We start from the raw sequence: 124,699 nt of genomic DNA, 5'->3' as shown, positions 1-124,699 counted from the left end.
ATATCAAGGTGATAGCAATGATAAATTTCCATAACATTGCAATCATGTTGTTAGAAAATTTAGGATTTTCTAATATAATGAGGAAACATAACCTTTATGGTCGACACTGCGCTACCGCGTGTGCCAAAAGTTGCTCTTTATTTTATCGTGTTTCATCTTGCAAGAGCTCGCAGGTGCATCCTGTGATCGTTTATGAGATATCCCCACCTTTCGTTCCTTCTGTTTATATTGACCTATCTGACAGAACGTTGAGAACCTTTCTCACGACTGTTGTAAGGTTCCAAATGAATTTATTTATGCATTTCTATTGGTTTCATGTATTTTTTTAGCGCAGTCGAGGTAACTTTATATTCAAATACACGTCTTTTACGGCTGTTAAATTATGTGCTGCATTCGACAAGAAAGGATGTGTTAATATATCAAGGACACAAATGAAGCACTGCAACTAGTTTATCCAAAATATTGAAAATTATATACATTGTAAGTTGAAACCGAGAGCAGAACTTCTTGCATGGTATAAAAAGGCATTTCTTATCAAAATATGTTTACATAAAAGTGGATGCGAAATTCCAATACACTAATCATATCATATAGAGCCCAATTGGTACTAGTTTGGTTCGATTATTACAAACGAATACAATTAATACATAACATAAATATTATCAACCGAGCATGCCCGGGATAAGGCAAAAGATAAGGAGGAAATGGCTTACGGAATGTGTACTCTCCGCTCTCTACATAAGGCTAATAATATGGTTAAAACCCGTTATAATTGTAATAAATGAATAACATCAAATATTACAATACAAGGGAAGGTTTGAAATTTAACATTATTCAGAGTAAAGTGTCCTTCAAAACACACTGTAAACTTACTTGTAGACCCAATTCAACAGAAAGAGTGGAAAACGAGAGTTTGTGTTTGGAAGAATATACTAGAGGGAAACTTACCATCTTGAACTAAGGCAACTGTACGAGCATAAATTAACTGTGTTCTCCACCCGACGTGCGGCGATCTGGGAACGATAAGAAAGACATACGACATAAATTAGTTAGATTAGAACTCTTAAATACGGAAAGGAATGCATAAGCATAAACCTTGACAACCCTAGCGCCCCTCGGACGTTTGTTGGGAACTATTTCAATTAGTTTTCTTACGATGGAGATAAATTTCTTACCAACTGGTCGCAAAAGCAATTCATATATCACTGCAAAACTTTCATCCGTTATCGTCCGCTTCCTTCGCAACCTCAGTTCACCAGATGCGATGTTTGTATTTACAGAACAGTTTACAGTATGCTAAGTATCAGCACCCATCATATGCATTGGGTCGAGGTCGGAGCGAACAAGATGCATCCAGGCGATGGTACATAGAAATGTAAACAAGCTATAAATTGCAGCTCTCACACGCCCTCGCACGTCACCAAGCGGCAAGGCAAGATGAAAGTGCGCAAACACCCATGGTGGTAAGGGTCGTGTTGTTACTATGTAGCATCGTGATGCTCTGTTATCAGATCAAATATTCCCTTCTGCCCGACGAAAACCATGGCGCCCACTACTGTTTTCATCGCCGGATGTGGTGTCCCATGATGGTGTGCTTGCTTTCGCAACAGATATGATTAGACGTAGACGTGTCAGAACTTCTGTGCAACGGTTGAGCTCTATTTAATACTTGCCTTTCCTCTCTCACTCTCGTGTCATGTACCAGACAGACATCAGCAAACTTAGCACTTCTGTCACTTCTAACATCACGTAACTAAAATGGTTGCAGGTGGAGATATTGATCTAATTGACTTTGGTTTTGGACAACCCATGTGAACATACATGTATCAGAACAGAAGGGATGATAAGTTGCACACCCACATTCACTCAACATTATTCTATCGGAAGAAGAAGCATGTACGAATGGATAAAAGGAACAAGCAAAGGAAGGGAAACAATGCGGGGAACACTATTTTTAGTTCGCCTGCCTAATGACGGATGTCCTCCACCTTCGTTCGTACGCTCAGTTCCGACGGGTCTCGTTTGTTCGTTTGTAAAACCTCGTTAGAAAACGTCGTTCAATATCACGGCCGAGGTCAGGTCGTAATTTATCTCTGCCGCGACACATTGCTGGGTCCCATGCACAACACAGTCCGTCTAACGAAGCCATAAGCCGAATGGGCTACCATATGCGTGCACACCAACCAACAACAACTTAATTAGACACCATATACTAGAGCGCAGTCCTGCCGACAGATTTGTGTCGTATATGGTGTATAGACGTATTACGCTGACCATCCGAACCATTTAGGATCAAGTGACAAATTAGCACCTTTTGAGAGATGGTTGAGATTGCAATGATTACCTAGCAGTATAATAAAGATCGATAAACGTTTGTAAATAAATCGATACACCATCGCTTTGGTTTAATGTCCATCTTTCTAGACATCAAGTATATAATAGCTATTATAAAAAGCAGTTACATGCTTCAAATGATTGAAAAAATCATCGACAGTTTACTAAGCGTGACAACTATCATCTTCTGAAGAAGATAACAAACCTTGAAGCACCCTTCGACGACAAACGACGACAATTTTGCTTCACCAAGGTCCTTTCAGCACACTCGAAACCGGAAAACATATTGTGCGGAAAAGGGAATTCTCCACGGTAAGCTATTTGATTTGGATGCTGTTTATTTCCGCACAGGCCACCTTCTTCGCGCTGGAAGCTCGAGAAGTCGTTTCTAGAGTGGAAAGCAATCATCACCACATTCCGATCGATGGTGGGATCAAATATTTACGCGCGGCTCGATTGCGCTGCAACTGAACGCTGCAAGAGACACGCGTATCGATAGTAGCTTCAGAACAGCACTTGACAACTCGTTTTCTTATTTTTCCAACATGCTTCCAACAAGTATGCTAACCAAAAAAGCTTCTCTTTTTCTTCACTGGAAACGTCACGCACAGCTACAACAAAGTAAGGTTACGAGATGGCATTAATTCTTATTACTTTTTAACACCACGAAAAGCTGCTAAGTTTTAAATAGAGATGTAATTTCAGCTTCTTCCAAAGTGTAACGAGCTTGCTTACCGAGACGAAGAAATTGGGTTGAGCAAAATCCGCTGACAATGACAACACCCGGCAAGTATCGCACGGGCCACCCTGATAATAATGCTACTGTCGTTGTCCGATCGCTGTTTGACGTCACCACTCGCCTTGGATAAGACCAACAGACTATGTTGGATACGAATGTGTGTGTATGTGAATCCATTCTGCTGGTTCACACTTTAATCTTGCCCGTGGTTGTGCTTTACTCGGCCATCAGCGTTTACATGAACCCTTAACGAAATACACTCTAATCGATAGGACGACGACAATGGCCACGGGAGCTGCTGTTGTGAGGGAAGTAAAGTATCGATAGAGTCAGCTTGCTCAAATAAGAAACAAGGTGACACAGGGGAACAGAACTTCTTCCAGTTTGCTATGCCTTTGTGTCCGGGCGAGCAACTGTGTCTGATAGATTTAAAATATAAACATACTGAGAAAAGGGCTTACAAACGCATAGCGATAAGCTGAAGTGGTACGAGCAATATAATTAAATATTTTTACTCAAAACTTCAAGAAATAAAAAAGTATTGCTTGAATAATTGTCACTCTACAAATATTAAGAGTTATATAACATGATAATAGAGGTACCTTAAGCTTAGTAAATTGTTGAATTTTTTTATCATAAAAAAACCAAACATCACAAGTTGTTGTGTGCGAAGTGCTCCAAATATTCCAACAAACCACAATATTATACCTCATTTATTACAAATCATACGTAACATAATGCTTTTTGTTTAACTGAGCCAGTCCTTTTGTCTGGTACTGGCTAGTTTTTGGGAATAAGCTATTCAACAGTAGCTTATGCAGCGCTTTTAGATATCAATTATGTAGTAAAAACTGCCATAAAATTTTGAAACATGTTCCCGCTCTTCACAATTGTACAAAAAGTAGCCACCAATATAAAAAAAAACGTTTAACTCACTTGGTAATTCTAATGTCAAGATGCCTCAAAACTACCCAGAAAGGTCAGATCACCGGCAACGGCCTAAAACTACACAGTCTAGCCGAAAGTAAGCGACCTTTACCGGTAAAACGTTCAAGTAAAACATCTCATAACACGCGAAACATCATTTACAGACAAACGATCAACTACAATCTTTTCATCTCGGCTATACTACACTCTTTCGACTACTACACTTACACTGTTTTCCCTAAGCTTGGTTCTAAGCGAACAACTTGTGCGTGTGCTGTGAACACAATCCAAATGAACTGTAATTAACTTCCAACATTATGTGTCACATGTCAGATTCATGAGCGAAATCGTTTACCCAACTTTAAACGTAACTTCAAGCACCCTATAACTTCATGTATTGCACATCATTGCAGGGAAAAACTCATCACATGAAAGGTCTTATTTTACGAAGTTTATGGCAAAATAGATGTTTACTCTATTTAGATAACAACATAGATAATCTCAAAATTATTAAACAAAGCGATTAACGTTTCCATACATTTACCCCATTTACCTTTGAATCTTCGCAGCGAACAGAACAGGGAACGGCCTAACACCCTCTAAGTGACGTCAACTTCAAGCCGTGATCGTGCATTCGACCGTGACACAGGTTCAAATAGTGTTCGAATGCACTGACAGCAGTTTACTGCGACGGAAGCCGATGCACCAACAACGTTGGCACGGTTGTAAAGTACCAGAGGAGGAAGCCAAGACGGAAAATTGCTTCGATTGCACGCATATGTGGGCATGCACATACTACGCATATGTACGTCTATGCGCTACAACTTCCTTCCTGATAAGCCGTCGTCGTTTGCCGACATTCGGTGCATATCATTTGGCTTATATACATGAGGGAATTTTCTCTCCATCGTACAATATCTTCCTTTTGTTCGCGCTGTTGGTCTTGGCACGATCGCGCATGCATTCGATAAATGGTAGCTGCATGCTTCACGAAACACGAAATGCCTTTATCTCTGATTATTGTTTTTGTACTATTCGGAAGCGTTCGGTTCGTAACTTGTTGGACTTAAATCAATCTATTTCTTCCGATTATCGTGAAGCACGCTTCGAAACACACAATCTGCTGAATACGCAATAAGCTCACAAAAATTATCACTCCTAATGAGGTATTTCAGCACATAAAGCACCCCAGATCTTATTCAACACCGCTTTATGTTAAGCCTTCTTTTACCCCTGCCTAAAGCCTTCTTGGCTCTGTTTCGAGCATGGTACGATGCAGACAAACACTTTGCCGTCGCGCAAACCGACAAAGAAACAGGAAATATAGCCATGTCTCGGCACGGTAACCGTTAGAAATTGCGCATCACCTTTTGTCGTTCCCGGCCGTCTTATACGAGCGTCGCCGAGGCACTACGACACCTTGACTGACTTTAACTATACATCTTGATTATCCAGGTGTCATCCGTGTCGCTGGTCATCTACCTTTTCAGATGAGTCAACAGCGTCATCACGGTACACGGTGCTGACATTTTTAAAGCGCATGAAGAAATAAAGTAGAACGGTGCCCCCCTTAGAATGGCGCCAACAACGCGATGTGCTAATGGGCAAAACGGACGATTTTGTAAGTGAATAATAAAACGAATAATGTGGATGCGTAGTTAGTGTTTTTGTTTTTGCTATCGTAAAAGAGCAGCCCAAGGCAAGTGTGTACGTAAAGGCGCAACAAAAACACACCGGGCAAAACGAAAAAAATTGTCGTATTGCCATTGTCAATTGTAAAGCTCTTCTTTCGGCCAACCTGTACGTACAGCGCAAAACAAACAAAGTTGGTCACCTCAACAATTATAAGCGAATAAGAAAAAAAAAATAATACAACTTTAAAATAAAAAGATATTATAATAATCAACAGGAATTTTATTACTCGAACGAAGCATTTTCGCTTCGCTTGTTTTTCGGAATGTGTGTCTTCTCATCGATACGGTTGATATTAGCATTTCGAATGAATAAGCTGGCAAGAAAGAGCCTAATGATATCATGGCTCGACATCTGGTCGAATACGCCGATTGTTGCAAGTATGATCATCCTCTTGTATAAAACGCATCATATACATTCGGGGTCCAATCATTTTTGACAATCTTCACAATTTTTGACAAAAGTGGTACCTTTCTTAAAATTAAATTTGTTTTTCTGCAAAGCGGAAACACATTATTTACCCATTGACGGAACCAAAGAGCCAAAAAGTCAAAAAGAGCGAACTTCAAATAGCATACCATAAAGTATGTCAATTTAAATACCACTCACTTAGTTGTTCAAACTCCGTGGACAGTCACTTCTTGAAGTTAGATCTGTAACCGGGTTGGATTGTGTTTTTGTTGCTAAAACTCTATCGTCTTCATTCCAACACCCATTACCACTCCCAAAATGCTCGCTTCGAATTCCGACCAACTGCAAGCGTAGCACGAGACAAACCAAGCGAAAAATAATGTTCCGTTTGCGCACCATTTTCAGGCATAACGCTGCTCACCGTGAAGTCAACCTTCATCGATTTGAACGCTTGTTCGTCGTCGCTGGCAGTGTGGCTACGGCAAGGGCAGTTCTATCTTTTGTGCCTGAAAGCCATCCCTACTATTGACGTTGCCAAAAATCTACGAGTTTCAGTTACGCTATAGCGTGGAAGGTGAAACGGAGCAATCAATCAGAGCGTAAAAGGTAATCTCCGCTTTGAAGCTAAACGATTTTATATCGAGGGCAACAGATTAAGCGTGAGCTAGTGAGATGAACTTTTTAAACGATGCTGGGACACAATTTCTCCTTAATCGAGTGCTGAAAGGAATTTAATGTGCCCCTCACATTCCGAATCCGAAATTTTATCACGATGAAAAATGGTTCATTTTTGCGCGCCATTGCACCACAGTTCAATGAAATGCGATGGTATGGCGGTAGGGCAGGTTGAAAGGTTGGTCTGCCGCCTCCGAAAATTAAATCTGACATTTACATTTGCAATGTTCACCCATTATTACGGCGGGAGAATGAACACCTGGACTGCTGATTGTCACTCTGCTGTGCCATCAGCTCATTATCGAACGTCTTATCACCTTCAAAGAGTGACCGCATCCCAATCAAGTCATTAAGCGCTGATGAAGCAAACGTGGTGGATGGAGAACGAACCAAGGCGGGAGGATGTCGAAACATTTAAACTGACTCGAATTTATCCTTGGCGATATAGCGTAAAAGGTGAAAGAAATCTGGTTCGATGGTTTTGGATTTTCTGTTGTTCATTCGTTTCCGTGTGGCAACAAACTGCTTGCTAATGCATTTTTTTATTAACTAAACCCATTATAACTGTATTAGATTAAATAAAATAACATTATTTTATAGCGATTATTAAATTATTGCAATGAAATAGACATCTGACGCACTGACACGAACTGTAGCGATGGTAATACAATATTGAGTAAATTAACAATTATTTAATGAAAAGAAATTTTTCTAAGAAAATTGCAAAAACCATAAAGAGCCATTGATAAGAAGAGTCAATGTTAAGAACAATGAGTTTTCCCTTAGTCAATTACCATGAATGAACACACCGCACTTCACCAAACTAACCACATAAAAGGAAACTTTTGTCGTGCGAAAATAAAGTTCTACTGAGTTGAGTTAAACGATATTCGTAGATGTTTACAGCAAAACTTTGTGAACTTTGTCTGCCAAACAGCGGCACTTCGTGGCATGCATGCAACGGACTCTCATCAGCTTCAATTTAGCGTAATGTAAAAAAAACTACTATCAACGCCTTACAGAGTATCTGTATTGATCATATGCTAGTTACCCTTATGACCTTGTTGTAGCTTACACATCGTTCAATCGCAAAAGGTCACCCATATCGCTTTCCATTAAGAAGGGCTCCCAATGCATAATCCGCAAAACATGACCGACTTAAAGTACAATATTGAGCATCATCTGAATGCTCACAGTGATTAAAATTCCTTCCCTTTGACACAACAGTCACACCATCTGTTTGTTGTTTGAACAATGGCAAAGGGTATGAACGTGATGGTTACTCTGTAAAACGCATAATGAAGGAGTTAGCATATTTTCCATCTCCATTTCTGTTTGGATTAACGAAAAATAAGGAATGTATCATATAGGGCGGCGGATTACTAAACAGCAGAAAGCGTAACATTTCCAACAGTTCTCTGCGTTACGGCACGTGTTGGTTAGTTGTAATTTTCCGCCGTATCACGGATCTTCGCATCTGCACCGTTTGGCGGATGTTTTTCTATTCACAAATCGTGCCCGCAGCGCTATCCAGTGCTGGTGGATATTTGTGTACGAGCCGGAAATTGTTCCGCTAGCACGAAAGATTTCCGTGCGCTTCGATTTGATACGTATTCTTTCATATGGTAAGCAATGAAGGAAATTTAATTTATTATGTAACATCCGACCGCAAGCTTTGCTAGTGGATTTAGACCCGTCAAAGAGAAAAACAACCTTCGGAGAAATTTGATTTGAAATGATCATCGAGCCAATCTAGAATACAACATATGATTTCATTTGAAATAAATGTATGAGTTATGTTTAAGTAAAGCCCTTTTGGAAAGGAAATTTGCTTAGTATTTAATGCAGGATAATACAAGAAATTTTGAAAAAGATGTTGGAAGTAAGAAATACAACTCTTTTCTACTGAAACATTAGAAATATAAACAACAACAATATTGCGAACATCCGAAACAGAGCTGGGCACAGAATTGTAACTTGTAATCTAGACGGAAAACACGAAAACAATCTACTTTGAATGCCGCAGTCCATGTCGGGTGTTGTCTTGTCTTATGTCTTATGATGAAAAGCTACACCGTTCGCAAAGACCGTTTTAGCAGTCGAATGGAAATCGCATACAAACGCGCGAATTTTCCATGTAACGGCACACGATTGGATTACAAGAAACAAATGATGAAATTTTCTTCGAATGGCATATTTTCGTCAATGTCATGTCTTCGAAACACATTTCGAACCCAACGCAATAAGATACGACACGATAGAAAACATATAGAATTATTTGCTTCGCAATCTGGGGGAAAGTAAAAACGAGAATACATAACATATCATACCCTAGTAGTACGCTTTTTCACCTGAATTAAAAATGTTTATCGCGGCATTACATCACATTTTATCGATCATATCTTTAGAACATATTGATTCCTTGTACACGAGCGATTGTACTTCTTAAAATAAACGATTGATTTTACCCAGACGGAAAGAGGTCAATCACCAATTGAATTGTACCTTCGCTATCTTATCTCGCTAAACATTACACACGAAACGGAATAAATCAAGTACTTGATGTCAGTGAGAACGCTGATAAACATATGGTGGTTCCAAACAGTAACCGTGAAATGCACTTAACATTGTTGTTGAATGCTTGAACTAAGTAAAACTAATCATTTCAAAAACAATGAAAAATGGAACAGTTCTCAAAATGGTTTTTTATGTTGTCAATAAAGCACTTTGGCATTCGGATAAGAAATGAAACTTACAGCCTAATCGAATTTGTTGGAAAAACTAATGTAGAAAAGATCATGTACTAGCGTTGGACATAGAAATAAACCTATCCATTATAATTTTTGGATGGACACATACACATTAACAAACAGTTTATCAACTCAGTTCAGTTCTTTTCAGTTTTTTTCAGACGTTACAATCTCACAGCATTGGTTTAAGCGCATAAAACAAAGAAATTCACCCACAGTGCATTTGCACATTCAATCTGTCTATGGAGCAGTTTATTAAGCTTTCGAAGCTCTATGTCTAGACATGTAACCTTTCATTATACTAAATCCCATGATTACTGAAGCGCACTTAACCTCCGCCTCAAGCTTAGACAGACACATGAATATCTGCTATAAAATGCAACACTTTGTGTGTGTATAATGTCATAAAAAAATTGTAAATATGTTTTGCGTGGTTTGGGCGAGTGTCATGCATGCTGCGATGCACAGAGAATGCATAAAAATCTCCAACCGATGCATCATCTCGCGTTACACTTCTTTGTTTTTGCATCGCCTGACTGCCATACCAACATAAAACCACTAATCCCATCTACACCATGTGCATGTACCCCTTCTAGTTGGATTAACCGAGTGATAAAAGCATTCATGCAATATTTCAGCCGATGTGCACGCAAAATAAATGAGGGAATTAAATAAAATTTGATTCGCAAAAAAAATCTGCTCAATGTTGAACAGGAAACCAATGAAGAATAAAGAAAAACCAAGAAAGAAAAAAAAATAACTAGCTCGCCTTTTATTTTCGCCTCTGAAAATGTTTTGTTGGTTAGGGTAAAGGTTTTGAAATTACAAAATTGAATGATGAGGAATTGAAATAAATAAGAATTGAATAGGAATTGAAATAAATTACGATGGATTAGGGAACATGAATTAATTTAGCCGAATACGGTCTATGGATTAAAACTATTTCGATGCAAACATTTTCTACAGACATTAACAATTTCAAATGCATCTATTAACTAAAAAAAAATGTTTATTTAAATCGAAGCTACTGTAGAATTAACATGAACAGTTAGACTGTCGCTGCATTGAAACCGATAATTAACTAAACAGTCATAAATTGGCTAAAAAAAAGAATGTCCCACCGATTACTTATTGAACAGATTCTAATACTCCACTTTCGCATTTTGCAAGTAGATTTCATGTGCATTAAATGCAGTCCGCTGCAAACGATGAATAATAAAAACTGACCGCTATGTTTACATTATATAAAACCGGTTCAACATCCACACACGATGTACAGTGTTTTCAATTCCTTTCCAGAGAAACCCGGAACGATAAACATTTCCGGCAAGCTTAAATCTAGGCAGTGTGTTTGTTTATGGATTGAATTATAGCACGAGCGAAACATTTTATTGATTTTTTTATAACGTTCATTGCGACGCAACGAACGATACCACACAGGGAAAGGCAAACAAAATGCATCGACAGCATTTTAAATTCTACAAAATAGAAACGATTAATCTCTTGTGTGCGTCGCATAAGGGCAAAGCTTATTTAAACGAATTAATACCACATCAACTCAAGTACACTGACTGGCGTGAGTTCTGCTTGAAAGCAATTCATCATCGTAAAATGATAGCTCTCGGTAACGGTGGGAAAAACGAAAATTATCTTACTGCCTGAGATATTCCCTGATCGTTCGTACCAGCACCACCCGTTTCCCTTTAGAACTCTTCCATACGAGTGGGAATCATGTCGTCACCCTGTCCAGCTGAACAAGATCTGTTTCGCGAACTTTGAACTCCAATCGCCTGTTGCTGTACGATGGTGGGATAGAAACCCCCCGAGGCGTAATGGTGGTTGTTGTGAGTGGTGAAGTACAATCATAGGAGACAATATCATCAGCCAGGTACGACCGGGTCGGGTCGGGATAATTGTTTCCTTACCAAACGACCCGCTCCCTGATCGGATCGTATGGTGATGAATGTGAACCAGAAACAGAACAAACCTGTGCCGGTCGATTTGAACTTTAAAGTTGAACGTGCACACTCATCTTTAGACTTTAGACCTAGACAACGGCATGCCTACTCGTACCACCCTTAGCGCCTGGAGGTATGCGTCGAGGGGGTTAATTAAAGCCAACCAGTGCCTTCCCGCATGCGATCGGAAGCATGCAAAACTGCACCATTCCCCGTAAGTCACCTGTCCCGAATGGTGGACGAGAATGCGAGCGTCGCCATTCGAAAGAGTTCCCCCCCTGTTTGCCATGGTTTGGGGACTCCCTTCCTCTATCACGGGTGTAAAAATCACGTTTTTTCAGCGCGGAACACGTGAAGCGCACGTAGGCTTTAGCAAAGGAGGAAAAAAAACACACACTCATCCCGAGACGAAGATGGTCGATGACGATGACGACAACCGTCCGACGAATGGCTGCTACACGCATTCGATAAGTCACGATATCTCGCATGGCAGTGGTACGCCGCGTGCTGCACGCACAATGTTCCGTCGACCGGTGACTGCGAAGCGGCCTCGTGGCTCGGAATGATTATGCTTGGAGGCAGAACACGCGTATCAAAGCGTGCTATGCCCACCACGCTAATAATAGCGTACCTTTTGCTGGCAATTATGCTACACAATTTGCATCGTCAGAACAAACCAACTCAGGAGGCAGAAAATGGAAAATCTAGCAAAAATAGCTTTGATGTTTATTGATTGATGTTTCGTTCACCGATGGAAATCTTAATTTTACAATCACACCAATCCATACTGGTAAAAACTAACAGCGGACACTTTAAATTACATTATACGCAAGAAACCTTAAGACCGGGACATTCATATTGTGAAATCAAACTGTGACGAATGTTGATGAAATCACCGAACATTAGAGGCTTAGAGGCGTTAATGCCATAAAAGGTGTTAACGCGAGCTTCATGAAAAATTTGATGGTGGCTGAATGTCTTTTTTTATTAGAGAGAGATCATCGATCGTTCCTAGAGTATTAGTCCTGCTATGAAGCAGGCGTTGATAAAGGCTTTGATTAGTTGTAAATCATGTAGCATATCCGTAATCGGTACAACATGAAAAACAAAATTAAACAAATATGAAAAGTAGCGTATATATATATATAAGAAGTCGAAAGAGCTTTAAATTAAAAATAATTAGTAAAACAAATATAAATTAAATGGCAGTTAGGAAAAATAATTGATATTAGTTCTCCAGTAAGTTCTATTTCTTAAAAATCTTAATGGACTTGTTACCAACAGTTCGTGACGTGGTCTAGCTTCACAGAAGGTTCAATTACAACTGTTTAATTGCTTAGTCAAAATTCTTAAACAATTCATTCGTAATTCATCTACAGCTCTTACCTTATCTTATTTTTCCCTTTACCCGGTACTTTTATGATTGTATGATTGCTTCATTCGATAGTCCTAATAGTTCAAACATCAAAATACCATTGACAGGCTCCAGTTGGTGAACTTTTAAACAACGTATAAAACGCGGCTCGTTGGTGTATTGGTTTTCACATGACCGATCCAAAATCCCATCCGGGCCCATCCTCCGTACGCAGGACTGACTATCCAGCTACGGGTAGATTAAGTCAAAGAAAGTCAGAAATAGCAGACCTAGATCACTTGAGATTGTTTTGCCGATAAAGAAGAAGAAGAACGTATAAAACATCAGTCAATAAACCAGCTCATTATGCGCGTATTGTAAAGTCATATCGAACTGGCAAATCTATAAGCCCTCAAGATCCACACATACGTGCAGCACAACGTCTAAAAATGGGGTAGATCATACTCGAAGTTAGAAAGCTTAAGCTTTAAGCCTGTATCTACCAAATAATTCAGAGTCCGGGCTGTATCATTCTGTACAGATTAGTAAAGGACATAGCATTTTGACATAAAGAATGACACAAGGGATAATTTTTGTAAACTACAATTAGAGAAAATCGATTAAAATTTAGAAATATAATTTTAATTTCAATTCATTTGAAATAATATACAAGTCTGATTATTAAAATAATCCCTTTTCAGTTGTTTGTTTTTCACACCGGAAACATGGCCTAACCTGGCTCAGACCAGCTAGCAAAATGCTTTGTTTTGAATTGTTGAGCTTGGGTTTTGTGTACTTAGGTACTTTCATTGAGAAACCAATCTAATCCTTCCTTCCTAGGCTTAGCTTGGCTTGCCATTTGTATGGCGAGCTGTAAGCGGATAAGCTTGGAAACGTCAAAACGCATACAAAAAACTGGCTTAGAGTATGATTCCCAATGTTTGTTCACTCCAAATTCATTTTATTATGCCATTAGCAGATACATGTTTTCATTTATTTTGTTTACTGAAAAAGTAACAAAACGATTCATGTTATCATGCTTCTTTTCAATTAATAATCATGCTATCAATTTTCACACCACTAAATCACGTGTCTGTCTACCGGCAATGAATAGATTCAGATTCCAGATTGTCAATCAAATCTTACAACCAACCTTCGGGGCATTGGCTGACCGCGGGCTTGCATCCAATATCGCCGGTGAATATTTGCGTCATCGTTACTCGATTTTATCATCCCCTGCCGAAGACCACACCAAGAATAACTGTCGCCACTAACGAGTAGCACACTTTTGCAATATAAATTATTTATTCGTCCCAATATGTTCCCGCAGCAGTTGGTAAAGGCACTGCGCAACGGTCGAGCGAGAGCGGAATAACTAATGCAGCCGAAGTCAGGACGACCTCTAATTTTATGACCACTATTAGCTAGGGAAGTGAGTGTTGTTGCTTTTTTGTGCAGTTTTTCTATACAAACTACAAGCTTGTTTGTTTCTTTTTTAAACAAAGTTCTCTTTTTTCTCGTCGTTGTGGTTTTTGGATAGCCAGTTTTGGGTTTACCCGATACATATACATATACAGTAGTTGTTGTCTGTGGCAAGTTTTGCGTCGAAAACACCCACGATCGCCACAATACAGCAGGAATGCAAATGTGTCACTGCAACCCTGTTGGAAGACATAACATTAAATTGAACGAGCCTACACACACCTTACGGGTTAAGCAGAGACACGAACATGGTATAAAACATTCAATTGACCAACAACGCACCGAAACGGCTATCGGTTCGCATGTGCAAAATAGGACGAAGAACAGTGACAAACGAATAAAGAGACATCAATATATAAGTTCACCTTTCGAAGAAGGTTACACGTGATCGGTGTCCCTAATGAACGACAGTGATATATGTGAAGTGCAAAACTTTTTGAACCCTTCGACCAAACGAGACCCACACCTTCTGACGTGTTCATTTGTGATTCAATCGGATGGTGTCATAATGCTTTAAAAAGAATTCATCTCTTTTGCACGATGCTTGCAAGACAATCGTTTAGCGTCGTCCGTGGCTTTATGTGCCGCTGAATTCTCGACGGTGCATGGAAAATGCAATTATTAATTGATAATAATTCATTTGCAAGTGTCATATATTACTTGCATGGATATCATTCTGAAAAATGAGCTAATTTATTAATAAGCCAATGATACTATCATTAGCATCATTGCACTTGTGTTTTTGAATTATGAATGGCGCGAACGAAATGATGATCTTGAATGCACGCGTCTGTCTCCGTGAAAAGTGGTGGACGGTACTACGTCCCCACACGTAGATACCAACACGCACGCAAACCATTTCGCCACCAGTCAATATGTGCACGGTCAATCAGATCGCTTTCCGTTCCATCGGCCGTGTCAGTCGACCGCGAATATCGCTTGCAGCGTAAATTCGCTCATTCGCAATGGAACACCGGTGGTGTTAATTTGCCACCACCCCGGCTACCGCCGATTGGAGGAGAACGATGCGATGTTGATGATACTCCAGAACGAAAATTAAAAAAAATAAACAAAAACAACACACATACCCACATGCACACACTTTCATTGTCATGCCCCGCGTACCAGCGATGAGCCGCGCGCGCATTGCTTCAGCAACTTCGCGCGATAGCAACATGTCGCACAAACACAACCGATGTGCTGCGTATTTCTCCACTCAGCATTCATCACTACCACCATGCACTGTTGGCAAACCACAAACGAACGAATCTATAACCGCGTGCACGGCGGTCGTCGTAGCGTATGGACCCGCTAAATTCGCACAATAGATTCTAGCGGGTGCTTACATTTGTCCGGGCACCGGTCAGCGTTGGTAAGAAGCACGGCGAACGACCAAATCACGTGGTTTTGGTGCGCGCATCGATAAATGGATCCGGATTGCAACAGGCAACGCGGTGAGGGGCTTTTAGGCTAGGGGGACCCTATTTTACTCGTAGCAACACAAAACCTATGACCTCCGCTCAATATCAGGTGGTACATGATTTATGACAACCTTTGTGTGGCTAACAGCACATGAAACGGAACAGACAGCAAAGTGTGTAGGATTAATAAATAGCCTGTCGAAAGGTTAAGTTGTCCCATACTTTCCCATAAAACAAAAATCCATTTTTAAAGGACTACTGAATTATCGTTCGTTTAGTTTAGTCAAAACGATTAATTATTTTTACATTAATATAACCTTTGAAAATTTTTTCTAAAAACCTGATGTTTGTGAAATGTTTCTTTCAGTGCGTTACATAACTTTTTAAGTGAAATTCAACTGATTACCTTCGTGGTTCAATAACGTTAAAGGGGGAAAAACAATAAATTTCACGAATATCTAGGTGATAGGTAATGAAATCAATGAAATTAATATCTGCACGATGCAACGGACAACGACCAATTAATAACCATTACTGTGAACATCCTTATTAAAATTCGCAAAACATTGCACCCGTCGAATGGCAAATCATGACGCAATCTGGCGCAACAACAGTACGCCTTAAACAATCTTCAATAAATTCTGCCCAAAGATCACTGTCGCTGACAGGAGCAATTTTACCTTATGCTAATGAACAACGGTGCTGCTGTTGCTTCTGCTTGCCCGCAAGCCACTGCCAGTTTGCATACATTTTACCATTTAACACCGAGACCCATTTAAGGTAAAATACGGACCAACAAAACGCCTTCCACATCACGACTTCGATGCCGAAGACCCTGCAGAAGCTTTCCACTTTCTCGCCCGATGACAACGCACACTTCGGTGTGCCGTACTATTTCGGTTAATTGAACAATTTACTTGCCACCCTTCTGCGGCATGGGGTGGTATTACGGCAGGGCGGTAGGGATTAATGGGACAGGATAATAACCAAGCCCGAAAGATAATCGTTAACAGCATAACCTCAGTGCGAAGGGGAGACAAACAGAACCCCATCAACCCCACCTCGCTAGGACGCAGCGGCAGAGACAGTAAAAATGTAGTGCCTTATACATCTGAGAAATGGAAGGTTTATGTTTTTCAGGGCGGGTCGAAATCATCGCAAAACGGACACCCCGACCAACGGTTCCCTGGCCGCAACCATTGCTGCAAAAGAGTTGGGGGATGTGGGCGGTCGAACGAAATTAGTAGTCTGCGGAATGAGATACTAAATGGATTTTATAGCTCAAATCGCTACCCATCGCATATACTAACTGTCTTGGCATGGGATTGCAAATTGCCTCACAGTTGTGAATACATTGTATTGAGCTATGGACAATGGAATACTGAAGGAATTAATATTGGTTGGAAGGATGTGTACTTTTGGGCCTAATATCTGATCATTTATCAGCACATGTTCATGCGATAACGCACCAATCACCGAACAATGTTAAGAACACAAATTTTCCAACGACTTTATCTCTGCTGGTCGTCGGAACATGAACTAATAGAGAGTTTTCAGCACCACCCGTTTTAAGGGTTGGGTCGAATTTTATGTTTATGTCTCGTGCTTGCTCAGTACGATGGTCGCCTGACCGCCCCAAGGCGGAGCTTCATAAATAAAAATTAACCTTTCGCGCAGGAATGGTTCTTGTCTGTTTGTTTTGTGCTCTTTACAAAAAGCGTGAGTTATTAATTTGTAAGTGCAATGAAATGCGTCGGTTCAGTCAATGCTATTAAACATTTAAAGAGGTTTTAAATATCCAAAAAGTTTAATTTTATAATAAATATAAGGTTAACGCGCAGCATAAGGTTAACAACTGTCGCACCTAATAACAGGCAAATAAATAACGGCCAGTAATTGCTTTCGCTTCACAATTCGACAATTTGCTGCAAAAATATTTCGTGCCGCTTTTAGTACTATTTTTGCAGATGTTAACAAAACATCCTTGACTTACTTCCACACTAATTTGGTCGATCGTCATGCTGCCTGTCATCGTACACCTTCTTGCTAGTGGAATTATGATCATACCTATAATTAAGTGTATCCCCTTCTCCACATCCTACGTACGTACGTGCACACCGTTATTGATAAAGACAAACAAAAACCATCAATTTCTAGTAAAGCTCACACCGACGGAACGTTGTAATTTCTACCTTTAAGGACACCTCGTAGGGCCACCATTTCCATGCGAAGCGGTTCATAATTGCTGCGGCGCTATAAATTTTTCATTTCATCAACCGTACAAACGGTAACCGACATACGGAATGGTGCTATATGAAATATTTAATGATAAATTATATCAAGCCGACAAACCTGTCTATTATTTAAGACAATAACATTAATCTATCACTGAAAACGTTATAAAGTTATAGAAAGTATAATTATTAAATGTGTAACACATGGTTATGAGAAAAAAAAATTTGTCTCATAACCTTCCTCATTTTTACCAGCTCTTTTCGATTTTGAACAACTAATTATTTATTTATTTTTTTATTAAAATCAATATCTCGAGGGCTGTATAATAGCGTCAGAACAGTAATTAAACTAAATATATCAAATATTTATAATAAACGGCTTAAAGCAAAATAGCGATTAATCTCATTCGGGTTTTTGCTCACAATTTCGATACTTTTTATTGATTCAACGAATATCTGATAAAAATTATCAAACCAATACAAAGATCCATAACGAAGATGAAGCCCAGGGAATATTCTCATTCACATACGAAAACGAATATCGTTCGATGTTCTAACTCGTTTTCATCAATGTGACGTTTTTGAAAATCTTTTACACGTAATTTCTAGGAGTCCTATGAACCGATGGCCTTCACCAGATTTGCATGAGATGTTCTTCACACAATTTATTAGTGTTTTTTTAACACTTTTATATTTATATTGATTTTTTTTGCATACAAAATAACAACAAATAGTCAACCAGTTGTCAGTTTTTTCTACTTGATTCGTTAATCATTTTGGATTTAATTGAAAATGTCGAAATCCGGTGCAAAAAGTGCTACATTTAAGCATCTTTTAACTACATAATGCTGAATTTTTGAAAATATATTGGTTTTGACGAACTGCCAGTGGGCTTTTCTTTACAGCACTCCAACGAAATGTAATTTCTGTGCTTAAAATCACTTATTCTTAAAAGAGCATGCTGGAAACAATACCCATCCCATACATAAAGTGATATTTATTTTAAAAAAAAACCTATAATAATATTTTTCCAAGTTTTTTCACCAAATCTCACATTGCTACAAGGCTTTCAAAACGTTGAGATTTACATATCAGTACACTTTAAGATTTGAGTTTCACACCATCCAAACAATTGTGCCAACACAGATTCATGACACACGCACAATTTCAACATGAACTTGAGTTCCTGAGCACATTTGGAGGGAAAGAATATGCACGTGCCACCACAGCTTGTGGGGTTTCGATTTCCCAAGCCAAAAGGGGATGACCTTGCAAATGACAAAACATGTGGCACGCGTGCTTTAAAACGTGTACCATGCCATGCTAATACCCGGCACAATCGATACCCTCGCGGCACATGACATCGTTCCCAAATTACCCATTCGGTTCCTTAAAGACAAACATAATCATACACACGATGCCGTCTCGAGTATCGCTAGCCGTAACCAACCAAGCACACTGGAATAGCTGATTTCGGACGATGTCTTAATGGTCACGTGCCTTCTCGAACGGCCTACAACCCCAGTGGTGGTGTATCAGCAACGTTGGTATACTAATTGCAAACAATCAAGCAAAAATAGCTTGCACCTATGCGCCTTGGATAGGTCACGCTCAGCGAAGCTTTATGGCCGGAAAATAGACATCCAGCTGGAGGAAGAAGGTAATCGGTAATCGAATTAGCTCAGGATCGGCATAAAGTTTCGACCACTTTCGCGTAAATAAACTCATTTCCGCTGTACATTCGATAAATCTCCAATTTGTAGCTTCACTTAATCAATACGTGTGCGTAATTTGCTATAGTTACTTTTTTTAGTGAATTTCCATGTGCGCAGCTTATGTGTGGTGAAAATTTTGGATGAAAAACAAATAAATTGTGTTCCCTTCACCGTGTGCAATCAATTTACAAGTGCTCGATCACGAAACCGTTCCGTTCCTCTTGACATCCTGTACAATTTATCATGCCATCTCATCAACCGTTGCCAAGAAAAGTGTGCACAGCTGTCCTTTGGAGCAATGCCAACAAAAATTTCCACGTGGCAACTGTGGAGGCAACTGTCGAGCCGGCATGAGTCACCGTTTACTCTAAAACCTAACCAGCAGATAATCATTAGTGACCGGAATATAAATGACAGTACCTCGGTTCGGTCGTCGGTAACGGATGGTAAAACCGGAAACCTCTGCCCGATAGACCTCATTTCAGTCGGTCAGAGTGTATAGGTTTGTGCCAGTTTGTGAAACGGTAGTATCCTCTACAGCTTCCGCCGGTGTCGACATCAACAATCTGGCTGCAGTGAGTAACCTACCGAAAAAACATGATTCTTGCGCACAAAGCACACGGAATTCAAGTCCAAGGTTAGTACGTCTTGACAACGCCTACATTTCGGATAAGCATCCAAGGGCCCCAGCAAACGCGTCACACACCATTATTCTGCATTACCCAAGCCAACCGTGTTCGTGCCAGTGTGTGTACAATTTGTTCATACCCCACGGGTGTTATCCATCGTGCCGAAAGTGTCTGTTTCGCTCCACAATTCTCGTTCGCGTAACGCGAAGAAGTGGTACTCGAAGCGTGACATAAATCTACTGCGACTTCCGCTTATTGCCGACCGAACGATTAACACACCTTCGTCCTTGGGCTGTTGCTGTAAAACCGCTGTAAATGCAATACACAGACGACGCACAAACTTGTCAACAAAGCCAAATAAGAATTGTGGTCTGACACTCCTGCGTGAGGTGAAGAAGCGTGTCTGTGTGTGGCTATTTTTTTCCTTCACCTGCTCCATTTTATGAAACAACCACTCTAAAACAATCAGTAGCTGTAGCGTGTGCGTGCTGGTGATGGGCAAAAAATGTTCCACCTATGGCTCTTGAGCAGATCGATATCCTGCCGGACAGCTCATCAATGTCAACGGAAAGGAAGACAATTAACGAATCCGATCTGTCATCATCACACGCTGCCCTTTAGCTCTTTGGAGTTGCGTTACGGTCACGACGAACAGCAGGCTTTCCGCAGTGATGCACTATTTCAAATACTGCTCCGCTGGCGACTGAAAGCTACCGATTGCGCAACGATTTGGTGTCATCGCGAAGGTCAGCTTTTGTATCGTTGTATGTGTATGGTGCCGTGTTTATAAACAGTTACGTTTATACGTTTCTAGCCCATCGAGATAAAAGCCTATCTTATCAATTCGCAATTAATGACAACCAAGCGCAAATTCAAACATTCTACGAGGAAACCAACCATCTGCATCATCAAACACAAACATTTTTGGCCAAAAGTTCACTAATGTTATATAATGGCCTCGTTCCTCGGTTTGAAAAAAAGTGTATTTATTTATTTGAAAAGAAACATGCAATAACGTATGCATTAAAAAGATTTATTGATTTGTAATGAGCGAGAAAAAAATTATTCATTGCGATTATTGTTTATATTATTGCTATTAAGATGGATGTTGACCTCTTACAGCGATTTCTCGGCATGAAGGATGAGTTCTGGTCAGTCCAAAAGATTCGCTTTCGCGTTATGCTTCCTGATGAGAACAACAACATCTGTAAGGAATTTAGTGACCATTTCCGAAATCACCACAAGTACTGAAGAGAAAAAAATAATTCGATGTCGCAAACATGGTGTAGCGGGTTCTCTATGTTAATTTTCTTGGTAGAGGACGTAAAAAGTCATAGCGATCCTGTACCAATGATCCTGTTTTTATGCGACACTACCGTGCATTTTTCCAGAAGAGATAAATTGTAAACGTCATTTTGACTATATCCTTCGGACACGAAGTGCCGCACAATGTGAAAATTCTCCGATCCGGGATGTAGCTTGTAGTTCGAACAAATCTTCTAACGCAACCTGTTGTCACAGTGCTGTTACCAATTAACTAACAATGTGAAGTTTGGTATGTGCACAATGGGATAGTTACAAAAGCTGACGCAAAGCTTGGTTGACCACCAGGTGGCAGGAAACTCGTTTAAATAATCGCTAAAATCGGTCACTTTTCACATTTTCCCTTTTTGCATACGTAATATTCATATATTTCATCCATTTGGTTTATTTGTTAAACCTTTGTTCAGTTCTATAATTCATAATATAATTCTTAAAATCTGCCACAGAAAATGGGTTAAACGTGCCCTTTTTCTGCCGGAACATGAGACAATTACAGGGAACGATAATCTTTTATCATTGCAGTAGCAAAGAGCTTAAAGTTTATGTGGCACGATAGTCATCGACCCAAGGTTGATAATTACGGTGGTCAGCAACGTGAGAAAATGCGGATCTTGATGTAATAGGTGTTGCTCATCGGTTGTTGCTTTGAATGTGTAAGGTCTGACAACTGTCTGACTCATAGTGTAAGTGATTGAGAACAGTCGATGTGGGATAAACTGCACAAAATATAGAGTAGTATGTCTTATTAAACGCCACAGACTTTTGCTTATTTTTTTACTACTAAACTAATTTTGTGTAAGTACCCAGCGATTATCAAGGGGCTGGGTACAGAGCATTACGGTGGCCCGGAGCCAGTATTGAACTTCTACAATTCTAAAATATTTTAGTAGCATTAAAAGTTATACAAAAATGCCACACAAACTGAAACCTTTTCATTGAAGGTATAATTGATTGGCTAACAGTCGGTGAGCATAACACTATGCAACTCGACCACGTATCGCACTATTTCGAGAGTATAAATCCAAAACCAAAACAAACAACCGAAATCAACGACCGACCTCTACGCATTCAGGGACGGGAGGGGGCTGCGAATGGGTCAAAAGACTGTGAAAACATGAACAGCCGGGAAAGGTTTTGGTCAAATGCATAACATTCATCTCCATTCGGTGCCTTCACAGCCTCACGGCCTCACGGCCACCAGAAGAGGCAACGAACTCAATGGAAACCAAAACCTCTCGCGCCAGTTCTGCGTGCGTATGCAAACGCAGGCATAATCTTCCATTTCCCAAACTACCCCTCGCTTTGCATTTGCACCGTCCAACATGATAGTCACAAAAATTTAATTATGCCCACCATGCAAATGCACACGCACGCACAAAAACGCACTCTGCATCAGCGCGTTACGGGTTCGGCGTAAAGCTTCTCGGAGTGTTTGTGGATCGATGGATTTTCGTTCGTCTCCAGCAACCGCGTACGCACACTAGCATTTATGCCGTGCAGCAGAGAGCGTACGTGTGGCTTTAAAAAAAACACGGTGGGTAAATAGGAAGCCTTCACCCGCTTTGCCGATCATCTTCGGATACCGACAACGCACTGCGAGACAAGACACCGCGACCAACCTAAAGGTTCACGCACACATTTCGTTTGGGTTGCCAGCACCCTGTGTGCGCAGGAAACAATAGCGTCAAACAGTCGACGACGTGGGTATTAGGACAGGCGACTACTAAAAAAAAACAGGCAGAAGTTTGCGCTTTCTCCACAGCCAACCATCCAGCTACCGGTTGCTATGGTACACAGACTTGCGCATGGTGTAATAGTGCACACGTCTCACTTGCGCAAACAGCAAATGCGTAAACGGTGGATAAATAATACATGCACGCATGGAATTTTGCCACGCAGATTGATAAGTTGTTTTGAATACTTACGGAACGGTACGGAACAAAATGTACCTTTATGTTACGTAACAGCAGTGTAAGCGGAAGCTATGAATGGGGTTGCCTTCACACTAAAGTGACCGAAAAACCGAAGAGCAACAATCTGTTGGTGGTTATTTAACATATAGTTAAGAAGATCTGGATTATGTTTGATTATTTTTTGGAGTTCTTACTATTGAATAGATACATAAAAATCGTGCAGTACGAGTTACTGCAACGTAACGTAACGTACTAACGATATAGTAGAATTGTTAAACATTGAAAATGTGATAAAAAAGAAAGAAGACAGCAAAGTTTCAGTCGAAAAGTCTGCTCCAACATTTCTCATGTTTAATTAATGCGACATGAAATTGGGTATGATGGTTGAAATGTTTCCTTTACAAGAATTATTCCCTGCATCATACGTTTGCGAAAACAAAGTTATAGGTATTTTAACATTTATTATTTCTATTTATTATTTCTATTTATATTATTATTATATTATTATATTATATTATTATATTATCTATTTATTTATATTCTATTTATTTATTAAAATAACATAAATAGGAAAAACGTGCCATGAGAAAAGTAGATGATCCCATGAAATCCTGTCACAAGTTCACTCGATTTGACTGAAAGGATTTTTAGCTAAATGTTTGGTCCTACTTTGGTCGTTTTAGTGTTATACATATTTGTATGTGTTTTCATGTAGCAAAAAATAGTCCTAGCAGCGTTAATCATTCTAAATTTACTTTACATCTTCTTCTTGAATGGCACAACTACCTCAAGAGATCTTCTTCTTCTTAGGCACAACAACCTCAAGAAGTCTAGGCCGGCCAGTAAGGGTTTTCCTTAACTTTAAGTTAGCCATTTCAGATCTCTTTTGACTGTATTTACCCGTAGCTGCATAGTAAGACTTGCCAACGGGGGATTGGTCCGGATGAAATTTTACACAGGTCGTGTGGCATCGGCGCCGTTACCAACTATACTTTTGGCCATCCCAAAGATTTAATGCAATTACTGTTATTTAAATATGGCGTACACCATTTATTGGCCCGAACTTCAACATAAATTTCGAAACTATCTCAACCAAAAATTATTTGAGTAACTATGAAAAAATCACTCATAGTCAAAATAATTCATTCAAAAAATCAAATAATTCATTCAATCCGAAGCCGTACTTTCCAAATAGTAAGGACAGTTTTGCGAAATACGTAGGGAGCTATGCTTCGAAATACGCTTTCAGTCGGCGTACTAACGATCATTCGAAACTTAAATGCTCACCAGGAAAGGTAACATTGGTACGCCCCTGGTGAATTATTCCCTATGCGCACTGCACTTTCTTTCGCGCGACGGTTCACCACACTGCGCCGAAACATTGCGGAAACATCTATGCTGTGGTTAAAGTGGCGTACTTGTTGCTCGACCTCAACAGTCCATGACGAGAAGGGGGCTTGTGCTAAGAGTCGTTGTTTTCTGCCCATCCGTTGGATCTACCATTCCTCGTCACAGCTCAAGTAAGGCCCGCCGGGTTTATAGAAAACCGGAAACGGAATGGCTGTACGTACAAGGGAATCAGGGTGCAAAATAGTCGTGAGGGTTGGTTGGTGAGCCTGGTGGAGGAGAACATAAACTTTCACTTTCACTCGGCGGCTTGCCGCCCCATTTCACCCCGTGTGGTAGAGGAAACACACTTGGAGACGTGAATCAAGTTTTGCGTAGACTAGCTTTCAGATAACTATGGCGACGGTTGCAAGTACTCGGCCCGTAGTGTTGAGCGTTGCTGCAAAATAACCAACACCGAAAAAAAAAACACTGCAAAAACCGGACCAAACAGAAAGGCTTCTTGTCTTCTCAACCTTAATGGTGACACGTTTGGGGACAAAATTGAGTGCCGCAGAAAAATCTCGTACGGCTGCATCTCGTTTCATGACCAGCGTGAAACCACTTTCACGCACAAACAACACCACCAGCAAGTACCCAGATCCAACTGGGATGGAATTCATGACGAATGGTGTAAATACGGCTGAAGTTTGAGCGCACTGAGATGGTGCTGGTGCTCGATGGGGGTTTTTCTGCTCAGAAAAAAGAGCCCCTAAAATCTTGTGCCTGACCCAAACCAATGTTTGACTATCGCTTGCATAACTGGCCGCCCTTGCGCACACGACGATGACTTAAACGATGAAGTGAGAGCTAACGAAATTGCATCAGTATACGCTTTATTATGACATTCGATACTTTTCAAAACAAAAGCCCGCACATGTTTGTCTATCGTACCCGTTTTGGGTCTATTTGTTTATCGGAATCTAGGCAAAGGGACTGAATCATAATAATAAAAAAAAGAAGAAAAAAATATCGTCAAATGGTCAAATGCATAGAAATGATAATTATATTCGCACTTTAATAGGAAAGGATAGATATCATGTTACTATTGCGTAATAAGCTAAATTAAATGACTAAAGTGATTCAGATCAATTATTGGCACTACACTATTCATTCTCTTGATCAAGCGAATTGCGTCAACCACAACAAAACGCATGCTGGAAAGACGTGGAATTATAATCCGAGATATAAACAACGAATAAAATGAATGGAAAGAAACTCCTATCACAACCACATTCGTCACTGAAGTTGTCAGCTGATAAATTCAACAATTACATCATCATTGTCGTCGGAATCTGTTGCGGTTGTGTTGTTGTGGTCACTGGTAACACTTCGCACGACTCAGACAGACTCGCAGACTCAAACGCATACAAATGAAGTCCTCGACTTTAAGTGTAGTAGGTGTGAGGAAAAAATGTCGTATGCATTTTGATAACAATACAACGTTTGATCAGTATGCGGTTTATAACAGAAGACCCGAGACTGGTAAACAACCATAGTGGGGGACTCTGTGGTAAGGGTTGATCACCTCTATACCCCGAAAATCTCCTCAATACCTCAATACCCCGATCAATAAATCGACTGTTACAAAACTGCACGACCGATCCATACGCATGGGACGAAGGGCATTTTTAAAGGGCAATTTAAATAAGCCACAAAACGACTCGAAGACAAAATAAACACACACACACATAGAACAAGTATGAGACCTAGTGAAACCGTGGTTTACTAAGAGAGATCGTTGTATACTTCTGGCAAGCCGGAGGTTGATAATGAAGGCGACATCACCTTGAGGCTGGTTTGACACTAGCCGAACTGGAATTGGCTTCAGATCGACCCTGTCGTAACAGTAACCGGAGCCCTTCGCTCAGTTATATCACATTCCGTTTGTGTGTGTGTATGTGTATTTATCTGGCGTTCTTTCGATAGGAAAGAACCCATTTTCAAAACCCTGCTACAACCACCCCCTTTCGGCCTTTACCTTGGCCCCAACCAATTATCGATTGCTTTAAAATAACGTCTAAATATATCTAGTCTGTTTTGCATCATTTCAAACCAAAATTTGAAACTACTACTATCAAACGTCAAGTGCTATAAAAAAATAGTAAATTATCCCTAACTATAAAAATAACGGTCATGGGCAGCACAGTAGATAAGTGTTTTATCAGCATTTAAGATAAAATCGTGTTTTTTTAATAAATCTTTTAGATAACATTAAACATGGTGTAATAAACGTAGATGTAATAAATTATAATATGCACTACTCAATATAAATAATTAGCACACATATTAGGTCAAGGATGTTCTGATCCAGGGCGGTTTTCAATCTTGAAACAACTCTCTCCTGTTGTGGTGCAGGGTCTCGATGCGTCCCTAGATACTCTCCCGTTTTTCCTCTCATTACATAGTACAATAGAATTCCCCGTATCATGAATATTAGTAATAGTCAAACAGTGTTATCCTATGTTGCAAAGATGATGTTTGCTGGTTCAACTATATCTAGCATATAGCAACATAGCGTAATATGTATTACCTTTTATCCCGTTCACCTTATACTGGTCAGCACAACACATTCGCTAACATTCACCGCATTAATACGACGAGAAGAGATCGATTCTGGCTATCGCTTCCGGTCAAGTTCACAGATGCTGCTTACACTCACACACGCGCACTGCAAATACTCGATGCTCGGTTTGAAAGGGGGACAACGCAGCAGAATGCACACACGAAAAGGGCTCAGCAAAAGCTCGCGTACAAGTGTGTACCGTTGCTGTACTCGTGATGATGTTTACACTTCTTATCAATTCAACCTTACCAGTACTGGCACCTTTTTTGCCACCTAGAAGGTGGTGGGGGGTGGTGGTGGTTCCTACCACCCTGATTTGGCCCGGCCCGCCCACTGCAGGCAAACACAGCTAGAGTGACTGTATTTATTTCTTTTTGCTATACTATCAAATTTTATTTTGCAATTTTTCTCAGCACTTGCACCAGAATCACGCACTCCAGACCGCACTAATCAGACAAACATTTTCTTTGCTTGACGTACTATAATGATATGGTGAGATTATTTATTTCAAAACACAACGGCATGATTGCTTCCCGTTTATGCCCGTCAGCACAACCATAACAACACACTAAGCGCGGATGCTGCAAAGTTCACAGTGTGACAGCTCTCGGCTGGATTCGCTTTTTCACCTCGCGACACTTTCCATCATCAGCCAACATGTTGTTGGTTGGCCCAATGGGAACAAAACTACACCTTTCTCCCCGTTTTCTCAGCTGGGACCAGACGAGGCGGCCCTTCACTTTGCGAACCCCAAGTACTAGCAAACACACAACACACTACACAAATACGGACAATTCACGCCTGAGAGGTGACAGCGGTTGTTGGGTCACAAAACGCTGTTACACGACACGCGATTAGCGTTGTGCCAATAGCACCACCAAAAACACAAACAGCAAAAACGACTGAGTGTTCCACTATCGCGTTAATGTTTAACTGAACCCGAACGGACGAAGAAAACACATACAAAGTAGGCTTTAATTGAACGCACTCAGAGCTCAACAATCTTTTCGCTAAACTCCACCGTGCAATGGGGGCTTTTTCTAAACCTACTGCTACCTTCCCTACAGGTATGGTAAAATTTCTACTAAGAAAAGTCTATCAACTATTCGCGTCACCCGGTTTGCGAACAGCGAGAAATAGGTACCCGTACTACGCTGGGTCAAACCTGTGTGAACGGATGAAACGATGCGACTAAAAGGGGGTGCAAACGCAACAACCGCCGACGTTGTTCGACTTTGCACGATTGCACACTGAGACAGCTTACAAATTGCGGAAGGTAAAATTGACATTTGCAAAGAGCCAATGAGCTAAAAACTTTATTCTCGTATTAATCAAGAAAGAACGCCGGTTTGATTTGACTTTAAAAGTGATTTTTTTACATCGACATTTTGTATATTGTATTTGTAAACTAAACAATTTATATGTAATGAAAAAGTATGTTTAAGGGTATTTGCGGTAAAAGAAACACAATTATAGTAATACCACTCAACTATTAATGACCTTCTTATTCTCTCGGAAAAGAAACATTTTAAAATTACGTAATCGTTTTCATCCTTAAATATTGTCATTACTGTCTAATATATTAAATATTTTTCGTACATATTCGTTTCATTTCCAAAAAACGTCGATGATTTACCATTCTTTAAATTTTACTAGTAACAACATATTTAAATATAGGCTGCTTTTAAACTCATTACCAATAATTCTGCTAAAAATCATCATAATCACCGATAAAGAGCAGTTTGGTTTGGTTTGGTCCTATGACCATAATTGGTATAGCTGAATTTCCGGAGTCTAATAATGGTAGAATGCGAAATTTGCATCTTTGCATTGACTTGCAACCAAACAAAAGCATTTTCTGTGTAAAACTCATACTTTACATCGATTTTTTGTTGTACGCAATATGACACATGTACGACATGCCGGTAGCATTATAGCAACAAAGGGAACATTTTGATTCAAGTGTCAATTAAAAAAAATGTTCCTGTTCTATAGATGTCGGGCTCGTAAAAATAAAAAAATATCACACGATTTTAGCCAAGTTGAAATTTTTAACACGGTCATTGCCTCATCACCTAAATTTGGTTGATGATCTATGGAAATCGCAATAAACGATTTAACCACGGCGTTGTTAATTATCAAGAGTTAATTATTAAATTCTGATGTTGATGGTATAAGTCACCTTTCTTATTACATATTAATCAGACATTTTAAACTTGTTATACTTTAAACATTTCAATAAAAAAAAAACTAAGCAATCTAGAAACTTTCATTTTATAGACGTCATAAAGAGGTACTAATGTTTGAAAGTTTTAATAAAACAATTATTTACTCTTGTTTCAGGGCAAAGGATAGTCATAAGATCAATTGTTACCGAAAACGGAAGTAGAAAGACTTTTGAAATGTCGAACAAACTCTTGTTATTAAAAAAATAAACCCTCATTTTAACCTTTAAGCATTCGTCAGTTTCACTGTGCACACCTCGCCGATACACATCTGCGCGCGCACACGCAACCGCAATTCGACATCGCGATACAAACATCTTCGCAACGAGACACAATAAAAAGTTTTCCCTTGCAACAGCAAGAAACTTTTTCATCAATTCACTGCTGGTATGTTTATTAAACAAAATAAACAGTGCCACGTTACCTGACGAAAATAAGACGTTATACGACACTGTGGTTTAAGAAATGCTTCAACAAATTGTGAAATAAAAAGCGATGCTGTTTTATTTCTTTTCTGTTGGGTGAAAAACCGGTATCTGAAACGTAAAATCTATCGCTCTTTACTCATCATCATCATACCTTCGGAAGAGCATGGAAACTGGAAAGCAAATAGTTGGTTTGTTTTGCTTTTTTAATTCCCGTCCCTTCCGTTTCACATCCTACACTACTCACTTCTTCAAACGTCTTGTTAAACTGTGATTTGGCAAGCACTCTCTCTTTGACGCACGATATAAATGTATGAAATATTTTTCTCACTCGTTTCATTCTCATTCCCTCGTTGTTTGTGGTGTTTTTTCTTCTCTCTTTTGAACCGCCATTTATCGCACACATTTCGTAAATCTTGACAGGTTTTGCGTACTTGCGGGTACTCCAAAATGTTACAAATGAAAATTACCAACTATAAACGAATGTATTTTTAACAGTGTGTTGTCCAACACTTTCCACATACTCAAGCCTCGTGGCACACTGTGCATTTCGATACACTACCAATCTCGTGCTTCCACTAGAAACAAAAATACCAGACACGTTTTCGAGTTTGGATGTTTCGGCAAACGATAAACATCTCTTCACGGTTGCTAAGAATGTATGCAGAATGCCTTCCCTCATGAAAAAAACATCAGTGTAAACATTGCAGGTTTACCTCGTCCTCACACTCACACGCATACATGATTTTAAAAAAGTAAAAACAACAACGAAATTTGCACCACACGCGGAGCAGAAGGGCAAAGTTGTTTTTTTTTTTTTGTTAAAAATAGACCCGCGCGAAGAATTTGCGTACCACTCTACGCTACGGGTTTCACTCAACTGAGAAGCTGAGTCAGATAATCCGGCTTGCGAATCTGCGTGTTTGTCAACTATGGGCCTGTTCATGCGAATATTTACATCCAATACAAGCAAGTAAAACAACTTTGAATGTTCCAATGAAAAATACGCCAAAATCACATTAAATAAAATGCAGTGCGATGAATGCAGCTAGTTGAAACATTTGACAAAACGTACGATTCTGTGTGAATTTATGATTTCTCACAAACCAAAATAGGCAAACTACATCGCGAATAAACAACGTTAGCACGGATAATCGATAAAAGTCCTCGCTATTTGACAGCGAGCTGAAACACATGTCTCCTAACCCACTTGACAAAGTTGCATGACTAGTGTTTTAAAAGGTAGCAACGCGCCTGAATAAGGCTGTTAAATTCAGGTTGCGTTACCGAATACTATTCAAGGAAAAAAAACATCAGGAAATTGATGTTTCAGAGTTGTTATTTTACATTCAAAGAAAGAGTGTAAGTATTATTTATATAGATTTACATGTCGAATGAAGTGTAACATTGAGTAGTTACAACAGTTATAACAAGAAGTACTGTTTGTAAAATAAAAATATACTCAATGGTTTGTTTGCGATTTAAAAATAAAACCTATACGGTTATACATTTACGATACATCTTTGAAATCATTTATCGGAAAAAAATCTTTTTTCTACTGACTCCCCCCACTCTACTGACTCTACATTTATCTTCAGTAAATACTCCACCTAAACTTGTTATTTCAAAATTTAAATATAGGTACGAATCCTTAACTACATACTGCATAGCTTCAATCTATTGAATTTTTTCAAATTACGAAAGAAAACCCGTGATGAAATTTTGGCTGTGCTGCAACATTTTTTTTAACAAGCAAAAAGCATTCGACATGTTGCACAACATTGCTACTGAACTGCTCGAAAGTTCAACGTGAGCAAAACTTTCGCGTGAAAAGCTTTTCACACTATGGTAGGTTATGGTCTGCTCTACTGTCCAAACAGCTTTATTTTTGTAGCAGGTTTTTTAAGCTTTAGCTCTATATCTGCTGTCTAAATCTTTTGTTTGTCTTACTCATTACTCATTTTTATTTAAATACTACTACATTTAGATAGTTTTCAACTCACCCTAATTGTAAAAGGAATCATCGTGCTTATGGGATCCTGAAAAAGGAAAATTTTGTAAATTAGACACACTTGGAAAAATGCACAAAAATTACCTATTTGTAAAACGTCCAAACATCCCTCTGCGATTAATCCTGAAAATGCATACTTCGAATTTGAGCTTTCTTATATTGCTCTAATGCCCTATGCCTAGCCATACAGAACATCTTGAAAAATAACGAACAAAGCGGCTGTGGGAAAACATCACTTTCCATAAGTAGGGCACATGACCCAGGGACTAAATTAAGACGGAAGCCTTCTAACCGTCAATCGGTCGTCGAACGCCTACACTGTAACTGGCAGTTTAGTTCGATGGCCTTCGATTTCCATCCGATGTTAATGCTGAAGAAGCGCTCTGCATAAGACCAGAAGTAAGACATTCACTTCAGTGCCGGATTCGTGTTCATTAATCCCCAAGCGAATTTTGACTGGTATTCTTCATTATCGGACGCAACACTTCAATGTCCTTTCCTTCTCTACGAGTGTGTTGCTGGTTGTTTCGGCGTGTTGCCATTTCTTTTTTCGTACTCTCTTGCACTCTTTAACCGTAGCATAGATAATTGTTTTCCAAGGATATTCCCTTCGGCCCCTTGTGTATTTGGCTCAAGGTTAAAACTTTTGCTTGAGTACTTTTTCCTCACACGAAGGACAATTGGCTGAGTGCATTTGGGCCGTTAGGATAGCGTTTCAGAAATTTGCTGTGATTCACGATTATAGTATTAATTAATATAATAAATTAATCATTTTAATTCAATTAATATAAATAAAGTTTATTACCAGCATCAATAATCCCATAATCCGTATAACATTTATTATATTCATTATATATTAAAAAAATACGTACCACAGAGTCTGAATTGTTCTACGCAATCTAATCGACGACATATTTTTACAATATTTTCAGTCCATTAATGCAAAAATTAGTATTGTTTAACGAAATCACCTTTTACATCTGTATCGCCAAGAAACCAAGACTGCCGTATTAGACAGTGCCAAAATATTCTATTCTGCTAATAGCTTTAGTTATGGTCGCCAGTTCGCTAGAAATTACCAACGAACCTGTTTGAGTATGATGTAAGCATAGGACACGTTTTGCAGCATTTCAAACGTACTGTTGGTCAAGTTAAAGGCAAGCAAAAAATAAATAACCAGTTATTAAACATTCAAGGTCAGACAGTAAGTTTCGCATGATTGTGAGCTTCATTCATCGAAAAGGAGAGTATTTTAAAGCCAACATATATCCACTTGACCAATGTTGATCAATTACTTGTTGGTATCAGAAAGAGTATGATATTAATTTTAGACATTTCAATCTCCGAAAGCATAATATTGTATCAGTAAAATGATTTATATCCTTTTTTCAAGTGGCCAACCATTCAAACAAAATGGAAACAATTCATGCCGTCTTTAGGAGTTTCATTTTAAATTATGAAACCGTGTACCGATCCTCGACAGTTCTCGAAACGAGTGCACACCCACATTGCGTAACCTTGAACCTGTATCAATTTCTTTCAATTATGCCACCGAGCGGTTTCTCGTTTTCCTTTGGAGTACCACATCGAATAACTGTCATTTTCCTTGATTAAACAGCAGCCTCAACCCCAAACCCATGGCACCCGTTAGCAGAAACAACTTCGTACGCCAGGTCCCGTAATAGTAGGGCCGACCACTAGCAGAAGAAACGAAGGAATGACGTTGATGCATGTCGCATGTTCACTGCCATAAAGGAGTGCAGGCATGGTGCAAGTTCGACGACCGGCTTACACTGCACTGCATGTAAACGATCGGGCCCATTCGAAACAGGAACTGCAACCGGTTCGTTCGTTACCACGAGATATTCAGCTGATGTGTTTCACTTTTCCGTTCTGTGACTAAAACGTTCCGTTTCCCGTCTGATGAAGATCCGTCACTCATGCCCGTCCGCACAACAACCGCACGGTAATGAACACACATCGCTAAAAGCTCGGCAAGGTGTGGTTTTACATTTCACAGATTAAAACATTCTCTCCAACAGCATCGTCCACGTACATCGTGCTGTGATTTGAATGTACAAAAGATGCGCCACTGTCAAGAATAAAAGAGATTTGTCCTCGCGCTGAATGCTGCCATCATTCATTTTTCGCGGGGGGAAAAAACAACATATCACGTTCTGGGTGACACCGTTTTTCCTGCCCGAATCCATTCGTTCACCTGTAGAAAAATCGGTGCAAAGAAATAAACACAAACCACCGAGAGCAACGTGTGTGGCTCGCCTTGCTGTTCACTATGTACGGCAACGGTCGGAAAATTGTCATCACAGAACGTGCTCTTGACGATTGTCTTCACGACCACGACACGGCAAAGCGTAATAATGGGGATGAGAGTGCAGCATTGTGTTTGGTGCTGTTACAACACGACTGCAGCAAGCAAATGATATTTACATCCGCGACTGCTTTGTCAGCAATTAAAAGCAAAGCGAATGGGCGCACATTGTGGTTCGGAGGTGTGATTTACATTCGAATTCAATCGCAACTTTTTCAAAACATGCCTCAGAAGTTACGGGAACAGTTTTTCGTATGAATCGGTTTTTGATGCATATGCTACCGAGAGCAATTAGTATTATTTTACCTAGTGAAACTGCACACGCTGGAAATAAAAATCACTCTCGTAATGATTTTAGTTTCATAGGAAACTATTTTATTTTTCCCTTTGAGTATTGTTTGGTAACTGATCTAAAAGCAATTAGTACATTTTGGTTAGTAACGATGTATTGCAAAGGAGTCGTTTCAGATTGGGTTTGATCATGATACGTGCAATGCACCCATGGCTATGAGAACGAATGATGAGCAGGTTTGATGATTTCATGGCCTATCTTTGGGAATACACCGAAGGTAGTGCTTAATTTGTACCAGTCACAATAACTAGGGCTATGCGTCGTTATCCGACGAGCTTCTCTGGCAGCCCAAGAGAACGATCTGCCTCCAGCAGCAGTAACAGGTAAGCAACGTGGATTCGTCGAGCGTCGAAGGGGATCCTAAGCCACCAGAACGGATCGAGGTCAGGCACATCAAACCAGGAACTTTGTCCACTAATACAAAACACGCAGAGATATTTCCTTTTTGATCCTTTAGCCATAATTCTGCATACAACTATTTCATCAAGTACACCGTTGCTTAAGCTTTTTTTTTGTAACGACGTTTGCTATTATTACGATTTAATAAAATATTACGAATATTTTGGTGTCATGATTCCTAACCGGTGCCAGATGTAATAGAATTGTAGAATGGTGCTGGCGAATTGATTAATTATGGCATGATTTGATGTGGTGTAGAACCCGACTCCTCAAAACTCTTTGGGATACCTAAGAGTTGAAATGTCCTGTTGAGATGTCAATCATGCCAGTTGCCGGTGCTATTAAATACTCATGCACTTTTAACATATTGGGGGTTTTTGGGGGCTCTTGGGTCTTAAGGACAGTGTATTTGAGACATTGTTATTCCTCTATCTTACTCAGTATAGTGTTATATATAAGCTGGATTGGTTTGTGCTACGGCCTAGCCGATCTCCCCGAATAAAAAAAGTCTCTGGGGCTTCAGATGTGGGGTGGCGACTTGGTCGTATATTGGTAGCGGTGCCGGTCTTCAAACGACAGGATCGGTCCACAATACCATCCGGACCAATCCCACGCAGCATTGACTACCCGGCTACGAATAAATAAAGTCAAAGAAAACCAGAAATGGCAGGCCTACACATCTTGAAGTTATTGTGCTAATGACGAAGAAGAGCCTCAGCATCAGACTTAGCGCGGCGACTAGATCATACTCTAAGCGTCTGAATATTGGTAAAAAGATGAACCGAACACAACATTTAGTACACAACCTTTATTGGATCTGAATTCTTTCTTGTCATCAAGGATTCTTGTCAGAAAAGGATCTTTGGACTTGCGACGATATGTAGTTCGACTAGAAAATGATCCCTTAATTTCAGGCGAATTATTTCTAACAAGACAGGAAAATTTGTAGTTACTCCACGATGTATTTGTAATGTGCTGATAACATATTTGGAACAAGACCATGGAGCAGTGGGTGTGTGGATAGTATCCAATACCCGCTGAAGAAGTTTGGCTCAGAAGAAGATTAATCAGATGCGATGATCTTTTCATGGATATGGAATCGTATAAACTGTAGCGACAACTTGAATCATCCACAAAAATTGAGAAGGCTTAGCATTTCCAATAGTATAATTGTGGTGTAAGATGTCAGCATATCAGAACATAGATTAAAAACTTCAGGAGAAGTTCGGAAAAGTTTTCCTTAAATTGTATCTATGTTGGTGTAAATGTGTAGAGATTTCTTCCCCAAACCTTATTCATTATTTAATACGAATCTACGAGCATGGTATCGACAAATTAACTAAACATTAATTATTTTAATAATGAATGTATTAATTAATATTATTAAAATTATTATTAAAATTAAATAAAATTTATTAAATTATTAAAGTATTAAATAATAAATGTATTCTCTTGAGCTTCCTGTCGAATTTCCGAAACACGTGATCTCAAAAAACCAGAATTCAAATCACCTAGATCACCCGTTATAAGCAGCGTTTATTAATGGCGCTGTGCGCACATTTCTAAATCAGTCAAAAACCCCAAAAACCAGTCAGTTCGCAAAACAAACAAAACAAAGCACCTATTCTAGTCCCCATTTGAGGAAAAGAAAACTCGTGCCGCGACTGTAGCCGGTTCACATTGAACTGCTGAAACAGAGGGAGTACGATGTAAGATGTCACTCGCTGCGAGATGCCGGCAACCATGTGGACTTAGTTAAAGAACCCGATCGCCGAAATTTGCGTTCAGTTTAGATTTTGTCGCGATCGCGAATGGACCTAACGGCAACCATCTAACGAGGAGATCGGTTGAAAAAAATCTAATATAGGAAAACCACAGACGTCGCTAACGACGGAAGTGTGAAGATGTCGAAGCGTTTGGGACGGTGTTGGTGCTTTATACTAACGTTCACAGGGATTGTTGCCGTGGGTGTTTTGAGCAATGAGAGTGATAGCCGTTCATCGGAGTGTATGTATTGTGGTTTAATGTGCATAATTTGATGCATTCGATTTATAATGCAACCATCTTCCATGGTGATCGAATCGACCTCGAATGAATCTCATAGTGGTTTTAACATCGGTGAATATTTTCGTTCCAGTGTCGGAGTACTGGCGAATGCCGCGTGTGTTCAAGTACGATGATTATGATATCTGTTTAAACGACAATCCCACCATTCCTTCTGTGTACTGCGTGGTGAAGGCCGTTATCCGACCGGACAACACCTCAGCCGTTTGGGGACTGATCGAGCGGATTTCAGCCAACTGGAAGATTAAGCTTAACCATGCCCATCTGGATCGTGGAATTTGTGTGCGCGATTGCGAAAGGCGTCTGCGGATGGTTTCCGGTCGGTTGAACGAGAGTGAGCTTCTGGTGCCCAAGTTCAAGACCAGCTACCGGGTAAATAAAACTGTACCCCATTTCCATATTGTTTCCGCCATTCTATGTTTTGTTGCAAGACCTTTGCAGTTGGAAACGTTTTTAAAAGTACACTTGTAAACACGTCAGCTAATGAGTATAAATACTAAAATACTTGTAATTTGTTTTAAACACTTTTGCACACACAGAACAACAAAAAATTCTATGCCCTGCCAAAAAAATGGCAACTAAATCAAGAATTTCGGACGATTAGCTTTTGGGTTTTTGGTTCTTTTACCATGAAAATAAATTTGCTTTATAATGTCCTTCCAACGAAAGGTCTCTTCTGTTTGACATACCGAGGACCATGTCAGAAACTTCTGTACCAATGCTCGCGATGCGTAACGATGATACGCCGAACGTCTCGCTTAAGAAATGCTCATAATTAATTAGGCAAACCGCAGCGCATTAGCGCACTTCGAATTACAGGTCACGATTGTTGCGATCGTTCGGGAATCAGTTCAAGGTTTGTCTTCTGGCGGTTCCGTTAGTCAAGGCACGATAGGTGGAATGAGGGCATAAAATAGTCCCATGTTACGATTCCAGTTTTTAACACTACAGTGTTGCACTGCTTGCTATCACATAATATCTAGAGTGAATGAAATAGAAACAAGTCAGAGTGGAAAACTAACATTCCCCAGACAGGCAACATTATCGAACGATGAAACCAAAAGTTTTTGAGTCGAAATGATTGACACGTTTAGTTTTCGCTTTAAAACACACAAGATTCCGAAACGCGTTGTTCCGAAACCAGTTTAATACATGCTACAGCACGGTTGTTCTCCAGGCCACCATAGTCTTCGGATTGCAACGCAAATTCTATCACCATGTTTCTGTGAAACGATTTAAAAATTCGAGGTTAAAAGGGAAATTAAAATCAAACTTGATTTTCGATCCCACTGAACTCTCGTGACCGGTTCGGTAGAATTGATTCTGCATCTTCCAGAATTCTCAAATCCGGTTCTTCCTTTTCGGTTCGATTCCATTCTCCATCGCGAACAGGGTGTTTACCGACGTTTGCAAGCATCGGTACGCATTAACATAAGCAAGCGTTTTAGCATGTCTGACTTACACATCTGCTGTAGAATACATTAAACAACCACCGTATGCGTTGATTTTATTGGGCAACACGAGCCCAGCTTATCAAACGACGTAGAATTAAAAGAAGCGTTCGAGTTGTTCCAACAACCAATTAAAGGGCTAAATATCAAATATATCTCGTTTACATCAAAACCATGCGCCTTGACTTTGGCTTTTCAATTATTGGGTCACCGACCCAACGCATGGTGTCTTATGCGACCTCATAACCGTAGGTTGTGTTAATGTGACCTCATAACGTAGGTTGCCTATAGCTTGAGCAGAGTCTTTTTTATACTTCCGGTTTATTAAAATCATGCTCATCCACAGTCAAAAATGATGATTATAGACCTTCAACCACACATACACTAACACAACCGTCTCGCCTTACCAACAGCAAGTTTGACATTTCTTTGCATTTTATGAAACAGACCAAAACTACTTTCCGCGTAGAAATAACCGTTTAAAAGTGTCCTTGCCACTATGTATCGATTTGCATTGATGAGCCAGAAAACTAATTTTCGTTTCAGAATTATTTATGAATGTTAGCAATACGGTCTGGTCATCCTTCTTGAACAATAAAAAATATATGAATGTTTATAGTGCAACAACAGAAGCACAAGCCGAAAATAACCTACAGTAGGATGCACCATTTGATAAGAGGAACGGTCCATAGAAACATATGCCAATAATTATGACAAGATCTTATAAAAAATCCAGTAGAGAGGTTATCTTTATTACATTTCATGGACTGCAACGAAATAACATATCGTTACAACAATAAAATGACTAACACAAAAGCTAACTAAGCTACAAAATCATAGATATTAACATTACAGTAATGCTTTGATGTTTTAAAAGTCGTGCAATAGCACAATTCGCTGTATTCAAAGTGTATTAATTTTTTTTAAATTAAAACAATTGTACATTCGAAAAAATCCAGTCTTTTTGTAAAGTACTTTGTTTCTTGACAGTAAGACAGCATTACAGTATAACTGTATGACATAACTTCCACATAACTTCAAGATCAATTTCATGATCATGTTTTTTTTTCTCAAAAGCAAGTGTTTCTATACTTATGTTACGCACTGTAAGGCGTTTTTAAGTCTTTACTAACATTCCTTATGAATTCTTTGCATTTTAAAACAAACGATTTTTCATCTTTTTTCATTTTAAGTATACATTCAAATCTGGAACATTCAGAGACATCGATGAATATCGACAAAATTATTCCGAGCTGCTGGAAAAGTGTGTCAACTTTGAGCTAATCGATGAGTTCGGCTTAAAAGCACAAACAGAGATAGAATACTGTGATAACAACGCAACATCTTATCCAATTGGTAAGAAAAGAAAATGCATTGTTTTATAGCATGCAAGAAAAATGGTTATTTGATTTCTACTGTTTTTATTTTCTTCCTTACATGTTTCCGCAGACTGGTTGGAAATAACGTTCCTAGTGGTCGCGATAACCATCGCCGGCATAGTGCTTGCCTCCAGTGTGTACGATTTTCGGTGCAAAACGACACACGGACTTGGTCACTACAAACACGATCTCCCGTCGTCGAACCAGATGTATCTGGTATCCTTTTCGATCATCCGGAACTGGTACAGGATCACCTCACGCGGGGACGATCAACTTAGCCACGATTTACGCTACATTCACACCATCCGGATGATCGTCTTCATGGGCGTTACGCTGGGCCACGTCGTCTTCTACGCCCAACCGAGAACAGCACTTACGATTGAAAACGTAACGAAATGCACTGAATTTAATACAATTTCCGAAACGATTAGACCTTTTTGCAATAACATGTTTTATGTTTTTCGCCTGACTCGCCTTGTCCACCTATCTAGCGTTACAGCGAACTTTCAACGATGATAATCATCAATGGCACCCAAATAGTGACGACATTCTTCGCCATCAGCGCCATGCTGCTTGTCTTGTTCTTCATGCAGAAGGTGGAGGAAACGAAGAAAAAGGTCGGCATTTTGGAAATATTCATCATTTCCGCGGCCCGTTACGTTCGGTAAGAACCCATCCCATTTCTGAACGGTAGAACCCACAGATCCGCTTGATCAGCGAACGCTTCCGGTATGCTTTCAACCACAATCACACAGGTTAACACCGGTGTATGCATTCGTGATGCTCTTCGAAGCCACCTGGGTGGTGCGGTTTGGCGATGGACCGCTGTGGCAAAAAGGCTTCGAAACTGGGCGATCGTACTGCCGGGCAAATTGGTGGGCTAATCTGCTCTACATCAACAATTACTACAAAGCCGACGAACCGGTAAGTGCAAGGCAATGCAAAGCACACCATCGAAAACAAATGTCAAGTCGCAGTCGATAAAGTTTGGAATTTGATTGTGCTTGCCTACAGTGCATGCTGCATACGTGGTACCTGGCAGCCGATTTCCATCTCTTTGTGTACGGACTGGTGCTATGTGCTGTGATTGCTCGCTACCCTAAAATACGGAACCTACTGCTCGGGACAATGGGGACCCTGAGCTACATCGCGACTGCGGCCATCATCTATGTGAAGGCGTACGATGCCATTCCGATTTTTGCGCCAGAGTAAGATACATAGCGATTGCTACGGAGCGTAGACAAAGCACTAGTCTCACGTTTATGGATTTTTCAGACAAATTCGTTACTTCTTCTGGTACTGGGGAGTGTACAAAGATGCCTACGTCCCGACGCACATGTATCTGGTGAACTATACCTTAGCGATTGCTTTTGCGTTCTATTATAGACATCTGGCAAAAACAAGAACTGATTACCACTGGGTAAGATCGCCCATAAATCTGTCCACTTAATGAATCGTAATCGTATCCATGTCTAATCTCAACAGTATTATTATTATTTGCCTCCTCTCGCTACAGCTCGTCAAAGCTTTCTGGTGTGGGAATCTCCTCTTAATTCCGGGACTGTTCGCAACGGGCTACTTCTTCTATCACTACCAGTTTGCGACGCCTTCACTCTGGATGGCATTGCTGTTCCCGTTCATACGTCTGCTCTACAGCGCGATCGTCTTTTTCATCGGTGTTGGACTGTCGTTTAGATTCTTGAAACTTCTGACCCGACTGTCAGATATACCGTTTTATACAATCATTGGACGGCTGACGTACAGTGCGTACTTGTGCCATTTATGTCTCGTTAAGATGTCCCTGTTCAACACGAGAAGCTTCTTCCGTTACGCACTGATCGATATTGTAAGTGGCGCTAGTATTTTTTTCCATTCATGACACATTTTTTTCGAACAATTTTTAAACAACAAATAATGCCGTCTTTTCTTCTTTTCAGGGTGCCATCTGGGCAGCTTCAATACTGCTGTCCTACCTCGTGGCATGGTTGCTATGCCTAGTACTGGAGTCACCGTTTGTGGCATTGCAGAGGCAATTGTTTAAACGCCACACACGATCCTCCGGCGAAACGGAGCACTCGTCAAGCGGAGGAGACATGGGAACGGACACGAGCTACTGTGAGCATCCTGATGAGAAGAACTATAATCCGAATGTGATTTTCAGCCAACGGTTTTAACGTGTAACGATTAGAACGTGAACCACATGCCATTGTAGAGATAGTGTAGAATTAGATGCTAATTTCTCAAAAAAGCTCAATATAAAAGAGTACTGTGAAAGTATGTACGGTTTTTTTCAATACATTGATTTGAAACGAACACACGAAAATTGAAATAAATACAAACAACATAGTTCCGCCAGCTTTTCAAAGTAATGTAGTTACAATGCAAGTTACAATTAGTTCAACTTCAACACCTATAATCAGACCTACTTTTACCGCCGATGTTCACTAATTATGAAAGCAGAAACAGGTCAGTGTTCAACTTTTTGTAGTTGATATCACACAGTTCAGTTATAACTGTTTATAGCGTCCAATTGACCCCCAAAACTGAACCCCCTAACACATAACCACATAGTAAGGTTTACGAATTTACGAGCGGCATTGCACTCGCCACTTGAAGAAATTCCAAGTGTCACAATGGAGGCTTACTAGTGCGCATCCTCTCTATCCTTGCGTCGACTTATCGGTTCACAGTGACCACCAACTGCAGGTTGTTTCGCACATATGACGTACTTCCCGCTTATTTTACCACCCATACGAGGTGTAAGGAGGTTGGTAGAAACTCATTACCCAATTTCGTGTTTGGCCTCGCCATAAGTAATCCATACAGCCAAGCGCGGGAAGAAAAACGGTTGCTTATGATTGTGAAACGACACAATAAAACTCAATAACATTGCGCTTTTCCTTTCACTGCGGCCAAGTACAGGGCTGGTGGTTCGGTCCGGCAGACCTCTAGGCGAATCGTCTCCGGTGTGATAAAACTGATCCAGCAGACATTCTCTTTGGTGTTATTGCTGCTACTCTCTTCTGTCTTATTGCTATTTCTTTCAGTGCGTTTTTGTTTAGCATAACGCAGTGGTACCCTTGCTGTAGGACATCCAGCCCATGACGTCACGAAAGGTATTGGACCGATGTACTCAGGATTGCACCCAAAACGAAGTAGCGGCTGGTCGGCAGACTACCGGGCAAGTCAACGTGCACCAGACACGGTGCGACTGTTAATCGGGAAAGACGTGATCATGGTCTCGATCATGAAAGTACTGACTGTGTTTGTGTGCAGTGTCCTGTGCAGCATCGCGTCGGTGCACTGTGCAGAGCAATTCAACAGTAAGTGCATTGGCCGGTGAAGTTTGCCAACTACGAATGTGATAGTCACGTAACCGAACGTAAACGGTGTTCCTGCGTGTTCGGATGTCTTTCGGTGTCCAAAATTGCTCAAAACATTGTGCTCACTTTTCTGCGGCCCTTCTCGATTCACAGTGTCACAGTACAGGCTAATGCCACGGGTGTTTCATTTCGACGACTATGACGAGTGTCTGCGGGACGATCCGTCCGTGCCGGATGTGTACTGCATGGTGAAGGCAGTCGTGCAACCAAACGCATCCTCCCCTGCCTGGAACGTAATTGCTGACTTCTCGAGCAACTGGAAGCAACATCTTAACCACGCTCATCTTGACCGAGGCCTTTGTCTCAGCGGTTGCATCCGAATGCTAGCTGAGCTTGAGCGAGACAACGTCACGGAGCAGGAGCTAAGGTCGTTGGTCGTTCCCAAGTTTAAGATTGATTTTCCGGTAAATATGCTCTCTGTGATCGAAATAGTGGTGGTGAACCGTGACGGTTTAACTGATGTGTGAATGAATCAATTGAAAATGTAACGACAATTTATTGTGCTTCGAAGGGCATCCGGTTATTTTTAATGTGCAACTCAATGTGACCAGCGAAAAAGCACGTTTTATAGATTACTATAATTAAAAGGACGTTGTGCGCTAAGTGTTTGGTACCAGTCTCTGTTTTGTCAATTTAATTACTGTACACACTAGTTATTTTTTGTGCAGTAATAATATTTTTTATTTATTTTCGTGTAGTTATTTGGGACACTAGAAAACACTCCCGAGTTTTTCTATTAATTACAATCCTGCAGTAGTGAACACAGTGAAGTGAAGTGTAGTGGACAAGGTCAAACCCAATAGAGGAAAGCTACTCGTTATCATAATTTAGATGACTTTTTCAAGAGGATACTATGGTTAATCGTAACGTTCTATGAAAAAAGAAGTTTATACATGTAAAAAAATCATCCATCGTTTTTAATTTTTCTTACAAGAATTATTCGTGTGGAGCAGCTTGCTTTTGTGGCTTCTTATGATTTCGAAAATAACATAAAATGTCAACCTCATATATTTTCATCGTTTATGTGTACAGTCAATACTCGAGTTACGTGGTTCTCGAATAACGCGGATGCGGAGATGCGCAGCTTTTATAAATTTAACATTTAACTAATTTTTATATATAAAATTTAATTGGTAATCAGAAAATTTTAAATAATCCCAAAACATTGTTTTATTGTAAATCCCGAAATAAACTTAGGAACATTGGGAGTATAAATGAGTTCGTGCGGTTACTAATCGTTCGTTTATTAAATTATTTTACTTGTGTACAATCTATCAATACTGTTATTCAGCGTCATCAATTAGGTATCTTTTCCATTAGCTGTCATTTTGGTAGAGTGCAAACAATATAGCTTCTGAGAGCCCTTAGTACGACAATATTTTAAGTGTTTTTTTGCGGGGAGTTCTGCTCCATTACTTCAGTATGAACAAAACGGCTGCCAAAAATCATCATATTATATCATATTATAGTTTATGGTTACCATATTCTGGCTGGACGAACATGCGAAAAATGGAATGTATAGTTCAAAAGTGGCAATTTTGTTTGCCAGCCCGAAAATTCATGGCGCGAAGATCATGTTGTGTATTTGGTGGGATCAGCTGGGAGTGTTGTACTATGAGTTGCTATGACAGATTGATGCGTTGAACCCGAGCATTTAATAAAATACGATCGTAATTCGTCGATACGTAGGGAAAGGTCATTTTACTGCATGATAATGCTAGACCGCATATGGCAGCAAAGGTGAAAACGTATTTAGAAACGCTGAAATAGGAAGTAGGAATAGGAAATAGGAAATAGGAATAGGAAGCTATATAGTTCAGATATTGCACCTTTTGATTGCCATCTATTCCGATCGATGCAACTGAACAGCACTTCCCCAATTACGATGAAGTCGTAAAATGGATCGAAGTAAGGATCGCGCGCAATGAGCCTGTCTTCTCTTTCAATGAAATCCGTGCATTACCAAAAAGATGGGAAAAAGTATTAATTAACAACGGACAATATTTTGAGCATTAAATGTATGCATTGTTGAATGGGTTATAAATAGAAACGTTATCGTGCCTAGTTACAATAAAGCTTCCATTAAAAAAAAACGCAATAACTCATTCATAATCCCATTTTCAATTTTGAATGCGCAAGGTAACGTGGAAATAATCATTCGTTTCCTTAATACTACATATAAACGACATATTAAAAGAAACTCGAATTACACGGATACTCGAAATTCTCGGATTTTAGTGACACTTAGCGGCGTATCTCGGATATTCACTGTGGTTTTATCTTCATTGCATCGCATCGTTGAAAGACAAATCTTGAAAAAGCAAACAAGTTGTATCATGAGCGTCATGAAATGCACAAAATTCCGTCATGTTCTATTTCCTTAGACGTTAATGTTAATGAGCCATTTACGCCATTGCAGTACATCATCAAGAATGGCACGTTCCGGGATGTGGACACGTATCGTCGCAACTACTCCGAGCTATTCGCTAAGTGCATAAACTACGAGCTGCAGCAGAAGCATGGTTTGCGTGCTTATACCGAAATCGAATACTGCGACAACAACAAGGAATCATATCCGATCGGTAAGCTTTAATCTACATTCCTTACTCTGACCATTATACTGGAGCACGTTCCGTACTGTGACTATCTCGTTCGTTAAAGACAATTTGGAAATTGCTTTCCTGGTCGTTCTGGCTGTTCTTTTTCTGGTGGTGACTTTCTCGAGCTGGTACGATCATCGCTGCAAGCAAGATCATGGATTAGAGCACTATCAAAACGAGCTTTCCAGTAAAGGTATTCTAACTCAGTGATCAATCTGTGAGCAAGTTCTAATCGATCATTCAATAAAACGTACTCTTTGTCACTGCATATGAAAGTCGCCATGGTGCTGGTATCGTTTTCCATCATCCGCAACTGGTATCGTCTAACTTCACGTAGCGATGACCCTCTGAACCGTTCGATAAGGTATGTGCATGCGGTAAGATTTATGATTTTCATGATGATCAACATGGGCCACAACATTCTTTACGCACAACCTCGAACTGCCATGGTTATCGAACGGGTAAGCTCGAATGAAAGTTTCACCCATTTCTACACCTCGCTTCCTTGTGCTAAAAGCGTTGGTTTTTTTTTTTAATTGCAGAAATTCAGCGAAGTCGATTCGATGATTGTAGCCAACGGATCACACGTTGTTACCACCTTCTTCGTTATAAGTGCGCTCATGCTGGTCCTATCGTTGGTAAATAAGCTGGAGCAGACAGGCCGGAAAATAGGATTCCTTGAAATCGTTATGATTTCTATCGCACGCTATGTACGGTACGCACGATTTGTCACTCATGTACATTCATGTTGTACGCTGGTATTTCTGACGAAAAAAAGCATTATTTCAAACATTTTTCCAACGAACGCTGCTCAAAAGATTTTTGTTCTCCTATTGCTCCCTTCTATATTTCATGATTCATTAATCAGTCTGACTCCCGTGTATGCATTTATAATGTTGCTGGAAGCGACGTGGCTCGTACGCTATCTGGATGGTCCACTCTGGAGGAAAGGATTCGAGACGGGTCGAACGTACTGCCGAAAACATTGGTGGGTCAATCTGTTGTACATTAACAATTATTATGCTACGGACGAGCCGGTAAGTGAAAACCTCAACGGGTTAATGGTTACGGCAATTTTATTTTATTTTACTATGCAGTCAACCTTATGCTTTGGTACTCTTTCTATGGTGAAGAAACCGGTGGCATTACCAATAAACCACCGTTTTGATATTTCTATCTATCTAGCAATTTGATATATAAAAAAAGTATCTACGTGTTGAAAGTAAGCCCATCTAAATGTTGCAAACGTCCTAATTATATAACATTTCAGAATTTCCGTATTCTATCCTCTGTTACGTAATTTAACGGGACAAGAATTTTGTACGAAAATAAAACAGCACTATTCTTTAGTTTGTTGTTAGTTGAAAAACATATTATTAAATCTTATCTTACTAATAACCTTACTAATCAAAAGACAATCAGCAATTTAATTTATTTTGATTCGCCATCCTTTTAAACTTTCTGACGCATTGGAAATTATTATTTCCAGCGTTTTTGTGAACAAAAATATTTTTTTCATTTCCCGCAATAGGAAAGCAAATAAAAAAAACTAAAAACGATAAATAAAGGTCCTTGTGGTATTTCAACAACCCATGGGTGTATCAATTAGAATTAACGTTGCAAAATCGATTTAGAACCTCACGAAGAAAATGTAAAATTTTGCAAAAACTGAGCAATGCCGGGTAAATCTTTGAAACTAAGTTCTACATATTTCAGCAAGTAATTTAATCACTATTATCATTACAAAAAAGTAACGTCTTATGCTGCAACCACAAAACTTCCACCACGTGTTCAAATCAAAGGAAGAAAAGTTGATTAGATCACGTCTCGCAAGCTGAAGTAGCTCAATCTTTGCAATCGTATTGTTAACGAAATTCCACATTATGCTCATGTTTCGTACAGTGCATGCAACACACCTGGTACTTGGCAGCAGATTTTCACTTGTTCGTGTACGGTTTAGTAGTGTGTGCCGTAGTCCTGCGCTACCCTAAGTACCGGACGTACATACTGTCCTTCCTGCTGCTGGTCTGCACAATGATTGCCGCCATCGTTGTTTACGTGAACGAGTACGAAGCCGTGACGTTGTTACCACCGGAGTAAGTTTTAGATTAATCGTTTGTTTTAATTGTATTCATCACAACCAAATATTCGGGCAGTGAGAGAGTAACAGCATCGAAACGCTTTCGCGAATTATTGTCTACACGCAACAGAACATTCACATAATTTTAATATTGAACAAAAGTTAATCAGTAGAATGAGATTTTGTCTTTAGAAAACAGGTGTTATTATCCTATCTTATTAAGCTGCTTGAGCCACCGTACATTTTCCCCGGGAAGTACAAAACACTTAAGGCACCGTATCCGTTCTGCTCACGATTTCTAGACCGCTCCGATTTTTCTACTGGTACTGGGACATGTACCAAGGAACGTACCTGCCGACTCACATGTACTTGGTCAATTACACGGCCGCCATTATGGGTTCTTTCTATGTGCTCCATCTGCAGCGAAAGAACTTCAAAACGCCAAAGGTACGCCAAGAAAGATGAACGTGTGAGATTTACAAAGTGTTGTGCGTGTATGGTACGGTTACTACCATTGTGTTACCATTGCTTGCCGGATTTTCCTTCGACAGATGTTTTCATTACTGTGGCTGCTCGGTATGTTGGCGATGCCCGGAACATTCGCAGCCGGGTACTTCATCTACAGCAACCTGTTCGAGACACCGTCCGTGTGGATGGCGCTTGTCTTCCCACTCGGTCGCCTACTCTACACCGCCCTCATGTTTCTGCTCACCGTCGGGTTTATCTTCCGCGCCAGCAAACCCATCCTGCGACTGCTCAACATACACTTCTTCGGCATTCTCGGACGGCTTACGTACTGTGCGTACCTGTGTCACTTTTTCATCACTCGTGCGACTTCCTTCGGCACCAGACGGTTGGCGAATCTGGGCGTATTTGAGATGGTAAGTAATTCAACCGGCAACATCAACCGTCCCTTCCGAGAAACAATTACTACCGTACGCACGTGAACGTTACATACCACTTCGTAAAGGTGTTACGAAGATTACCCTTCCTTTCGGGGTGCATATTTCATGCTGGTTTCATTTCCATGTTTCTGTACAGAACACCTCGAGCTGGTCGACGCTGGTAATGTCGTACGTTTTCGGCTGGTTGCTTTGCCTGATGCTTGAATCACCATTTCTTGCTCTGCAGAAGATTCTTTTCGAAAGCTTACACGGCAAGCAGAGATCGAACGCAAATGGCAATCAGCATCTGCAGGATAACCTTCAAACCCCATCCGCTTTTATAGGCGCGAGCACGCTCAACGGAAAAGCACCGACAAATGACGAAGAATCGTACGCGAATTCTATGGAACAGCAGAGACTATAATCGTGTTACTATGGGATCTAAGTGAAGGAGCGTTTAATATTATTGCTCATACCAAATTGGGCCCTACTTAGGGGAAGCTACATTTAAGCTATAAAACGAAAATGTTTGTAAAAGAGTGTGCTAATGCCTATTGCTTAAATTCATTCTGCATTCTGCAAAGGTTTTATAGTTTTAATAATAAAAATTAAATTAAAATAAAGAAACAAACAACATTGATATCGTCAAATGATTTTGCAGGGACTTCTTAAAGAACATCTGATGCTTCACCGGCACAAGTGGTATAGGCCTGCCATTTCTAGCTTTCTTTGACTTTCGTCCATATAGTTCGTCCATTGCGATGGATTGGTCCGCATGCGATTTTGGACCGGTCCTGTCGTATTAAGACCGGCGCCGCTTCCAAATACACCACCAGGCTTGTCCCTTCAGAATCATGTACACTATATTTATTCCCAACAACATAACCTAATGGATAGTTCTATTCTAAATGGTCTAGAGGTGACCGTTCAATAAGCAATGTATTACATCTGGATTAGAAAACCAAATGGCATTTGAAAACAATAAAACAAACCTATTTATCCAATCTTTAAAAACTTGGCTCCATTTTCTCTATTTATACGGAAGACGATAAAGTGGCTCGAACATTTACATAAAATTGGCCAAACTAAATTATTGTTGTTGAGATTATTTTCAGGGATTTTGTCGTTATATTACAAAGAACATTAAATCAATTAATATTGGACGAATACCCCGTTGGGAAGGATATCTTGTCAAATTTCAGAAATGAAAAGTAACGTTCTTTTCCATACACCTCAATTAATTACTAATTTTGTTCGAAAAACTACCAAAATTATTACAATGATAATGTCTCGTATTTTTCTGCAACCTCCTGCTAACTCCTGTTAATAATTAAAACTAACTAATGTATCTCTTCTCATAAGATTTGAGATGTTACTCCAAAGATAGATCACATTGAAGTACGTCATGATTTGCTGATAGTATCAATCAGACAGCACTCTTTTATTATTTTTTACTGTTTTGAGAGATTAAATGGAAATGTTATAAGATTTAACACAGAAAGAACATTTTGAACGCACATCATGCTGGATGCATCACAAATAATCACAAAGGCTTTATCTAGGAAATCTAACTGATATTATTATAAATGAAGAAAGATCAATCACAATCAAAAGATGTAGAGTCAGGGGGAGTATAATACAATATTAAAATCTGTATTTATAAATACAATGAATCGGACATCCTCCCATTAGCCTGAGCTAGATATTACGATTAAGACTTTCACGAGTAATTCGCAGCGGATTTCAAAAACTGGTCTACGATACGAAAGACTCAGACGATTGAGAACCGTGACAGCCTAACATGAAATCCAATGCATGGCCTAGTATCAGCTTAAGTAGGTAGCTAAGGCAAGAGGAAAATGAACCATTGATTTATATTTTATGTCAAAGTAACATCAAACGATTTGTACAATAACCAATACATAATAAACTGGGCTTTAATAACGTCCTTAAAAATGTAATTGAATATAACTAGCATCTACGTTTGCCTTGCCATGACGTCGGAACAATTTCAATTAAAAACGAATTCACCCAGTTCACTCCGTTCTCGCATATCCCTTCCAGAACCATTTGAACGAACTTTGCACGAGTGAGGTCAATCCATAATCAGCCGCCTTCGAAGCGGTCGCGCCCACAACGGTGCGTCTTCATTAAAACTCGTTAATTATGGTTTTCAATATTACTCAGCTTCTCCTTCTTTGCTTGACACACTCGCCACTAACACCAATCCATACATCCTAATCGAAAGGCATCCGCGCGTACCGTCTGTTCCGTTTCACACCATTTCCCTCTCTAATCGAGCTGCGTGGGTGAAGAACAAACATAACCAACTACCAGTGGCAAAATGGACTGTTTGTCCGTAAATAAAGCTTCTTGCGAAGCGCTGATGTTCGCAAGACCCGCATTGCAGGGATGGTGAAACACTGAAGGTCGTGCGGCGGTACGGAAATTGTGACCAACATTTATTCGCTGCAAGCCTTCTGTTACTGATCGAGGCACGTTGCAACTTAGGTAATGTGGTGATTTGAAGACGACCAGCAAAGGGACGGGAAGCATCTGGTCCCGGCGCGCCAGTAACCCGGAATGCAAATAAAATGTATAAACATTTCCCCGTGCCGGTAAGCTCAGTTTGCAGGTTTTTTCGCGATTTAAATGGATCACGGGACGTGTACGGTGGGTTTCCCTGGCGATGATATATCCTTTAAGATCCTGCTTTGATAGCCCGTTGAGATTTTTAAGCTTGCTTTAGTGAAAAGCAACATTGAATAATGCTTTTCGTATGGTTTATTCATTTTTATTCCATCTTTCACTGGTACCAGTTCGTGGCTACCAGGGGTAACATTTTTCGGTGCGCCAAGCCGAAACCGAATAACACCAACGTTCAACCGTAGCAATAACACCGACAGTCACGCTACACACCATCAACCTTGAACCGAAATGGATTTACGCACGAATCCGCCAAACACCATCCTCGCGCAGGCACATCAATTGATACTCATCATTTCTTCCTCGTGTCCTGATGGGGCCCAGCACAACGTAAAGCTGCACACGAATATCCTTGACTTTCGATCGGAAAATCGTGCCGAGGGATTCTTTTTTTCTTGCCTGGAAACGAGCCTTCATTATTCGCACAGCGATGACGCTCCGCTGGGGTCGCACGTAGCAGTAAAAACCATGGCTAGGGGGTTGAGTTTTTGCCGGGGCGCTCAAACGAGTTGCCATTTGCTCCAAAAGTCATGAAAAGTAAATCTTCGTTTTGTTTTGCCTAACGAACCTGCAAAAATGATAAGCGTTGTTGCATGGGCGTTGCTTTAGAATAAGCAAACGATTTTTATGGCCGATTTTTTTTGTCGGTTATTCTGCACTGCTCTGAAACGCACTACGGAGAGTAATGCGGAATGGATATGATTCCGTGTGATGGGGGAGGTGATTCTTATCGAGCTTTTGTTAGTCCTGTCCTGTGTGTGTGTGCAAGTCTTTGTTCTTCGTAATGATCCATGGGTGGTGGAGTTGAATTAAGGGACACATCAATGAGCCGTGCCGCAAACATTCTACATTGTAACATTGATGTTGATTGGGGTGATTCATTGGGATCATTTGAGGCAAACAAGTGTCTATGGTACAGAAGCAAAAAATACACATGACAACATTACACGTCAATTGAATGCGAGGTAGCGTCCCCCCTCATATGTAGCATACGAGATGACTCACTTTGCAATGTTTAATATTACAAAGGTAAGTACTTTTTTTAAACAATGTTGGAAATAAAATTATTTTTATCATTCGTTCATAACGGTCACACGATATTCTATATAAATTTAACAAGCTTGTAGTCGTCAAAGTGTGGCCCGTGAACCTACTAGAGATCACATTGTTATAGTAATCCTTGAGAACATTCAGGATTTGATTTTAATCTTTAACAAACTTGTTGCGACTTTCTCAATTACCCTAAGCTTGTCCCGTACTACAACGTGTAACCGAAGTTTATGTCCACTTTTTTTCATTAGACCGTCCTGGCCGTTTAAGGACATGTGGCTTATTTTACCACATAGTCGGATAGTCAGTCCTTGCTACGGGGGATTGGTCCGGATGGGATTTTGGTCCGGTCCGTTCGCGCGAAGACCGGCGCGCCACCGGGTCGCCCCATGACCACTTGTGTTTTCATTATTTTTTTAAATTTTGTTCATGATTATTACAATATTACAATTTTTTCACCAAGTAGAAGATCGCTCGATGTAACATTACTCAATTTAGCAGTTATGATTTTTTTCTCGATGGTTTTATCATATTAACATTCGTATAAAAATACAAGGAGTCGTCAAAGAGGAGATCTCTGATCATCTCCGAAGACGTCTGGCATAATTTTCCTATCAGGACAACAAATCATAAATCATCATCATGAAATTACATGGTTTGGACTGTTTTTATATAAGCTTTATATTGTTCCGTATGATCTGCTTACCAAAACTACTATCAGTAGCATATCAACAAAAGCCTACACACGACCATCGGGAATGAACACAATTACCTGGTTAACCGTTTTTCCAATCCATAATCCCTGAAAATACAGCAAAGAGGCCTGTCCATCCCTACACCGTTTTGTGTTATCTGATGCTATGGGATATTTTCGTTTAGTTATCTGAATTTATACAATTAAAAGTATACAAACTTTTTACAGAAATTTACAGAAAGAAAAGAAAACAAAAAACAAACCCGAATAAGTGAATTATTCAATTGCCCGAGATATAATATATTGGATGTGCTATAATTTTGCAACGCAGTGTAGTAATTTTGAACATACGTGAAGGAACATATATTGTAAATACACATCGTAATACATCATTTGTTTAGGGTGCTACTACGTATCGGAGATGCATAGTAAAGGATTGAGCTGGCGGCTGAAAACCTCGGGTTAGTGATTAACGAGCCAAAAACCAAATAGATGGTGGCACCAGCAGCGGCCTCGCCAACAAATCCTGCCTTACGCATGGGTGACATACAGATAGGTGAGCGTACTTTCGAAGTCGTCCCAAATTTCACCTATTTTGGGTCACAGTACAGCACCAGCAACAACATTGATGTTGAGATCGGCGCTAGGGTACTGGGTTTCACCCTAATATGAGCCGGAGTAAGTATTTAAGTAAGGACGAACATTTTTAAACGCTGAACGGGGCTTTCTACATTTTGCAGGACCAGTATCATATCTGATTCGGTACGAATGTCATTCGCAGATAAATAAAGCCAAGAAAACCCTGATACAATGTGCTAATACCTCCGTATCACGCAAGTACAATGCAATTCGCATTTACAACTTAACCGAAAACCCTCCATGCTGTCTCAGATTCGCTCTTAAATTATTATTGCAGAACATGTTGATACGTTACGTAAACTTCGTAACAACTAAAATTATGCATCACAGACCTGGGTTTTCATAACTATAGAAGATTTCACAATCACATTTTCATTCATTATGTTATAAACATTATATAAAGTCCATACTATTCAACTAAAACTATACCGTAAAAAGACGTGACTATGTATTGAAAAAAACAGCTACATCCCTGTCGCATATCGAAGAAAGTAGAAACAACTCCAAACGAGCACACGCAAAATTCCTATTTTCTCGTTGCCACTTAGCTTACACTCAACGTTAAAGACTTGAAGGCAGATTTATTTTTGTCGTTCTGCTTAGCGCTCGGTCACGAGAGGAACAAGGTCCAGTTAAAGGATAATTTATGTATCACCGACAAGGCTCTATTGTATCCACCGCTAATGTGGTACGAAAGTCAAGGAAAGCACGCTCAGTTCAGTACTTCACCACGATCCTTCGCCGGACATTCTTTTCGGTGTGCCACGTTTGGGCGGAAACGAAACCAGCTCCCGGATAGAGCACACCGGGAAATGAGTCATGTGGAAAATCGATACCGGTAAATAGTTTATGCTGAGTTTAAAACCCCGGACTGGAGGTCAAACTTGATCACTGTACAATGCGAGCGCAGCGGTAGCGGGAGTAAAAAGTGCAAATTCATATAGCAAATGGAGTATGGTATTTGAAAATGGGTGTAAAGTTACAGCTTAATACCATTAAGTGAGCAGCAAAGTAAGCACGAGTCAACATAATCCTTTTGCCAAACCGCTCCACACGGCTGACAGTGTCTGCCCGCGTTTACCCTTGCCAGTGGCAGTGAAGCGGACCAGATGGCACTTAAGTGTTTAATAAACACCTTTCGCTACTAGAGAACTAGCGTTCCGTATGACATTCTGCCACCAGCGCACTTGTAGAGTATCTGTCGGGTTGGTATTTGTTTGTGTGTGGTCTTTTTTTTACTTTCTCCACATAACCTAAACGAAGGAATACAGATAAAAACACCGTTAACGAAGCGCACCGAAGGAATTGGTGTACTGAGTCGCTAACCCCAAGAAAAGAGCTCATAAAAGATGCAGAATTTAATCTTCACATCAAACCCTCACCCGGTCGAAGGGAAAAGCGAAAGATCCACTGGGGTGTACGTTGCCAATTATGCATGCCAGCACGATGAATTCCAAACAAAACAGACCCACTATGTGCACAACCTCACAGCGCACACATATTTGATCGATCAATTAAACCATTGCAACGAAAAGGGAATGTCTGCATTCTTTAATCCAAATCCACTAAAGCTGTTATTAACGCTTTTGGGAATACTTTAGTGACTGAAGAAGACCAACGAAAAGATAGTAAGTAAGCATACAAACTACCCCCTTTTGGAAACTGTTAAACTCGTTTATAAACCTTGTTGTGTTTTTTTTTTTCAATCGATTGAATGCCCTTAGGCCGTACAGATTCAGTTTCTGCATTGCATTATTTAATCGCAAAACCAACAATTTCCTTTGTTTGAGCATTTAAATAAAAACGCAACTAAGTAACGTCGGTCTTTTGTCTCGATGGAGCTTGCAAAAATTGTCCCTTGCGGTTTCTACTTTTTCTAAACATCAAGCTGGAGTATCGTTATGGTCAACAATCTCTCATCTCAATATGAGTAAATTCATGTCTAATAATCGTCATTTGCGGGATAACTTAGCATTTGTTTCTAAAGCGGGCCATACCATGTCTTATGTTTGTCAATGACAGGAAAACATATACAGAGATTCTTTTTTTCGTTAGAACGGTCAGGCCGTATCGACTTATATTTCCAAGTAGCCGGTGCTACCGGGCCGGCCCAACAAAGATTATTCTCTAATTGCAACAAAATGTTAGTAGTGTTTACGTCACTTGAAATACGGCGATTTCGACTTTGCTAACGTTGGTCTTTGTGTTCGAAAACGATTCACTGCTGGGATCAGAGCGGTATAAGTCGCCATGAGTTGATGAAATAGAACAAAAACTGCGCTGGAGAATGCTATCGTAAATACAGATGAGAAATTTAATTCTTTTCAAGGATTCAAATCCAAGCTAAAGGTTAGAATGAAGATTTAACTCAATGAGTTAATTCGCAGAGTTATAAATACTCTGCCTGGAGATTTGAGTTAACTCACTCCCTAGAAAGATTTGATTTAATTCATTCATTCATTCATTCTGGACCATTGTGCACATCACTAATCGAAACTACTAAATGAGATGATGAAAGCGAATACTACTCAAAAAATGGCCAGCTTAGCATGACAACAATGCTAACTGCTAACAGTAGAATGCTTAAAAAATAAACAATAATAATAAGGAATAGCAGATTTGGCAAAATGATGGCTCCATGCATATGGAGAGGCAATATTCACGCAATAAAATTTGCAATAAGTCCAATAAATCTTTTAATAGAATCGAAATAAAAACAACAAATGCAACTTAGTTACGCACCTAAAACAAATAGGACAGCTGAACTGTTGAAAGAAAACAGCCAAAAAATCCTTTTGCTGCTAAGGATTCAGCAATTTCTTCTGCAAAAAAAAATGATCCCTTCCGAAATGGTTTATTTTTATTTCCTTGCATAATTGCACTGGAACAGACTTTTTCGTTGAAAATTGCCAAAAAAATCCCTATACCAAGCAGGGCATCTAAATGCATGCCGCCATCGTCCGAAAGTGGTACAGCTAAGTGAATAAATTATGAATTGCCAGCACGCCCAACACAGGTCCAATGTCGTTCGCTAATTCATTCGCTTCATTGCTGGAACTGACGGGCCATCAACATTTTGGCACACGTACAAGACACAAAGGACACAAACAGCAAGCAGAGGGCAGTAGCAGCGGCAAGGCCGCTTGATTTCGAACCATCTGTGTCCATCCTGAACAGCAGATTGATGCAATTTCTAGTAACCCACATTGAACGTAGAAGCAGAGATGAATTATTGGCCTTTCTTACTGGATGGAACGAATGGAAGCTGGTGGCAGGGTAGGCTTCAAGGATGAGCGTCGAGAAGCGGCAATAAAAGTCACTTAAATTAAAATCAGGCCGCACCGAGCTGTCAACGGCGATTTCGGTAACAACGGCGCTCCGTTGAGCCATGCCGACATTTTCCGGTGACACATTCCTCGTGTTCCATTCGCGTGGTGTTTATTGGAATATCTTTGGCACTCCACTCTCTGTCTCTCTCGTTAGGTTAAATGCTTCTTCTGCTTCAGTTAGGGTTATCCAATTTCTCGACGAAACAAAAACTACAACTTTGGAATAAAAAAAAAACAGCTTTCCCAATTTTTGGTCTTTTCGGTGAGTGAATAATTAATCAAAAATATCCTAACGTTGAGTATTGAGGCAACAAACTGGCCCACTATTGCTACTACTGCCCACAGTCCTACGACCCATTCTGTTAGCGTCGTGTGCAAGACATTTACATAAAACAAAATAATTCCATCGTCAAGCGCCAAGGGGTATGCAAAACGGGGAACCTACAACCAGAGAAGTAACCAACAACCAACAAAAAAAAGGAATCCGAAATGGAAAGCTAGTGAGGAATTTTGTCGCGTTGCGACGATTTTTCTCACTTTTCACTTACGATCCTACACATTTCTTTAGCTTCCCATTTTTTGTTGTTGGGAGTACACATGTGGTAGTGGGGGTAGAGATTTGATTTGCATTCGCCGAGCGGGAAGGTCAAAAAATCGATCATCGTTTCACGGGATCAGGGTGAATAATGGAGAAGAATGGGAAGTCGGAAAAGGATATGATTTTGAGGATTTCGAAGATATTTATCCTGCGGCTTGCGTGAAAACTTTACAACGAATGACTACACGTTTGGTTGGGCCTGGTGTGGTAATATTATTTTAAACAACTTTTAAAGCCTAGGCTAGAATTAAATCGATCAACAGGAAACCTTTTCCCTGTATTTTGTTAACTATTGTTGCATAAATTATTGGTAAGTATAGGTTGAACTTATTCAGGTGGGATGCTATATAGAATTCTGCAGTGTCTTTACTGTGTCGTTTATCGTTAGCAACCAATTTGAAGGTTGTTCGATGGGTGGTATATGCTGTAACAAAAATTACACTTATGAGCGCAATTTCGCAAACACGATTTCGGTGCTACACAAATTCGCCAGAATTCCCATTTTCATGGCGTTCCCTGTTCGATCCCGCACTGGGAAGCCACTTGTGGAAAACTTCCAACCTTCCATCTGCTAATATACGGAAAGGTTTCTTTATTTATTTATTTATTTTTTGCATTCTGCTGCTGAAAGCGATCGGTGAACTTTGGCACAAGCACTGCACTATATACCCATGTCCCGCTTGTTCAAGCGATTGGGCAACAACCAGCGTCGTTGTTGAACAACGTCGATTAGCTCAACAGCAGGCGAGATTTTTTATATTATTTTAATGAGCTGCTTACTCGCAGATGACTATGAGTATAGCAATCGATTGTAAACGATTCGCTGGAAAGTATGGTACGCGTTTCCAAGAAGAAGGGAAAAAACTGGCTAGGGATATTTGAAACGAACTTGGAAATGAAACCCTTCATAGAAATGATTTTGCGGGTAAAAATAAACATGGTTTTGAAGGCAAGGCCTTGGTAGGAATTCGTGTTTTAATCACGTAATTCAGTCATTTTATAATTGAGAAATTTATAACGATTTGATGTTTTATAAATAATGGTTGGCCTGGCTTCTTTTATCATATATAAACTTAATTCACGGCATTAGACCGAATACCAAGACCATAACATTATGTACCTGGCCTAATAAAACATCATTATTTTGAATGATTTAATTGATATTTGCAGGAATTTTAGTACAACGAGCTTATAACTAATTGCACAACATCTACTGCTTGTCTAAACGAATAATTTTAAAATAGGAAAACAATTATTTCTCCTTAAATAACATCCTAGCTTAAATAACATCCTAGTAAAATTTACTTTTCTTGATTGGTCCTGAAATATTGTAAGTAATACATCTTATCGACATAAATTTCAATAATAATTGGTGAATTGATCGTTATGGTAAACAAAACCATAACTTACCTTAATACCGCCCAAGAGTAATATTTCCATGGCCTTACTAGAAGTTTTTCAGCAGCATATCCCCAAAAAAAAGTACATTGCATACACAATCACACTTTTCTGACACTATAAACTTAACTGTGCTGCCAAATATTAACACACTGCATCACTATAATAGAATGAGTAGTAGTAATGTTAGGAATAAATTTAGCAATTATATTCGCACGACACAGATGCTCGATTTGCATAAACCACAATAAAAAAAAACAACAACAAAATTTCTAATAACTACTAGCAGGAATAAGCTTGTGGGGTGATTAATCAAAGTAACTCGAGTCCCCGTAAGCAGGATCTCGGATCCTGAAGGACCTGTGTCAGAATCGATCGGTAACAGCCGCAGAAAGAAGGGAAAACTACCCACACAACATACACATGCTTTTTTGTTTTCTTTTCATTTCTTGGCTTACGATGAGGCTAAATAAAATACGACCGGTAACTGTTCGCCAAACATTTATAGCTCACAAGTTCCGATGGCTGCAAGGAGCGTATACTGCCTGTGCGTGCGCTTGTGTGAATGTATTTACCGTGAAAACCGATCGGCTTTTAATTAGGGAAATTAATTCCGAGTTTCACTTGCAACGTCACTCGCCATTTCCAACCACACACACCAACTCCAACAGCAATACAATGACTTGCTGCACGGTGGCGTAATAACGAAATGTATACGGCAGTTTTTTTTTACTATTCGTAACGAAAAAAAGAACTTCAAGCTGCGTGGTACCTTTCAAGCGAACTAATCCACGCCGACAGTGCTAGACGACTAAATCTGCCAGCCAACGGCATCGACTAATAGCAGGTTTCTCGTAGTACTGGAGTCCTGTTTGCGTGGATTGTAAGGATTTCCTCTCATTTTCTCTCGCTCTCTGAAATACACATCCATTTGCAGGGTTGATGGTAAAATTTTAAACACTGAATAGACAGGAATTTCTACTAAAACAGATGATACCTAAAACACGATTAAGCAACCTACCAGAAAAATGACAAAATCCATTGAATCATTATGTTGCTTTAAAAATACCAATTTGCCATATTTGCTGATTTGTAACAGCTGTTGTTGAATAGCTCTATTTTTCATCATTCGTATGCCGATTAATAATATCTGTAATAATACATATAATTCATAATATTTTGTTTATCTTGCATCAACAAATTATCTGAAATACTATGGAGACTTATACACTAAAAAGACACGACGTGTAGGACCTCAATTTTAATTGCCTATTGCGGCTCATCAACCCTGTATTTTCTTAAACGCGGTACTTTCGGTAGGTTTCTCTTGTTTGGAAGATGCGGTGGAAAACTTTTCTCCTTCGCTCTCATAATTGTTCCGGGAAACCTCATTCAGCGAATAGGAACATGCAAGTGCTGTAACTGTTATTTTATAACATCGTACCATGAAACCGGCATTGTTGTGAGAGTGACAGGAAATAGCCAATAAACATCAAACACACTCGGTGAGAGAATCATTCGAACCTTTCCGGCAAATTCCGGCGGGAAACAGATCGGAAAATAAACCCCAAAAACATGATAATGAAACAAAAGACCATGCATTTACCGCAAATTAGATCTTGTTTCTTTTCAAACTCAAATTTTCAAATCGTTCTTCTTTGTGGAAGATTGTATGTATTAAAATCGCAAAGCTGTTACGACAATTGCTTCACTACAGATTATCTCCATTTTGATCCTTCTGGTCCATTGTTGGTATTAGAATCAAAATGCATTTGAAAAACAACATGAAACACCACAATGCATGCAAATAAACAAGACTGATTTGTCGGTTTCTCCCACCCACAGACCGTACTACTCAGCCGGAGCAATGGATCAGAATCAAAATAACGCGACTACCATCAAGGACGATTGCCTTTGTGATGTAAAGGCAAACACAGCAGAGTTCCAGTTCTCGTGAAAATTGACCTCGTGGTAGTTGGTGTCAGCGTCACAATGATGATGAAGCTGTGGCACATCGGATTTGAAACCATCTTAAATAATTGCTCAGAATCCCTACTTAATTTAAACTCTATAATTCCAACGTTCAAAAAGGGTTCGCGACCCCGACCAGATTTGAGGCTACGACTTGTTGTGTGATTGACCGAATGTTGAAGGCAGCATCATGGAACCACTGAATTACTTTTTGCATAGCTCAATTCAAACCCCACTACGAAAGAATACGAATTATGAATAGTCAAGTAAACAAATAGTTTGTTTGATCAATACTTACATTTCGAAAATGTAACATTGTATTTGCAGTTCTGCCACACGATTTCGATACACACTCTTTTGATAAACTATGCTTCGTAACATTTCTGCATTCTTTTATCGAAAAAAAACATTGCCCGTACACATACACTCGGTTGTAAACAATTCCTTCGTAACAATTGAGTTACAGGCAGTTCCACTCATCAATTGTCTTACTGCCAGCCACGTACTGCTACACCACAAAAAATCGTGTGCAAACTTCAGCTTTTGCAAAAGTATATTGTCCATTATTGCAGCAAAAATTACATTTAAAACTTTAGTATCCGTACCGGTGGCCGCGATCGACAAACTGACAGCTGCAGAATGACATACATAATGTTTATATATGGTTTATACATATGGTACATATGGTTTATACATAATGTGCGAGATTTTTGTTGCGCACATGTTTGTTTGCTTTCCGCGTCTGCGGTTTTGCTTGTTTTCTATGCATGGCAGATTTAAAAAATCATGTTCATCCTCCTTTGACTGGGACGTATTTTACCAGTTGCTGGTGTCTAAACTACTGCGACCTTATAGACCCAGAAATTTGAATCCATCGAACGGCAAATCGTCGATTCGCACAAACTGCGAACAAATCACCTTGGAAACATATAGGTCATATACACGATGTAGAGTTGAGAAGACTTTCAATGTGCAAATAAAGTTAGTTTAGCAACTACAGATTTGTACCTTGGCTGCCACATAACTATTCTTACTCCCGAAAGACGTTTTCTCCAATCCAAACCAACACTGGTGCTTGAAACAATTAGAAGCAAATCCATACAAGTGCAAACTTACCCTTTAATGTTGTCGCAATAAACGTTTCAAAGTGACGCAACTGAGCGCTACATTATGTAAAGGCAATTATTCATTATTGGTTGTTCACTTCCAATAACTTCTGATGACGCAGAATTTTACCAGTCATTATGCGATATTATTAATTACGTCGGCTTATTTTAAGTTTTCCTCGGCACTTTTACAAGCATAACAACAACAGCGTATTTTGAACTAGCCGTCCCGAAATGCATGAATCAAATCTCATCTGGCCGTTTTTATTCTTTGTTCCTAAGCACCCTATCTGATGCAGAGGGCCGACGTGATATCGCCGTGACCTGTGGTCAGGTCAAATTTTCGTCCACTTTTTAGATTACTTTACAGTCTACTGGACCGGATACGTGGAAACCATCAATCCACTATCCTACTGAAATGTGTTATTGAGTTATGTGATCGAGTGGTTCATCACACCTGGCAAAGTGGGTAAACTAACTAGGTTTACACCCACCTAGTAACCGAACTAACTAGTAAACTAACTAGGCTTTGATGCGGTCGTCATATTGAAAAATGTTTTTACGTTTATGAATTCGATTGTGATACGTAAATTTGTACTCACACAACCTAGTCCACCTAGTTACTTTACCCCCTTTGACACCTGGTATCACCAGATATGTTTCAAACTGCAAACTGTTCAAAAGTACTACTTTGTAAGTAATGTATTTCATGATCAATGATAATAATTGACTGCTGAACGATTATGCTTTCTAGTGATCGTATCGTAAGCGTGTAGTGGCTTAACCATCCATCAATCCCTAATAAAGTACTTTGATACTTGAGCGCTATGTTGGCTTATAACCAATCACCGATGGGCTTTACCTGAATTTTACTAATAAAAAGCCATACAATGATGCTCTTGTAGAATAATTGTAGTTCATTCACTGTAACCAAGCTACGATAAATACAGTAGAACGTCGATTAGCCAGCGGGGAATTATCCGTGAGCCCAGAAATGACAGCTAGTAGAATAATTTTGATTTTTACCATTTACCCGTTTTGCTCGAGAGGGAATCGAGTGTTTTCTATACAGAGATTACCGAATTAAACACTCTGGAAAATGTTCCATAATGATAAATAAACAATAACTTATGTTTCTTAACTAAGAAACATATGAATGCCTACAGTGTTGACCTATCATCTTCATCTTTAAATATTACACCTACAAAACTGAAGGACCTGTTATCAGTGGAAATCATTTAAGCGACATCCTGCCGGTCTGCAGTTGCCCGGACAATCGACATTTTACAGTACTGTTAAAATAAATAGATGTGGTAGATAGATGTGATAGATGTGATAGATAGATGATAGATGTGGTGTAAAATACAACCATATTGGTTGCTGCCTTTATTACATAATTTGTTGTTTTAATTAGTTTACATCCAAGGAACACTATACAATTGCCACTACCTGGTCTATGATTCAGTGTCCTCTTGTACACTTGTGGACATGTCTTTTAGACACGTAGAATAAAAGCCGGATTTGAAGCTGACCGGGTTGGCGTGTCACAAATGATGGGGGAAAATCCGCCGGTTCATTTTATGTTTTTCACAATCATTTCAATACATCCGTACGTACGTTATTTTGTTCGACAGAGGCATGTACTAATATGCTATAGAAAATGAGTTAAGTTCTATTATTTATAAAAAAAAAAGATTTTCTTCTCGATTTACAGATATTTTCTTCAAACACTATTAAAGCGTAGAACATAAACAATGATAATGTCATCATCGTGTCGACCGAAATCCACCGTCCACTAACTCGAAGCCAAATAGTTGCGGCGCTTCACATCTCCGAACATTTATACCAGTTTCATTGTTGCTTACATTACAAATTTGTATGTTTGCCTGACTCTATTCTTAGACCATTATTTTATATCTTTTGTCCAACTTGTAAATTTTGATGCAACAAGATTCCAAAGGTAGCAATTTTTTGTTAGTAGTACGGATAGTTAGAAGACTATGACTTATTCATGGTTGAGTTTTTTTCAAACATTAGACACGTTGGTCTCGTTCCAGGTGCGCGGCTCACAAAACTTTCCGACTCGTTTGTGTACGTCGATTGCCCGCACTGCGAAATAATACCTTTGACCTTCTTGGAACTGCGTCAGAGTAACAGCCATCGGCAGAAGCAACGCTTTCACATCTCCAACATGACGCCATTCTTCCGGAGACGTAGGGATGGACAACTCCTGATATGCGTAAATTTGATACGTTTCAATATCAGCATGAAGATCCGTAAGCGATGGCATTGTCCATGAAATTACTATGCCAGCTTTTACGTTGTTCACGCATATCGATGGCTGGGGAGGTGACAGTTTCCAAGTCGGATCGCTGGGCTGTGGTCCTGGGGGCGGAAGCGGTGCCAGCAGTGGTTTGATTACTACACGTTTTCTTAACGCATCTATAAAAAAAATCAAAATTAAAATTCATTTACAATTAAACAGAGCTTTTCACTTTAAAAAGGACAGTTTCTAAAATATATCCCACCTGGTGATGGAGCCGGAGAACGTGCCAAATTACTATTGTAGATGGGATGACGCAAAGGTTGGAGCGGATTGTTGTTACGATTCACATTTAGTGGTGCTCGAACTACAGCGTTGTTAAATTGATTTATATCTCCAGCTGCAGTACTGCTAACGACAGTAGAAGCAATCTCACTGCCGTTTACTATGTTTATCCTCGGTTGAAGACGTATAAACTGGTTAGAAGCAATCTGCATACCCGGAGTATTGGCTGGGTTGGATGGTGTTGCTGTAAATGAACCACTGTGTGAAGGTTTCACCCGTTTCACGAGTATGGATGAACGAAGGCCACCTTCCTTACCAGCAGTGATGTCGTCTTCATCAGTTAAATCGATTAAAGAATCGTTTGCAGTCACCGTTGTCGCCAGTGAAGAGTTTGATTTAACCTCAGTCAACTGTATCGTGGTCGAGTTTGTCATGGTAGATGTAGCTCGCGTGCCTCCCGACGGAACAACCTGATAATTCTGTGATACTGATATTTGAACGTTAGCATTCAACGGACGGCCCTGTTGATTTACAAGATCAATAGCTCTTTGCCGAGCGGTAGCATCCTGTGCCGCTAAGGCTGCGGAATTTTCTAACGTCAACAGGTCTGTACGACTGTGCAAGTAAAGTTATAAACAAAAACATTAACAATAAGCATCATTGAATGAACAAAGTTTCGAAGCAATACTCACACATTCATTTGAGCTTTTCGTTGTGCTTGCTGACTTTGTTCGTGAATCTGCTGTACTAACAGTTCCTGCTGCTGCCTAACCTGTTTCTCTTGCTGTGCCTGTTGATACGGGGACAAAGGGGGTCGTTTAGGAGTGAATTTATGAAACTTTTTGCGAACGGTACTATCAATCCCACCCGCAGTCCTGATAGCTACCGGACCAGTGTTTGGCGATGCACTGGTAAATCTGGCAGTGTTGGCAATAGACACACCAGCACCTTCGTTGTTAAGTGCTGGTGCCATTTTTACTGTATTGCCTACCGTAGTATTTACGCTGGCCGTTGCAAGGTTGTTGCCATGCTTACCAACCTGAGAATTCATGCTTCGTATCATGCCGTTGGTCATAGGACTGTTCGGAGTGATGCGCGCCGAAGCCATGGGAGATACATTATTTGAAAGCTGTGAACGAATTACATTTGCTGATGTGTTTTGCTGTCCACTGGAAGACGGTCCTGCAGTCTGCTGAGAAGTTTTGTTCGCCAGTTCGTTTGCTTTACTACCCTGGGTCCTGTTCTCAACGATTCCATTCGTCGCAACTGTCCCCGTAACGGGTGGATTCTTCTGTTTTTCGGTCACATTTTTTGAGATGGTCGACGATTGTTTGCTTGAATGTGCCATTTCCATTGTGGGTCTGGATACCTGCAATCCAACAGCGCGAGTTATTTTCACCGGCGCAACAAAACATTTGGCGCGCTTCTTCATATCCTCTACAGCTCTTTCGGCGACTAACTTCAAACCGTCGTAGTGGTTGGACATATCGAATATGGTACGCTCGTATCCTTGCAGCTTTGCAGACTGTCTCTTAATGATCTTGCGTAATTCTGCGTTTTCCCCCTGATGAACTATGACTTCACTTATTTTTTGCAAAACCAACTGTTCCAAATCTGATCGAGTCATCAGTGATATCGGTTTGTTAAACCGTCGCAAGAACTCCATCGCCGGTGGCTTACTTTCCATGTTACCTACTGAGGAAGAGGCTGTTGGCGTGGTTTCCATCTTTTCTGCTAAGACAGAGGCAGCAGACTTTCGATCAACATCTGCACTCTTGACGGACGTATCGCTATTTTGATCCGTTTGGAAGTTATTTTCTGTCGGTACGTCTGATTTTTTATCGTTTATATCTGCTTCTTTGTTACTAGTCTCTTCCGCCTCGTCTTCGTCGTCATCTATCACCAACACTTCAGGATATACCGAGGTTTCTATGGCATGAACATTTTTCTGACCGCCTTCTGCGATGGACTTTTTATTTTGTGTAACACCATCTAGCACGCCATTGCTGTTATTCGATGTGTCACTCCTACCTACCGTGATGTCAGTTTGCGATTTGTCGTCAAAGAAAGTAGGTGCCGACTCCGGCTCAGCTGCTGACAAGTTTGTCTTGATTTCTGAACGTAAGTCCAATCGGTCTGTTTTATTACCAGGTTCTTCAGATGACTTTCCGTTTTGTACGGTATCGTTCTCTATACCGTGAAACGTGCATTCAGTTGTTGCAATTTTCAACTCCGGTTCCGGATCAGTTGCCATCGATCGAGCTCGTTTTCTCGGCGGCTCTGCACATTGTAACGTGTCATCACACTTTTTGTCGTCTATTTTTTCTGAAACTGTCGTAACATCATTTTTTTTCATCGTACTTGCTTGTTCTGCATCATCCGAATTGTGGTTAGCAGCGCTACCATTATCACTACACGGAGAGTTGTTAGATCCAGCTCGATCTTCATCGATGTCCATCTCCTGTTGCGTTTCTGGTGCATTATCCATTTCTTCGAGCAAACATTCATCATCCACCACAATTGTGTCCATTTTCGACCCGTCTTCATCTTGATTAGCGGCATCCTGAACTGCTGGTTTTGTCACAGTCTCTCCTACCGTACAATCGTGGTTGCTGTCTGTGATCTTTCCCGTTTCTGAAGCACTCAACACGTTATCCGCTGTTTTAGACTGCAGTGTTGCTTCCACTAGTTCTTTTTCCGCGTTCGATGATGCTCTTTGCGATGCAAACGCTTCCTCCTGAGCCTCAAGCAACGATTCTAGCAGTTCCTGAGCCGTCATTTCGGAACTAGGTTTAGTTTGTACCGGTGTTTTCACTATTGACGGGGTTGTCGTTCTTTCGCTGCTTGGCTCATTAACACCTGAATCTTCCGCACTGGACACACCTGTCAAATCGATGTTTTCCACCAGCGAGATCTCTTCCCCATCTACAGCGGACAGGATAGATGTTTCTTGCGTTGTTAATGTCGAACATATCGTTGTTTCATTTCCCGTATCATCACATTTGTCATTTGTGTTCGGGACCGTTGTCTCGATCGGTGATATACCCGAAATGTCTTCCGTCTTTTTTTCCACGGCCGCAGCCTTGGGGGCTTCATCCTCTTCGCTGTCGCTTATGAGCAAAGCTGGCAAATCGTCATTTTCTCGAACGATCATCCCGGGGGACTGTTCCGGAGCTGTTTCCTGTGCTTCTGGCGAAGATTCTGCTTCGGTTGTGGATGAAACCGGCTGGTCCACATCCATCATTCTTAGCTTCGCATAAGCTGTAGCTGCAAGAGAAACATAACAAACCAGTCAGATACGAATTTGTTTCACCAATTGCCACAGCATCTGCAGACACGATAGAGCTAAACTTTAAGGGTATTTCATACTGTTTTGCCAACCTCAGTTGTTTAACACTTTCAAGCACTTATTTAAAATAATACACAGTTAACTTAAAGCAGCATACTTCTAATAAAAACCAACAAACCAACTTTTTACAGACACCAGCTATATACTTCATGCGTTCGCGCGTCGTGCTGTGTCAAACACGATTCCAGTTTGCGGGCCCTGGCTTTGGCGTGAGCAGGAAGGTTGTTGAACTCCTATCCCTTTCAGTCAGATTGCGAGAGGAGAGAGCGATATCGAAATGACGCGTGAGTTTGTAGTTGTGACATCCTATAGCTGCTTCCCCTTCCATCCAAAGGACAAAAAGATGGTCTAGCTCGGATACTGATCTCCAAAAGGTACCTTCGCTTAAGTAAATCACTGCATGGAACTTAAATAATGCGACACCCATTACTACCAGCAAGCCAGTACATTCATAGTGAATGATCGTTACCAAATCCGATCTTCGGAATCAAATGAAAGCAAAGGAAAACAATCGTGAATTGGAAATATGAAAGTTTTGTAATAATATACTCCACTCCGCGGAATGAAGAAACACTAGCCGACGAAACGTTTTACCCTACAGCGTACATTGAGCGGTTCAGCTGAGTTAAAAAGATAACATCCTTGCGCGATCCCTCCATGGATCGTGTTCAGAAGCATACGCGCGTAGCATTAAAAGAACTCGCTTTGAATTGCACATTGTAGCATCGTTGCGACGTTCCTACATTTCATCACGACTTGCTGTGGTGGCGAATATTTGTGGAACTAACATTTCACGAATACATTCGCAGGAAAATCTACCACAACCATATGCTTCCCATACCGTTTCCAGTCATAAAAGCGTGTACCACAGCCAACCAAAACGTCTACTCTTTCTCAGAAGAGCTCAGTTCTGGTTGATGATCATTAACTGCATTTCACTTCATCCCAGATATATTCGAGTTTACGCCCTTCCCGACTACTATCGAGTTTTCAAGGGGTCGCAAATTGCAATACATCTGTAGCCAATTATGTCCATGTCTAATATAAACGTAACACTAATACATAAAAATGCCTTTCTTATTAGCGGCGATATGGCAACGAGTGAGCGGTACAGTTTGCCATCTCACAGTACGAAATTGTTCTCTATTATTTTTACTTAATATCTGACCTGATATAGTTTCCGTATTGAATGATACAACATTTAATACTCATCTTGATACGTTGATACATCTCGTTTTGTTTTTCTGATGAAACACCGTCTTTCTTTGTACGTGTAGGTGTGGCCTACAAAATAGCTACAAAAACCCCACTGTACGTCAAGCTAAGAAAAGTTTTGCATTCTTTAGGGATGTATGGCGAAACAGAATACATCATTGATACCAAACGATATGAATCCGAAAATCGGTATATCAAGTAAATGAAAAAGCAGGATGCGAGCTTATAATGATACAAAATCGAACAAATACAACAAACATTTGGCCAAAGCAAACAACATTCATCCAGATTCCAATACTATACCAACACGAATGAGAAAAGTACATTCATCGCACCATCGCCACAGTGCCGACGAATGATATGACCAACTATGAGCTACACTTCTGCCCATTCTCTTCCAAACGTCTTTAAAGTTAAGCAAGCAGTAATTATTTAACGAAAAGCTGTTCTTTGCCATGAAAACGACATAAGTAAAAAAACCAGCATGTAAGAAATAGACAACTCTACTCAAAAATTACCAAAGTTTCATGTGCAAACACAATAAAATGTTTGAGATGGTGTTCTGTGCCGCTAGTTGAGTGGGACATACGCTCGAGTGGGAAGGCAGAGGAGGAGGGCTTGAGAGCAGGCAACCGCCAGCGAAGCCCGGTTTCCTTTACGATAGCTGCGCTCGCTACATCATGTGTGTCCGTAGCTTGCTACATTGTGTGCGTGTTTTGCTATCACGCACACTCGCGCGCGCGTTTCTATTACCAGCCTGTATTGTCAATATGGCACGTATTATACAAGCAAATGATGATACTCCGCTTAAATGAGATGTACCCAATATAAGTTTCTGCAATTTACTTCTAGAGGAAGTCATTGCAATGAGCTAGAAATTATTAGCAGTGTCGTATGCATACAAAAGTGCGTACATGTTTTTGTAAGCATGATAGATTAAATAATGAATATCAATTGTTGATCTGACCTATATTGATACATACCAGCAAGGGTAAGTGTTTGATACAATGAATTGCATCTATTGTTATTAGACAAAACGTCTCGCGTGGGATGAAAAGCAGTTTTGATAATGTTTATCACAATTGCAAAAAAGTCTAGTCAGAAAACTAGTCAAGATACAACTATGCTACATGAAACCGATATGAGCTATAACGATATATGCTTATTGAGATGCAAGCTGATATGAGAGATGCAAGAAATGATTATATAGCGCGACATGATATAGTTGCTTGGTAATACAATATAATGTTGGTACATACTTGATAGTAACTTTCGATCTGGTCGCTTCTAATCTAGTCGTTAAAGCCGTACGTCCGCACTGCACAAAGGCTACACAAACACTAATGGAAAGTGATACTGAAATATTTTTCTACAGTTTTTTCGGTTTCTGCGGAGAGTGCACAAAAAGAAATCCCACTTTGACAGCTTGATTTCTCTTCCCTCTCGCTCAATTCGTATTTTCTCACTCTTACCTTATCATTCTTTTTTTTTCTTGCGCTCTCTCTATCTCTCTCTCTCTCTTTTTCTTTCTTTCTTTTCCTCTCTCTCTCTCTCTCTCTCTCTCTCTCTGTCGTACTCGTGTATTTATATTTTTGTCTTTTTCAACTTTTCTATCGATCTTTTGAAATCATTGAGTAACCTTCAATAATAATCGTTTAATAACTCAATAGTTGAAATAGTAGTGTGGGATCTGTTTTTCCTTACCAAATAGAAAATGTGATTACTTTTTCCATCAACACAATTTGTTAAAATATTGCTGCATTCATAAATAGCGTAAGGTTATGCGGAATTGCAACGTTCTGGCCTTTTCTTTTCTCCTAATTTCGTGTTTGCTTCTGTTCGGATCTGCTGAAGGTAAACAAAAGTGTATGTTGTTTTTTTAGACAGAGATCATTGGCGCACTGCACACTAGCAGTTACAATGTCAGTATGCTAAACGTTTCTTGGGAATGGTTTATTGTATCTCATTTTCTTTGGCTGTAAAGCTCATGAATACTACTCTTTTCGGTTAGTAAATATCTCCCAAGTCTTTGCCAGAAAGGTGATTTTAGATAATTGAATTAAATAACGTAGGCAACATCAATGTCCGTGGCAAAAAGATCGCACACAATCAAACGCATCAGCACTACTCTCAACCTCTGTCGGTCAGCCGGCCGAGTATATTTATTTTACATGTTTTTACAATGTAGCGTAAAATAATTTCTTTTTTGTTGTACCAAAAATTCTAAGCACTTCATGTTGTCTAATGTCACCTCAGTGACCGCACCGACTATCCCAATGTCGCCAGCAGGGGTGATTCGATGCCTAAACATAAACAAACGTTGCGAACTTCGAAATGCAGTTAGATAACAATCGTTCTGTTGGTATCAACTAAGAAAGCGATAGAAACGACGATGATTTTAAGGCTACTCTCATCATCCAACGGCCACTTGGGTAAATCGATTGCCAGTCTGGCCAATGCACGAAACTGGTGTCCTGTTGCGGGGAATTTGTTTCGATCCGCAATATGTCGGCAAAGGTCGACACAAGTGCCGGCAAATCGTGTATACGATGTGAATACCAAAGTTCCGAAGGATGTAATGCTGTTTAAGTACGAGAACCCGCGATTCTTCAAAATGTTAAACATTTTCGCAGTGTCGCAGTTTCTTTTTTGGGGCTACCTTTGCCACTTTTCATACACCACCCTAAAGGATGCTCCCGTACCGGAAGAAGGAAAAGAGGATCTTCCATGGTACAAACGGGTAAATTTGGGAGAAAATAAATATCGCAATGGTATTGCAATTATGTGCTTTTCCATAGGTAAAGATACTACCTTGTATATGCTGGAGTACGGCAAACAAATTACCAATGGAATACAATTTATTTGCAGGTTATGGTGTGTTGTTCGCTTCGTGGATATTCACACTGCGATCCGTGCGTTATTTGGTGTTACGGAAAGGTGGAGATAAGGTCAGCGTCATCACGTATGCTCCGTTCGGCACAAACCGCATCATGGATGTTCCGCTGAAGTATGTTTCTGCGCAAGAGTCTAGGGAAGCTGCTCGTGTCACGGTGCCGGTAAAGATCAAGAGCAAGGCTTTGTTTTACATGCTAGATATGCGAGGGGAGTTTACAAACACTAAGCTTTATGATTACACGGTCGGTTTAAGTCGAAAGCTTTAAGTTTGAGTCATGTAAAATAAATATCTAACAGGAAGTGATATTTCAGTGCTCCCTTTTCTTCCATTGCATTTTCTCTTTCCGTTTGATGTTTGGCTTAGACTCCACTTTTCTAATTTCCTTTCTTTTCCTCTGACCGTGTATTGCTTAACCGTGGCCTGATCAGTAATATTCTGATTGTTCCTACTAGCATAGGAGTACATCTCAATAATTTTCATGTCATGATTGTTAATTACAATTAACAAACAAAATTTTAAATCCGGGTCTTTATTTCTAACATAAGCAGTGGAATTTGGAGAATTTCAGATAATCAGTAGATCGGTTCTGGTTTTTGCGTAAGTAGCAATCCGAAGCGCTTCTTAATGATGATCCGATAGCGCGAGTACTTGTCTTCAGGAGAAAATCTTGCCGGGTGTGCCGATTGTGTCGGCTTCCCTGCTGTGTTGTTTTTCTGCAAGCAATGGAGAAGACATGGTGAGCGAACAGTGTAAAAGAAATCGTCTTAATCACGGAATCTTTCTAATTACCTTCAGCGTGTAAACCCGCTCACCATTTTCATTCAAATCGTACATGAGATACATTTTGATGTTTTTTGATGACCTGATGCGACGCGATGGTTGCGTTTATTCTTTTCTAAATGCACGTGCGCTTTGTTTACGTTTCGTCCGTTTTGACATTCATCGATTTTTTCGCCCGATCGAAAAAGGTTACTAGAGTGAAGGTATGACATTCGCAAACATCGTCAAACCCAAGCGTAGTTCGCGTGTACACGCAAAATTGCTTCCAACGCAAAACCCAATTCGAAAACACGGATCAACTGTTCGGCCGTAAAGAAAGATCGCTCGAAAACAGTCACATTTCTTATTGTTCTTGAATTGATTCAGTTTATTTCCATATTTGCTTTTGTGCAACTTTCGCTGCACTGTTGATAATCGCTTAAAACTTCAAGTCTAACCTCTTCCGTGAATCTCATGGGGAATAAAATGATAAAAACAAATATACATACACGAATATCATACCGCTTAAAATAAACATAGTGCCCAATTACGCTTAAAGCTAATGCAAACTATGCTCCCTGCACATAAAAATATAAAACTCACAAAATATACAAATCAAATATCCTGTCTTCTACAGCTGCTACTAAACTATAAGTAAAATCATACAAACCCAATCTGCGTAAGGCTCCGGAGAAGGTTACGCTTCTTTCCCTGGGGATGCTTTCGCCAAGAATCGCTAAGCTTGCAGATATCCAACTTATTCTATGGCTCTGTAGCAGTGAAGAAACACCTAATAGCTTGATCCTATTCTGATCGTTACCGCACCCAGTGTTACACCTGTTCCGGGCGTAGTAGAACAGTGCGCTGTTTAGTGATGTGCTGTTTAACTCATCTTTGGTAGCATGATTTTACCGTACAGAGCCATTTGAAACAATCCACAATTCCCTTAAAAGTAGCTACCGAGAATGTTACGAATCTTAGCTTTAAAATAACACATTTCCTTAAATACAACACTCCGCTACTAGAGGCAGAGCTTTTGTTTTCGCATAAATGATTGATAGTTACATATCTAGAGCTGTTGTGACTTACAATATTTGGATCACTATTTCTCGATTCGTTTTTCATGTCATTGATTACTAGTAATTGTGGCTATGCATTATTGATTTCACTAAATCCGAAGCCGCTTGGAAAGCAAACACACGCACGCACACAGATGGACATACATGAGATGTACAAACCGTATTGGTACTTTTCCTTTGTTGGGCGTTCGTTTCCTCCTCACCGTACATTTACCTGGCGCTTAACGCCGTAATCATGCAAAGGATGCTTTTCCAATTTCCAACGAAAATCACATGTTTTTACACGGCGTCCTAGGCGAGCGTTCGTAGATGCCGAGAAACGCATCGCGTCAACTGAATCTACCACCTACCAGCACCACGTGCAGTACGCGAATGAACGCGTATGGTTCATGCGTTACGTACGTTTCATTTCCATCGATTTATTAGTTTATGTCACTGTCTTTTGTACAACTGGCTCTACTACCGTGGAAACTATTGCCTATTGGTTATTTGGGCCGCCGTTCCGACAAACGGTATGTAATTTTGCTCGAATTAGTTGTTTTAGAATTTGCACTAATTTTGTTTTAAAAGAAGACAAGAAACAAAACAAACATTCTCGTCGCTGATGATCGTTCTTCAGTTCACGTGCCATGAACTGACTGTTGCCTGTTTCGCCCGTTGTGGCAATAATCTGGTCTGTGTTGCGAGTTCTTTTTTTGTTTCTTGTCAATTATCCTAAGCTCAGCGTGGTTCAAATGCTTTGATTACACCACTTTCGCGATTCCCTTTTTGTGATGTGTTGTGATGTGTATCGTTTGTTTTTACTACAATGTTTTGTTTTGTTTTCTACAATGGATGTGTTGCATTTTCTTGCGTTACAGCTAACGATCGAAAACCGTTGGTGCCCTTGCTTTGCTTGGAATTTTGATTTCGACCGCCACCACCAGCACTCTACCAACCGAAACGAAATATGAGCCTTCCCTCTTGCTGGCGAATATTCGCTAAAACGCGTCCTCAATATCACAATCATACCAACACGGGTATCAGCAAAATACCAGTCTTCCAGTAGGATCCCCTGCACAATTCAGGCAGAAGTTATTTAAACAGAGAAGAAGTACATCAGTACTTTCGATGGACAGAAATGAAAAAGATGGAAGATAGCACAGAGAATCAAACGGACAGGCAGGTTGGCCAGCAGGTTGATGGCGGGCGGTCCCTTACAGTGTTGCCAAGATGCGCGTAAATCCGAAGCAGGCGGATACGATCGTCTGCCCGACGCCCCAGATCATAGCCGCGATCGGTGACATCTGGAAGTTGGAGGCTCTGTGTACAAAGGCAATGACGGTACTGCTGACGGCACCACCGGTCGCCGGCGATAGGACGCCCATCACGAAGATAAAGATTGAAAAGAAGCGCCCGAACTTGTGCTTTCGCAGCGTCACAAACGCGATGACGGCGGCACACGTGTGCACGAAGATGGACGAGAATAGTGCCCACAGAAAAATGTGGTACCACATCTCGACGAAGGTGCGCAACGATGACGTTCCAACACCCTTCAAACCGATCACATTCGCTATCGTGTCCAACTCCGAGATACCACCGCCACTACTGTCTTTGCCATAGTACATCATCGTTGGTGCTCTTGGAGGACAGTCGTTAAATTCGGTCGCCGTCCAATGCAACTTCAAGCTGGTAATGAGTGTCCACCCTGAGTGTGGTTTTGCCGTGGATCCGTGTAGCGCAAATACTTGTTCTTGTTCAAGCTTCAACCGGATTTTTTCTAGCTTCGTTTGCTACTCTTTATGGAGCAATGTAGCGCGTATGTTAATGATTGTGCTGCTTCTAAAATTATGATACAAACAATTCAATGGTAGTTAGAACGATGGGAATGAGAATAACTGAGAAAAGATGATGCACTACGATAAAAGATGTTGCGCGACAAATAGACACGTGCTGTTTGATGGAAATAAATACAGCGTTAGCCCTAGTCACCGTGATTAGGTTGATAACAGCGCTCAACAGTTCTAGTGCATATATATCATAAACTGCCTTGTTCCGACCTTTAAATACCTAGGCCTAGTGCACCGGAGGCAATATACTTGAGAGGCCGGCAATCGATCTTCGATGGTGGCGAAACCTTTCGTACTACGGCTGATCGATAAGGACTGTGGGCTTCGTAAACCAGTCTACCCTGCTGCTTGCGGGTAGCCTTTTCCCTCTCCGGCAACTTTCTTTGCAAAACGATTAAAATTGACGTAGACTTCTGTTGTTGGTACAGTAAACTGTTTGATGACAATGACGACGAAAGCAACGATAACGCGACAAGCGCTGGCCTAGAAGGCTTTGGTACGATTGACGCAGACGGTAGATTCACGCACGACCCTACAGATGTTAACCGTGGCAACGGTTTCGATGAACTGCTGCTATAGTCCAGTACGGTTGCTACGGGTGCAGCAGCGACGACAGCGGCAGCAGAAGATAATGGTCGCAGCAGATAGTGCGAAACTAACGCACCACTGTGCACCATTGTGTGATTCTGTGTGAAGCAAAAGGTATGAGCAAATTATTTTCATTGAGATGTAACGGTTATGAATAAAAATATAATGAGTGCATCTGAAGGAGATTCGTTAAATCAAACGAAGTTACTCATGAGATTAGTTTTCAAACTGATAAGCATTTCTTAAAAGTAAGTACACGGCAGAATATTGTAGCAAGGTTTGCTGATATATAAACAATCGATAACAATCGATCGCTGATATATAAACAATCAATTAGCTCAACAGCAGTAAATTGTTAATTTTTATAGCAAAACAAGAACTCCAAGAAAAAGCATGAATCTCTATATATTTCCTATAAATGAATGAAGATTTCACATGACGGGTTGTAGCAAGTTGGGCGATAAGTGAATATGTACCTTTGTATCAGTATGTTTAACTGCTACGGTTCCTTCCGCTATCTTCATCCGCTGGATGCTCCATTTATCGAATACCGGATGACTTATTCCCGTTCACTACTTGTTATCGTTGCTGGACAAAGGACACACAGTTGTTTTTTTCGGACTACTTATGTTCCGCAGTAGATCGCTCTTTTTGTCCAGCTAGTATAGGTTTGAATAAAAAAAACTCAACCTTCGAACACCAATTTCATGGCCGAATTCGATATTGTTCGCTGTCCAGAGCCTTTAGGAGTGATCGAATAGGTCTGGTTATTTGATATTGTACTTCATAATTTCCCACACTGCACAATCGCCTCGGCCTACTTGTTTAGCAAACTCTTCTATTAGCGAGAATGTGTGTTTCAATTGTTGTTGTTTTTGTTTCGACGATACTAAATCGTACTGCGGCTTCATTAAAACATTTCACTTTTCAATCGATCCAATCCGCCCCAACTGTATTGGCAAATAGGTAATCATCGAGGTTGCCTCACTTGATGCGTGGTTGTTCTATACCGTACAGACACTTCTATTTCGTCGAATCACATTTAGTGGTGCAATAATGCTGCGGAAGCACAGATTTTCGACCTTTGAACTGACTATTTTCCAACGCAATGCAAACCAAACAAAAAAGACAGCAGGACCTTCCCAAAACACTGCAGCGATATCGAACGGAGCGAACTGCACTAGATACACGAATACACATTAGGGCAGGAAAACACAACGAGCTCGTTCCGATGCTAAGCGTTAAACCTTCCGAAGGTGCAAGCCATCGAACGTTTTTACTTGCAACAGCAAACCATTGCCATTTTGATACAAACAGCCGAAGTATGTACACGCCAAACACACAAAAAAGAGTTTGTTGAATGAATAGAAGTGTGTGGAAGGATTCTTCTTCTTTCCTGAGTGAAATTCACGCAGTGTTTGTGGATACAAGTCGTGTGTGGATAAACGTGTGTGAGCGCGTGAGTGGGAACGTCATTTGTTTGACAGTTTGGTACCGTGTTCCGTTTATTGCATGTAGTCAAATACTGTCCGGTTTGCGAAATTTCCCGAAGATTGACAGCTGCGTCCCTTGTCCCGTTCCCTTTCATTACGTTTTCTAGGTACACAATCCACAAAGCTTGAACGGGTTCCAGATTTTGGCCGGTTATTTCATACGAAAAGTGAACTATTTGGCTCTCGGCGTAAACTAGAACTTTACAACAGTTTAGGAATTAATACAAGTACTGTAAAAATAGTTAAACCTTTAAGCCTTACGGTAACGGCAGTAATTAAAACAGGTAAGAGCGTTTCGTGCGGAAAGCTGTCTCAGCTGTTGTATGGCAGAGAATGCAAGGCTTTATCCTTTTTGCTATCCTTTTTATTGCTTTGTTTAGTGAAAACCTAATAAAACACTTTTATTTCACAACTGTTAGGTGTGCAAAATATGAACCAAGAAGATTACCCCAGCGACAGTGATGCTAGTGATGAAGACTTCCGCCCAGACAAAGAAGAGGCAGATACCGGAAGTGAACTAGAGTCGAACGACGAAGAGCCTGAGGATTCAAGCGAGCAAGCCGTAGAAAAATCTTCTGGCTCAACCGGTGGTAGGAAGCGGAAACGAAAATACAACACAGATGGTGGCAACAGATCAAACGGTGCAAACAAGCGGACTAAAGCTCAGGATAGAGCTCAACAGTCCGATGAGGAGAAGGACGATGAACTGGACGAAGAAGAAGAAAAGCGAAGAACAGATGCATTATGGGCGGATTTTCTTGGCAGTGGAAGTAGCAACAGCAATATAGAACAGTCGAACAACTCTACTTCTGTTCGGAACAGTAAAACTAAGGTCGAGGGGAAAAAAGTGGTTACGGAAACTAAATCGGTATCCACGATGCCGAAAGTGATCGCGAAAGAAAAACCGACCGTAGCGCAACTGTTCGAATTTGCTGGTGAACAGATTGTGCTGACGAAAGACGATAATAGCAGCATTTCTGCTAACACCAAGGATGAAAAGGCGACATCGTTGCCCACGGTATCAAAAACATTGGCACTGAAAAATGCCGCACCACGGGGTGGTAGTGGCTTGGGGTCAGTATTAGATCAAATCACTAAAAAAAACAAGCTGAGCACACTAGAGAAAACGAAACTTGACTGGACCAGCTTCAAGCGGCAGGAAGGTATCGAGGAAGAGCTACAAACTCATAACAAAGGAAAGGATGGTTTTCTCGAGCGGCGCGATTTCCTGGAGCGGACAGATTTGCGCCAGTTTGAGATAGAGAAATCCTTCCGACAGACGAAACGAAGCAACCGATAATGCTAATTATGGAAAGCATGCATTTAATTCCAGCTTCGATTCACAGCGTCATAATATTCAGTACTCCAGTTAAGTAAAAAGTGTCCAAACTCAAACATGCTAAAACTATAAGTATAATGGGCCATTGAATAAGCGTTCTGGGTGGTGTAGATGATAGCGGTGGCGATTCTCTCACACGATAGAACAAATAGAAAATCTTGCCCGGATTGTTCTCCCATAAGAGGTCAGACTATCCGGCAAAGTGGTAAATTAGTAGGACGTTACCCCGAGAAGGAAACCCCGTCTTGTATCTGTGTATCCGTAAAGATAGATTATCATCTTATCATTTATATTATATCCACAATATAATGTAATTGTAAACAAGGTGACCAATAAAACTGCTATTGTAATTGAAACCTTCAATACGCTTCTCTATTCATTGTGTTTTTATTTTGTAAAACATATGCTCAGTAATTATTAGCTGAAAGCGCAAAGCATGATTTGTGTTTTTTTTGCGATTCTGGGAAATAGAATAGCTAAAAACAGAAGAAAATTATTGGTTCATTTGTTCAGAGTATTGTGCAGATAAATACGTTATGATAAACAATATACATAAACTATCTTTTTGAGTTCTTTGATTCTGCAAATCAGCTCATGTAAAAAATTTCGGGTCAATTCGGGTAAAAAAATCGTATCATGTAAACCTACACTCGTTGCTAAACATGTCGTTTCAATCGGTTGAATACTTGTAACATAAATTACCCTCAAGTGAATCCTATGTATCACCAGTCCAACCAGTTCCAATTCTAATCGAGCATGCTGTTGAAATGAATAGTCATATTCATTGACGAAAAGATTTAATTTAAGGCTGGAAAGCATGCACCGGATGTGTTCTAGAACTCAAAACAATATTGATATTGATACGCAAAAAATGCCATACTATCCCATAGCATGTAAAATTAAAAGATTGTTTTACTTGGGCGATCATTACCTAAAAAAATACCCAAGAAATGACCGCAAAAGAGAATCACGTTCATTCTGTTTAGCTACTTTCCACCAGGTGGCGCCACAATAAAAAGCTTAAAAAAGGATTACGGTTGTGTTGTTTTAAATTTGATATGAATTTATAACATATTCCAATTGATCTTGAGCAGGTCTAGTGATAAGGTTTGTGTGGTTTGTTATGTGGTGTGGTGTGTAGAGATTATGTTTGAATGTATTCTGTGGTGAAAATCGTACTTATTTACTTATTTATCGTACAAAAAATGGCGAATGCGTTCAAACACATTCTACAAAAGGTATTATTGAAATAGGAGAACAATTAGTGTTATTGAATTTTAAAGTCCTTTAGGTATTTAGATTCACTATTTACAAGAGCAAAAATAGGCGTCTAGTATGCTTAACTGAATTTATATATACGCATTCGCTATATTACCGTTCGAGGAGTAATCAAAACAGATATCAGTAATTTTCATTACATAACAGTATGTAAGCAGTATTAGATCACAAATTTAATCAACCGCTGTGAATATAATGATAATAACAAACAGGCTATTCGTAGTTTTGTGTAGTGATGCACGCTCCACTAGCTAGGATTGCGCGTATGACAACCAAATGGGTCACATACATATCTCGCACAACTATGTCTTCGTCACGGGACGTAGAGTGATATCATTTTCGTCTAAAATTGATTGCTCGCTGTCTTGACTTTTGATAACGTGCCCAGCCATGTAATTAGCCCGCGCTGGTAAACAATTACTGGCACTATAAGTGGGATTGCACTGAAGGGAAGGGACCTGTGGGAGAGCGGGTCGATCGTAAGCCTTGTTGTACACCCGGTTTGAAACACGCGCAAATAGGTCACAACTGCGAGCCTGTCGTGCGTGGTAAACAAACAATAAACAAGCATTTTTTCACGAAAAAAGTTACACAAAAGGTAAACAGTATTGGAAGAATATTGGATGTGTTGTTTGTTTAAAGCTTGGATTATCTAAACGAACGATTTCGATAATCAAGCGATAAGACAGGCTGCTTTATGAGCAAGGTCGCACGGTTGCGATTGTGTTTTCGGCTAGCGCACATAACATTTACCGCCGAATTTTATGAGGACGTTATGCTTATAGACGTTAGATATGAGACACGCTGTGCTTGGTATCAAACATTTGCTAACCTTTGAAATAAAACCACTTGTGTGAAGAATCCTTGACAACAGTGGTTATTCTGAAGTATTTATCGGGGCGGGCCGGTGGTGTATTTGGTAGCGGCGCCGGACTTCACACGACAGGACCAGTCAAAAATCTCTTCCGAACCAATCTCCCGTACGCAGGACTGACTATCCAGCTACGGGTGAACAAAGTCCAAAGAAAGCCAGAAATGGCAGGCCTAGACCTCTTCAGGTTGTTGAGCCGCAAAAGAAGAAGATGTAGTATTTATGAGCGCTGTTTTGTTCATATGATCCTTTCATTGTTTCACATCGGGACGATACATTCTAGATACATCGCTAAGCGTCCAGATAAAGAGACAATGCAGATGGAAACAAGCAAAGCATCAGATGCATTTGATTGACAGTAAGATAACGCAGATTAATTTGACCATGGTGTGATGCACTCGTCTTTGTCCCCTTTAGCAATGATGTGCAAAGCTTGCGTGAAGGCGACGCGTCCTGCAAATGAAACGGTTTTTCTTGATGACTGAAAAAATAGTTTCTCTTTGGGCTACATTCGGAGGTATAATCTCGGTTATGTTATTTTTCACAGCTTTATCGCGTTGTTGATAAGTTCCTAAATGCACGATTAAGGAATTTCCATTCATGCGAACGAAAGAAAGGAAATACCTCGACCTCAGCATTAAAACCGGTTTGTGGCGGAAAACGTCGTCGCAGCACACGAATGTCTTCCTCACTATCGGACATGATTGTGGTGAGTATTTTTCGGACACCAACGCAAAAAAGCACTCCACGCTTCTGTCTGGTACAGTGGGACTACCCAATAGCTCTGTGAATTCTTCATCGAGGAATTCTGTTCTTCATTTGAGGATACTTCCTGAACTCCATTGAGCCCTTATCGCACGGGGTGCATCTTCACCAAATGGTCGGGTTTCCCCCTGCGCACATTGAGACACACTCCCATACGCAAACATGCAAATGATCGGTCACAAAGTCCACGCACGCGAGCCCACACACCGTTGTGTAGCCTCTATCGCGAACGCTGTGAGTCACCCACCGACGGGCACAGGTTTTGTTTGTTGGCCCTGTACCCACATAAACCATGCGGTGTCCTTTCAGCAGTGTGCGTGTGTTTGCGGACACCCTGGTCAGGCAAAGAAGCACAACATCACATCGGACATGCCCAAAGGGAAAGAAGGGCTCGCGGACGCAGAGCAAAACAGGTGTGCGCCGCTGCAAACCGACGGACGCGATTGGACGCACGGTCGAATCGTTTGGAGGTGCGTCCATAGCCAGTCGGCTAAGTCTTGTTTCGCTCCCGTTGTCGTTGCACCAGCGCCGCCTCGCTACCTGGACAGTCCCTTTTTCCAGCAGGTTGTTGACGGTGGCACAGTATACGATTGTCCGGTTGTCGGTCGTCAGCCGCTGATAAGCGGCTAGTGTATGTACGCGATCGTGATGCGGCGCGCGCAAACGAGATGGCGCGATGGAGAGGACGGAAGATAATTGGGATTGTGCAAAAAAAGAGGAAAAATGTTAAATTCACCCGCGGTACGGGCATGTGCTGCCAGTCGCTGAGCAAGTGTCGAGAGGAAACGACTATCCTGAGCTTCAAGAATTCCAAACACAGGTTGGTTTGGTCACTGATCGACGACCACTTGAGCATACGTAACAAATATTTGCTGCATCGTGTTTGCACACGGCTTTACTATTAATTGAGCGCCCTTTTTATCCTGCAAATCCTGCTAAAAGTGGTAACGGGTGAAGTGTTTTATTTTCCAATAAGTGCATAAGAGCAGTTGCTGCTGGAGGTAGTTCAATTGCAGGGGGCTTTCTAGAAGACTCGAGAGACAACGTTACACAGGGTAAGCTTTAGGTGGTAATTCCTTCACTTGATGGTTATTCTCGATTGCGAGCTAATTAAGTGTGAAGCTGTGCAAAGTCTTCTTCCATTTCGACTGTGTATCGAAGGATTCGCATACTTAACCCTGACCCTACACCCTTACCCAAAGGGGGTGTGCTAGTCACACTCAAGCGAGAAGTTCGCGTCATGTCATGTGAAAGTCCACAACTGTTCGAGTGCTAACAATCAGCAGCATAGGGGAAACCCTCAACCAGATATCGATGGAAAAAGAAAGCTTTCCGTAAACTTTTGTTTTCGTTCGTACAAGCATACAAACAAGATCCAGATTGTTGTTGCCAGTTTGTTTTAGGGAAATGTTGGTACACACGAATATTTTCGTTTGTTTTATTTCAAAAGTGAAACCCAAACACGTGCGATGATGACGATAAAGCACATGAAATTACCCTTCGTGCAATCGTGATCAACACACGGGTAGATGTAAAGCGTTATAACTGAGATGCTCAGCTAAACATTGCTTATAGGTTAGATCGATTGCACTATCAAGTGTATCAGATCAATTTGACCTACGAACAAATTGTTATTACAAGCTGATAAAGATCGGCTTGAACCTGTCTGCTGGATCTAGCTAGGAAGATTAAGTTCTGCATGTTAGGAAGCAGCCACTTGCAGCAGCTCTGTACATTCCAACATGGCTGACTGACATGTACAAAAAGGCATTAAGATTGCTGAACTTTATGGTCTGCTGAGGTAATGCAAAATTCAACATCGATTGGCATTGGAAGAGGCTTCATTTGCACAGCCATAAGCTATACTGCGTGTGGCGTCGATGCCTTTTAAAAGGCTATTCAACTTGCCCAATATGGCGGCTGGGTCTAATAGTAGGGTTCACAAACTAAGTGTGGCCGAGAACAACACAGTGTGCACAGTTACGGCCGCTCGGTAGATCACGGGCTGGGTCCAGATGCAACGAACTGTTTTGCATCTTCGTGCCGCTGGCGTAATCAAGTTTTTACAGACCCTTGGTGCACGTTTAAAAAGGCACTTAAACTCTTTGACCATTCAATCGATCCAGCGTGCCACGCAGTACGCAGTAATTAATGTGGTTTTGTATTTGTTTACGGTGTTTGTTTTTTCTTACGTTCAATAGAAACACCACACTTATTGCCGCGATATTGCAGTGTCGTACGGTGTCGTTATCAGCCGAGGAAACATAAAAATCATAATGACGTCGCTGGCGGTAATGGAGCTGAATAACAACAACAACACCAACTGCGTTGGTGATGAGAGCAGGAACGAGGATGGCGAAAAGTATCTACGCGAGCTGACGAAAACCTTCACCGGCATCGACAAACCGTTAAAGAACGCGAGAAAGTGCGAAACGTTGACCGATTTGATCGGCGAACTGCGCAGAACGTTCGATTCCGACCATGTCAACATTGAGTACGTGAACCATCTGATGCTGAGTTATCAGTCGAACCCGGCCGAATGGCGAAAGTTTGCCAAATTTGACCGATACCGGTAAGTAGTGGGTAAGGGAATGGAGTAGTTACGCTACAGTTGAACTGTCCTTGGTGGCACGATTCAGCTCGGATATCGTTCCGAATTGGATTAATCTCCAGCGAGCCAAAAGCGTTAGTAATCTTCGGGACAAAGATAAGCTATGTGTGACGACTAATGCAGACAATAACACAAGTGTTCTGATTAGATGTAGACATTGATTAAAGGTACGTCGATGGAACTAGCCCAATATTGTAAAATGTTCGAGAAGGAAATATTTGAATTCCTTCAAAATGTGCCGTTGGATGAGATTCGAAATATCAAACATGTTGACCACATTGGACCACATTATTATCAAGGTTAATGTCTCCAGCCTCCAATGTCGCCTATATTAAATTAGATGTCAACTAGCAAATTGTTCCACATCATTGCTTTGATTCCGATTTCAGCTGAAATGTTTTGCAATCAAAACATTACAACCAACGATAACGGTTGATTGTTCTGTCCGCGAATTCGATGGATTTATCTCGCCGATAAGCAGATACATTCGGAAATATTTTCCAGTCATTTTACTATGAATAACATCGTTATTTACTATCTGCTGGTGAAGCTGTACGTTATCATTTTTCGCAACGTAACAACTTATCCTTCTGTACTTCTACAGCTACACCAGAAACCTGGTCGATGCCGGAAATGGCAAATACAACCTGATGATTCTCTGCTGGAACGAAGGTCATGCCTCGGCGATACACGATCATGCCGATTCGCATTGCTTCATGAAGATGCTAAAGGGACAGCTGATGGAAACGCGCTACGCATGGCCCAAGGATGCGGCAGTAACGGAAGACAGTAAGGCAGACATCGGCAATGGCCAGACCGGGCAGGAAGAGGTCGAATACAATGGTGATGAGCTGGAAGAGCTCTCCAGGAGCACGCTGGAAACAAATGGTGTGTGTTACATTAATGACACGCTCGGATTGCACCGGGTGGAGAATCCCAGCCACACCGATGTGGCCGTCTCGTTACATCTATACTGTCCTCCGTTCGATGTGTGCTCCATCTTCAACAAACAGAACGGCAAGCGTACCAAGTGCAAGGTTACTTTCTGGAGCAAGTTTGGCAAACGAGAAACCAATGTAAGTTGATACTTTTGATGCTGTTAGGTAGGTGTCGCTCGTAACCGTTTTGCTTATTTCTTCCCCCAGAACGTGAACTAGTGTTGCGTTACTTAAACCGTTGGCATACATCGACTGACGATCGCAAGTGATAGCGCGGAATGAATGGATGCATGATATTGATTTGCATTTCTACTAGTTAATAATTCCTCCAAGAGAAACGTTGGGCTGTATTTCAAATAAGATAAGTATATGAGATTATTGTTTAAAATGATAGGCTGCTCCATTTTCGGGCACGAAAGTTTGTTACGAATTAATAAAATGATTATACAGATATGATTGTTGTGTTGTGCTTAACTCGAAAACACATGCAATTAGTCATTGAAGATTTTGAGAAATTTTATTGGTACGAAATTTCATCCGAGGAAATTATTCTTAACCACTGAATATAGCTAGCAATAGTTTCAGGATTGGGGTTGCCCGGTGCTGTTTTTGGTAGTGGCGTTGATCTTCACACCACAGGACTGGACCGGTTCAAAATCGCATCCGGACCAATCCATCGCACTGGACCTACTATCTAGCTACGTTTAAATAAAGTCAAAGAAAGCTAGAAATGGCAAGCCTAGTCCTCTTGAGGTTGCTGAGCCGAAGAAGCATAAGAAGAATTTTGAAGATTATAAGGTGTTCCATTGGTATTTTTTTCTTATTTCAATACTTACATAGTTGCTAACTTATCCGGCGCTACAACCGCTTTGCGGTGTTGGCCTGCTGCAGAAGTCGTCTAAGCCGTTCACAGTCGAGCCTCGCATCAGCCAATCCATTATTCCGGTGAACGCATCAACGCCATCACTCCATCTGAATTTGGGCTTACCACGCCTCCGCCTCCTACCACATGGATATGAACGACCAAAAAGGACTTCGAGGGTTGGGTCGCCATTCCATCGCAGCAGGTGTCATTCTCATGACGTGACCAGCCCACCTACGGGGCCTGGCGAGTCTAAACCGCTGTACGACAGTGAGTTCACCGTACAACTGTTAAGCTCGTCAATGTTGCGACTCCTCCATTATCCTTCCACACATACGAGGCCAAAAATCCTTCTAAGCATCTTCCTCTCGAACGCGACTAAGAGGGTTTCGTCAGTTTTGGATAAAGTCCATGCCTCAGAGGCGTATGTGAGTACTAAATCTATATAAGTTCGTTCGGCACGGCAGGTGTTTTGAGTAAAGAAGTTTCCTAAGACTGTAGAATGACCAGTTGGCAGCCAGTACCCTACCGCGTATCTCAACATCAATGTAATTGTCACTTTTGACTTTTGACCCAAGATAGGTAAAAACTTGGACGACTTTGAAAGTGCGTTCACCTACATTGTACGACACTGCGTAAGTTAGGATTTGTTATCAGGGCCGCTGGTGGTCCCATTATGAACTTGGTTTTACCTTGTTAATCTGCAACCCGAGGTTTTCTGCCGCCTGCTCAATCCTTTGGTAAGCATCTGCTACGTAGGAGAGCTATAAACTAATGATGCCTATGGCTTCCGCGCATACCAGGATCTGGATTAACTTATAGAAGAAGGTCCCCGAAGTTTCCACCTTGCGGATTGCCGTCTCTACCGCTAGGTAGTAGTAGAAGAGTAGCATTGAAGATGCTGCAATGCTCGGTATGGGAAGCTCTAATGGTCGGTCACTTATCTACATTCTTCGTCGAACCCAATTTATCCCAAATTGAGATGCAGTGATGGCGAGTGCAGTGATCCTACAGCAGGCAAAGACCGCGAAGCCGCCGGTTCCAGACGACAGGACCCAGTTAAAAAAGCTAAATAATAAGATATAAGACACCTTGTAGATTATTACGCCAAAATGAAGAAAGTGTACCAATTTGTTACATATCAATTCAATAAATATTTCCAGTTAGAACAGTGGTAAATATTCTCAGATTTCTATTTTAACTTTTCCAAATTCAATAAGGGCCGAAACTAAAGGAGTTTTTTATTGGGATATGATTGGGATGCTAAACGAACTTGGCCGCTCCCATCATAAGATATCCTGGCTCCTTTACTTGGGTTAGTTTTTTTTTTGTTAGTCAGTAGTTTGCCTAAGTAGTCCTAAAGGGTGGTATTTAACGGCTCCAAATTTCATTGCTACGGTTGTTATTTGCAGTAACGATCGTACCAAGGTAGCAAAACTCCTCTACAACCTCAAGATCGTCACCGTCAACTAATTCTCTGCTAACCAGCCGGATCCTAGCACGGCCAGAGCCTCCGGTAAGCAGGTACTCGTCGCATTGATTCTCAATCCATTCCTTCAAGGCTTCAAGTTTCAATGGGGCAGCAGCTGTCGTCCGCTGATGTCGATGTCATCCGCGAAGCCAAGGAATTGAAGTGACCGAGCTAAAATCGTATCCAGGATATTGATGCCCGCGCTTCTCACGACTCCTTCCAGAGGTATATTAAATAGCACACAGGAGATGGTTTTTTTTATAATACAGTGGGTTCCTTTATTCAAGTATAATTACATAAATAAAACTAATCCCACCTTCCACCAACATTTCCGTGCCCGCAAGGGATTGAAAAGATGTTGGCTTTATGCCTTAATATAATTTACATTTTAGGCCGCATACCTAACATGCCAAGACATGCTGTATAGGATGTCCCTGAACTATTTCTCCGAACGCGGAGTGACGCATTTGGCGGAGCCCGTTTGATGAACTCCTCCGCACGCTAAACACTTCGGCGCTTTTGTACAGCCAAACGCCTTATGGCCCTCCTGGCCGCAACGGAAGCAGAGCAACGACCGGTCCGGTCCGTTGCAGCCGTCCGCCTTATGCCCAGGGCTCATACACTTGTAGCAGCGTCCCACGGATGCCGGTCTCTCTAACTCCCTGGTGAAGCGAACCGCCGACAACTCAAGCAGCAGTCGTTTGTTGACGATTTTCGGCGCATCGTGCGGTTCAACCCGGATGCGAGCCTGCTGGCGACCACTCGCGAACGACTTCAGCTGGATGCGCTCCGGAGCGATGTCCACATTCAGCTGGTCCGCTAAGGCCGCCCTCAGGTCGCTGGCGGTAGTCAGCCCATCCAAGTTGGCGCACGTCAGCATCGTTAGCGGAAGATTCAGCGTCACATCGCCGACCTCGCGCATCGCCGCCGTGACAACCTCCTTCACCATCACCGTATCGATGCCGCGCTTACAACGCAGCTGCAGTATATCGTTCGGCATTCGGCGCGGGGTGTCCATATAGTCCGGGTTGTACCGGAACTCCGTATGTTCCTGAAGGGCCAGGAGAAGAAGGAGAAGCATGATCTAGTAGGTTGTTACGTCAAGAAGAGAGAGATAGTGTCTGTCCCTCTACATCAGTCCCCGGTGAGATTCGAACGGTACCGACATGATCGAGACTCTCCACTCCACTGCACTTAATTCATTGTGGCCTTTAAAAGCCAGAATAGTTTCTTAGGGAATCCATATTGCTGCATTGTGTTCCTTTGCTCTGACTGATCTATGGAATTGTAGGCCGACGTAATGTCAATCAATAGATGGTGCGTTGCGACTTGGCTCCCGGCATTGTTTGAGGTCTGTCAGGTCTTCAGGTATGGAGGGTCTGCGCGGGTGGAAATACACCTCGTCATTCTAGTGTCGCACTGAGACTCTCTACTGCTTTCTGGGCATGGTCTTAGATCGCCTGTATTCGCTCCGGTAAGTCGTCGAAGTAGTACTAACACCTGCCAATCATCTTTTGCTCGTCCCCCTCTTTTGATGTCCCCCTCTACACGGCGGCATATAGCGATTTTGGGAATGTAATCGCTCCGTGTCGCATTCAATAACCTGTAGAACTTGAGGATTTCCCCGTCGAATATGTGCTGCATAAGCTGTTCACCCGACTCTTCAATCGGTGCTTCTTGTGCTGGAAGAGTCGTGTCTGTTGCCTTAGTCGTACGTAGTTCTCCACGTTCTGCCGAGTCTCACGTTGCAGCATGCGTTGTTCTCGCACAGTGCTGGTCTGCAGTCTCACGAAGTCTCAGTAGTTTACGGCCGATAGTTCGCTCGATTGTACTGCTGATAGCTTGTTCCACCATCCGCCAGTGGTCGTTTAGTGACATCACGTCGGTTGTGTTGTCCATCTCCCCCTAGCGCAGGCGCGAAGTCCATAAACACTTCAGTCAGCTTCAGCCGGTCCGTGTTGAGCCTCGGAGCTGGCTGTCCACGTAGCTTGTTAGCTACAGCAAGTTTCTGGCGTAACTTTACCACAACCAGGAAATGGTCAGAGTCGACTTTTACTTCTCTGTATGTCCGTACGTCGATAATATCCGAGAAGTGCCTTCCATCGTTGAGAACGTGATGAATCTCGGAATATGATTGCTATGGTGGTCTCCAGGTGTAACTGAAGTGAGGCGAGCGCTGAAAGAATACACTGCGGATGGTCATGTGCTTCTTTTTTCGTTTTTTTTTACATTGGACATATAAACCCATATGTAGGAGCTGTTGACCGACACACAAACTGCTGGTAAAAGTTATTTTAATGATCCGAAAAATAATTCCCTCTTCTGATCACTACACCATAATATCTTTTAAGATTGTCCACATGCTACTGGTGAAGTAATACCTCACCGGTGATTCGTCATTAGTCGCCGAGACCATCCCGCATAACATAAAACCCAACAAAAGTCCACATGAAAAGAAGAGGCTTGATAGGAAACTCAATTGGAATCACATTAGTACGTCCTCCAGAATACCCGGGATAATGATTTGGCTAACGACGGCGTTTGACTGTAACCGTTTCAGAGGAGTCCTGCAGGCCTATATCGCGTGTAAGAAGTAGTGACGAATAAGCAAAAAATGCACTACAATTTCACAAGTTATTGTGGAACGCGGATTATTCGGGTGCGAATTAACCAGGTGTCTGATTATGAAATGTGCTGGTGGAAATGTGAAATATACTTACCGGAATTAAGATGAATTGTGTTCGAATTCTAAAACAAACTACTGTTTTCTTTAAAACAATAAACAACGGAGTAGATATAAATTATACACTAATAAAAAGCCGTACCCATCGTACAAGTAGGATGACGGGTCTACCCCCCGTTGTCAAGATGACAAATAGGAAGTGACAGCAGGGTTTCGAAACAGGGTTGAAAAAGAATGTTGCCAAAACTAAATACGCAGTGTGGAACAATGTGAACGAATAAACGGCGTTCCGCAGTATATTAGTTTATATTTTTAATTTAGTTCGTTCTCGCAGTTTGTGCACGGAAGTGTTACTTTGTACGAAATGTTTATTACCGGATTTTTCGTTCTTACTACTTCATCAATATCAAATACAATTTATATTAAGTTTTGTTCTTAAGACACACGATTACGCTTACACTGGGGAGGGGATGAAAAATATCAAATTACCGGAAATTAAACATTTACTGTTATATGACTTTAAAATTCTTATCCGGAATAAAGCAAGTGTCACAAGCGATAGTTTTGTTGCCTGGGTACTGGAGTTGCTTTGACAGCGCGTTTTTGCTGCTTGGGATTATTGTGCAACTGTCAATCGCACACCCACAACAATATCATCAGCTGCAGTGGCTTCAGGGCTGGCAGTGTGCGTGTTTATTTCTTTTGCTCAGTTTTGTTTGAAACCTTGGATGAAAGTTTTGTGACAGAGAGTGGTTAGCGATTTTTTACAAATTTAACTCAATCCATCGTAAATTGGAGACTGTCTACAGCTCAACAGTGCGATAGCAGTAAGTTCGATCGATCGTAACGATCGGAGAGCCCGTTCATTCTCGTGCGATGAAATGCACGTGCGTATGAGTGCGTCGTGCTGTCAGTTTGGCGTTGTCGATCACAATAGTGGAATGCGGGCAAGTGTGTGGTGGTGTGTAGGTTCTTGTTGGAAGTCGTAACCTCCCATAACGGTAGGCATTCCTCGCAGAAAGATAACGTGCGTCGAAGTATGAAAGCATTCGTTATCTAGTGGCACTTGTCTCGCTCACACCGCGATACCAGCTTCAGCAGTGTCTTCTGCGCGAGTGTGTTGCAAGGTGCGAAACAGATGAAGGAGAGCCGAAATTGAAGCGCACACGTAGGTGATTTCAAAATGGCGATCGGATTTGGAAAGCGTTGAGAGATCAGTCGGTACGCAAGCAGCCACGGGAGCAGTGTGTGCGTGAGCAGCTAGATCATCTTGTGCGGTTGACAAGATCGTTTTTTTCGTGTTGTTGGGACGCGCGGCTAGCTACAGCAAGTGTTGTGTGGTCAGTGTTACGTTTTGCCAGGGATGGTTGTATATTTTGGGTTTGTCGCTGAACATATCTGGCTTTTGGGGGCCAGACGGACCGTTGCAGTGTGCCACGTCAAATATCTAGCTCGTCCGGTACAACCATATTTCGATCGAGTAGTGAACTAGGAGTTTAGGAATTGATTAGTTATATGTGCCTTATACCTCTTCGTACTCATGTGACACCAATTGAAACGCATCGCCCTGGTGATCATGCGTTCTACCAAAGAAGGTGACAATCATTCATCGTAGTAGCAGCGTAGCGTAATTTAGCTTAGCATGGTCCAATTCGGATTCGTATATTCAGTCCTAGACGAGAGTTGAGGATCACTCTCAAGTGCTGTTCAGTGAAGGTGTGCGTGCACCGTGTGTGTGTATGTGTTTATGGGTGTGTGATGTGTGATGATCGCCCTGTTTGTGGGCAGTACACCTGCGCGCTTAAAATATTTCGCTGTCTACCCCTTTGCGTCGTCGTTGTCCGACAGGTGACCTAATCAAGTCGGTCAACAAAGATCTCCGCCTGAGGAATGTTTGGTGCGCATGTGTGTTGGTAGTGGAAATGTGTGTGAAATATCGATCTTGTCGACATCTGTAGTCGAGAGCAGAAGTGTAAATTTGAGTTAAGAGTTCCGATCTTTCTACACCCAAAGCCGTTGTACGTGGGAGTACAGAGCGACTTCGGAGTGGCTCGAAATTGGTGGCAGCTAAGAATTACGTCAACATTTTGTCATTGCCTTTCCCACCCGGACGAAGCTGCAAACCGTTTGTGCGTGCGATTGTGATTATGGGTACTTACAAGAAAGAAGTTGATGCGCGAAATAAGGGAGGGCACACCCATCAAGATTTAGAATCCTTTTGTTTTTGTTGTGGATTTATCTTTTCATTTTATTATTCTCACCAGCTAGAAGGGCCGAAAGGGCTAGCTGAAAAGAAACCCGCCGGAATATTGTTATCAACAGCTAACACTTACCAGTGGAAAAGTCGTATAATATTTAACTTCCCCGGGGGTTTGAATTTGATTTGTTGTGTGTTTGTGTTGGAATTGGGTTTCCTTCTTGTGTGAAAGCTCTGTCTTCATTTGGTCTTCTGAGTTTTCATTTCCTTGCAATTGCTACTTCATTTCTTTCGAAGGCCCCCGTACACACATACACACACGGTGGCAGCTATCGATAGGAAATCTTAGCGCAACACTTTATTTGATCGATGAGCTGAGTCCTACCGTTCTGTCGGGGGCGTCGCTCATGGGCAAAAAATGCTGAAGAACGGTGGGATATAGGATAGGACGAAGCAACAGTCACGGAACAATCGCCCGTCGATAGGTGCTTACTAAAACAAAAAGAAAACAAAACCTGACTTCAAAGCAAGCAGAATTAACTGTTCTGCATTATCGACACGGAAACGAACTTTGGACCTCGGTTTACCGTGGAACAGCCATCCTGATCATGTATTTTTCTATGTAACCAGGAATCATCACTCTCTAGCATTATCATCATCATCATCGTCACCTTCAGCAGCAGCAGTAGCAGGTTCCCGATGAAGGTTAAAAAGTAGCAACTGCAAAACTCTCAAGGTAAGCTTCACTACGGTGCAAGTGGGATGCATGTGTGCTCCCCACCGCTTTACTAACCCAAACTTTCCCTCCTTACGTGCGCCACACGAACGCATTTGATAGATAGGATAGTTGAGAAGGGTGAGAGGCAGAGAACGTTGGAGGAAGGGGGTGTAGGGGTCGAATTGAAGAGCAGGTGTGAAAATGCAATGAGACGATGCAATTGCAGCAGGCAGTGGGCACAGAACCAGCCATGGTTTGGCTAAGGCTCTTTTGCCTGTGAGTGCAATCCAGGGAATGCAATGACAGTTGAATGTGGTATAGTATAGTATGGTGGTGTTTGTCATTAATCGTTCATAAGCAATGAGCTGCAGTGTGTTGTACATCTTTTGATAAGGTGTTTTGATTGACGATAAGATGACTTTCAAGCATCACTATGACATGATCATTAGGTTTACTGTTTAAATCGACGAGGGACTTTAATGACTCACATTGTCTAAAATCTCTGTATTTTTCGTTGGATCGCCCGTTGTTAGAATACTGTTCATTTGTGACCCGTCTGTATACTGTTATATCTGTGTCAGTTCGATTCCATAATGTCTATGTTCCAATTTAAAAGTTCTTTGCGTTTATTTTAAGTCTACGATCTACGATCCTCGTTACATCGTTCTCGGTGGACGAATTATTGAATAAAAAACTTAAACGTCTAACATTATCACTATGCTAGTGATCGTGAAGTGTTTGTTTGCTGATACCTAAAGCAATGAGCTGTAAAGATAAATAGGACTGTAAACAAACTGATACTCCCAAGTTTGTTCCTACATCAGTGAATGTGGTTTATAGATGTGGTTGATAAATTCACGAATAAAAAAAGTCAACTTATGGCACTTTAAAGATTTTTCAATTCAAAATTTGAAGTTATTGTCATCAGTTATCATTAGCTAATAAAGTAAAAATAAAAATCAAAAATAATGCAAATACCTATCGGCTTGTAATACTTATATAAAGCATGTGAATTATGGCTTACATTTTTTATTGATCAACTCAACAGGACAAATCGGTGAATTTAATGAGATACGATCCACATAATCTGGTTTGTAAGATTGTTGATTGTTTGAGTTCTATTATACCTTGAAGCAGGGTATTATACTCTTAAAAGCTTAAAAAAGAACATGGACGTTGTTATCTCTTATATTAAAAGAATATTGTTTCTATTTGAAAGTATGCTCATTCCAGATTAAAAAAAATAATTATTAAAAATCACAAATATTGCTGTTATTTGGATTGTTTTGTTAGGAAGAATGCTGTAAAAAAATAATTTATGGTATCCACTGGCGTTTCGTTAAGAAAAAATAAATTATATGGGTCAAATCATCAAATCAAATCATGGCGATGCATTAACTCCTTAGGAAGTAATTTCGCTGGTTGTTGGTATATTTGTTTAAAGTTTTTATCAGATGTTATAGATACTTTTAGCCTCGAGGGAAAACAACTTTTATTTTCGAACATGTTGGCTCTCTGTTTCACTTTGAGATCGAAAGCTTAAAATTTGAGATGATGTTTGTTAAACAGTCAAGCAAATATCGATCGGCGAAATTAAATCAAATTACCTATACAGATAAGCAGATAAAAGATAGCAGATAGTTAGATAGAGCATGGTTCTGTTTGAATTTATTCCTTCCCTTTAATTCCTTGAAGAATAATCATAAAATTTGTATGCAACATGAAATTATATTTCGATTAATATAAAATAAATTATTATTTGGAAACAATGTTTATAAAAAAATTGTATGTTTTAAAATACCAACAAAAATAATAAAAAGCTGTAAATTAAATTGTATTGGCATTTGTCGAGCGGCATGACAGAGACTATTTGGAAAACGATCTAAGTCAGGTGTCTGGGCATGCTAGATTATATGATAAGCCTTGAAACGTCAAAAGATCTCATTATGGATGTATAATCATGATGCTGATTCATTGAAAAAACTTACAACGATTAATTAAAATCTAAATAAACTGAATGATCGTTCACTAATATGCACAGTAGATATTCGTTGCCACATTTGATAAGATAGAAGTATTTTTAACCTTAGCATTTTCCCCATTGGCGGACGACTAGCGAGATACGATGATCAATTGGAACATAATTAGCATATGCCATATGTTGACTAATTCCGGAGATATGGTTGAAAGCCCGATGCATTGCTGCATCCTTTGTTAAACTTCGCTAATTCTATTCGCGACCTTACGCGACAATCCTTTCACCTATTGCGAAAGTGAAAAAAATGATACGGAAAGTGCAATCGCGTTACAACTAATGACGACCAGGTCCGGAGGAGAACCCAAAAAAAAAACAATTTTAAACACAAAAACAAAACCTTTCCCACTAGAAATAGCCAAAACGACAAACGCTTACAGCACACACCCCCCGTTTTCTTGCGTTTCTTTTCCATTTCACACAGAGCAACGGACCAACTGCTACCAACGCGTCTCCATTCACTCGCCCAGTCAGCGACACTTTCGACGAACTGACCATAACTCCCCGAAGCCACCTTATTGCACCCACCCCCCTCACACCCGGCAAAGTGCAAAAGTGTCGAAAGTGAAGCAGAAAGCCATCTCGCAAGCAAAGCGCAAGTGAAACGAACGAACGGTGAAGACGGTGCTGACGGCCCAGTCGAGGGAAAAGTTAAAAGTCTGTGATTAAATTCAATTAGTGCGGCAAGCGAAAACCTTCCGCGCGCGCTCCACATTTGCTACAATAAAGTGTCATCGCATCATTGCATTCGCTGCAAGAAAGGAAAATCTAAAGCACCGTAGTGCATAGTGTCACACCCGTGTGCGGGGTCGGGACGGGGAGGGAGTGAAGAGTAGCGGGGCGTGCGGTGGGTCGGGTTTTGGCTTTGCCGTCGTGTGCTACTGTCCGGTGCATCGAGGTGTGACAATAATAGGTCACGAAGTCGAAGTTTCGGATTTGGGATCGCACCCGCCACCAACGGGTGGGATAGGACACAACCAACCGCACAGACCACCCCCACGCAAAACCGTCACAGGCAGCAGTCACCATGGAGTCGATGGAGTACGAGGAGGCGCGCAACATGACGCTGCTTTTCTTTCTCGAGCGGCTGCTGGATCGTGGCGAGCCGAGAACACTCCACGACCTGTCCTGTCAGTTTGGAGCACGTGGATTCACCAAGGAAATGCGTCAGATCGCCGGTGGCAGTCAATCAGGTCAGTGTAAAACGGATTCCTGTTTTGCTTGGTAATATGTTCCCTCCTTCAGTCGACAGGTTTAATTTTAGTGTTCCGATTCGTTTCCTTCTGTCGGTGTGCGCCTTGTCCCCGCGGTATTAGCACATGCTCTGCGAAGGAACGAACAAAAAACTGGGCTATCGATTTGCTCTGTTCCTACTTGGCGTTAGTTTCTTACCTTTTTACCCTTAAGGTGGCCGACTTCCGGTAAGTCGCGTTATTCCGTGCCACCTTCCGTTGTCGTGCAATCTCGAAGGATGGTTTATTTTTTCTTTGGTGAAACGGTGGGTCTGGGCGAAGGTGCCTCCGGGACGGTGAAAGTAAGAAACGTTCCGTTCTTTGTTCAACGCACGCGAAACGACGAACATAAAAATAATAATAAACTAAACCTTTGGGAGGGAAAAAGAAACAGCTGGTGAGGAAGTTGTCCTGCGCCAATCTAGGGCACGGCTTCCAACGGCAAATCGTGTTAGCTCTGTTGGCACCAGATCCTGCCTTTCCCTCACAATGGGTGCCGTTTTGGAACAAGCACATTTATTGGACAATTGTTTTGAGAATGTGTAGAAAATGCGCAAGATTGTTTTTCAAGCAAACAGTATTAAAGAAATTCATTGGATACAAAAGTATAATGTTGATTAATGTTAAACATTAAAATGGGACCAAGATGAGCGTTCAGGTTTATCAATGAATACGTTTAATTTTTTGTTCGGTTCTATAATCACTGCATTTTCTTATCTATACGTACACGAATCAATTCTTTTACATAGAGTTGTAACTTGTAGTGTTGAGTTCATACAACGCCAAAGCCATGGGAGTCTAGCAGTGTATTATTCTTCTTCTTCATCGGCACAACAACCTTAAGAGGTCTAGGTCTACCATTTCTAGTTTTCTGGGACTTTATTTACCCGTAGCTGGATAGTCAAGTCTTGCGGGGATTGGACCGGATGGGATTTTTGTCCGGTCCGTTCGTGTGAATACCAGTGCCGCTACCATCATGCCACCGGGCGGCCACTAGCAGTGTACTACAGTGTCCAAAAAATAAGGTAACATTGCATTTATTTGGAAAATTCTCCATTTATTGGGGCAAATCAGTTTCGCCTCCTTCCAAGTAATCCCCTCCAGCTGCATCACCAAAGGATTTCTGCACCGTTCTCAACGAATTCGCAACATAGAATTGGTTTCGCAAACACAATTTTATGCCATTTCTTTGCTCAACAAATTCGAACATCGCAAAAAACGAGAAACATACGAGTAATAGCTCACAAAATAAATAGTATATCCTATCTGGATGAATATTTTGACGTGTAACTAGTCAAATACACAACTATTGACAAAAAAACAATCCACCAATTCCTCTGACGCGCACAGTTTGAGATCAAATGTCACCTTATTTTTTTAACACTGTAGTATGTGGTGGGACCTTTCATAGATTATGTACTATGAGTACCAATTTACTTTGATAAGATTTAAGATTTTTTTATTGTAAGAATTTTTACTTCGGTTTCTAAAGGACATCTTTGGTTTGCGTTTGGTGAGACTCTGCTTAAATTATTTCCTACGAGGTCCCATTGAATAATCCGGTTATTTGTCAACTTTATTGAATAATTATTTGTTGAATTCTAATCAGCCTTTATTCGCCCATAGTTCCATTTCACTTGTACAGAAAGTTTTGGAAAGAAAAGTCCCAACCCCTTCTGCAAAAATAGAATAGAAAAATAAAGTTCGTCTTTTTCTGTCGTTCGTTGAGGCCATGATGGTCCCTGTTGTCGTTTAGCTACTCTCTGTCTTAAAGAAAAGCAAGTGGAGCAAGTTGGTAGCTCTTGGATGTCCCTTTGTCCTGCCGGTGGCGCTTGCCAACTGAACAAGGGAAGGCTTATATTTTATTATAGTTTATTGTTTTCTGATTTACATCCTAAAACCACCTCCCCGGCCGTTGTCGATGCAGCCGTACGTACGTACGAGTCAGCTCCCGAGTGTCGGCTTTTATCGGCCAAACTTCTTGAAAACTTGTTGTGCGCATCGGCTCGGTTCACAAGACAAGGTTATGTTTGACTTGTTCAGTGGAGTGGAAGCGCGTTCTGCGCTGCAGGGGTTGTTCCGCAAGATTTCTACGGAGCTGCACAGAAGCATGTTTGCCGCTGTTGCATCGTACACACATGCATACAAGTTCGGCCTCGGCCTAGGCCTCGGTAGTTAGGTGGTTTAGTTGAACCATTCACAATGACGAACCAACATGATCGGGCTGGTGGGTTGCAGCTTCGAGGAAAGAGAGTCGGTTTCAGTCAGCCGTGCGAATAAGCCGGCACGGACAGGATGGGTACCGGGGTGGCTACATTTCCTATCGTTACAGGCTTGTTAATTCTATCCGGTGTATAGTTTGTAAACATTCGCCAAAGGAAAAAGCGTCGATTTTGCTGGACCAGGAAGCCGAAGCCTTCTACATTAGATGATATGGGCAAAATGATGCCGAACGAATCTGGAGCAGTTGTTGCGCATCTTCAAGAAAAGCCACCTGCATCGGTATTGGATTCGTATGCAGAAAACAGTGAGCAAGAGTATCCACAAAGGCCGGTGGTGCGTACGTGTGCAATGAAGAAGCGAAGGAGTCCATCTTCTCGGGGCTTCCCTTTTGTGTTATTGGGAGGATTTTATTGCGAACCGCAGTCGAGAAATGCGTTCGGGTTGATTGCGGACCGTGTTACGACATGGGTCTGCCCGTAATGGACAATAAATTATAACACAAATATATCTACACATACACGCACACACACACACCAGCGCTGCCTCTGTAACGATGAAACGGGAAGTATGGGAGCGAGGATTTGCATGTGTGTACTGCAATTGCACCAAAACAATCAACAGCAATTGCAGTCGTTCAGTATGCCAGTGATGTGTTTTAGGAGTGGTTGGAATATAATATATCAGCCGCTTTGTGCGAAATTGTTTCGTGTTGTTTCGAATTTGCCCCAGTAGCAGTTGCTCGTAAAAACGTGGTAAACGTTATTTAGACATTTATTGTACTAGGGCCAGCAGCATACTATCGAAATGTTTTTTTTTTAAATGGAGTCAGTGTCCTGCAGAGTAATTTGGCTGTAATGGGAAAATCTTATGTATTTTTACTCATGAATGTGTTTAAAGTGATTATAATTTCATTTGTACCGCAACAATTGATCAGTTGTTTAAACCGATAAATAAGAATTTCCGTTCTAATGTATAAGAAATATTTTGTGACAAGTCATTCATATCAATTTTCTGTTATAAGTCACTCGAATTAAGAGGTCAGAACTCTCAGAAAATTTATGGATTGTGGAAGATTCTTGCATCTCTAGTGATTCTCGAATCTTAATAATAGTTTCAAGAAAATTAACTAACTTAAAAAAATCATTCCTGTTTATCGTATCTCGTTTTTCAAGAGGATATCCATAACTGAATGATAAAAATCCATTAAATTATTAATTGTTAACGATTTATGAAGCTCTGAGGTACTTAATTATTTCTTTGTTCTTAGTAATGATTATTACAGTGTTTATTATTGTGGCTCTGAAATGACGTTACTATTTTAGTCTAAAAATTCGTAGCTATTGCTGTAGGTCTTTAAACTGTAGGTAAAAATATTTTATTATTTTAAGGTAAAACTGTAGGTCTACGTTATCGAAAACTTATGCAGTGCTTGTCTTAGTCCTGCGCAGTTCTGCGTGGAGAAACGGTCTAAATGGGTTTTGAAATCAGCCCTGCCGTGTTCAGCTTCGCAACCACCTACAACATCGTGCTATAGACCCCTTGTAAATGTTGTCGCCAAATTGCAAAAGCTTATCATAAAAGGCATGCAAGCGCGAATATTTGGAGATTCATGAAACTGTAACTGTAGATTCACGAATCTTTGTAATCGAAGTTTGGTTTAAGGATTTATTCAGATTCACGAATTTGAGTAATCTCTCTCTTCTTGGCGCAACGAATATGGCATGGCTTCTAGGTCATGTCGGCCATTTCTGGCTTTCGTGAGTTAATGTTACCACTTAGTCGGATAGTCAGTCCTTGCTACGAGGGATTGGTTTCGGGTGGGATTCCCGGACGCATCCACGGGCCGCAAATCTGAGTAATATTCACTCAATTTTAATTATTTGATAGCTGTATGGTACGAAAGTTATAAAACATAATTTTATATGTTATAGCCGTTCAATAAAATTAGGAAAAAGTATATATTTATTACATTATATATAATGTGACTTTGGTAGTAAAAATGTGAAATAAACCTCACATAATTTACTGGCACATTCGATCTCTGTAAGTTTTTTTGAATACCTTAAGCACAAAAAATACAAGACACGCATTTTGTCATCTTGAATTTATAACATTGAATATTAATTGAACATCAAGAACCTGTTTAGTCAACAGTATGAATTCTTTCCCGGTCAACCGTCATGTTTTTCGTTACCCAATCTCCCTGGGGGTAGTAGAAAGCGGACACCACCGCGCACGTCACAACACTATGCAGGGGACGGACAATTCACTGTTGAAGGAATCTGAAACACCGATAGGCTTTCGGAGTGTCCATTTCAGGTTCGGCTTCAGTTATGTGCATCCACAAAATGCGACAAACAGGAAAGAAGTTTGTAAAAGAAAACATCCCACACCAATGCACGCGAAGCAATGCAGTTTAGAGCATCGGGCAAAATCACTGCACAAAATGGCTTGGGCACAATTCTTCCAACTGGTGTCAGTGTCGTCCGTTACGAAACAATATGTAGGTTTATTTTTTTACGTTTAAATCCACTTTGAAGGATTGTACGCTTCATGTCCACTGACAGAGGGTACGTAGACTGGTACGGGTTGTTTTGTGCGTAGTAAGGGTACCAGCAAAACATAATACCCTAGCTGTATAACTGTTTAGTAGTTGGACAACAACAACAAAAAATAAAACAAAACAATGTCAAGTGTACAGCAGGTGGACACTTGAGCAAGGACTCCACATTAGTTCAATCATGAGCATGAGTCGGTATGCGGAGGTCTTCTCCACACGTCGCAGATATAAACAACGGTTTTACGACAGGTACCTAACAACGGGCAGAACATTGTAGGAGGTCACCGGTGTAGTGCCGATGGGTGACGTAATGTGTACATTAGCGTCGCGTTACTGTGCACCCTCAGGTACATGTGGATATTTATGGCATGGAACTTATTTTGTCAAGAATTTCAAGCGCCCCGACACTGCCGGGCGATGCGCGTTATGTCTTTGCTCGCGAAGGTGGCCATAACCGTAAGTGCTTCCGCAGTTGGCCACATCTCATTTTCCTCCGTTTCCATACCTTTTTGTTAATGTTTCACATAACTACGCCGAAAAAATAGGAGCACCAACGTGTGATGGCGTGCTCTCATGAGATACGAATTGTTGTTGCTGTTCCACGTGCGTGTACGTACAGCTTCTTCGTAGTGTCCTGAGGTGTTTTTTGTGTGTTGGTTTTTTGCTATAAGCTTTGGTCGCCGACAAACGCCACATAACGTCATGCACATCGTACATCCGTCAGTGCGTCGGAGAATGGCAAAAATGGGCAATCATTATGAAAGAGGACTTCCCGCGTGTGAGCCTACAAGGTGGGGGACTGCGGAAAAACGGGAGGTCTTAAAATGCGATGGGGGTTCGAGAAAAATAAAGAAAGCAGTGAAGAAACGAGCTGGAAATGAAATATAATATTAGCAAGATCATCCGACAAGCTGTGGGGAAGAGCGCACGGGAGGGGGATGAGTGACCAGTTGAGGGGTAGGAACACGGAAAGAAATTAACCACGTGGTGCGCTAATAGGTTCAGGCTGGCTGGATGGCATGCTGTGTAGGAAAATTAAGAGCAACCACCGGCAAACAAGCCAGCAAAAATAAAAACGCGACGAACGGAACTGAAAATCGAATGCCATTGAATGGTGGACCCCCGAAGTCCAATGCTCGAATTCGCGCGTGACTTTCCTTTTTTTTTACTCTTTTTTTTCTGGTCCGAATTTTCCATCTCCACGTCACAATGGTACCACACCACACGCACGCACACACGTCTTGGCGTGGTGTGTAGATCACCCTCTTTACGCCGTGGGTGAACAACGGTGGCTTTGGCAAGTTCCGATTCCAGCGCACATCGATAAACCTTTTTCCACCGTGTCTCGATAGCGATGCAGTCGATAGTTTTGGGAAATGTTTGGCTTTTGTTTTCGAGAGAAGTGCATTACGATTTCACGACGTGTGTTGCGATGGGTGCACCAGCTTATACCACCACCTGTGTAAGGAAGGCTTACGATGGCAACCCCCCCCTGGTGCCACAAAACATACAACAGTAGGCAAGGTGGGAAGGAGATCTGAAAAAAAATACACCACCCCTAAGGCTCTTGGTAGTGGAACAGCAGCAGCAGTCCGTTAATGCCGCCCAATTTGGGGGAAAATGCCAACCTCACGTCCACCCGGCGGCGAACACAGAGACCCGGTGGTCACTCCATCATGTCTGTTAACTATTTTTTTTTGTTTTTCAACTCCTTTTTGTTCGTGAAAGTGAACGCGTGCGTAGCTTATGGTTTCCGTTTGTTGTGTGTTGTTTTCGTTTGTCTTATTACGTTGCGATGTGTCTTTGCCGTGGTGTGTGACCGCAACATGCAATCGGCCGGCGAGGCATGGTGGAAAGTTGCGGTAGAAAAGGTTCCTTGATTAGGGGCGTTTTCTTCGAAAATGAAACCGATGTGGAGCTCGTACCTTCCTAACGGATGGAGCGCCAGGGTAAATGGTAGGAATTATGTTGACGATTCTGCAATCGAAATTGACCGATTGTAACGTGATCCGTTCGCTGATGATCATAGACCGTTTTATAGGAATTTGAATTATGTCTTACTCTGCATGCCAAGGAGGAGCGTTTAGCGAGGTGAATAGTATGTTGATTTGATAATTATACTCTTTTGCTAGATCGGGAAACCCCACAATTTTGGAACATATTTTATTGGTTTATAGGGATTCCTCCACTTGATACTTGTTGATATTTTTGTTTCATATAAATAGGTTTCTTAATTCGATTGATCGATTAGTCGATGAATACCAAAACGCGGTTGTAGTATGCATAATGTTGTTAATATTAATGAACTCATATGACGAACTCATATAGATACATAATTTAAATTAAATAAACTGTACAAAATTTATCTGGCTGTCTAAGCCTTGAATTACCCATAGCTGATTATCTAGGCCTTTTCTAAGCCTAGCCCCTATTATCTAAGTCCTATGCCCCAGCCTATTGGACGAGTTGTTGGGTCGTGTGCCGACTGTACGAATGGTTGGTTGGTCTCTCGAAAAGTATTTTACAATGTAACTCCACCAGCTTGTTTCTTCTTGAAATAAAAAAGACATTTAACAAGAAGCAAATGATTATTAAAGGAAACTTTACACTCAGACACTCAACAATAAATCATTTAGCAGTTTTTGAAAAAAAATCAAGAGCAGTTTTTGAACTACAACATAAATTAGACCAGATGTGTTTGAGTAAAATATTCATTCAGAAATTTGTATTTTTTAGCATGGTCGAAGCACATTTAATAAACTGAAAACTGAGGAATCGATACCCTCTGGAGTTTCGTCAAAAATCTTTGGTATCTAAAAATTTTAAGTCTTCTATTTTCTGAATCTGAAATATTTTGAAATCTTCATTTGATGACAAATTGGCGGACGTTTAAAGTTGAAAAAGTTGTTTTTGGGAGGAAATTTGTCAGCATTTGGCACAATATAATTGGCGAAATATTAGTTTTTTTTTCTAGTGTATAGCTTAATGAATCTTTTGAGAAAAGTCATGCATATGTATCTTAGCAAGAATTCATTCAAATCTGGAATCAATTTTGAAAAGATTCTAGAACCAGAGCTGTGGCAATTCCACAACGAACAAGCTTCTTGGAGGTCATTAATCTGGGATCTTAGAAGATACACTGCTCTTTGGATTAGAGAGTCAGATTAATTAATTCATTCATTTAATTCCATTGGTTCATTCCATGAATTGACATAAATTTCTACATCAGATTTACTGAACACTATAATGTCTCGGAATGGCGAATATAAGAATACCAAAAAAATTATGAAAAAATATTAAGTACCTGAAAATGTATGCTTATGTTTAGTAAAAATTATGAATGTGTGTGTGTGTGTGTGTTATTCTCAATGCAAACCAAAATCAAACGCTTTTATTTGTCCATGAAGCGTGGAACAATGTTTGCGAGGCAACACGTGGGGAGAGGATGCCCGCTAACGTAAAACATAACACAAACACGCATGAGACACAATTTCAAACAAACAAATGCAATGTTTACTAAAGTGTGCCATCGCCGATGCGAACAAGAATGTAAAAGCAGCGACGAAATCATTCGAGCAGAAAAAATAAAAACCCGCCCGGTGCAGATTCGCGATAAGAAAGGCGCTCGTCTACGATCGACTTCAGTCACCCGTAGCGCGCAATAATGCAGTGTGGGTGCAGTTTTTTTTAAATGTTTCGATGCTAAAATTTGCCTCCTTTTGCCCGCGTCAACCTCCGGAGTCGCTTTTTTTGCTGTTGGACATGGTGGATGATAGGCGCATTGCGAATGTACCAATGTTATGGTCGCACCTTTAGCTTTGGGTTGTATTCCGGTTGCTGTTGCTGGTAATTAGCTTGACTGTCTATTTACTGCCAGAAATGGTGGCGTTGGTGAGAAAATGGAAAATAAGCAAGCCATCACGATTAGAAGCAAATGTCAAAAGAAGTATCACGATCGTATTTAGACATTTTGCGGCGGCCTCTCCGAATAACATCCGGCTGGGTTCCGGCTTCCTGTTTTGTGAAACTTTAAACTGGAGTTTCTTTTATTACTGTGGTACCATCCCAACTTTTGTTCCCACCAGTGTAGTTGGAGACTGTGTGTGTTTGTTGTGTGGTAAAAATATTTAATTAAGGAAAAATAAAACATCACCCAACATTATCTGGCTGGGTAGACAGTTGTTAGGCTTTAATTTGAAGTTGGCATGAGAAAAAGTAGTTTTTTTCCTTTGCATCAATCACCGATGAACGAATTGTTGTATCGCGTTATCATGATTTGCTACGAAGAGTTGAATCATGAAAACCCCTGCCCTGCCGTAATCCTTTTAAATGAAGCGATTTAACAAGTCGAGCGAACAGTCATGGATTCCGCATCATGATAAAAGCGTAACTACATTATGCTTCCCATTAGTGGATGGGTTGACGGACGGTGGTTGACGTTGGTCCCAGTGGACAGGGTGGAGTTTAAAGTGGCGTTTCTGGCACAGCACGAAGCGTTACATCAGCTCAGAAGCTCAACGACACCCGGGGAACCATCTTGTGGACGTTATCGGCAAATCGTTTGATTTCTACATTGGAGACGATTTGATTTATCCCCCCCATTCTTCACGTTAGCGGATAAATCGGCTCCAACGACTCGGGGGAGAGGGTTCGTTGTCACGCGCGCTAACCACCACTCACATATCGCTGCATGTTGCGTGCGCTTTGTCGATAGCAGCTGAACTTGCCAGATAAGGGAAGCTTGTTGTCGTGGTCCAAAAGTTTTCGTACACGTTGGTGTAAGTGTTTCTGGGTGAGGGTTGAGTGTGCTGTGTGCTGTGTGTAATAAACATCGAAACGATACAATTTCGACCGGCAAACCACAGCAGATGGGATGCTACTCTTTAGTGGTACTCTGGCGAGTGTTTGGGAAACGGCTTGCGCTTGTCTCGCATGGGGCGATTAAACGTGCAATATAAACTACCCCACACACGCCACTAACAGACTGGGATGTGGGGTTGAGAATAATATGGTGGTGTTTTTGCGATGTTTGCGCTTTCTTGCCCTGTCCATATGCTTACCCTCTCCTCGGTCTCCGTATACTGGCACTACTTTCGATTTCTTCGTCTACCTTCGGTTTTTTTTTAGCGAGCCGTACCTTAATTTTAGTGGCCACCAGGCAGGCGCTGCGAGATATATTTACGCACAGAGTCCAAGTATATCAGAGCCCCGAGTAATAGGCCGAAAACTCACCACGAGACAAGCGGACGTGTTAGCCACACGCAACAAGTAGCATAGCAAAAGTGTGTATTGGCAAACGAGCCAGATGGGTGCGCACATATTGGTGGAAATTGCTGTCCCGGTGTACACAGCCACCAATGTTTTCAAATGTTGAAAATTGTAGAGCGAGAGCTAGAAACCCCCGCTTGGACGATGATTGGAAAAGCGTGGAAATGAAAAAAAAGTTAGCTGGATCGATCCCCCACCCGCGGGTGCGTACGTGGGAGTGAAACATTGAACGTGTACGCTTCCGATCGTTTCATGAACGATCTCTGGCCATCCGCGTGAACCATCATTCGAGTAATTAGCAGTTTCTCCACGCGCCAACAAATCGCTTTCTGCGTTTCTCTCCTCCTACGATAAGAAAAGGATTGGAGGGAAGAGGGAGTGTGCTGGGTGTGTCCGGTAAGGGTGCGTTTCGATTTCCTCGGTCTCACCCACCATCGCGCCGAAGCTTATCGACGGCTTTATGGTGACGTTTGTTTCTTCATGATCGTGCCACACACCACCTATCAATGGCGCAAAACGGGGAGTTTCGTTGTTGATGGTCACTGTTGTTGGATTTTTCACCTTCACTTTCGCTTTAGATTGTATTTGGTTGTTTGGTGATTTTTTAAAATACATTTTACGAAGACAATTGACAAGCGTGGAGGTGAAAATCCTGACAATAAAAGAAATGAAAATGAATGATACACGGTTCATTTTCGCTTTTTTATTGTTTGAACGGCTATCTACTAGACACGTGGCAGATAAGGGAAAAAATATAAATAAACAGATAATTCCGTATCTGTTCCGGATATCGGGTTTGTTGAAAGTGATTGAGACTATAATTGTTATTGTTAGATACTTTTAAAATTAGCACGAAATTGTGTCCAGAGGTTTGATTTTCCGTATAAGGTTTCTTAATATTTTATGCATTTGATTAGTTTAAAATTGTTTTATTCATTTTATTCGTTATTGTTCATGGGATTATGTCTCTAGTTGAGTTTACAGTATCATGTTTTAATTGAATTTTAGTACAGGGTTTCTCATTATGCCTAAGCTAGGTAAACAGCTTCGACTTGCGTTGCGTAAAAAAGAGCGGTTACACAGAATCGTACCATTTAATTATTATTAAACGATTAATCATCTATGTTGTTGAAATTTAGAAATGTGTTTGCTCTTATTGCATATCGACATATGGGCAGATCATACCATAAATTAGAAAGCTTAAATTTTCAACCGGTATCTGTCAAATAATCCAGGTACCGGGCTATTAAATTCTATAGAGTTTCGTAAAGGCATAGCTTTTTGATAATCACGTAAGGTCTAATTTTTGCAGAATTACTATTTGAGAAAAATTGTTTAAAGTTTAGAAATTGAAACTAAACTCGTTCAGACCAGCCAACATAATACTTTGTTTTGATATTAGGCGAGCAGCTGACCGAAGCTTACATTAGGATAACAATTAAATCCCCTTTCCTAGGCTTAGCTTGGCTTTACATTTGTATGGGGTGCTGTAAGCGAATAAGCCTGGAAGGGTCAAAACGCATACAAAAAACTACCCTAGAGTATGATACCGGCCATAGTCTGCGAAATAAACATTATGATTTATAATGTAGAGCCGCCAGGCGTTGTATTTGTTATTGGCACTGGTTCCTCAAGACAGGACCGAGACAAAATCTCAGCGGGACCATTTTCCAGTATCAAGGGCTGACTATCCGACTATATCTTACAATAATTATAATATGCCAGAAATGGCAGGCATGACCTAGTAGGTCGTTACACCAAGAAGAAGATTTATAATTATATATTTTTTTATTCATCCAGTTACGTTCGTTGAGTTAATGAATAATGCAATGTAATAATTGATTTGAATATTGACTAAATTTGATTTCAATAACACAAGATATAAGCCAACAACAACTAATAATTTTTCATTTGTAATTTGTATTAGAATTAGTGCATTAGTCAACATTTACATACCTACGCTTTAGACAGTAAATAATTATCCAACATTTTGCTGTATAATTCCCCCATATATGATTCCAAACATGATTCATGATTCCAAAAAAAGTTTCAGCTGTACTCAGCATCAATTATAGTTAAAGACAATTTAGCTGTCACGAGTGACGAGAAAGTGTGTTTTTTAAAGTAACCCTGTCATCGTCACATCTTAGAGTGACAGTAATGTTAAGAGGAAAAAGATTGAAATAAGTTTTTCCAGAGCATTCTTGGAAATAGTGTAAAATTTTATAGGAAATATTTCTTTTAGTAGTATAAGTAAATACATTTCAATTTAATACTTGTCGAGATGGATTTTGAAATTTGGTTTTTGACAAAATGGCGATCCTTTGAAGTTGAATAAACTGTCTACGAATGAAAATCTGTAAGTATTCTATCTGTACAATATAAAAGCTCGCTACCAGTACTACTACAAAGTGTAGATAACGCTTGATAAAAATTTAAGTCAATTGATTGATAGAACTTCATAAAATCATAGCTGCCGATTAACATCGAGACATATGGGAAAGAAATGACTCTTTGGTCTTTGGAAATGATTTACAAACTCTACACACTGAAGCTTAATTGATTATGCCAAACTTTGTTGACTGTTTACATAAAAATAATATGTTTTAAATTCTTTCTGAGGAGAAAGGCCACTTTTGCGCCGGGAGAAAAGCACAGAAGAAGTAGTCCCAATTTAAAGCAAAATGTTACTCCAAATTACACCATGTCGGTGTGCAAATAATTAATATGCTCTATTTTGCTTTGTTCCTCTGGCCAACGAACGAAGCTGCACCGAACCGAAAGCTTGTCTATCCTGTCGCACAATAACGATGCACCAACTGCTAAACACTATACACACAGCTTTCTACACAGGAAGCAGCTGAACATGGACCCTTCGCAGACACTGATAGTAAAAATAATCATGCAATAGTTATGATTACATGTTTATCCCTCCGTCCCTCGAGCCTCTCCACCGCTCCATGCGCGGCCGGATGAGCGGCGAGCGAAGGTTTTGATCGGAACACCGCTACGGAAAACCGGATCATCAAATGCCTCTTCGAATGGGAGCAGAACCGGTCGGGGAAGTGGTGCACGTGAAGCGAAGATGATGCGTTGCTGCGAAAATACGCTCCGTACCCCTTACTGTTTGTTACCCAAAGGCTTCCGTTCGTTATACTACTCTAGCAGCACCATGATCACCACCATCATCGTGATCCGTGCATCAGTAATGATGCGCAAGAAAAAAAAACATCCAAACCTCATCATTTATCTGCTTCCATCGCTGGCGAAGGCGAAGAAGTGGCGCGGCGTGTCCACGTTCCATTTTTTATTTGCAATATTTTCTTTTTTGGGCAAACTGAATCCCAGCGACATGGATACGTAGAGGGATTTTTGTTTTATTTGTGCAAATCTCAGCGTGGTGTTGTTGTTGGTTGACGAAATCTGCAAACAATGTGAAGTGTGGGGGAGCAGACGTCGTTGTCATCGTGTGGTTGAGCAATTTGCAATGTGGCCCCGACACGTTTATTCGTTCCTCTTGTTTGGTGTAGTCGAGCCAAAGCGAAGAAGACTGTGTTGCTTGCGTGGATTCATAACCAACGAGCCAGTGGTGTGGTGTTGGTAAGATTATATCCCTGGAAATATGTTTTTTTTCATCTGCACAAGTGTTGTTGCAGAATGAAAATCAGAACAAAAAGCAATATTTAAGGGGGTAGTGCATTCTTTCCCTTTAGAAAAGGGGGATTTTTGGGATTTTATTGAAACAAAACTATGTATGTATGTAGAAAACATTTTACGGCTAGTGGACACTGACATTCGATCTCTGATCGGTAGACATCAGGGAACGGGAACTTTCGAACTAGAACAAAATGCACATGTTTTTCATTTTTTTTGTGATCTGCAACTTAGTTGCGGAGTTTCTAAAATAAAGCAAAAATAAAAATAGTATGAAAAAATTGACATTCCAAAGATGTTTTAAAGACAACCAAAATTGAAATATTCAGAGTGTACTACCCCCTCAAATATAATTTATATGGAAGATAACGCTGGAAAAGATGTTTGATTTTGTTGCTAAAAATACAACTTTTAATCATATTGACCGCATCAATATAAACAAGTGAAATGATTTTTATCGGGCCCAATCGGATACATATTTGCTCCTTCCGGCGTTCGTTGGGAATTACATCCATAAGCACCTGATAGGAATGGGAGGTTAAATTATCTGGGTGCAATTATAATTGATTGCTTCATATAGATTTGTTTCGTTTGTAGCTTTTGCGTGAAGAAAAACGCAACAATCGACATGAAGCAGAGGGCAGAAAAACTCCCCTCCGCTTACAGTCCATTCAACCGTGAAGATTCGTCGACCAAATTTAAACGAGGGAAATTGATGAAACGCCGTTGATAGATGCACAAAAAATGGAAAGCGCTGGCATGGGGTTGGGTGTAAGCTGGTGCTGCAGCCTTTTCCACTCCCGGCAATGCACCTGCAATTCGCTGTGTAAGCTGTTTCACACGTGGACCCACCCTGAGAAGAGCTCGTTTGGAGAGGGTGGGTTTTGGGAAGTGGAAGCAGGAACGAAATAAAAAACAAGGGACCACTTTTCATTTCGCTTGTCGCACCTATAAAATCCGGTTAGGTGTTTCTTCGTTTTGCAATTTCGTCCACCAGACGGTGGGCCAACGTTTATTTCCCCAAAATCAATCTTTGTGTGAACATTCGGGGGTTTCGGAAAGAGCAAAGTGAACAACGGAACAACTACACGCTGCATCAGTGAAAGTATGGAGGCCTTATACGCGGATCAAGCAGTGGATTAGCGAGATTTGAGCTTGGTGGAAAAGTCTAACTTTTCCTTTTCGGTCTATTTGGTGCTCTATTTATTGCCCAGCTAGCCTAGCAAGTGTTGGTTAGCAATGGTTTATTATGATTGTGTAGCAGAATAGTTTCACAGTTTCACAGGGAAAAATCCATTAAAACGCAACAGTAAAATTAAAATACACACCCTGACATGTATATCGTTAATAGATCAAAGTTTTACTATACTTTTACTACTATTAAAATGGACCACGGAAATTCGAGTACATAGGAAGTCCCAGAGATAGTCAGAAATTCGTGTGGAGATTCACATGTAGTCGTCGAGATAAAAAAAAAGTAGTGGACTGTAAAAATTCATTTTTACAGGTCCAAGATAGGCCGTTATAGCGGATGGCTCACATTCACATATCTCGCATATATTCACATATCACATATGGCTCACAGATTCACATATCTCGAACTTCGACGTGGGTCTAATTCGGGCTCTAATGCATTCAGCATCTTAGACACATGCTATGACATTTTGAACGTAAACACAACAAAAGTATCTCAAGGACTAGGTGTATTTGCTAGTCCTCGCACCTTAGAAATAACCTATAATGAAATTTATTTTATGAATAAAGCTGGATTGGTTAATTTAAATAATTATTTATAATGTAAAGTACAGATTTTATAGGTCAATTTGAACTTTATTTCTTTTAATTCTACTAATGCTTTTGACAATGAACCACGTAGAAAACACAATAATGTGCTCTAATTTCTGATTAATTAAAATTACAATCGATTTTGTTCATATACGCTAGCAATGTTATTTCATCGCATTTATAGAAAATTTGCCGATTCCTTAAAAAAGAAAGAGTTTTCATATGTTTATTTACGAGGCACACGATTATGTATCACAAATCTCTTTTAAATTAACGCCTTTTTAATTACCAGCTCTTACTTACCCTCAGTCAACCTTGATTGATCGTTGAAGGAAAGATAAGATGATGCACCGGGACGAAAGATGTTTTATTTATCACTTTTTAATGAACGTGTTCAACAAATTGTGCTTCCATGTTAGTGTTAACCATGCCAGAATTCATAACGTAAAATCGCAATGATCGTTTGCTAATCTCAATCTGTGCTCGATGAGTAAATAAATGTCACAGACGGTGCATCGCATCGATGATGATCTGGCTGGTGATGGCCGTACTCTCTTCCCCGACACATTATGGCGGTCGGGAAAGTAAGTCATGTGCGAGCGCTATGGTTATTGACGTATAAAAAAGCAGAAAAAAAGCATATTTTATTAAACGCGTTGTGTGAGTCGACTATTTCATAGCGAAGTATTGAGGAAAAGCAAGCAAAGCTAGTTTCGCATTCAGGGACAGCAATTGATATTAATCCCTAGGGGGTTTACTATGTGCGAGTGTATGCATAATCCGTAGTTATTTCATGTGGGAAAAATGTCGCGTATTGCAAATCGTCTCGGAGACGATTCGGCGAAATGGAAGGAACGCAGAAGTAACCGCTGTGAAGCCTAACTACAATTCGTATTCTATTTAAATCCGTCCCTTTGGTCGCGGCGCTTAATGGAACTTGTGTAAATATTCATTTAACCGGCCGCAACGCTACTGCGGCGCTAGTCAGGAGTGGGAGTGGTATAAAGCATGGCAAAACTAGTTAACGGACAAACAAAAAATGTGCCACGTTCGTTGTTTGTTGCCAGCATTCCTTTTGCAAATGGGGCCCAGTTCTATTGTGTCCAGCGCGCGCGGTAGCTGTGTGGGTTGTTTTCCCGCCACCCATGCACCGGGGGTGAAAAATTGAGGCCCACATCTCACACCAAAACACGATGGTGAAGTTTAAAATGGCACTTTACTGTCTTATGAAAACTTTTTCCATTACCATCGTTCCGCGTGCGCAATTGTTTGTCGTGTGACAGTTGTGTGATGTGTTTTGCCCCCTGACGCTCCATCTCTTAATGCGGTCAGTTTGACACCTTCGCCAGCCCTTTTCGATGGCAAGAAAGCTTGATGATTGTGATGATGTTGCTTTTTTATTGTTTTATTATGTACACCGCGTGCAAAACAAGGTCGGTTCGCGAATGAAGGAGGAATTCTTCTCATCAGTTCCCATTTTGGGAGCTTAATTTTAACCTTTGGAGGGTTTGTCTGTCAAATGTCTCATCGTTTCGTTGTTTCGCACATGGGTGTGTTGGTTCGTAGCTTAACACAGGAGAAAGGGTTAGTTAAAAGAAACAACGGCAGCTAACAGCGTCCTTCCGGTGAGTTGTTACAACATAATCTTCACCCGGTGGCGGGACTATAGGTCTAGGAAATCCAAGGGATTGAACAACTTCGTGCACGGGTTCAAGTGTCATTCATTGGATTTATCACCTTCCCATTGATCTTATAAACACCTTTCGCTGCCAGTCCGGTTGTTGAACCGAAGCGATTAATCGAAGGGAAAGGTTTCTTCCGTCGCGTTCAGTTCCATCGCGGTTATCCCACAAATCACAACGGTTTTGCTAATTGTGTGGTGCTCTCCACACAAGTGTACCTTGGAAAGTGGTACAAATTGGCTGGCGAAGTTAGTAGCGAGCAAAGTGTTAGCGGAACACCAGTGGTGCTGCCTCGTTTCGTAGTTCACCTTCTGTTGCCTTTGCACCAATCGAAGGGAGAGCGCTGGGTACACGAAATGGAAAGCCAATACCAATGTCTGTTTTGCCCATCTGGTTTGCCCTCGTTGGATTGATTTGACTTCTCGCATTCCTCGCGTTGTACTTGACCGCGGGATCGGTTTGTTGTGCTGCAGTCTCAAATGGCCGTAATTGAGCACAAACGATCGAATTTCCTGCCGATCGATGTGTGTGAACATGGACACTTTTGGCAGCGAACAAAAACGGAAAAGGTCAAACTTGCACACTGTGATGAATTTCCCTTTCATTGATCGCCATCGAGCATCGCATTACGTAACGCCTCTTATCTCACCGTTTGTCCTTGAACCGTGTTAATTTGGTTGTTGCTTTCCTGCTAAACGTTTTGTAACGGTTTGATCACAAAATTATTTAAATCCAAATTGGGCAACAAGAGGGCAAAATACGGTGGGATAAAGAAGGCCCGCCGCACACAGATCGCGCGCTTATGCGATGTGAACGTTGCGATAGGGATAATTATGTGTATATCGTAACTTAATTTGGGTGATATGAATTTTTAAGGCCGATCTGGTTTCTATTCCACACCGCAGCGTGAATAGCTTTCGTGATAAAACTATGCAAACGGTACCGGGTATATGATTAACGATGCGTTTAATTGTGTGATGGATCGCTTACTTACGCAGGTGTGTCGAAGCGTAAGGAAACAACAACAATATGTTAACATTAGCGGTTGTGGCTGCTGCTGCCCAAAGTGGGAAACAATACGTATATTTAATTTATAGTTAGTGTTTTTGGGACAGTGTTAATTTGCTGAAAGGTATAATTTTCAGATTTAATGTCTTGTCTGTCTGTTTAATGTCTAATCTTGAAATATTCTTCTTTAATTGTGAACTGTATGGTATATCATAAAATTAGTTGGGGAAGATTGGAAAAGCTTAGATGGTGTCTGTTTTTGTTATTGTGTATTTATTGCCGACAAATAAGCGAGTTTTGGGCAAAATTATCGGTCAATTTAACGTTTTTGATTGGAATTCGATGTACATGTCCACAAAACGAAGTGTGCTTGGTGGGATTGCCGAAAGGTAGTTCACTATGAGCTCCTGAGAAAGAACCATACGGTATGGTCAATCTTTTTCTATTTATCTATTTGTTCTGTATTGTTTGAGCAAAAACAAAACGTTCTTACGCAGGGTCGGTGTCGTACAGACCGCAAGTCTTCTCTACTCAAAATACCTGTCACAAAGAATGATAATGAAGAATGAAGCTGGGACTAATTAGAGCTTATAAAGTTCCAGCATAAACAAACGCCACATGGAGACATCATGACAGTCCATTCATGATCATTCATGATCCAGACATCAAAGACATCATCATTTTGGCAGACGTCCAAAATTGATGAGTCGCGCTCGAGAGGAAAATGGTTGGTCATGTCATAAGAATAACACCGGACGTCCAAACTCGTAAAATCTTTTTATGTCGCCCTGAATCCCGTGAAATATATAAAAGAAAACGCAAACAATCAAACGCATTTTTTTTGTAAACGAACCACTAAGATGAACCCATCATATCCCCAGTACGATGAGACTTTCTGTGGCAGTTGAGAAAAAGGAATGCGTAGAATACCCAATTATTAACTTTTTCGGCTTATGGCTACCCCTTTGGTTAGTCCAGACATCCAGATCCTTTAATCATCACAATTTAATCATGAATATTTTAATCTTTTCAAATAATATTTGTCAATAAAATTAAATACAATGGACAGATACTATTTAATTACGAATGATTTTGCAACAGAAATTGAAAACACAATGTTGAAATCATTTGAAATTGTTACATAAGAGAATCGATAATCAGGACATAAAACTTTTTGGCACTCTTTACTTAATTCTTCGTTACTGTAAAGTAAACTGCAATTCTTGATAAAAATAATCGCTCCTTTCGGCCGGTGGCAACGACCATATATGTTTGTTTGGGGTTGGAAAAAGAGTTTCGAGGATGTATGGTAATATAGCTGCAAATGTGGTATTCAATCTTGTCATTCGTGGCGAAATGTGCAAAGCATAAAACGGTGGTACACGAATCCTAACACCCTCCGACAGTGGGGGGGGGGGGGGGGCAGTGGTGTGGGAAGGTTGTAAGTAATCCATAAGCTGTAACGGTTATTTAGTCAAAGTGGTTCCAGCCCGTTTCCTTTCGCGCGACGTGAGTTGAAACCATAATCAGTAGTAGTCGCGGCCACCGTGAGCCGCAGCAGCAGCACCGGGATGGAAGCGAGATTCAATTTTCAAACCATACTTTTCGGTTGCAGTAAACGGCCACATACACACATACAGGCGCGCAACGTGTACATTGAATATCATCAATGCATTTGCCGGGTAGGAATGGGCCGGAGAAGAACCCCAAGGGCCGAGTGGTTTGATTTGTGACATTCGGCAAACAGTTCCTCCAAACAATTCTACCCCCTTGCGCCACACCAGCTCAAGTAAAACTCCCTTTGGCGGTGTCTCTATGGACCTGACGGCGTCATCATCATCGCCATCATCATCCGCGTTTCGATTTCGGTCACGGTCTCCATAAAGCAGGGCGGGGTGAGACAAACGGATCAGTAACGGAGGGTGGACCGGGCGGTGAAGGTGATTGACGTAGGCAAAAGGTGAACGTTCCCCAACGCGGCCAGAACCTGACGGTGGTGTTAAGTGTTATTCGCACCTGATTCTTCGATGGCAACTAAAACCATACGGTTGGTCTTGGCGGAGAGCTGTTTTGGTAGATGGAAGAGGTGAAAGGAGACACCGGGAATGAAAATGTGGTGGAAATTCTTTCCCATTTGGAGTCATTTTAGTTTCGGACCGGCACTTTCCTTCTTCGTTCTTTTCGCTGTTTGGTGGTTGTGTGTTTTGGTGTCGATGTTTACACTTTACCCACATACATAAATTAACGAAGACGGAGAATTTATATAGATATTTATTTTATTCCATTTTTTTTTTTTTGTAATTTCCACCAAGGGTCGTCGGTCCCGGTGATCGTGTAGTTGTGTGTGAGTGGATGCGGGATATTGTGCTTCATTGGGGTGGCAACTGGTTTGAATGTTGTGTTCTGTGCACCATGCTACCCTCATATCAGTTACCCTCTGAATGCATCGAATGCTAAAGTCCTAATACAGAATCTTGGTTTGTTGTTATTGTAAGTGCACCCTGGTCATTCGTATTTAAACGATGATAAACGATGCAAAGCGATGTTAGAATAGACCAACGATGGTACCTGACAAGCGCCCGGGGGTTATTAAAATGTATTTCTAAGCCGTGTTGCGAGGTTAGATAAGCGTTTCTGTGCAAATAGCATCAGCGAAACTAATGTGAAGCAAAGTGCTAATCAGGTTTATCGTTGGTTTCTTTAAACTTCGGACATTGAATTCACATTTGTGCATCAAGTTTGGTCGATTACGGCGTGTTTTGTAGTGTGCAAAGTACAGGTAAAATCGAACCGAAAAAATGCGTTTGAAAATGACATAAAACATCACTTAAAAGGATTATTTATTGTTTTAATTTATGATTGAATGTTATAAGATAATCAATAAGTAGTTATTTGTGCATAAAACTGGAAGAATATATCGAAAAAGGAAACAAATTATAAGACAATAAATAAATTATTTTTCAGTTATCTCGACTTCTGAAAAGATGTTAAAGAAATTAATTACCCCGCGCCCCAATTTGTGAGCCTAGATTCGAAATTCTTACATGGATTGCAAAGTGTCATACCATTTAGATAATTATATTTCGAACCCCTGAGATGTATTGGGTTAAGTTTAACTACCACTTTTCTATCGTACGAGATTCATTTCAGACAGAAAAACCAACAATTGACTCGATTTGTACTAAAAGGTCAAAGGATACCCCATTAGTTTTTAATTCAGAACTCATGCACAGTAAAAAATAAATATGTTTTCTTGTTAAGAAAGTATCATGCAAATTCTAGTAGAAAAAGTTGCTTTAATACACCGATATCCCGATACGAGTGGGAGATCTAATTAAAAAAAAAAATATTCAACACAGCGAACAGCTTGCAAAATAAATTTTAAAACCAATTGTGAAAAGTTATCAACCAAACCACCAACAACGTTTTTGGCGGCCAGATATGTTTCACAAAACCATCCACCTCTTTTGTTATTAGCCGGCACTGATGAAAAGTGTGCAAGCTCTTCGCAGCGCGCTGCACCGAAATCGCCACACACAAAGATCGCACCGCCGCAGAGCAAATGAAGAAATAAAATACGAGCAAAATGAATGATCGTGCGATATTGGTGGCACTCTCTCCCCCGCCAAATGCTTTATGATGCGTAACGATAGTTTGGACGATGGCTAATAAATTGACCCGCTTCGAACTGTGTGCAACGGCGATCGTTTGCGTAACGTTACGAAAGCCGATTGAAACGGAAGCAAACGTGGGATGTGGCTCGCCGTTATCGTCCGTTGGCACCGGTTGGCAAAATTCCGCCCCTTTATGTTTCCCGAAAAAGTGTGGCATTTCGCTCTTAAATACAGGCGGTAACGTTTTATCGAGACGTTCGTTATCGCTTGTGGGTGGTTTTGTTGCCAAGGAGAGAGCAAACTAAAACAAAAAGATACTTGCATTCGAGTAGGTGTGGGTGTTTTTATGTTTTGAAGCAGATAATTAACGTGTCTTTTTCCTTCTTTTTGTTCCCGTTGCAGGACTGAAAAAATTTCTCGCCCAATATCCGGCACTGTTCGAGATTAATGGCGACTTTGTGCACATCAACTCGTACCAATCGAGTAGCCAGGACGATTCGTCCGTATCGGGCAAGCGGGATTACATCAAGGAGGCGAAAGATTATTTCAAACACAAACTGCTACAGTATGGCAAAGGGACCGAAGTGCCGATCCGTAGTCTGCTGGGCCATCGGAGTCAAGCGTCGCCTCAGGTGCGCCACATCTCCGGTCAACACATACGCGAGTTCACGGAGTTCCTGTTGAAACATCCCGACACCTTCCAGGTGATTGACAACGAGAATGTGGTGCTGGTAGGGTGCGAAGATGAGGAGGAAGTACCAGCCTCGGAACGGTTGCATCTGCCCAACTCGACAATCGATACGCAGGCCACCCAACAGTTGCTCGATTCGTTCGCACAGGTGATCGAGATCAAGGGCCCGATCCTGGTGGATCAGCTGTTTCACATGGTCACGAGCAATTTCCCCCAGGAGCAGTGGTTCCACATGTTCAAGAATCCGAGCGATCTGAAGACGTTTCTGAAGCTGTTTTCCGATTGCTTTCACATCCAGTCGAATCTAGTCACGCTGCTGCAGAAACCCAAACTGTCAGATGCGCACATCCGCCAGGCGCAGGATAAGCTAAACCTTTCGAACAGCACGTTCGGGAGCAGCAGCACACATAGTAGTTATAGCATAGGTAACATGACTGGCACGTCAGCTAGTAGTCCCCAGAACAGCTTACAAACGTTCGGTGGTAGCGGTAGCATTGGGTTTGGTAGCGCGAACGGTAGCAGTAACACGAGTCGGACAGCTTCGCCCAAAAATATGATCGGAGATTTCAAGCTGAACGAACCAGTTTCCGTGGGGCTGGTCGGTGGTAATGCCAGTGCGGCCAACAATGTAGCTTCGCTGGCTGCAAACAGTAAGAGTGAACCCAACAGCGGGTTTGACAGTTTGCTCATAACGAACGATTTCAAGATGGAAAGCTTATGCCCACGGAACTGTCCAACGGTGACGAGCTATGCAAAGCCTCCTTTGTTACCTCCGAAAGGTAATACGAACGATGCGGGTACGAACACACTGATGTCCTCCGGTGTAAATGTGTCCGAGTCACCGAATAATGGACGCATCGGGGTGAACGAAAGGATCGCCAATCATCAACAAACACAGCAACCGCCACAGCAGCAACCATTGGCGGGTGTTCCGAATCCGAAAAATCAAACACTCAAACAGCGAATCAACAGCCTCGTGATCAAAACACTTGCCGAGAATCTGGAGAAGGATAAACACTCGATGGGTGCGATACAGACGACGACAGCACAGCATAATGCTGGTAGTGTTTCGACTGGTACTGGAATGAGCACTGGAGGAAGCACGGCAGGAGGACAGTCAGGTGCCATGTCACCAACACCACCGGCAATGGGTGGCAATCCGGTACATTCGAACAACTACTTCATCGGCGATACGTGGAAGATCAAGGTGCTGCAGAATACGCGCGTTATCTCAACCGTCAAGGAATCGCTGTTCGTCACCAATGCCATCCTGAAGTCAGCCCTCGAAGAGCAGGCTATCGTATCGTTCGACTGTGAGGGTATTAACCTAGGCGTCCGCGGACAAATCACAATGGTGCAGCTCGGCACGACGCGTGGCGAAGCGTTTATATTCGACATCGCCACATGTCCCGATATGGTGGTGGAGGGTGGCCTGAAGGAGATACTGGAATCGGAAAAGGTGATCAAGGTGATACACGACTGCCGGAACGATTCGGTCAATCTGTTCAATCAATTCCAAATCCTGCTACGGAACGTCTTCGATACTCAGGTAAGGACGTGCGTGGGCGAAGAAATCAGAACTAGGAGCTAACTTTCGTAACGTCATTTGATTACATTTCGATCTCCAGTCCGCGCATGCTGTGCTGCAGTTCCAGGACCAGGGCAAGCAGGTGTACAAGGTGAAAAATGTGTCCCTCAATACGTTATGCGAGATGTATAATGCAACCGTTAATCCGATGAAAGACCAGCTGAAGAACGTTTATCGGCGTGACCAGAAGTACTGGGCACGAAGGCCATTGACAAGGGATATGCTACTGTACGCTGCCGGAGACGTGCTGATACTGATCAACGAACAGCTGTATCTCAACATGGCGACGTAAGTGTGATGCCGTTTGTGAGGTCCAGTGTGGACCTTTCTGTATTAATCGGTTCTATTTGCATTTGAACACAGCTCCATCAAGCCAGAATACCGCGAACTGTTGTCGGAGCTGTGCACTGAGCAGATTTTAATGTTAATCCGCCCAGTGGATGTAAAAATGCGCAAGAAACAGCGTAAGGTACGATCGGAGATACAGGACCTGAAAGTGAAGCTGAAATCAGCTAGTAAAAACATAGTCCTAAGCAACAGAGAAATCCGACTGTTGAGGTAACATTACATCATTTAGTTCAATTCGTCTGCTGTTATTTAAATATCTTAAAACTCATGCAATTCATTCCATTTCCAGGTACATGGATTTAACGGAAGAGGAAAAAGAAAAGCTACGGGTGTCGTACAAGGTGGCAAAGAAGTTGGACAAGCTGGAAAATTACGATCGCGACCGGTGCGATCAGAGCGATTCGGATGACGAATGTGACGTCACTGAGCAGGACTACCAAAGCATGGACAGTGTACCGTCGGACAATTCGCTCCCGGGCACGGGGACAGGTACTGCCGGTAGTGGCACATTCTCACCGAAAAATTCCGAACCTCCCAGTCTGACGGAATCGATGCAGTTGATGGACGAAATCCTTTCCAACACAACGATGGATCGGATGGCAAAGATTGACAAACTGGAAGCGATCCTTTCCGCCGCCACACTGCTGCCAAACGATCAGGTAGTTATGCTATCGAAAGTGTTTTAGCGTACTCCTTTTGTGCTTGTATGAGGTCTACCGGTTAGTTTAGGGCATAGACGACGCTCGGCTTGTCTATTAGCAATTAAATAGTCGAAAATTCAGCTTCCAAAACATTTTTGTGAATAGTTTTGCTGTCTGCATATCATTCAGGGAACTTCGTTCTCAGTCCGTTAGTTGGCTACGCAAGCATACGTCGAGGCTTGATTAATATTATCAAGGAAGAACATGTAATAATGATGTAATCATGGAATTATATCCTCAAATTTGGAGTGTATTTGGCATAAGCTTGACACCACAATTTGAAGGAAAATAGAGAAAATGTATTTAGAACTGCTGGCAAATGCTGGCTTGTATCTTAACAGATCATCTCATCTCAAATAGCATAAATCAACCTCGTCTACTGAAGCCAATATAAGTTGATTGACGACTTTTGTTTGCTAGCAGTTGATCTTATCGTATAAAAAGAATAAGTTTTTGTATAGTTCATCGACCGGGTCTGGAGGAGTCTTTTACAGAACAAAGAAGGTATTAGGTGTGTGGTTGGTGTGCCAAATCGACACTGTTAATTATCATTTAAATTGTACTTGTACATATGTATATGTATATGTACATATTGTACATATACATAAGTAGTATAAGCAAACGCGGTACGTTATTTTTATTTCAATGATACGTTGGCATCGTGGAAATATTCACTTCTGTGATATTTCTCAAATCTAGCTCCTTCCGACTACTGCTTTATAGCTCTGGGTATACCAGCAGCACTTATTAATTTCTTTGTTAGAATGATTGCTTTGTTGTTTAATTGTTTTGAATGATTTCAAAATCTACCTTGAACCAACCAACATAAGGAATAGACAGAAAGTTATGCAAAATCATGCTCAACCCTTCATAATACATAATTAACATAACTTTAGTGAGTAAGATAATTATTCCAATGAAACGACAGAAGCTAAACGGTAGATCTAGTAATTTAAGCTATTCTGAATGTTGAAATTGATCATTAACTAAAGTTTATCATTGAAGAAGCAAATTTAGTTTTCTGTAGGCGGTTAACATGCACGTTTGTTGTTGTTCAACAGCAATTTTGGTTCTTGTTGTTTTTATTTGGAAACTTTACCATGTTATTAATAGTTTTAGCACATTTCGATAATCGAAATTGGTTAATATTTCGTTCCAGTTTATTTAGTTACTTGACTTGAATATCCACTAGTAAATAATTTGTACGGGATCTCTTTTATAAGCTCAATGTTTCTATACTAATTTCTTTTTCTTATTTCTGTTTCACTTTTTTATCGTTATTGTTGCAATGCTTTATTGATTTGTTCCTGTTTTTTTTTATTTCATGAAACCTTCTAGTCCTTTGCTGACACAATGTCCAGCTTTAATGCCAATACGATCGTAGTAACTAACGATAATATTCTACAGCCTGCAAAGGAAAAAGACGCCATTAAAGGGTACGTATGCGATAACGATTACTTTTTTCTTCTTCGTTGAACGGCCAAGACGTAACGATTTATTTTACCCGAATAGTCTTGCTATGGGGGAACATTCCACAACCATAATGAAAATCTCCCTTGCTTAAATGTTTGTTGGCAATTCGTCAATTAATGTACATATGTTTTCATTCTGCTTTTAGCCGTGTGAGCAAACCAAGCTCAAAGATAGCGGCTCGGTTGCAGCACTCGATCACTCCACCACCGCCACTAGCATCGTCCGGTTACGGGGCGTACCACCAACCGACGGTACCAGTGCCACCAAAGGAAATGAAAGAAGCCGCCTGCCAGACGCTCAGCACGGGCGATATTGTGATTACGAAGATATTCTTCAAGGAGGACCAAGACAAGAAAGCTCAATCGGACAAGGCGGTTACGAACGCAACCACCACGCCTGTGGCAGGCGAAATGCTCAAAAAGAATGGCACCACTGCCGGTGGTGAGATACTGATGAATGCATCCAGCCCACAACCACAGGCGCAAAGTGCCTGAACTAATGAAACGGGCATCGTTAAGGGCGGATGCTGTATTCGCTGCTAATCTGGTTCAAAACCTATCACGATCGCGATCTTAAACGGTGTGGTCCAAAAAAACGAAAATCAAGCGCATAGTGCTACAACAAGGACGATTGTGTGCGCTTGTGAAATAATAACAGCAGCTAATAAGACTAAGGTTTCTGCGGTGTTGTCATCCGTACACGTTTTGATAATCGAACGAAGGACGAAGCAATAATTTATGTGCGTTAATTTATTAGAAGCAAACAA

At 41.0% G+C, this 124,699-nt stretch overlaps 10 protein-coding genes across 10 annotated transcripts; 6 read left to right on the top strand and 4 right to left on the bottom strand.

Annotated features, from left to right (window-relative positions):
* Positions 1-37,395: 37,395 nt before the first annotated feature.
* LOC128713344 (nose resistant to fluoxetine protein 6-like) lies at positions 37,396-42,318 on the top strand. Its single transcript, XM_053808203.1, has 9 exons — positions 37,396-37,686; positions 39,959-40,121; positions 40,215-40,531; positions 40,636-40,808; positions 40,900-41,068; positions 41,159-41,352; positions 41,420-41,564; positions 41,661-41,990; positions 42,082-42,318. The coding sequence occupies exons 1-9, from the start codon at positions 37,405-37,407 to the stop codon at positions 42,316-42,318; spliced, it is 2,010 nt and encodes a 669-aa protein (XP_053664178.1). The 5' UTR covers positions 37,396-37,404.
* Positions 42,319-43,379: 1,061 nt separating this feature from the next.
* LOC128713343 (nose resistant to fluoxetine protein 6-like) lies at positions 43,380-49,515 on the top strand. Its single transcript, XM_053808202.1, has 11 exons — positions 43,380-43,467; positions 43,621-43,931; positions 45,947-46,109; positions 46,189-46,320; positions 46,404-46,588; positions 46,670-46,842; positions 46,996-47,164; positions 48,030-48,223; positions 48,510-48,654; positions 48,759-49,088; positions 49,249-49,515. Exons 1-11 carry the CDS (start codon positions 43,380-43,382, stop codon positions 49,513-49,515), a joined length of 2,157 nt encoding a protein of 718 aa, XP_053664177.1.
* A 15,093-nt stretch (positions 49,516-64,608) lies between these two features.
* Positions 64,609-68,374, bottom strand: LOC128714530 (activating transcription factor 7-interacting protein 1). Its single transcript, XM_053809405.1, has 3 exons — positions 65,823-68,374; positions 65,111-65,745; positions 64,609-65,024 (listed from the first exon to the last, which is right to left on the bottom strand). The coding sequence occupies exons 1-3, from the start codon at positions 68,372-68,374 to the stop codon at positions 64,609-64,611; spliced, it is 3,603 nt and encodes a 1,200-aa protein (XP_053665380.1).
* Positions 68,375-72,086: 3,712 nt separating this feature from the next.
* Positions 72,087-72,855, top strand: LOC128714380 (transmembrane protein 223). The gene is made up of 2 exons (XM_053809253.1): positions 72,087-72,492; positions 72,563-72,855. The coding sequence occupies exons 1-2, from the start codon at positions 72,087-72,089 to the stop codon at positions 72,853-72,855; spliced, it is 699 nt and encodes a 232-aa protein (XP_053665228.1).
* Positions 72,856-73,162: 307 nt separating this feature from the next.
* LOC128714148 (H/ACA ribonucleoprotein complex subunit 3) lies at positions 73,163-73,433 on the bottom strand. The gene is made up of 2 exons (XM_053809023.1): positions 73,380-73,433; positions 73,163-73,303 (listed from the first exon to the last, which is right to left on the bottom strand). The coding sequence occupies exons 1-2, from the start codon at positions 73,431-73,433 to the stop codon at positions 73,163-73,165; spliced, it is 195 nt and encodes a 64-aa protein (XP_053664998.1).
* Positions 73,434-75,624: 2,191 nt separating this feature from the next.
* Positions 75,625-76,038, bottom strand: LOC128714979 (transmembrane protein 170B). The gene has a single exon (XM_053809861.1). It carries the CDS (start codon positions 76,036-76,038, stop codon positions 75,625-75,627), a length of 414 nt encoding a protein of 137 aa, XP_053665836.1.
* Positions 76,039-76,469: 431 nt separating this feature from the next.
* LOC128712682 (uncharacterized) lies at positions 76,470-77,369 on the bottom strand. Its single transcript, XM_053807570.1, has 2 exons — positions 77,322-77,369; positions 76,470-76,943 (listed from the first exon to the last, which is right to left on the bottom strand). The coding sequence occupies exons 1-2, from the start codon at positions 77,367-77,369 to the stop codon at positions 76,470-76,472; spliced, it is 522 nt and encodes a 173-aa protein (XP_053663545.1).
* Positions 77,370-78,768: 1,399 nt separating this feature from the next.
* On the top strand, positions 78,769-79,638 carry LOC128714837 (craniofacial development protein 1). Its single transcript, XM_053809718.1, has one exon. The coding sequence runs from the start codon at positions 78,769-78,771 to the stop codon at positions 79,636-79,638; it is 870 nt and encodes a 289-aa protein (XP_053665693.1).
* A 5,229-nt stretch (positions 79,639-84,867) lies between these two features.
* On the top strand, positions 84,868-86,287 carry LOC128712223 (cysteine dioxygenase type 1). Its single transcript, XM_053807119.1, has 2 exons — positions 84,868-85,163; positions 85,807-86,287. The coding sequence occupies exons 1-2, from the start codon at positions 84,868-84,870 to the stop codon at positions 86,285-86,287; spliced, it is 777 nt and encodes a 258-aa protein (XP_053663094.1).
* A 10,846-nt stretch (positions 86,288-97,133) lies between these two features.
* On the top strand, positions 97,134-124,427 carry LOC128711451 (uncharacterized). The gene is made up of 7 exons (XM_053806327.1): positions 97,134-97,299; positions 119,535-121,372; positions 121,452-121,699; positions 121,775-121,969; positions 122,049-122,418; positions 123,799-123,896; positions 124,079-124,427. The coding sequence occupies exons 1-7, from the start codon at positions 97,134-97,136 to the stop codon at positions 124,425-124,427; spliced, it is 3,264 nt and encodes a 1,087-aa protein (XP_053662302.1).
* Positions 124,428-124,699: the final 272 nt, after the last annotated feature.

This window comes from Anopheles marshallii, chromosome 3 (genome assembly GCF_943734725.1).
Source record: "Anopheles marshallii chromosome 3, idAnoMarsDA_429_01, whole genome shotgun sequence".
NCBI lineage: Eukaryota > Metazoa > Arthropoda > Insecta > Diptera > Culicidae > Anopheles > Anopheles marshallii.
Note: the sequence above shows the minus strand (reverse complement) of the source record. Positions and strands in the feature narration are given on the sequence as shown.

Excerpts from the sequence above, each read along its gene's own strand:
- LOC128713344 (XM_053808203.1), top strand. The coding sequence starts at position 37,405 with ATGCCGCGTGTGTTCAAGTACGATGATTATGATATCTGTTTAAACGAC. Across the intron at positions 37,687-39,958 it reads AGTTCAAGACCAGCTACCGG|TATACATTCAAATCTGGAAC; the intron begins GTAAATAAAACT and ends TTTCATTTTAAG. Across the intron at positions 41,991-42,081 it reads GTTACGCACTGATCGATATT|GGTGCCATCTGGGCAGCTTC; the intron begins GTAAGTGGCGCT and ends TCTTCTTTTCAG.
- LOC128713343 (XM_053808202.1), top strand. The coding sequence starts at position 43,380 with ATGGTCTCGATCATGAAAGTACTGACTGTGTTTGTGTGCAGTGTCCTG. Across the intron at positions 43,468-43,620 it reads CTGTGCAGAGCAATTCAACA|TGTCACAGTACAGGCTAATG; the intron begins GTAAGTGCATTG and ends CTCGATTCACAG. Across the intron at positions 43,932-45,946 it reads AGTTTAAGATTGATTTTCCG|TACATCATCAAGAATGGCAC; the intron begins GTAAATATGCTC and ends ACGCCATTGCAG.
- LOC128714530 (XM_053809405.1), bottom strand. The coding sequence starts at position 68,374 with ATGATGGATGTGGACCAGCCGGTTTCATCCACAACCGAAGCAGAATCT. Across the intron at positions 65,746-65,822 it reads CGAAAAGCTCAAATGAATGT|TCGTACAGACCTGTTGACGT; the intron begins GTGAGTATTGCT and ends TTACTTGCACAG. Across the intron at positions 65,025-65,110 it reads TTCTCCGGCTCCATCACCAG|ATGCGTTAAGAAAACGTGTA; the intron begins GTGGGATATATT and ends TTTTTTTTATAG.
- LOC128714380 (XM_053809253.1), top strand. The coding sequence starts at position 72,087 with ATGATTTTAAGGCTACTCTCATCATCCAACGGCCACTTGGGTAAATCG. Across the intron at positions 72,493-72,562 it reads AATTATGTGCTTTTCCATAG|GTTATGGTGTGTTGTTCGCT; the intron begins GTAAAGATACTA and ends ATTTATTTGCAG.
- LOC128714148 (XM_053809023.1), bottom strand. The coding sequence starts at position 73,433 with ATGTATCTCATGTACGATTTGAATGAAAATGGTGAGCGGGTTTACACG. Across the intron at positions 73,304-73,379 it reads AGCGGGTTTACACGCTGAAG|AAAAACAACACAGCAGGGAA; the intron begins GTAATTAGAAAG and ends CATTGCTTGCAG.
- LOC128714979 (XM_053809861.1), bottom strand. The coding sequence starts at position 76,038 with ATGATGTACTATGGCAAAGACAGTAGTGGCGGTGGTATCTCGGAGTTG.
- LOC128712682 (XM_053807570.1), bottom strand. The coding sequence starts at position 77,369 with ATGAAGATAGCGGAAGGAACCGTAGCAGTTAAACATACTGATACAAAG. Across the intron at positions 76,944-77,321 it reads TTAAACATACTGATACAAAG|AATCACACAATGGTGCACAG; the intron begins GTACATATTCAC and ends TGCTTCACACAG.
- LOC128714837 (XM_053809718.1), top strand. The coding sequence starts at position 78,769 with ATGAACCAAGAAGATTACCCCAGCGACAGTGATGCTAGTGATGAAGAC.
- LOC128712223 (XM_053807119.1), top strand. The coding sequence starts at position 84,868 with ATGACGTCGCTGGCGGTAATGGAGCTGAATAACAACAACAACACCAAC. Across the intron at positions 85,164-85,806 it reads GCCAAATTTGACCGATACCG|CTACACCAGAAACCTGGTCG; the intron begins GTAAGTAGTGGG and ends GTACTTCTACAG.
- LOC128711451 (XM_053806327.1), top strand. The coding sequence starts at position 97,134 with ATGGAGTCGATGGAGTACGAGGAGGCGCGCAACATGACGCTGCTTTTC. Across the intron at positions 121,700-121,774 it reads CTGTATCTCAACATGGCGAC|CTCCATCAAGCCAGAATACC; the intron begins GTAAGTGTGATG and ends ATTTGAACACAG. Across the intron at positions 121,970-122,048 it reads AGAGAAATCCGACTGTTGAG|GTACATGGATTTAACGGAAG; the intron begins GTAACATTACAT and ends TTCCATTTCCAG.